The 144,179-nt window shown below is 38.2% G+C and overlaps 1 protein-coding gene across 2 annotated transcripts; it reads left to right on the top strand.

Annotated features, from left to right (window-relative positions):
- The first annotated feature begins 23,189 nt into the window (after positions 1–23,189).
- NRP2 (neuropilin 2) lies at positions 23,190–143,853 on the top strand. Of its 2 annotated transcripts, XM_063429804.1 has the most exons (17): positions 23,190–23,879; positions 52,814–52,991; positions 66,874–67,055; positions 71,580–71,810; positions 72,735–72,890; positions 74,534–74,703; positions 78,447–78,602; positions 90,733–90,877; positions 91,385–91,734; positions 93,347–93,491; positions 103,534–103,650; positions 106,395–106,535; positions 113,570–113,835; positions 118,862–118,958; positions 122,716–122,760; positions 140,039–140,107; positions 140,432–143,853. In XM_063429804.1, exons 1-17 carry the CDS (start codon positions 23,780–23,782, stop codon positions 140,725–140,727), a joined length of 2,844 nt encoding a protein of 947 aa, XP_063285874.1. In that variant the 5' UTR covers positions 23,190–23,779; the 3' UTR covers positions 140,728–143,853. The 2 variants fall into 2 exon arrangements, with proteins under 2 accessions (XP_063285874.1, XP_063285875.1); XM_063429805.1 differs by lacking the exons at positions 140,039–140,107; positions 140,432–143,853 and adding an exon at positions 128,185–130,300.
- Positions 143,854–144,179: the final 326 nt, after the last annotated feature.

Raw genomic sequence — 144,179 nt, 5'->3', positions numbered from 1 at the left:
AAGTTTGTAATAAACATGGTCTAGATATTCTGTGGCCACCCTTTACTTTTTCCTGCGAATGAGCCATTGGCACAATGCCACACCTACAGTGGAACATATATGATGATTTACTTCTAAAACCTCGCTTTAGAGAAATCTGGTTATATATGCAGTGGAGAACCTCAGGCTTTATCAAACTGTTCCAAAACAATCTGACAGAATTTATGAGCGGTATGCACCAATTAGTAGAGCTATAACCAATGACACACGTACACTCACAAGTTCACTCACTAGCAGGCACACACACACACATAAGCAGACAAACACACAAGCTCACTTACTAGCAGGCAAACACACGCAAACTCACTCACTAGCAGGGGCCCACACACAGCTTAATGTAGTGGTTCTGGTGTCTATAGCCTGTCCCTGCAGGCTTTTCAATGTAAATACTGACTTTTCAGAGAAAAGACAGTGTTTACATTGCTTCCTAGTGACACCTCTAGTGTCAGTCCTGCACAGTGTGTAGCACCTACATTCAGCGCCTCCACGCTCTGCATGGATGTGAGGAACGTTCCCCATAGAGATACATTGATCTAATGCATCTCTATGAGGAAATGCGGATTGGCTTAGCTTGATGATCTCAGCCATAGAGGCAGGGCCAGTCGAGGGGAGACCATAATGGCGTAAAACATTTTTTAAAAAAGTGAGTAAAACAATATTCCCTTGCCAATGGAAGGGGTCTGGTAACCTAAAACCTAAACACACACACACCATGACACACACACACACATACCATGACAGAGACACAGACACACACCATGACACAGACACACACCATGACACAGACACACACCATGACACAGACACACACCATGACACAGACACACACCATGACACAGACACACACCATGACACAGACAGACTATTATACTCACCAGAACAACTACATTAAGCTGTAGTTGTTCTGGTGACTATAGTGTCCCTTTAAATTTACTTGTGAGAAAAGGGGGTCTCAGAATTAGAGGAGTGGTGCTTTATGGAATGGGATTATAGTTGTGAAGCTGGCGCTGTATAATTGCAAATAATAATAATAATAATAATAATAATAATATGATGATGATGATGATGAAGGGATCATCATATTAGAATTATTAGCATTTATATATCATGGTGCTGGAGGAGAGAGTGCATTGCGATAAAGGAAGCTGGTGAATTTAGACAGCCTAGGAGTCTTACGTAAAGGTGGACTATAACCCAGTAGTGTACCACTAAAGACTGTCCTGCCAAGATGGTTTGCCATCGTTAGAGCTGGCAAAACATGATCAGAATTATATTTTAACAACAGCTGGGTTTCTACTTTTTTGTCCACCTCTGCTTTATAACATTACCTATACGATAGAATGACGCACGGGAGAACAAGAAAAACAGCATGCAAATAATGTGGAAAAACAAGATGGTATAAATGGAACACTACGCACAATATAGGACAGACATGTCTTTCAACAGCTGCTGATGAGAGATTTAATGAAATATAACTGGAGGTTATGTTCATAATTTACTTTGTCTTGCGTGTATTCACTTTAAGTGTAATAACACTGGTTACAAATGTCTCACGTTATTTTAGTCTTTGAACCCTCAGAATATATATCATGGTGTGTAATGCTAAATAACATTTAAAGTCTGAATTTGGAGGATTTCTACCGCACTGAAGATCTCCCACAGAGATGAAAAAATATAGAACTTTCACTATATCAAGAGCAGTCCTATTTCATATCTAACGCACCCAGAGGTACGCAAGACACATTCAACCTACAGATCGAGGAACGTAGTCAGCCTGTAGAAACAGCGAACAGGCTTAACAAAAAACAATGCCCAACTTCAAAGGAACCCATTCACCCTATCTACGGTGGCAACCTTTCTATGCAGCTGCAGTTAGCTGGCTAGAGACTCTTTATATCCCTAACTTGCACTGACTGTTAGAAGTAAAACTGATTCCTTCAACATACTCCTGAGCAGTCCCTCACGCACATTGCTCACACCGAGTTTCACTTCAGACGGATCATATCAATAAACTGAATGTTCCGCTGCTTACATTTCCTATTGCTGCCGCCTTTGAAATGAAAGTTAATCAACAAGTATAGAGGGATTTATTTAATAAATAATAAGTGGCAACAACTTCTAAAAATGGAAATAGAAGAGTTTTTTCCAACAGCGAATTTTTACAAAATTGTGCAAATCAACAGTGAAGTGAAGAATAAACCCCAGAGATTACAGTGTGCTTACATCACTAGCTAACAAGGATTTGGGGGACTTTAGCTGCATTTTACTTACATTATATTTTATTGTATAGATTTCATTTTCACTTCATGTGATGTAACATATGCATGTGAATAGAGTATTATGAAAAAGTAATAGCATATCCAAGGATCCAGCTGCTGTGGAATGCATCATTGACACACACAAAACACAAATGTACATATTGTGCAAGAAATATTGACAGGCAGTGGCATACACACAACCCATGGGGCCCCGGTGCTAAACTGATCCGTGCCCCCCACCCCCCCCCCCCCCCCCCCACCCCTCCGACAGACACACACACAAGACCAACACACACACATAAGACAGACATACAAAGACACATACATACAGACAGGCACACAACTGTGTATGTATGTACAGGGAGTGCAGAATTATTAGGCAAGTTGTATTTTTGAGGATTCATTTTATTATTGAACAACAACCATGTTCTCAATCAACCCAAAAAACTCATTAATATCAAAGCTGAATATTTTTGGAAGTAGTTTTTAGTTATAGCTATTTTAGGGGGATATCTGTGTGTGCAGGTGACTATTACTGTGCATAATTATTAGGCAACATAACAAAAAACAAATATATACCCATTTCAATTATTTATTTTTACCAGTGAAACCAATATAACATCTCAACATTCACAAATATACATTTCTGACATTCAAAAACATAAAAACAAATCAGTGACCAATATAGCCACCTTTCTTTGCAAGGACACTCAAAAGCCTGCCATCCATGGATTCTGTCAGTGTTTTGATCTGTTCACCATCAATATTGCGTGCAGCAGCAACCACAGCCTCCCAGACACTGTTCAGAGAGGTGTACTGTTTTCCCTCCTTGTAAATCTCACATTTGATGATGGACCACAGGTTCTCAATGGGGTTCAGATCAGGTGAACAAGGAGGCCATGTCATTAGATTTTCTTCTTTTATACCCTTTCTTGCCAGCCACACTGTGGAGTACTTGGACGCGTGTGATGGAGCATTGTCCTGCATGAAAATCATGTTTTTCTTGAAGGATGCAGACTTCTTCCTGTACCACTGCTTGAATAAGGTGTCTTCCAGAAACTGGCAGTAGGACTGGGAGTTGAGCTTGACTCCATCCTCAACCCGAAAAGGCCCCACAAGCTCATCTTTGATGATACCAGCCCAAACCAGTACTCCACCTCCACCTTGCTGGCGTCTGAGTCGGACTGGAGCTCTCTGCCCTTTACCAATCCATCCATCTGGCCCATCAAGACTCACTCTCATTTCATCAGTCCATAAAACCTTAGAAAAATCAGTCTTGACGTTTCAGCTTGTGTGTCTTGTTCAGTGGTGGTCGTCTTTCAGCCTTTCTTACCTTGGCCATGTCTCTGAGTATTGCACACCTTGTGCTTTTGGGCACTCCAGTGATGTTGCAGCTCTGAAATATGGCCAAACTGGTGGCAAGTGGCATCTTGGCAGCTGCACGCTTGACTTTTCTCAGTTCATGGGCAGTTATTTTGCGCCTGGGTTTCTCCACACGCTTCTTGCGACCCTGTTGACTATTTTGAATGAAACGCTTGATTGTTCGATGATCACGCTTCAGAAGCTTTGCAATTTTAAGAGTGCTGTACTCCCTCCTCCTTCCTCCCGCGCGGCTCTCTGTATGCTGGGAGGACTGACGTGCAGTCACTTTCTCCCAGCAGTGATCTCATCACAGGGGGCACTGTAAAAGCGCGCAGCGCTGACCGGGCCCCATGACAATCCATATCCATCGGGTGGCCCTGACAGCATGGGCTACCCGATGGACCCCCTTGGACGGTGGCCCCGGCAGTTTGCCGTGCGGGCCGGGGCCGCAAAAGATGTAGGCGGGTTCCCCAGTCGCAGGGGTCCACAGGGCGGCCGGGCCCCCTGGAGTGACGGGTCCGGTCGCAGCTGCGACCACGGTATGTACGCTGCTGTTGACAGGAGTAACACTTCCAGGCAGCAACTGCAGTTTTGTTTCCCATCAATCTCCGGTTGCCCAGAACATGTATGTTATACTCTTTAAAATGGGATTTGTAGTAAAAATAAATAAATAAAAGATCTGTACCATGGCCTACTTGGACACATAATTAACCCCTTAAGGACGCAGCTTCAAAAACTGGACTTACCCTTAAGGACACAAGCAATTAATGATTTTTTTAGCGGTTTGTGTTTAAACGCAATTTGCATCTCGTCATTTATTGCACCAACACAGATTATATACCGTTTTTTTAGAGAGCAAAAAAGGGCTTTAATTTGATGTGACATACACATAGATACATTCTCATTAATTGTAAAAAAAAAATGCCAAAAATTGGAAAAAACATACTATTTATTAAAGAATACACCCCAGGGTAATTCAAAAGGGATATTTTGAGCCTTAGCGTGAGATCATTTTTTTCTAGTTTGTTCCAGGTGTAGTGGTAATGAGCATTTTTTAATATATTTTCTTTTTACTTTTTTAAACTTTGTTTCTTTTTAAAACTTGTTTTTACATTTTTTTTGTTTATTAAATTTTTTAAAACTTTTAAAAACTTTATTGAAACTTTTTTTACACTTTTAAAATGTTTATAAACTTTTTTTTACCGTTAACCCCTAACTAGCAGTAAGCAGGACTAACAGTAAATTCCCCAATTTCCTATAACTCCCACCCACACCAGCTAGCAAAATATATAATTTTAAAATATTTAAATTAAATAAATAAATGTAACCCCTGACGGCAATCACAGCGATCTGGGGTTAATTTTAGCGCATGATGGATCAAGTCCGTCATGCGTCGTTAAGTGCTTCCGTCATGCGTCCTTAAGGGGTTAAAAAGTAAAACTCATCATTATTATATCAGTAGTAAAGATATACGTTTTAGAGTTTTGGGAGGTCCCTAACAGAGTTATTCACTAAATTGAGAATTCAAAGTGAATTCAAATAGAATTTCAAATTTACGGTCAATGTAGCTGAACTAAAAACATAGCAGATTTAGAGAATGTTTCTAGTTTGGCTAATTTTCCTGGAATTTAAAATGTACTTTAAATTTCCATTGAATACTCACGGTAGTGAATAGCCCTGTATGTTTTTGAAAACAGTTTGACAAACAACGGAGGGATTGCACTCATTTCCAAGAGCACAATACCCACTACGATAACATTTAGTTGTTATGGTGTTCAGAAAGTCCCCTTAATCAATAAACCCTTTATTCTGTAGTGTCTTAGAGCTTAATTAATGTTACCCTTACTGGTGCCTTAGTTTTAGAATTTATTAAAATTAAGCTGATCGATGCGATGACTCATTGGTTGACAAAGTGACACTTACCGAACACAGTACAATTATATCAACAGATCACACTGTGAAACCATTGTTGGCTATGTAAGTGAGTATATAATGCTATTACAGTGAATAATCTTTGATGGCAAATCTATTTATTGTTATCTTTATGTTAACGTAGCTATAGTCCCTATACTGGATATGCAGAATTAATGTGATTAAGGTTATTCTAAGCCCCTGATGTCTATTGCTACTTTAAACCACTACGATATATATATATATATATATATATATATATATATATATAGATATATATATATACATATATATACACAAAGAGACACTATAGTCACCCAGACCACTTCAGCTCAATGAAGTGGTCTGGGTGCCAGGTCCCTCAGGTTTTAACCCTTCAGATGCAAACACAGCAGTTTCAGAGAAACTGCTATGTTTACATAGCAGGGTTAATCCAACCTCTAGTGGGTGTCTTCCTGTCAGCCGCATCTGCGACACTGGATGCGAAATTTGCATCCAACGTGCAGAACGTCCATAGGAAAAGCATTGAGAAATGCTTTCCTATGGACTGTTTGAATGCGCGCGCGGCACCTGCCGCGCATGCGCATTCCGCTCCACTCGGGAGCTGACGTCTGCGGGGGAGGAGAGGTCACCAGCGCCGAGGGAGCCCGGCGCTGGATTAAGGTAAGCTGCTAAAGGGGTTTTAACCCCTTCAGCGCCACGGGAGGGGGACCCTGAGGGTGGGGGCACCCTTAGGGCACTATAGTGTCAGGAAAACAGGTTTGTTTTCCTGTCACTATATTGATCCTTTAATATCCTATTTTAAGAGTTTATATTTAGTCACCATCAGCCTTGCTTGGAAAGGCAAATACCCAGTACACCTTTCTGCTTTTAAATGTTGTGGGTACCTCCACGTTATGAAGAACCAGTATATAGGTTTGTCAGTCCTGCCACCAATGTCTTTAAATCCTTTTAATCCAAAGACTATTTGTAGACACCCCCTCACCTCACCCTAGATGGTACTTTTAAGACATTTTTAGATTTTACCCATCACTTTACCTATTGTGAAGTAAAGACTGACATCAGAATTATCACCCAAGCAGAGATCCGACAAAGTTTTTGTCAGTCAGAAGCCAAGTCCTACAAATGTACACCATTACTTTGCCACATGCTCTAGAAAGATACATTAAAAAAAAAAAAAAAAAAAAAAAAAGAAAAGGAGTCCAAAGGCAGCCGATTCCTCTCTCTCTCCTTTAGGCTACCAGAGAGACATACTGTATAGATACTATATGTTTGTGCCTTTTTAATGCTGTACCTGCCACTTTTATATTCTATAGCTCTTACTCCAAATATTAAATAATGGAAGTGTTGGGACAGTACTTTACATTTGGGGAACCTGCCCACTAGTTTGGGGGGGAAAGTACAAGGACCTATATCCACCGCTGACTTTTACATCTTGGTATACATGTTATAATGTCCATTGTGTCATGCCCTCGCCCAGCCTGACCTGAACCTTACCTCCACCACTTCTTGCTGCCAAACGCCGGGACCATGCTGCACCAAACGAAGCAGAAGCCACACCTAGTAATTCAGGCCCAACCTAACAATCCTACACAATCATCAGATTAGAGGTGCGCCCGCCGATCATGTGGATTCTTAAAGGGGGAGTACCCAGAAAGCAAGTGGGACACCTAAGAAGGTGTGTCCATTTTCTCCTAGTTAAACCTGCTCATACCTGATACCTGTGCTCACTACTCTGTGCCCCTCTGCTACGCTCAGTTGCCACATTGTACCTGTCCTGATTATCTGGTATCTGAGCCTTGGCTTGTCTTCCATTTATGACCCTGTGCTATCTAACCTGACCCATTATTTGCTTGACTTCGCTTCTGCCCTATCCTTATCTGTACCTCGCTTTGGACACTCTCAGTCAATTATTGAATTTGGGGTTCTATCTACTAAACTGTGACAAAGTACCTGTGCTGTCTAACCTGACCCATTGCCTGTCTGATTATGCTACTGTGCTACTGCCATACGCCTATTGGTACCTTGCTGCAGACACTCTCAACCAGTTACTGTGTTTGGGGTTCTATCTACTAAACTGTGACACGATACAATTATTCCATTTCTTTGTATATAAATATAAAAACCTTATAGCCACTGGACTCCCTCATTATCTGTGCTCTTACCATAGAAATTGCTAGGTGCCAAAAAGACCAGGGACTTCAACCCAAGGGGAAATTTTATATTGTTATATATTGACATGAGCCTCTGCCAAAATTCCATCATGTACTAGACCCAACCCTAAACTTTCTATGAATCACATTAACTCTTTGAACGATTTAGCGTATTATATAAAGCTATATTTATAAACGACATACATGTAGTATTAATCCCAAACCATGCTGCATTAACCCTAACCCTGTAGCATTCACCCCAAACTTGCAACATTAAACCTGCATTCACTGCATTACAAATGCTGCTCCCTCACGGTGCTGTGAAACTCTCATAGAAAAGCATTTGATTGGGCCTTTCTCACCAGCTCATGAGTGCGAATAGGGAGAGATTTAAGATATATAGCTCTCAATTTAGGGAGGTGGGGAGGGAGGAAGCAGAGATTCATGCTTGACCTTGCAGATGCCCTCCCAGCACTGCCTACAAGGGTGGAAGCTGATAATACATGTTACTAGCAGCCAGTGCATGCTGACAACAGACTTTTTGCACAGATTTCACATTGTTAACTCTATTCCAGGCTGCGTACGTCATGTGTGTTTTGGGGGTGTATTTAGGCCCCAACACAAAACTGCAAATATCTCTGAATGCGTTTTTTCCAATAGAAACACTGCACATATATATTCCTTCTACCATGACCACTTCTACAAGCACAAGTGGTCATGGTGGTTGCAATAACCCTTTACTCTCTATTCTTAGACGTTTTGCTTACTTTATAATGTTATAACCAAAACCCTTTATACATTTGAATATGTACAAGATACAATATTCCTCCTACAACATATTAACATTAGATTGTAAGCTTGTTGAGCAGGGCCCTAACAACCTCTAGCTTCTCTTCATATTTGTCTTTCACAGTTGATTTGTTACATTTTACAATCCATAAATAATAATTGGGTTGTCATTCATGCACTGTTTTTCTTCTTGTGCTATGAATAATTCCCTTTGTACTGTTCATGTGACTCAATGTCACCTCTTGACTTATATTTGGCACTCTGTACCGTAATATACCCCATATTTACCTGCAACCTAGTAAAAATTGATTTTCCATTCAAACAAAAATCAAAATCAACAAGATTTCTTTTCATTCCTGTGCAGCTTGATAAACGAAATGTTCACAAGTGTTCAACATTAATACATTAATTCTAGAAACGTTGCCATTTTATAATTCAATTCCAGACCGTTGTTGGAATTCATATATAATTTATTTTTTTTAAACTGTTTTTTTTTTCTTTATATACTACCCACATCCAATCAATAATGTCCACTGCAAAAAAATGGAATAAAAAATATAACTAAAAAAATATATATGCTTAAACGTTTTATGTCTGAGTATCATCCTTTAAGGATTACCAGTTTCCATATTTGACAATTTTCAAAATTTCATGAAAATGTGCACTGGCATGGATCGTAAAATAAGGTACTCAAAGGCTACAAAGAAATCGGATTTTCAGAACACTTCAGCACATTATTGCATGTTAATTAGAGAAAGTAATGAATGCAATGTTAATTAGAGAAGTCTATATATGAGACTGCAACCCTAGAGGGCCAAGTCTGAGACCTCTGCAAACAGCTACATGTCAAGGTCTGCATTCTTCTATAGAATATATATATATTTATATATACCGTATAACACGCACTTTTTCTCCCTGAAAATAGGGGGGAAATGAAGGGTGCGTGTTATACGCCGATATCCCATATTTACTTACCTGTCTTGAAGCGTGGGCCGGTGTTCAGCGCGCACCGCGGTACAGGAACTTAAATTTCAGGTTCCGGTTTCCGGCGGGACTGAAAGGAAGTGTGCACAAGTGTGCACACTTCCTTTCAGTCCCGCCGGAAACCGGAACCTGAAATGTAAGTTCCTGTACCGCGGTGCGCGCTGTGAAGCCGGTCCACGCTTCAAGACAGGTAAGTAAGGGGGTGGGAATACTATGGAAAGGGGGGGCACTATGGGATGAGGGGGGGCACTATGGGATGAGGGGGGAACACTATGGGGGGGGAGAATACTATGGAAAGGGGGGGATAATACTATGGGGGGGAATACTATGGAAAGGGGGGGAACACTATGGGCTGAGGGGGGAACACTATGGGATGAGGGGGGGAGAATACTATGGAAAGGGGGGGACACTATGGGATGAGGGGGGAACACGATGGGATGAGGGGGGGAACACTATGGGAGGGGGTGGAGAATACTATGGGAGGGGGTGGAGAATACTATGGGGGGGAATACTATGGAAAGGGGGGGAACACTATGGGATGAGGGGGGGAATACTATGGGAGGGGGGGGAATTTCCTGGAATTTCCTTCTTAAAATGAGGTGCGTGTTATACGCCGGTGCGTGTTATACGCCGATAAATACGGTAAATTCTTTACAACATTAGGTATCCCATTTTAGTAAGAGAAGCATTAACAGGGTTAACCTTTAACTGCCAGGAATGTTGGCACCACAGAAACAAATTATCAGCTCTCTACATACTAAGGTGTGAAATTCTGATTGCCTGAAACTGGCATTACTCGATTATGCAGACACTCCAAATTGTAGTATATACAAATATGAATGTCAATATTTAAGTAAAATTTTCAATCGCCATAATCTGTGATTTTTTTTTTTTAAGGCTAGAAATTCACTTGAAGTATTTTCACTTTGGCACATTTGTATCCTTTGTTAGAAATCCACAGGGCTTCAATAGAACTAGTTTACTTGTTAATAGCCTAAACTCAAATGACCTATCCTTAGAAAGAGGAGTCAGGCAAGGGTGTCCCTTTTCTCCTTTATTCTTCAATTTAGCCATATATATACGATTGTATTCCCTTTTACAGTCATAAAGGCAAGCCCAACTATTTTGAATATCACTACTTTTGCAGATGACCTACTCCTTTTTATAGATAATCCTATCTCCTCTTTTCCAACCATAACAACAATTCTGGTGTTATTTCAAAAAGTTAACGGACTCTTGACTAATTTATCCTGAAAAAGCACAACCGATCACTCATTCATATACTTTCCGATAATCTGTTCATTCAGATACTTGGACATACACTTTCCTAAACTGTACATTTTTATTGTTTGACTATACCTCTCCTTCTAAAGGATATTATATCCCTGTTATAAAACTGGAATTTTCTTCCAATATTTCTCATAGATAGGATCCATCTATATAAAACAGAGTGATTTCCTAAGCTCATCTACCCTCTGCAATTTCTTCCAATACTCCATATCACATTGGATGTAAAGCTGTTAAATATATAAGATTTATTTTCCTCTGGAAAGGGACAATCTTGCAAATTATTCTTTTTAAAACTGTACCAATATAGCCACTTTAGATCTCCACAAATTTACCGTACCTCTTCTTCTATTTCAGACTGCATCTCAATTCTCAAACATCTCCTCTTTAAGATAAAACTCACATCCTGAAGAGGATATGAGGTTGTTATGGTTTATAGTCTGTTCTTTTAATCCATGATAATGATTGGTAACAAAAAAAATCCCCAACACATATCTACTCCAAACGTAATGTGTGAATCGGTAAGTTCAACAGAATATAATATTTGTACATAGCATCACATTTCATGGTTATCTATGGAGATAACTGGTTGTGACATCCTGACAGCTATGGACAACAATATTTCTATCATTATTTATAAGAAGTAAACAAACTCCACAGTCCTGTACAAAGTGGTACAAAGGGGAAGTAAACACAGTAGAGACATATTAAAATAGATAGTGATAGTGAGAGCTCTGTAAACCAATATCAAGGTTAGTGTGAACTTATACAACTCTTGAGTAACCTCCAGCTAACACATGGAGATTCCAGCTTCTTAAAAAATTAATGGTATGTACATTAGGTGTATTATTGGACTACACAATTCAGTTATGTGAACAAAGTTGGAACAGCAGGAGGCCTACCCTTGGTCTTCAACCCACCAACTTCATATCAATTATCTCTAGTCCTTGCAGGGGAGGGCTGGCAGCCTTAGGCCTGGGGGGCAAATCCAGTCTAGTGGCCCATTGCACCAAGAGGAGAGTAAAAACACCTTTCCCATGTGATTGAAAGTTTGTGTGTGTGTGTGGGGGGGGGGGTGAGCAGTCACCTAAACAGACAATCAATGACAGGCACACACACTTGCTGATTTGGCACATACTAAAAACACACACTCACTGACAGGCACACGCACACACTCACTGACAGGCACACAGACACACACAGAAAGACATCGCTACAGGCATACTGACTCAGACAGACAGACATACTGACACACACAGGCATACTGGCTGACACAGACAAATTGGCACACACACAGAGACATACTTGCACACAGACATACTGACACACACACAGAGATACTCACACAGACACACACAGAAAGACACACTGTTACAGGCATACTGACTCAGACAGACAGACATACTGACACACACACACACACACAGGCATACTGGCTGACACACACACAGACAAACTGGCACACACACAGAGACATACTTGCACACACATAGACAGACATACTTGCACACACATAGACAGACATACTGACACACACACAGACAGACATACTGGCACACACATAGACAGACATACTGATGCGCACACACAGACATACTGATGCGCACACACAGACACACTGACATACTAACGCACACACAGACATACTGACACACACACACACACACAGACATACTGACACACACAGACATACTGACACACACAGACATACTCATACACACAGACATACTCATACACACACACCCAAACTTTACACTTTTAAAACCAGTGGACAGGGGCTGAGTAAAGGGACAGGGGGTGGTGGTAGTGGAGGGTATAAGCTGTAATTGGGGGTTTAGGAATTGTATGGGGGGATAGGGGCTGAAGCAAGTTGATGGCTACAATTTGGGAAAGGGGCTGTGGTGTGGGTAATATGGGTTGCAATTGGGGGAGAGGAGCTGTAGTGGGGATGTTATGGGGCTGTTGTTCGGGGGCATGGGGCTGAAGAAGGGGGCAGGAGCTGAGAGGGGGGAAAGGAGCAGGGAAAGGGTGGGACAGGGGCTGACCAAGGGGACAGGGGCTGACTAAGGGGACAGGGGCTGACTAGGGGGACAAGGGCTGAGGAGGGGGGACAGGGGCTGAGGTAGGAGCTGACTAAGGGGACAGGGGCTGACGAAGGGGAGGTGTGGACAGGGGCTGAGGTGTGGACAGGGGCTGAGGTGGGGACAGGGGCTGACTAAGGCTGAGGTGGGGACAGGGGCTGAGGTGGGGACAGGGGCTGAGATGGGGACAGGGGCTGAGGAGGGGACAGGGCTGAGGAGGGGACAGGGCTGAGGAGGGGACAGGGCTGAGGAGGGGACAGGGGCTGACTAAGGGGACAGGGGCTGAGGTGGGGACAGGGGCTGAGGTGGGGACAGGGGCTGAGGAGGGGACAGGGGCTGACTAAGGGGACAGGGGCTGACTAAGGGGACAGGGCTGAGGAAGGGTGACAGGGGCTGACTAAGGGGACAGGGACTGAGGAGGGGACAGGGCTGAGGAGGGGAATAAAAAAAACACTAAAGTGTATTTCCCCCCTCCCTGAGTCTTACCTTAGGCCAGGGAGGGGTGGACAGCAGCCAACAGGAGCAGCAACCAGCAGCAGCCAGTGAAGTCGTCCTCTCCTGATGATGTCAGAGGGAGGGGCCGTGACTTCCTCTGCTCTCCTCCCAGACTCCCCAGCGGTCCTGTGAGAAGAGCAGTGGAAGTCACGCCCCCTCCTCCTGACATCATCAGACTCCACTGACTGCAGACTGCAGGAAGAGTGAGGTAAGTTGAAAAATCGGACTCCTCAGCCAGAAGCAGGGGATTCAGATTTTTCCTTTTTTTGCTGGGTGTGGGCGGCCCTGGGTTTAGGGCGGCCTGGGGGGCAATTGCCTCCCTGCCCCCCTTCCCAGCCCGCCCCTGAGTCCTTGTGTTTTAATTGAAAACATAAAATAAAAAAAATGCACATGATCTGTAAATAAAATTTACATATATGAATTCAGTAAAAGGAATCTTTGTACAATCGCTAGTGCCTAGTCTGAATGTGATGGGTGACCTACTGCTGGTAACACTTGGTTGTCTATCCTCTATGGTCTCAGTGGACAGGAAGTATGTTGTCTTGTCCCACTTCCTCTCTCCGTCTTGCTATGCAGTTATTTGGCCTTCGAGATCTAATACTCCTCTGCTTCGTTTCAACAACCCTAACTATGTCATCTGTACAAACTTCACAGCAGCACATTGCTATGTTCTCTTATTGATACTGTCTTGATACTGTCAGACCCCAGCCCAGTTTGATCAGCTATCAGGATGTCCTCCCCCTGCTGCTCCTCCCCCGCCGCTCCACCTTCTGCCTACGTCGGCCAGTGGGCGAGACTGATCCCGCCCACAGGCCGAGGAGACCTAATGCGCATGCGCGGCAATGCTGCGCATGCGCATTAGTGCACCCCATAGGAAAGCATTGAAAGCGATTTTCAATGCTTTCCTATGGGGAATTGAGCGACGCTGGAGGTCCTCACACAGCGTGAGGACGTCCAGCGACTCTCTAGCACAGAAAACCTGTGCTATAGAGCAGGAAGTTCCCTCTAGTGGCTGTCTAATAGACAGCCACTAGGGGAGGACTTAACCCTGCAAGGTAATTATTTCAGTTTAAAAAAAACTGCAATAATTACACTTGCAGGGTTAAGGGTAGTGGGAGTTGGCACCCAGACCACTCCAATGGGCAGAAGTGGTCTGGGTGCCTACAGTGTCCCTGTAAAGTTCAATTTAGAGATTGAGATACAATTATTTAAGGTAAATTCCATCTGTTTGAAAGTGAAACCAGTTTTTTTTTCATGCAGGCTCTGTCAATCATAGCCAGGGGAGGTGTGGCTAGGGCTGCATAAACAGAAACAAAGTGATTTAACTCCTAAATGACAGTGAATTGGGCAGTGAAATTGCAGGGGAATGATCTATACACTAAAACTGCTTTATTTAGCTAAAGTAATTTAGGTGACTATAGTGTTCCTTTAACTATAAATAGGACAATTACAAAAACTTACAGGAACGACAGGTTGAAGAGGACCCTGGTCAAACGAGTTTACAGTCTATAGGGTGTTAAACTCTGAGGGGGCCGGTGACCTAAATAGCTAGTCCAACACTACAGTGTTAAGAAAACATGTTTGTTTCCTAACACTATAGTTGTAGCGGATTGTATTAAGCCTGCCCTGTAATAGTTATATAAGACTGCATTAGTTTTATTGTATCTGTGTGTATATGCAAAAGATGTGTAATTTCATATGTGGGTTCGGTAGTCTCATACGAATGAAACTACCGAACCATCCGACCACCCCAGTGAGAAGTGTGCGCCTCGTTAAGCGTTCTCACAAACCGCAACTTAATTGGTAACTGTTAAGTGCCTGGGTGGCCGCCGGTCGATATACGAACCACGCGCGGCGGCCATCTTACGCATAAAAATCTCAGCGGTGTTTGGTCGTCGAGTGTCTGGAACTCAAATCGGACACTCAAACAATCGGACACCGCTGAGACCTCCAGAGTTCCGTAACTACCGAACGGAGAGACCAGACTACCCCCCGTTCGGTAGAAACAGAGTACCGAACAAGAGAAATACAATGCATGTAGTATTAAGTGTGGATGGCAAGGATTATTATACATTTTAACTGCCGAACGGAGACCGACCGCAGGGCCCAAACACATGGAGCCTTTTTCGGATGCCACCTCGCGTGCGGTCGGTCAAACTTCACCCTCCACCTAACTCCCGAACCCCTGGTCCGATCTGGGTGAATTTTGGATATATTATTCACCCAGATCAGGGCTACCTGGCGGTACCCTAAAAATTATGCTACCTACTGGTTTAGGGGTACATCCAGGTTTTGGGGAACTGTGTGTTACAATTAAGGGGATTATGAGTCACATTGAGGGGAGTAAATGTGTGGGAGTTAACTGTGACTGTATTGGTTAATGTCCTAATGTTTGTAAATCCCTCCCTTGCCTGGGAGAAACTCTTAAAAGGAGACTGTGGGAATAAATGTCAGTTCTGCTCCTGATGCTATGTGTCGTCCAGTCATTGGGAGTGCTGTTGGGATATTGTTGGATTATTTTGCCTGCTGGAATCACTACTCTATGGATCTATAATATTTGTTCCTGAGCCTCACTGGGATCTTAAGTGGAGAATAGCCGTGGAATATCAGCTCTCCGCTACAATAGTGTCCTTTAATGTTTGTTTATGGATCAAAATCTGTATTAAGCTAGTCCATTGGCTACGTGGATACTTGTAGTATATTTATCATTGTTTTATTCTTATTGTTTATCAGATGTGTCACGTTTGAGCATGGCCCTCTTCAACCTATCGTTTCTGTAAGTTTTCTTGTAATTTTCCTATTTATAGTTCCATCCCCCCTCTTATAATATTGTAAAGCGCTACGGAATCTGTTGGCGCTATATAAATGGCAATAATAATAATAAATGGAACTTTTTTATTGTGCTTTTTTTTTTTCTTTCTAAATTTCAGCAAGTGGGAATGAACTTTTGCTAAAAATTTAAAAAAAAAATAACCACAATACAAAATCAAACTTTAAAGAACTGCGCTGACACCGCGTTTAATAGTGTAATAATGGCTGATGATTCCACAAAAGGGTTAAAAATGTCCTATTGCGAAACACTTTCACTTTACAGCAATTTCACGCCAACCCGGTAAGCAACCTGTGGATAGAGAGCATTTATTTAGTACCACAAAGTGCTATGTTCACCCCGCAGTACTTTTCCGCTGTAAATTCTGTTTATTTTTCCCATTAGTGAGGTTTTTCATGCTCTCGTTTTTTTTCTTTTTTTCTTTCTAGTGAGTTTATTTCACTTGACATTTCCAAAGCCTGTTTATTCCCTAAGCTGTGTTCTTCATTGGTCACATGCTCCCCCTAATGGCTATTTTTATGAATTGCTGTTCCCAAGCCTACACAACTCGTGAGGTTAGAGTTCAGGAGATATAAGCACATCTGAATCGGAATATAATGAATCAAGTGAATATAATAAATCAAGTGTTTAAGTCAGGGCACTTTTTTAATTAGTTAATGCCATCTAATCCATTAAAACCTAATCCCATTATATTTAAAGTCGCTGAACAGTCTACGCTTTCTCATGTGAGTCGCCTCTTTACGCACAGGGCAACCATTGATAAGAAACCACAGAAATCTTAATGTATTGATTTCTAATAAATAGGTGATATAGGTTATTAGAAAGCACTCACAGGTTTTAACCTAATACGATAAAATATTTCTCTGGAGTAATTTGAATCCTGCCTATGATTTGCTCGAACATAGATTTTATTGTGCACAAAATGAGACACCGAAGCGTGTGTCTGCCTATTAAACAAATAAACACATCAACTATACAAGAAAAAGGAAAATGATGCTCATTCAATCAGGCCTATATTGTATTGTAATAGTAAGGAGCAGTTGAAGAATGACACTTTCTGTTCCTGATGCAAACCCGATTAATTTTAAACAATGTATGGTAACAGTTAAAAACCCTGGATTCTCGAAAACCGTAATGCCCCTATCCATGAACACCTATAAAGAGACCCCGGTTAAATCCATGACAGAGGCATAAATACTGTATTCCTGGTTATTTTATGTACTTTGTATCTTAACCACAAATGTATATCCTCTCAGACGTAAAACAATCTCCGTGGAATTTGTCTTCTAAATTTTATAACGGAAAAAAAACTGTTGCTGGGTGTCTAGTTGAAAAGCCAATGGAGTTTGTTACTGCAGATCAACTTCAAGCAGAAGGAATACCCCTAAAGATACACTGACTGACAGCTCAGCAAACAGAGTAGGAGTGAAAATTAGCCAGGTTTGAAAACTAATGACTGCTGTGGGTGTAAAAAAGGCCATCCCTTCAAGACCTACAATGGTGGAGGTCACGCAGACAGTCTTTTTTTTTCCTTCATAGTTAATGGGTTGTTTTTTAATGTCTCAATTAAATTAGTAGTGATTTCAGGAATAGACCTTTCTTTTAATCTCACATATTTTTTCAGTTTTGTTTTGTTTTTTCTCATTTTTTTTTATATGTATTTTCCTGAATTCTTGCATTGCTTCCAATGCTCACATAATCTTTACCACTAAATATATTATTAGTTCTGATTTTTGGGGTGTACATGTACAACCCATTAATATTCTATAACTAAAGAGTATATTAAAAAAAGACAGCAAAATAACTTTATAAACACTATGCTAGTATGCCGTGAACATACAAACATGAGGGTTTTTACACTACAATTCCTATTATCCTGCACATTATCCTATTATTTGGCAAACTGAGTTAGTCAAAATGTGTCAAAACTTTACAGCATCATTAACTGACTGGCCTAAATCATACTAAGTTATGTTTGCTGTTGCATCTGATTTATTTCACAAGTAAAACAAGGCTCTAAGGACATCAAAAGGTTAAGGGTGACATTAACCCTTCAGTGCTGGCAAAGACTGTGTATTTCAACGAGGGTTCTTGATCTTGAGTTGGAATGTCCCTGAGGCTGAGCTGTGCATACCAATGCAAAATAGTTTAGAAAACAATATATGTCTTCTGTCTATTAAGTTGAAATACATTTTCAGTTATTCACATTTAGCAGCGATGAAGCTAAGCTAAAGAACAGATTTTGGATATCTCCCAAAGGATCAAAATATTTTCCAAGATCAGATATTCTGAATGGATTCCTAATTCCTAAATCACATAACATATATTTATTTATATGATTTAGGAATGATATATATATATATAGGTTTTTTTTTTTTTACTATGTGAATTATTAAAGGAATTGACAGCTACGTGTAAAAATGTAGCAAAGAATGCATTTATTAGAAAAGAGAGAAAAGCACAAAAGGGTTATTCATTAAACCAGGAATTTGCGAAGAATTGGCAAAGGAATTGCAAAGCTGAGGCCTACATAGGTAAACTGAAATTTTTTTGCAAACTCTGCCATTTTCAATTATGGCGGTTTTGGCATTAAAGTTGCAGTTCTCTTGTCAATTTTCTCCAATTCATAGTTCAGGAAATAGATCCATAAATGTTGTCATCCAAATTTTAACCCTTTAGTACCCTGGCAGGTTAGAGTATTTAATTCAGGGAATTAGTTGAAATATTAAAAAAACATATAATGATAAGTAATGATAAAATATTGATAATAAAAAAAATTACAATAATGTAATAATAAAATATATTCACATCTAGACTTGTACATTATTGTATAGCAGATATTGCATATTTTGAACATCTTGCAATATTATTGTTTCCTGGAGACTAGAATAATATATAGTGTACTGAGAGATTTACAGTGGTCAATAGTGCAATAGCTCATAGATAATGATTTACCTTTTAATTGACCAAGGAGTGATAGTGCATTGCTTCATATCAAATCAGCCTTCAAAAGAATGACAGACGGTACTTAAGTGATAAGATACGTATTCATCATACCTATCTAAAGTATCCAGTCTGGTTTTAAGTATCTATTCTGAAGACATCACCTTGAATTCTAAACTCCGAAATAATACTACAATGGCATTGCCAGTCTGTCCCACCTCCACGTTTTTAAGATGAGATAACATAAACACTGATATTATACTGATAATGCGTGCTCTGGTAGTAAAAATATTCTGTAGTTTAATGAGCCAAACTAACTATTTGCATGGGACACGTGGTGTCAAATCAAGGTTCAGCATTCGGCAGACAGGACACATTCTAGAAAAAGCAGGATTTCTTTAATTCATAAGATGCTATTCATTTTTTGGCAACTCCTACTAACTTACATATGTGTAGAATTTTGTGAATTAATAGAGTTAGATAAACAAACTTACAGCGGTGATGTTTTCTTGTCACGTCTACCTGTACTGAACAGTTCAGAATACAAAAGTGTAGGTTATACTTAACCAATTATGTGATGTTCAAACACTCCTCACATGTACATGCTTTTTTAGTCCTCAAGATAATCCCATATTTTCTTTAATACATATATGTGTATGTTGTGAAGCAGTTTAACAACCTTAAAAATATTTATACATATATAGTAAATTGCCATTACAGAAAATCTTATAAGTAAAAGCCAATAAGGATTTGGGGCAATGGTTCCAATATATTATGGGTGGCAAACCAACTCGGGCATAGCGGGTGACATTATTAACAGCAGCGTAACTTAATTTGTCACCAGTCCGCTTGGACACATAACTATGCTAATTGACACAAGACACATAACAAACAAAAACAAACACAGGGAGGAAAGGACACTACAAATGTTTAAGTAGCAATTCCGGGGCAAGTCTTTGTTGGAAGAGAAAGCTATCTTGTATTTGAAAGTTTATATTTACATACATTTGCCAGTGGTTTATTGGCTTTCATTTGATTTTCCCTGATATGTTTTCCTGGATGTGTACAGCCTGTTTTATATACACATTCTGTATTTGAGGCCTTTTCTTCATTTTACACCAGCACAAACTTCACTGCCCATCTGATAAGTCTCAATGCGTGACTGTCCTACTCGCCTTTATCTGGCAAAATCTCTGTTTGCTTCTAAGTGTGAATAATTAGATGACAAGAGACCATCCTTTTAACAGACAATGAGATGAGATATATATCTATGGAAAACAAAACAAAAAACACTTTAGAAGCAAAGTTTGACAAAACCACAAAGAGAGAGAATCACATTTGAATAGATCAAGAAAGTAGGGTGTTAAACTAATCGTTTGCAGCTTTGAACACAAAACGTATTATATATACATACATAAGTGTGTGCGTTATGCATATATATGTGCCTGTCAGGTAATGGCAAAAAGCCAAGAAAGGGTACAGTGTGTGGATATGATCATTGTACGGTTTTAAATAAACTGTTCCCAGTATGTAAAGCTGTTATGTGACCTCAACCTCTGAAAAACTATGCAGAAGAGGACAGAGGTCAGAAAGTAAAAATGGGAGATATAAACAGTATATCCGACATCAACACTGCCAGGAACAGCTGCCATCATTGACTCATGAAAAGAACGGATTATCTCACGCCACCAGGAATTTACTTCATATAATCTCCCATATGCATTAGGTTCAAAATGTTGCGGCTAATGTGATTTTGATTGCTGTCCGAAGTGTTAGTCAAATAAAGAAGTTTCACCAGCGCAATTCGGTTATTTTGAGATTGCAGACACATCTCAAACCACAGACAACGCATTTTTGTTTAGCTATCGTGGTAAAAAAAAAAAAAAAAAAAAAACTTTGTTCACTTGGTAAAAAAAATTGATAATAATTTAAATGAGGGCCTAATTGATAAGGGCCCAATTCAGTCCGCTCCGCTTGCTGTACCACTTGCATGAAAGTGGCCCCGATTTTCCTTTTGGGACAAGAACCAAGTCTTCATCCCTTTCAACTCATACCTGAAATATCGTTATAACAGATATATTAGGACTTGCTCTGTTTAACCAAAATATAAATTTGGATAATTGGATGAATGGATGGTTGGATGGATGGATGGATTCTGAAATACGCAGAATTTTTTATTTTATTTTTATATAAAACACCCAGGACATTCTGTAACACTGTAGAATGGGAATTCAACAAGTTTAAAAACACAGAGAAAAATAAGAGCTCATAGATTGCTCCCCACCTTCCAATGGACTCACTGGATGTAGTCCTCAAATATTTCCTTTTTTTCTGAAAATCACAGGTTGTATTGAATTACACTACTAAACAACATAGACTATCCACCACAGCCCACTCCGCTCACCACAACATGTCTCAACGCACCAAAAAGTTGAGCAAGACTCATCTAAAAGGAAATTGGATAATTGATTGATTAATAGATTGATTGTTTGAGGGGAAAACAAAAGACATTTTTTCAATCGCCGCACCTAGGCTTATTTAAGTTAATTGACAGCTCTCAGTTTCCAGTCAGTGATTGAGTTTAAATATACATTACAGAGAAATGAAATCATTTATAACGTGTTCTAGTAAGGATCAGCAGTGATCAGATTTTTCTGAGCAAAAAAGAAAAATGCAAAACAAAGAATAAACTGCCCAAACTACAGCATAAAGACCAATTTTTAATTTTTATGTTTTTTTTTTTTTTTTTTATAAACGCTCGACAGAGCAATAACTTGAAGATATTTTATTCTCAAAGAGATCGGAAAGCTTTCATTGATGAAAGGGGTTTGAGCTGAATCATAGAAATGCCATCAAATTGGAGTCTATTGTGTGCACAATGCATTCATGTCTATTTTTGTGTCAGTGTAGTTTGCAGTGGTAAAAAGGGACCAATTTCAGGTTATTTATTGGGTATTGGATTTTTAAATCTCTGTGTCAATATCACAAATCCTCTCTGAGTACTGTATTCTCTATCAGCACACCACATTGAGCAAGGGAGGTATCTAAAATTGCAGCTGCACTCCTCGCAAGTAGACGCAGCTTATCTCATCCCGAGAATTCAATATATATTCCATAGCAGCATTAAATAACACCATGAGCAGTGTGTGATCTGTTTTCCCTGTGTCCTGTGTTATTAATTGACATTCACACTGAAGCAGTTGTGAATATTCCATGTGCCATCTGATGCCTGCAATATAGAGTGTGAGTTCCTGGGATATCAGTGTTATCTCATTTTGTATTGTGTTATATATACTCGTATGTTGTCATGTTATACTTTACCATATGTATTATGAGTAACTGCTACTTTTTAACCCTTTAGGTGCTGTTAGTGCTACAAGTGGACAAGATTTAAAGTGGCATGGAGGGCTTAAATAGAGAGTTCACCCTCTATAACTGAGACATATTATCTGTTATATCTTATATAGAGATAGATGGAAAGATAGACAGACAGACAGGCAGGCAGGCAGACAGACACAGAAAGACACATTTTAGGATAATTTAAATAGCTATTAGGATAATTGAAATACCTATTCCAACCAAGTAAAACTAATTGTTAAGATTACAAAGAGGGGAGGGGGCAGTTGTGTACCCCAGGAGTTCTCAAAGGGTAGGTCCCCAGCTGATAGACAGCATTAACGCTGACAAAGCATTCTAATACTTGCAGTTCTATCAGCCTTCCTTGCTGGTATACCTACATACAGTGTCCCTGTATATATCCAGGTGAGCTTATAACCTGTTGACTGATCCATCACCTGCTGTAACCTGGGGATCAGAGATGAGGCTCATCTGCTTAAGAATTAACAACCTTGATCTTGCTCTGAGATCTGAGGCTGAATAGATCCTGTTGGTTTTTATTTCTTTCTCTCCCTCTTGTGATATATAGTCTCCCCCCCCCCCCCCCCCCTCACATCTCCCTTCTGCTTCAATCAGTGACAGAGATGAGGGGGCGTGCACAGGCTATGTGTGTGAGATTGGAGCACTGCCTCTCTGTGCTGACATCCACATGCTAGTCTCCCTAAAAGGGAGCATAGTGACTGGGAGGGAGGCAGATCTAGGGAAGGAGCCTTACAGCTCACACTCACTCCCAATCCATTCTCAGAGAGAGAGACACACAGCCAGCAGCTCCACTGCGAATCTTGTCTGCAAAGAGCCTAAGACAAGGCAGGCAAAACCCCCCACAAGGATACATAATCCTTTCTCTGCTTACACACTGCCTCTGTTAAAACTGATCATTCTGTGCTGCAGAAACCCATCTCAGTGGAAATATCTTCAGTCATTGGTGTTATTTAGGCACAGGAGACAGAGCCACCAGCCAAAGCTTCCCTGTTGATCCAGAACCCCTTTCTTAACACGCTGATATATTTAAGAAGGGGATTTGCAATTGTATTCTATTTTGGAACCTTTGATGTAAATCGAAACATCTGGCATTTTGAAGCATTTGGGAAAAAAAAAAAAAAAATTAAAGTCATCCAGGAGGGCATCTATCTACCCCATGGTCCTGGACAAGGAGTTTAGAGGCATTTTTTGCGCATGCTGAATATTTCTATAGAGAAGACAATTTGGCCAGACTCAATGACTTGTTAGCCAGGAGATCCGAGAGAGTATATGCTTTGTATTCAAAGGGACAAAATGGATTTCATGTCTTCTCTTGTTTTTGGAGTTATTGCTCTGTGGTTTGTTGGATCCAAAGTGTCAGGACAAGGAGGTAAGAGTGTAAAAGTTATTATTATTTTATTAGGATTGTCTGTGTTCTGATGTTGCACTTTGGTGTTGTGGATGAGAGCAGCCCAGAAGCTCTGTTCCTCTCCCATCCTGCCTAAGACTCTTTTTTTCTCCCATAACAAAAAAAAAAAATGCATTTCTCCTTGTGATCATCATGATTTTCCAAAAGGAGACAGGCTCTGGCTGCTGCTGGATGTCACATCTGGATTAAATCAAAGGTTTAAAAATACTACAAAGCTTTTCCAAGGCTCTTCCTTGCCTTCATGTTTAGGAGTCATGCAAATCTCCCATGAGTTACCTTCAGTCCCACCAGAGGCACATTAAACATTAATATGGACTTGATTTAAAAATTCATATTAAATGGGTTGGGAGGGAAAGAATATCAGTTTGTGTGAACCTTGGTGATAAATATATTTTTTGGGGGTAGGTTTTGCTGCTACCTCTGTGTATTTCTGCTTGTTTACAATGCAACCCTAATGTGAGTGTATTATTCTGGTGTATATGTGTGTAGCTGGGAGAGTGAGGCAATGAATATACATTATAGAGATAAAACAAACAAAGACAAAACCTCAGACGGCTAAGGTTTCTGTGAAGTGGTTTTGAACTCTTCATGAGGTTTTGCAAAATGAGCTACTTTTGCCAAAGATACAGAGACAGGGATAGGGAGAGGGGGGACAGTGATAAGGGGACACACAGTCAACAATTCTCATGTCCTTATCAGTTACAAGCAGAAATATTTAACTCCTTGGAATAATTTTATATCATAGGAAGGAATAATGCTGAGCAAGACATGCCGGAAGGCAGAGGGGATCATTTCAGCAGCAACAGGGCTTTCAAAAACCCAAATGGGGCTGAGGCTATTATTAGCAGATTTGGGGTAAATTGTAGACTTTCCAAACAGCCCACACGGCTGATTTTTATGATGGGTCTTTTCTTTAAAACATTGAGAAGCTAAAATGCAAAGAACAGGAAAAAAAAAAAAAAAAAACTACTGTGTGACTACAACTCCCATGATGCTTTAACATCCTTAAAGCTGACAAAGCTTCGTGAGATTTGTAGTCCTAAAAGAGCTGGTAGATAATGGGATCTATTTTCCCTAAATTTTCCACCCTCCCGTGTTAAAACCGAGCCCTTAGATATTTTAAGGAGCCCGGTTCAGGAAGTTTGAGATAATATCTGTTCTGTGAAAGTCCACACATTTTATTTGCATTGTTTAGGCGCATAATGATTTCCTTTCAAGGTAAACATTTAGCTCAGTGCTCATTATTCTGACTTTCCCCTTTTTTTATTTATTGCTTTCTCTAACAAAGTCTTCCTAACTTGTAAACAGGATTAGCTCCTATTGTACCTGATTGGACTTCTATTGAAGTAATTGTCACTATGCTATAATCTACACTGAGTATCTACAATGTAACAATGGTGGTTTATACTGTGAAATGCCACTGTTAGGAGAATAATCCTAATTGGCACCCAGCTCTGTTTCATAACATGATAAATAAAAACCGAGAACAGGAAGGAGGGGATTTTCTTTACAGAAGACAAATCCCCAAGTCCCATTCAACCCATGTAGCTCTGTGCTTGTCTCGGCATATCACCAGCACATACCGTGGAGGTGTACTGATAACACGGTAAAAGAGGAGGCAGTGATGAGTGCCTGTAGATTGGGTAAAGATGGTCTGGTGACACTGGTTGAATTTGTAATAACAGGGTGGAGGGGAATGGAAGCACATGCAGAGATATTCTGTGCTTTGTACTCTGCCTCTGACAGTGTGCTACAAACTGAAATTAAATATTCCTAAATAAATTAACCAGTTCATGACAGGCCACTAAAAAAAAATGTATATTGTTGATGGGAAGGCATTGGTGCATAAGGGATACATAAGACAGAATTTAAAAACCACCCATTAGCCACCTGTGGACTGCAACTCTAATTATGCTCAGGCAGAGGGTGGCTGAGCAGTGTGGGATTTGGAGTCCTTCACCAAGCTAGCTTTCCAGGGGTTGCCTCTCCCTGGTGGAGAGGTACCCAGAGATGACATTATCACAGTGACAGAGATCATGCTGTATTTTCTGGTTTAAGGATCCGGAGTAAGTCAATTATTTAAATCAAAACGCACTCAAGGCTCAGCAATGACATGAAACGGCAAACTGCAGAATTGGCAGTACAGAGAGTGATCCCTGTGATTCCAGAAAGCGGATTATTCATCTCAGTGTTAGGAAGGGGATTTCAGAAGGCAATAGCATCTCATGATCCCTGGCTAGTTAAGTGGCTTTGGCAATCATCCCCCAAGTGATTAAAACTTTAAAGGGTGTAAAACATGCCTGGGGTGTCTTGGGGGGTGGTGGTGTGGGGATTGGAGTTTGATCCACAAATACTTATCTTGTCTGCTCCCTGGGCATCTTCTCTAAGGGACAAACAAACTATTTTTCCTTTGGTTGGGTGAATTATCCTGAGGAATAATTGGATCATGGAGGCATGTAAGATCCTTATTTGATCAAAGGCTAGGAACCTAGCTTCCCAATATATTGGTCTCAGCTCATACTGTCCTGCCCTAGAATTAGTCTTTTGATTCCATATGCAAAGCTACATCATCCTGCAATACAGTGTATTGTGATACTTGGGATCTGAGTGAGGACAGTCACAGATACACTGTATCATTGCAATTAATGTGTGGGGCCATTGTAGTGTCTAAGCATTGTGGGTCCAATGTTTAAAATGTGTGGGTATGCAATATTATTGAATATTTTAGGCAGATATTTCAGGATTTTTCCCAATTGTATTCTACAGCCCATTGCATGACTGTGGAGTTGGATTTTTAGCCCTTATTATCTTCCCAGTTAAACAGTGATATTCCTAGTACATACCACGCTAGCCATGATCTGAATGGCTCTGCCAAAATGATCAGTTTATATTATGGATTGCAACACTATCAGCATAGTCAGTAAGGTGTTATGCAGACATAATTAGCCTGCAAAGCTTGCAATCTATTTCCAGCAGATAATGCGAATAAAAGAAAAAAAGAATCCTGTCTCATTTACCGTAGGACCAACTAATTTCCAGTGATATATTGTATATAAAAGAAAGACACTGTTCTATATATTGAATGGTAACGTGGCCATTTATGTGCTAACAGAATGCTATATCCGTCTGTCTGGCAAATATAAAGTATAAAGTACTGTCAACTTGTATGATGGTGATCCTAATATTAGACCATCCCTATGCTCATATTAGAGTGTAACTGGTAAATGGCGAATGTGCTTAATACAACAGTAGCTGCATCAGAGCCCGAGGATTGGGCAGATGAAAATCTAAACCATACATAGTTAATGTGTGAAATCATTACTCAGAGGTATAGATTATAAACTCTGATGTAATGTATGATCTTCAGTTTTGTAGGCTCAGAGTTCATTGGCATTAATTTGCTATAGCATGTAGAATCTGTCTGTCTGTCTGTCTGTCTGTCTGTCTGTCTGTCTGTCTATCTATCTATCCCTTATAGCCATTCCCAGGATAGATAAATTCTGTTTACTAGTTTAGTTTGTCTTTGTCTACAAATCCATTTGTTTCTGTTAAATTTGTTATGCATACGAATGGCTATACCTAATATCTGTCTATCTATCTTTCTATCTTTCTATATACAAACACACACACACGCTCCGCATTGCTCAACCGGAGGGCACTGAGTATGTCCCATATGGTATTTACTGACCATTTCTTTAAATAGTCCATCAGATTTTGTGTCTTCCATGCTTACCATGTGCGGACCCTCCTAAAAATGTCACTCAGCTTAGTTTTTTTTTCACACTCCTGTCTCCTCATTAAGTCAAGCAGCTGTGTCATAGTTAACCCTTCCACTGCTGTTGGCCCAGAAGCTATAGACATCTGGATTAATCCACACGACAGTCCCTTAGGGAGATTCATACGAGGTCTCCCCTCCATAATAATGATGAGGGTTGTCCATTCACTGTAATGGAGATAGAATGTGCAGACTGCTAAATAGCCCTGTGTAGTGAGATTGAGCCAATCCCAGATTTTTTTTTATATCCAGACATACTGTATCTTCTGCAAATGAGCAAGTACAATGTTCTGTGTGTTCACTGTATCAGAAGAGAATACTTAATGCTTTTCTGCGAGTGCACCATTCCTAAAATGACAATCTGAATTACATTTTTCAAATATTGATGCGTTCTCTGCATAGGAAACGAATGGTAGGGCCCTGTGTTGAAATGATTTATTTTTTCAGCAGTATTACATATTCCAGTAAGATAGCAGACTCCCATCCAGTAAAGAACTCCCAACACCTCTGGCAACTGTTCCGTAATCCCATTAGGGGCGATGCAGTTATTTTCTTAATTTAAAGATCGCAGGGGTTTATTAACTAAATGTTAAATTGTGCGGAAGTAAAAAGTAGCTTTGTAGACCTTAGGCCAAAAAGCAGAGTTGGTATCATTTTCTACATGTATTCACTGATTAAATCCCCAACTCAACTGTGTTTTACCTAATGTTTGCCTGTTCATTTTTTGTATTTCACCATCAAATATCTGAAAGCCTCTATCTATCTATCTATCTATCTATCTATCCACTGTTTCATGGCTTTAGAACCATAGAAGAATATTGATTAACTCAATAAGGATCTGCCTAAACTATGTATTTGAATCCTGTAATCTGCTCTTCCTAAAAATGTTTGTTAATTTAATGTTAAATGGATTTTACATAGGTCTTTTTCACTAAATATTTAATTATGTTTATTTTACAATGGTTGCAAAATTTCAGCCAAAAAAGGCAAGCAGGGAAAAAAAGTGCAAGTCATTTGAATTTGATCATTTACCCTTAATTTTACAAGTTGGTTAACAATTCAATGTTCAGTGAGACTTTCCACCCAATGCAAGTCATGTTTAATAAAGCTAACTTTGAGCAAGGAAATATTACTCGCACTGAAAAACAATATTATCTAAAATTCATTTCCTGCTGACTAATAGTTTCTTCAAGCTGGTAGGAGACAATGTATTTAAAAGTATACAGACTGAAATGCATTTTGAATTTTGAGTGACATCAGGTGCAGTACCACTTACAGCCATTCCATTTTTGGATGGCGCTGTTGGCTACAGCTGTCTCTTGTAAAATACCCCAGCATACCTTCTATTTTTCAGGAATATTCTCTCAACGGCATGTATTTTTTTTTTTTTAAACAATTTAACGATATTAGGCAATATGCATTCCATAATGTGTTTTAATAATGTTTGTCAATTATGTTCTTATATTTTTTAAAGTAATATTTAACATTATTGCAGGGAGCGAATGCTAATTCTTGGATGTGGTCTAAAAAAATGTCTGTTCACTTTATGCAACGTAGTACCAAGTGCTCTATTAAAAAGTATATCCAATCTCGACCCTCATGCTGCTGTTGGACAGCAAATCCCATAATCCTCTACCATCCAGTGGCTAGCGAGTTAAGATTGAACACATTTATTCTAGTGTAAGTTCCTACTTTTACTGGAATAAATGTGTTCAATCTTAACTGAAGAGAAAAGTCAAATAAATATAAATATATTTTAAATATAGAGCTCAAATCATAATTCTGTCACTGATCTGTACAAGAGCTATATGTTATTGATACATTTTTACACCAAACCTCCTGTAGACTGTATAGGGCCCTCCTCAACCTATTGTTTCTGTACGTTTTTGTAATTGTCTCATTTATTGTTAAATCTTCCCCTTTGCTAATATTGTAAAGTGCTATGGAATATGCTGGCGCTATATAAATACCAGTAATAATAATAATAATAATAATAATATTCCTTGAATTCAAACAGCAATCCAGAGAACAATTTAGTCTTGGTTAAGGACACAACTTCTGGAATAAAAGGGAATCATGACGGAATATATCCGTCATGTGTCCTTAAGGGGTTAAACCGTGTTACATTTGCAAATGGTGGAATTGTTTTAAATATATTAATGACGGAACCTTATGCATATGCTATAGGAAGATCCTTCTGGTTGTAATTGATAGCAATAGCCAATGGGGTTCTATTCTGTAATGATTGCAAACTGTTTCACCAATCTACGTTAATATTGAAGCTGCAAAATTTATAACGCAACATCCCAACTGGTCACTTGCATATCTCAGAGAACAGTTAGAAACAGCTCTATACGCAGTTATATTCATGCAAGACTTGCATATCCCTGGTAACAAAACTATATAGCTCTTTAATTTGGTTTATGGAAAGGAATTCATCAATTTATTAGAGGCTTTATTAATGCATTACAGCAAGAAATTTACCATGACAAGTCCTTGGGATGAAAGTGAAGGCCCTTTGAATGCAGTGTATATTCCGTATATATTTGTTTCTTTGATTAGCAATCATTAGCATGTTGCAGGGGCCGTTTATGCTAATAGCCTTTTTGCCATCAAATCATTATCTCATAATTATATAATTTAACACATGTTGTTTTATGCTCTGCTGTTTGTTTATCAGTTTATTTATGCTGCTATGTTTCAATACTGTATTGTCTGTTTATAAATAAGTTCACACTCTTAATTTCAAAATAAATTTTGGAGCCCTGGAAATAAACAGACAGGCAATTGATATTGCTGAAGCTATAGCGCCACCTATGGTTTGATCCCATTATTGCCCAAAAACCAATAAAGGTGATTTCTGGTGACAAGTTAGATCTGAGGGTTCAAATTAAAGCTTTTTGTTGACTAAAATTTGTATAATTGCTTGCTAAAGGAGTTGTCTGACAACTGCTGATAGGCCTCAGCATTACACCCCCAATTTAGACATTCAATACTGGTTCAGTCAATAATTATGTTGAATTGATTATCCTAAAAGGATGATAGATAAGGAACCATTGTAACGTCTAAGGTGGGGCTATTGTATTATATTAATTTATTTAGTAAGCTAATTAGGGTCCAATTAAACCTATATGCCTCCCTTTTTAGACCTAATTTGGGAGTGACAGGCGTGGGGGTAGTTGTGGAGAAAGCATTGACTTTTGAAAGGAAGAATTAAGCTCAGAAAGTCAAATTAATTGCTTTCTGTATATCAGAGACCTCCAATAAGCATTCTTGTGCAAATTAGGTCTAACTGATGTACTGTAGATACTAATGGCTTTGCCATGTGCTAAGTAAATTCAGTCCCAATGCTAGCACCATATGTGTGCAGCCTACAGGGGAGGGGGTTGGGGAGTGAAGGGTTGTACAACAATTCGGGTGGCTGAATTGATTCTTTAGGGTGCTATTTGTCAATACAGAGTCATTATTCTTCTGCAATATAATAGCAGGAAAAAAAAGATCTTTGTTTCCATTGAAACACTGTATCACTTGAGCTGTCATTTCATTTATACATATTTTTTGAAGATCTGTGCAGAGGTAGAAGGCGCCAACAAATCCTTTCACCAGCAGGGTACCAATAAAAAATGCATGTTGTATGTCTGTACTGTTTACTGCGCAGCTCTTCATAATGAGATGTTGTATGCAACCTGCATGGAGGGGCGGGCTTTGGTCAGTCACTTTTATATAACCGTGATATTTGTGGTTTTGACATTCTGTGACCTACTTTTTGCAGTCTCTCTGAAAGCCATGGTCAATTATTAAACAACTACTTCACCATGTAAACACAATGTTACACTGTGAGGGTGAAAATGCAAGTCTATGTGTTTTGCTGCATGGTTTAGTTAAGACCATTGAAAGGTTTTTATTCTTAATTTTTTTTTTTTTTTTTAATGTATTTTTTTTTGGCAAAGATGGCACCTGTTTCTTGCCAGTGGCTCTCGTAAGCTTAAAACGAATAATGGCTTTATTTGCTACATAGTGGACAGTTGGCAATGGAATTGCAAACCTGAGTCAAAAATAACAGGAAAAATAGCTGATGTTTGATTTATTTTTTTTCTAGTCGAACTACTTTGGGCTAACATTTTCAATTCCATACAATCAGTTCACAGTGATTGCACCCCATTGTGGTCTTGGTTTTCTAGGTGACTTGTTTTAATAAGTAGATCCCGTGGGACATCAGTGGCCTACAACTACTCAGTTGGCTGGTTAAAGTGAAGTGTACTAGCTGTGCATTATGTAGCTAGAACTAACGTGTGTTTCAAAATAAATATCAATAAACGATTAATGGTCCACACACTACATGCCGAATCACTGGGCTAGCTTACAAAATAGTTGTCTTAATTCGTTTAACATGTTCATGTTTTTATACTTCCTGTGTGTCTTACTTTGTCATCAGTACTTGTATGTTTTTTTTTAAGTTTAGTACATCACTGCAGATTATGTTGTAGCGCTATAAACTTATAATAGTAAGAATTCTCTAGTTAAAGGAACACTATAGCGTTAGAAATACAGAAGTGTATTCCTAATGCTATAGTGTCCCTATGCACTAAAATAATTGTCCAGCCCCTCCCTCTATCAAGTTAAGGGTTTAAAAACACTTTAGCCCCTTAAGGACACATGACATGTGTGACATGTCATGATTCCCTTTTATTCCAGAAGTTTGGTCTTTAAGGGGTTAAACACTTTCCTGATTCCAGCACAGAGATCCCTAATGCAGGGGAAGCTAATGTGCAAGGGTGGCCAGAGCCACATTCGCATTAGATTTGTTCATAGGAAAGCATTGAGCCAGTGGTGCATTTCAACACATTGGACATCCTCATGAAAAGCATCGTTTTGTGGAGGCAAACTCTGTTTGCATTGCAGGGTTAATGGGACAGGAACACTGCACCCAGACCACGTCAATGAGATGAAGTGATCTGGGTGCCTATAGCGTCCTTTTAACTGATAACATTTATAACTCAGTTGTTAATAAGGACTAGCTTTTTTTTGTCCTGGATCTATAAATAACCTTACCATAATTCACAGTTTAGTGAATAAAGCCTTATACATTCCCATTTTTGTCTTGAGATGCTGACTCTAAAGGATAGCTCACCAGGCTGCACCACATTATCAGTGACTTTAAGGTTCACGACTTTCAAATTATTCCAGTGGAAACAATATAATACGTTTTTAGAAATAAAATGTGTATGTGCTGACTTGAAAATCAGGCTTGTTAGTTGTCCTTGAGGTTCCATACAGAGTTGATAAGGTCACTTAGAAGTAGAGATATCTTGGAGCTGGAGGAACAGAGTGCATTTTCCAGATTTTCGCTCTCCGTGCAGAGAACTGCTGTCTCCATATGGAAAATCTGTCTCTACTCCTTGGCCCTGTTCTTGATGATCTGCAGCAGGTGGTCACCAGAACAACGCCAAACAGCTAACCCACCTGGCCTCAAATGATCACAGACTCATCTTACTGTGTTCTATATATGCATCCGTCATATCCTATCAATCACAGTGTGTAAGCCATAAGGAAAAATAATTATAATGGCAGGGATGCAGCCTCCAAATTGAAGCCGTATGTTCAATAAGGTGATTCATGTCTTTAAAATAGCATGCATATGTCCCAATTGTTTACATTTAAAAATAGTTTAAAGTTAAGGATAGGACTAGCTTTTTGCAGCTTCCTATTACTATTTCATTGGAAAGGCATGCTTAGTTAAGTGCAGATCTCATCCACAATTAGGAATATATTATATTTGCTGACTGCTTTGCTTGATTAAAGAATATATATAATGAGAAGCACTTTCGTTAGTGAATGGAAACCCTGTCAGCTTTCAATCATTCATTCAAACGCTTACGTGATTGATTCTTTCGCTTGTTTTAATCTGCCATTTAACTGCTTCTTTTTGTACCCTATTAACCCCTGGACATCTACAGTGCTCTCATTGAAAACAAAAGGAAGGGGGAATATGATAGAAACATTTAAATACATAAAGGGAATCAGCGCAGTAAAGGAGGAGACTATATTTAAAAGAAGAAAAACTACCACAACAAGAGGACCTAGTCTTAAATTAGAGGGACAAAGGTTTAAAAATAATATCAGGAAGTATTACTTTAGTGAGAGGGTAGTGGATGCATGGAATAGCCTTCCAGCTGAAGTTTAATATGAACCGGACTCTGGGCAACCATTTGCTTGGGGCCCCTGGATCCTGCCCCCTGCCAGACATACTAACACACATACACAGAGACATACACTGACAGACATACTGACACACACACAGACACATACACTGACAGACACACATTGACAGACATAATGACACATACACACAGAGACACACACTACAGACATACTGAAACACACACACACACTCACACACACACAGACATACACTGACAGACATACTGACACACACGCAGACACATATACTGACACACATACACAGACATACACTGTCAGGCATACTGACACATACAGACACATACAATGACAGACATACTGACCTACACAGACACACTGACATACACAGACAGACATACTGACACATACACTGACAGACATACTGACACAAGCACAGACACATACACTGGCAGACATACTGACACAAACATACACTGGCAGACATACTTACACAAACATACACTGGCAGACATACTTACACAAACATACACTGGCAGACATACTGACACAAACACAGACAGACATACTGACATAAACATACACTGACAGACATACTGACACAAACACAGACACATACACAGACAGACATACTGACATAAATTTACACTTTTAAACCCACCCTCTAGTTTCCTACCTTGAAAGGTGGTTCCCCAGTGTTCAGACTGAAGGCTGAGGCTGTTGGGACCTGCCTCTCCTGGCACAGGCTCCCTCCTTCGTCTCCCGCGTGGCTCCTCTCCTTAGTGGGAGGAAGTGACTCGCAGCCGTCACTTCCTCCCAGCACTGCCGAAAAGCAAAGGGCCCGGTCGCGCTGTTAAAGGTCTACAGCGTGTGACCTGGCCCCTGCTTACAATACCCACCCGGTGGCCTCCTTAATGTGCGGGCAGGCGGCCCCATGGGGGAAAATATAGTTGAGGGCAGCAGGGTCCACGGGGCAGCTACTTTGGGCCCCCCAAGAGTAACTGGGCCCAGGGCAGCTGCCCCGTTTGCCCTGCATTAAAGACGGCCCTGGGCTATCCTAGATATAAGGCCAGGGACTAATGAAAGTATTTAGAAAATTGGGCAGACTAGATGGGCCGAATGGTTCTTATCTGCCCTCACATTTGATGCTTCTGTGTTTCTATCAAGATTGGCTGAGGGACCTTCACCATTTCCTGATTTATGCCATATGTAGAAGATGCTGATCATGAAACTGAAGGCAGTGGACATTCATGCAATATTTCTGTAAAATGGTGGTATCTCTCCACGCCCAGGCTTTATTTGTGTGCTGGAAAAAACTCTAGAAGATTTTTTGTGTTATAATTGGTGCCATGATATGTGACATAATATGGGTTAAAAAGCAGCACCAGTAGTTTGGGAAGATGGAGAGATGCAATCAGTTTATTACTTTAAATGTCTTATCTCTAAAGTCACACCTAAAACAACTGTATGCACAAATCTTGTTAACAAATGGTTAAGCGGTCATGTTGTCTGATATGCCATCAGTAACAAGAGTCCCTGCTGCAAGACAAGTCACAATGCTGTTATATCACACCCATTAGACAGATAGAGATCTGCTCTACTTCTGTGTCTGTTTACAGGAAAGCCTGATGACCCTCACTTCCTCCAGAACTTAACATCTAGAAACAGTGTATCCTGCTGTTAGACAGGGAGAGAGTTAAACTGGTTAGATTATTTAATGCTAAAGACATATGATGGGAACCCTGTATTTTATTTATATATTACTGGCATTTATAAAGAGCCAACATATTCCGCTGCGCTGTATATTTGGACCGTTTGCATGCTAATCCCCCAAACCCCCAACCCGCTATATATGTCAAGTTTCTAGGATTTTTAGACAGGTATTTACTCCAGTAAAAATTGTTTAGGAATTTAAAATGAATTTCAAAAAAATTTTTCTCTTCATTTTAGCTACTTTGGTCTGAAATTTTAAATTCCCATTGAATTCCCAGCAGTGCAGACACGAACAGGTTAGAATTGTCCGAAATTCAAAGTGAACTCAAGTTGAATTTCAAATTTAAGTCCGAAATAGTGGAACTGGAAACATTCTCCAAGTCAGCTATGCTTCCAGTTTGGCTATTTTTGTCTAAAATGTAAAATGATCTTTGAATTCCCAACAATTCTCCCTTTAGTGAACAACCCTGCGACAATGTCTGTGTTATGGCAATGATGGGGTTAAACCCGTATTGACCTTAGAACACTGGCGTTAAAGGAGTAGACAACTTTTTTTCTACCTTTAGAACTGTCGTATTAGGAGAATATATTAGGAGAATCTTTCCCAAACTTCCCTTTTGCTAAATTAGTCGTACGCACCAATTCTCCTCTGTGAAATGGAAATGGATTGCATCAGATGTTTATAAATTTTCTTATACCCTGTGGATAATGGCTATTAAACAATTTAGCACTCAGGTGTGTCCCTTGTGGGTGCATTTAAGACTTTCAATTTGTTCCTACCTGCCTGCTTACATTTGATAAATAACTGTCCGTGACATAGATTGTGTGTACATTATGATGGAGGCCGCAGGAAAACCTCAATCTTTTTGGGGCTTCTCTACCCATTTTAATCTGCCACGAGTGACATGTCTGTAATGCAGCATGTAAGTGGTTCTCCGGTTATTATTTGTGTAGGTAGGTAGCAGGTGCTATCATTCTGGAGATATGATGCCTTAGCAATCTAGACATGGAATTCAATCTGCGTGGTGTAAATTAAGGGTAAGGAAGGTCAATATTTCCTGCCAAAATTGGAAACTTTCATATTTTCATCTCACCCTGCAAACACCGGAGAAAGCGCAGACAGTTATATAATATTGTTTGAGCTCTTTATTTTAAGAAAGCTTTTACTGAATGATGAATCTGACATTTTCAATAATACTGACAAATCGGGGATAGACATCTCTGTGAAAATGTAAACAATGAGTTGTAATCTCTGGCAGATATCTCTGTATTCATGCAGTGTAATCCACACCCCAACCATGTTTGATAAGCAAATTTGGCTACATAGTAATTTAGGAATACTGGCATATAAAATGATTTTTGGCTGTGATTACAACTTTCTTTCTACTTTTTCACAAAGACTTGTATAACGTCCATTTGTTGGTTTTTTTTATTGTGTAGTTAGTAAGATAATTCTTTGGAAATTGGTATGACGCAATAAATTGCTCAATTCCCCAAAACGTACGTCTAAATATATTCAGATTTCTAATAGACTAAAATCAGCTGAGTTCTCCATGAAAATCATATTATACGTTTGTCTTTTCCAAATGTGTCCCGTAAATCCAGGAGTTATTTCTAATGATATGCCATATTTTCTGGCTGTAATATCAGAATGTTAATCGATTGATGGCAGAGATCAGCCAGAAGTTAATTTACAGAAAGTAAATTACAAACTAATTTTCTCACATGGATTTTGGTGGGCTTCACGAAGATGCTCCATAAGGTTAAATAGATCTAACTTTAACTCTACAATAAACTGAGGAAGTATATGCCTTAGGAAAGAATAAAAATATATCAAATTACAAAATTATAATTCATTTTTTTTTTTTTTACAAACACGTCACAGATCACTGTTAATAACGTTGTTATGGTGAAAACCAAACATATTCTTGTGTAAGGAATAGATAAACATAGTCTTTAACATAAATGAGCCTCTGAAAAATATTCTTGAAAGTTCTTCACACAAGTGTTAATTTGAAAATAAGGTAGCGGATAAAAACCTGTTACAGTACGATCTACTTGAGGTATCAAATTTTAGTACAAGAGAGTATGATTGAATTCCGTGAGGTTATTATTATGACTAAATTTGAATATCTACTTACAGATTATTACAGAGCTGTGAACACTTGATTACAATGTGTCAATTTATGGAAGAGAGGCCTATCGTTTGACCCATTTAATACAGCGCTCTTTACAACACAACATTGCAAAGCATTGTGGTCTTGCACTACAGAGACCCTCACAGAAGAAAGAATGTTTTCTTGGGGTTTAGGAAGCTGTCAAATACAGATAAGGCTCTGATCTAATCCCTTGGGGACACCCGTTTGTATTAAAAAGGAAAAAAATAATTTCTAACTACTGGGATTGCAGCCAAATTATGTGACCTTAGACGGTGCAGCTGCAGTGTAAAAATAAACCTCTGATAAGTGAATTCTGTGAATCCCACCAGAGTCGATAGTAAGAACAGAGTGTGTTTAAGTCTCCTTTTCCTCTGGGGAAGGATAGGCTGCGCATTGCTATAGAATATCTCAAAATCCTGTGTTCACACAATGGAACATTGTAACGCCAGATACGTAATTATACATTACACAATCTGCTCAGGTTTGTAGAAGAGATATAGATACTTAGTGAAACTATGTAGAACTCAGGGTGTATGAAGGTTTAGGAAGAGAGGTCAGCAGGCCCACTCCTTTTCCTCCATACAGAGTCCTCTTCATCACACTTTATATAAATGAGCCAATACGTCTTGTTATAAAAAAGGACTGGAGTTTTGCTGTGTAGACAAGTTTACAAGGCAATGCTATAACACTATCACCACTGACAAAGTCATTAACTGTGACCAAACCAACATACCATCCAAGTTTACCTGCTTGTATCATGGTGTCTTTGTTTTTTTGTTTTTTGTTTACATTTTGGGGAGCTTGATGTTGCTTTCTATACTTTACAACATATTTGTGAGTTTTTCTATGTATATGATATTATTGTAGTCAGAACGTGAAAAATATAACAATGAATATATTTGAATACATAATAGTTTTACCTTTCACAGTCCGCACTTCTATAGCAGGTTTTCTTTGATCTCCTTGTTGAAATTTTTAAACTATGTCATCTTGTCTAAATTTATACAAAAAGAACAAACAGCATCTTTCGTTCACACGGTCTATCATGTGATTTAGTTGTGAAAGTCCATGTAGCTTACTGGTTCTGAGAATCAGTAGCTTTATCAAACACATTTGACAAGTTTTATCATTTACAATCTGTGTATTTATTTATATATTTTAAAGAATGTGTAAAAGAACTTTTGATTTAGTATAATGTTTGAAGGTTTAGAAAACACATCATTGGGAGGGGGAAAGGGGAATTTATCGAGATAGTATATGCTGTATATTGTTGGATGCACCATATTTTCCCAGGTATGCATCACTGTTGGGCAGCGAAAATAAAATGTAGATTTAATTTGCTGCATGAGGGAAATCAATTAATTAGTCAGGGAAGTGTCCAAAAGCCCCTACTTGATCAATACCTACATTGTTTTGCAGTCGGTGAATACTACACAGTAAAGGATAGCACTTTTCATAACTACTAGTTGTAGAAAACTAGACAGACCTTGCATCCCTATATATCAGGGGTATACAACCTTCAGCACTCCAGATGATGTGGACTATATCTCCCATAATGCTATTATAGCCATAATGCTGGCAAAGCATCATGGGAGATGTAGTCCACAACATCTGGAATGCCGAAGATTGCATACCAATGCTACATGTGATATAGAGGTTGCTTATTGGGCGAACATTCTATAAATCTGTAATCATGCCATCGAAATGTTCTTAATTAAGAAGCGTTTAATGTACACATTGTGAGATCCTTCAAATAATACTATGAATGTGGATGCTTTGTTTTTACAACAGATAATGTAGAGGCTGATCAGTCGAGCCATCCAAATACAAAATAAAAGTGTTTTGACCTTAATGCAAATCTAGGACAGTAACTCTTGGAGTTTCCTATCGGCAATAAAAAAAGATGGGGGTTTTCCAGTGAGTCAGCCTGCCTATGATAATTCAGAGAAATCTTTTCCAAGAACTGTCTTGAGAAGGTGTTGTCCAGAATACATATTATCCTTTCCACATTCGATACAGACACGCTACCCATGTGGGTGACTTTGCTAGAGAGATCTAGTCCAGCACGCAGACACAGAATGGAGCTGTAACCATGTTATGTATTTCTCTTGAGATTTACATCTCCCTACAAAAGGTTTCTACTGACATTTGATAGAATTAGGTAAAGCATCATGTTATAGGGAAAATGTGATGTAATGTCTGCAACGTCCATCATCCACAGAACATATGATATGGATTTAACCATATTGCTGCCAGTCAGGAGTCTACATTTGTGGAAATTTATTAGGGACCTGCCAACCACATGGCTTTTCTGAAGCTCCAAAACTTCCTGGAAAAGTTATGACTTTATTATCTTAGCTTTTTAATTTATATTTTTCTTTATTGTTCAAAACCTTAGTGCGTGACACTGGATTTAAAAATCGTAACATCAAACTCTTTTTAATATTAAGGACATGTTAGTAGCCAGTGAGATAGTTCAGTTGGTTAATGCACCAACTGTAACATCTTTAGTATTGCAGGTTTGATTTCTAGCGGGGTCAACCCAGCCCTTTATCCTTCTAAAAATAAATCTTAATATTAATTGAGGATTCTTATCAGTTTTTGGCTATTACAGCAAATGGTTTATATATAAATTAATCTTCAGTATATGATTCCTGTTATTGAACTGCACTAGAAGCTTTAAAGACTTTAACTCCCAGCAGGCTCAGCGGCAGCTGGGAGTTGTAGACCAGGGCATGCCAGAAGCAATGTTTTCTCAGGTTCCATTGGATTCTTAGTATTCTTTTATAATCAAAATATGAAATGTGCCATCTTCTTGCCCTCTGCTACATTGCATGGTTTAATCTCTTCTACTGATAGCTAAGAAACCTATTGTCTACCTTTTCTGTTAACAGGGATCAGGGTTACTCACTACAGTGTGAATTTTGTGGAATTTAATAGATTACTCAAAACAGCCAAACTGAAAACACATAACTTTCTGAATTTTGAAAATTGAGCTATTTTGACCTAAAAATTTTAAATTCACGTTGAATTCTTGGAGATTTTCACCAGTTTATATATTTTGTATAAAATGTGATATCAACTTATAATTAGCTTATATTTAGCTTTGAATACCTTGAATTTGAATTTTAGAGAAAAAAAACTGGAAGTCCCGTATCAACAGTAAAAAGTTGATGGATAATGTTTTATTCTGGTGCTTCTTTTGCTAGACTAAATTTTTCTCTTGTCTGTTATAAGGCTTGTGTTTGGCAATAAACAGGTTAATAAATACTGAAGGATTGACGAGTTAGCCTGGTTATCTGGCTACTTGAAGTTTTGACTCATTAGAGAATGTCTGGACGGTTGCAGCCTGTCAGGTGGTCTTATGGCTGAAGCCCATGATGTCACACAGAGCTTTTTACAGTAATAAGTAGCCACCCAAGGGAGGTCCACAATCCCCAACAATGACTTCAAGAAATCTATTCCTGCCTTTTTCCTCAACTCCTAAGAGACTCTCGGGGGAAATGAAACATTTATAACATGAGGCCGAGATGAAGGACCAGACACCAAGATTACTGTGGTCTGAATTGTCATGTCTGATTGAGCAGGCCACAATTATACGTGGAATATAAAAATGGGTGAAAGAGACATATTATTTTATTTTGGTTTTGTGTAAAATAAATAAATAAAAATGTCAATCGTTTCCGATAACATACATCAATAAGAGAACGCTACTGGAAAATTCCATAAAGGATTCTTAATTAGTAAATGTAGAGTGTGAAAGATTTTTAATTTTTTTTTTGCTGTTTGGGGAATTGGACCCAACTTACTCATTTGCAAAACCACCCCCTTCAGCACTAAGCCATTAAAAGAGTTTGCTCTAATGTGTCCCATCACTTAGGCTAAAGAAAACGCGCTCAACCACTTTGCACCTTCTAAGACAATTGTTTCATTATTCAAGAGTTTTTAAATATGTCATATTCATTTTAGGCCTAGGAAACTTAAAGCCCTGAATGATATATATTATAGTTTTAATACAGAGGGTAACAGATAACTAATATACAGAATAATAAAAAAAATAAAAAACTGGATATACTTTCTACCTTTTAATATTGTCACATAAAATGAACTAGAAAAATATTGTGCCCACAATTTCACTATTTTTGAACCACCATATTTAATTTTACATTAGGATTTATTAAAACAGCAGTCAAAAGGTCAGCGAATGCAGATGCTACATGATTTTAGAATTATTACCATACTTCCCAAGTGTCCCTATTTAGGAGGGACAGTCCTCCTACTTTGGGCTCAAATCCCACTGTCACTCTTTCTATCCTAATGTCCCACTTTTCTAGGAGCTCCATATTGTTGGTGTGTCTGAGTATATCACAGAGCTTCACAGCAATAATACTCATAGAAATGTGTCTTTAAACTGCAATACATGTTTACAAATTAGTATGTGTAAATAAGATACATTGTTATTAGTAAATCACCTAGAATTTCTCAGAACAGCCTCCTCCATGGCTACACCCCCACTCACATCCCTAAAATTAAAGTGCCCCTCTGTTTATTTGAAATGTTGGGTAGTATGTTATTACTCAATTTAGTTCACATGGATTTACTACTATATCTTGGTTGAATGATGGTCCTTTAGATCCCCTGCTTAGAAGATGTTATGCTTCCTTCCCCCTAGATTAAAGGACCACTATAGTCACCCAGACCACTTTAGCTCAATGAAGTGGTCTGGGTGCCAGGTCCCCCAAGTTTTAACCCTTCAGATGTAAATATAGCATAGCTATGTTTACATTTGGGGTTAAACCAGCCTCTAGTGGCTGTCTCCCTGACAGCTGCTAGAGGCGCTTCTGCGACGCTGGATGCGAAAATCGCATTCAGCGTGCAGAACGTCCATAGGAAAGCATTGAGAAATTCTTTCCTATGGGTATTTTTAATGCGTGCGCGGCTCTGGACGCGCATACGCATGCGGCTCCAGTCAGGAGCGGACGTCGGAGATGGAGGAGAGGTAACCAGTGCTGGGTGCTGGATTAAAGTAAGTAGCTGAAGGGTTTTTTACCCCTTCAGCCCAGCGGGAGGGGGGCCTTGAGGGTGGGGGTGACCTAAGGGTTCTATAGTGTCAGGAAAACGAGTTTCTGTCCCTGACACTATAGTGAACCTTTAACAATATTTAAAGGCATTCCCTTTAATACCAGGTTTGTTATAAAGACTTTACTATCCCTTCAATAAGTGACTGTAGAAACTGTATAACTTCAGAAATGCATTTCCAGTTATGAATGTCATACACCTGACTTGCCCCTGATTTGTCAGGACTTTCCCAATTTTGTGCTCCCATGTCCCACAAAGAAGGGCTCAGGTGTTTTGTAAGTCATACAGTGACTACACATAAGCTATTAAAGAAACATTTGTAAGCCACCAATACATCATTTATCCTAATTTTACAGAAATGTCCCAATTTGTTGAATTTGAGACTGCACAGTTAGCATAGCTTGAAAAGCCAGACCCATCATTAGAACTGCTGGAATTATATTAGCTCTGATGTCCACAGAAAGCAGGATATAAATATTCCCTAACGCCATTAGATCGTTTTCTTTGTCCCATCAAAATTGCATTTATTTGTTTTATGAAATTACCAAAACTCCAATTTGGAGATGATGAAATTACGCAAAGCTGAATATGTAATTTCATCAAAGCTTTAGTTTAAAAGGAGAAAAAAATTAAGTGAACATTTTTTTAAAAACTGTTTAGGCCTCAAACACATACAAATCAATACGTTTCTACATTCGCTTCCATTTACTTTGCATTTTACCGTGGGACTCTGATGGATAGAAACAAATGAACTTTCCTGTATACATTTACCCTCAGTGTGACAAAAGGAAGAGTGTTTTCTTGTTTTTTGGCACTTATAAAAATACATCAGAGGAATATCCCCACCCAGCATTTAAAATAGGTTTAGCAGGCCTATAAATGGAGCAAGGAGTGTCAGTCAGTCAGCCTCACTTACAGACGTGAGGCTGACTGACTGACAGCACAAGGGTCTGTTTGTAAACCTTATGACAAAGCCAATACAAGGGTCTATTTATAAATCTTATGGGGGATTCAGTTTTGCTTAAACCCAGAACTGCCCGGGGAAAATTGGGGCTCACAATAAATGTCTTTCTCTGTATATGTCCTCCAACATTTCTTTCAATTTAGAGTGGACTTAGTTCAGGAGTTATTTTGTTTAGTGCGATTGGCTCCCAACGCATTTATCAACAATTTACTCTAGTGAGACTTTGTTTATTAAAATGGGCAGAGAAGTAGTTGGCTTTTCTCTGATATTAGGGAATATTCAGAGGTGAATGACTGCAAGAATTTTCATTAGGTCTCTTGTCAATAAACTCCAAAGCTTGATCATACACTTTCAGACACAAAATAAAAGCCAATCAACAAGTTTGCACATATGTAATAACTTTTTTATTCCAGCCACACATGTTGACGATCACATTTTATAATAACTTCCCACTATTATTTGTCGCCTGCTTTACTTGAATCAAATAGTGAAATGTTTTATCTATAAAACTGAGGGAACCTGGGATATTTGCCAATCTATTCTCTAATTGTACAATGTGTGTAATTTCTCAATTTCTAGTTTTTGCAACTTTTAAATACTGTATAATTTTCAGGATCTTTAGTTTTGCTTGAATTAACCAAAGTGCTGAGACAGCAGTTAACACGGAGAGGTGGGTGTTATCGGTTGGGGGGGGAATTATCCTGTCACCAAATGAATGCCTTTTACAGCCTGTCCGATGTCATCTTCATACATTTCGTTGCTTGAAGTTGTGCTAACACAAGCTGGTGAGAAAGAGAGCTGAAATGAATTAAAAGTGCATCAAGTGTAATTATCTTTGTGCTCCAATTATTCAGTTACTATGACATGCAATTAGATGCAAAACAATGGAGGCAGAACAAGGTGGCTTTAGGGTATATGACATCTTTTCAGAGAGGATTTTTTTTTCCAAATTGTAACCTATTCAGAACATACATTCTTTTTAATATACATTTCTGCTGTCAGTTTGGGTCACGACAACCTGGGAATGTGATAATCTCTTGCTACACCAAGCACCAATCCCCCTCCCTCTGCTGAGGGCTTATTAATCTATTGTAGAAAAATATGACATTTCAATTAAATATTTGCTATGAAAAATGTATGTGAAATTAGTTTAGACGTTCCTCTTTACAAAACAAATATCAGAGACTGACAATAATATCATTATGGTCAGGCGATTGCTTTGGGCTGCAAGGGGCCCTTATTTAATAGAAGTGATGGATTTAATGAAATACTAATAAATGCATCTCTTTGCTTGTGTTAGACAATACAGATTATAGGAATTGAACATCATGACAGTATATACCTTTGTCCTGTGGATTTTCACAAATTGTTTTATTTATGCATTGACGCCTAAATGATAGGACCACCTATACAAATATCAGAAATGTCAGAAATTGGCACTGCAGATATGTACATAATACATTTCCCATGATGCACAGTGATCCCTTAAGCTTGGGTATACATTTTATTACCTGATCAAAGGCCTTAAATATGGGGTATCTGTAAAGCATTTATTTGTTAGTTTAAAAATGTTAAAGGCCACATTGCATTATATGATAGCGTAATATTTCACTCTGCTGATAATATAACACTTAAAACACATATAGAAAATGTATAGATTAGCAGTTACATTAAAATGATACACTGTATTCAGTTCTGGATCTTGGCCACATGGAAGCCATGTTTGACTCCTATAGCTTACACAACAAATGGCGTTCCTACTCTGCACTTTGCTTTAAGTCATCCTTATAAGCCTGGCGAACCAATGAACTTCAGCAAAACAATGTAATGGGGGGGTAATGCGCATGTAATTCCCGTGACACGTAGCTAACATGGCGGCACTCACTGTCATGAGAAAGTGGATATCATACTTATGTGATTGTTCTACTGGCCTCCAAACACCACTTCATGGATTTATTGGGTTTACTATATGGTAAAATGAAGGGTTTGGTAAATTGCCAAGTCTACTTTAAAATAAAACCACAGAGCTTGCATAGGTAAATTGAATGATACATTAAAATAATGTATTATGTATTCTAAACCTATTCTACTTTTCATTACGTATACACTATACCAGGCATAGGCAACCTTCGGCACTCCAGATGTTTTGGACTACACCTCCCACGATGCTTTGCCAGCATTATGGGTGTAAGAGCATTATGGGGGATGTAGTTCACAATATCTGGAGTGCCGAAGGCTGCCTATCCCTGCAGAATACTGCGTGGCATGAAAACTAATCTACAAATGTGCAATTCTGACCCTGTTTTAGGGAACTGTATAACCCCACCATTCTGTCCTATCCTTTGAAACAAAAGTAAAATGTCCCTTGCAGATTTGAACAACATGTAGAAAAGAGAATTACTGGTAATTCTGTTTGTAAAAAAAGAACTTCCTCTCTCTGTTTTACTTGCATTTACATTTATGAGATGTTGGAGTACACGTGATATTTGAAGGGCCCACATACTGCATATACATTAAACATACACATACATACATCGATAATAGAGAAAAGCCTGCATTCAGCAAAATAACTGCACAGTGTAAACATTTTGTTTAGAAATTCCAGACTGGGGCTCTGCTGTAAGGCACCGTGGGAAAAATAAATTGTTATGTACAGTGCTTATGCGTGTGTATATAAAATGGATGGATATAGTATAATGCAGCTTAGTTCAAGCTAAAAGAATTTATTTAAATCCAGGACAGAAATGCTCATACTGTGATAAAATAAAGACTTTTGGATATACTGAAGCAACACAAAACTTAATATATTTTTGTTATAGTGAATTGCTAAGGACAGGAATGGCCAAAAAGTAGATCAATTACTATGTACAACTAAAATTCACAGGATGCTTTGCCAGCCTTTGGCCACCTCAGATTTAAGACGTATGTGAAATTTGAATGATAGAAAGAAGTGACTGTGTTTTTAGGACTGACCCACGATGACTTATGACTGGATGCTTGCTAGCCATCGCATGATGCATAGTCTATTTCAGCCGAAGTGCCACAGGTCAAGTATCTGTGGAATGCTAGAACAATGTCTATTGGAGAGCAATGATTAGCAGTGTTCCATTTTAATGTATAGCAAAATGCCAGAAGAAGCCTCCATGAGACATAGAAGGGTTAAAAAAAACTTTCGGCTAATGAATAACAGCTGCTGTATCATGCGCAAAACATCAGACATGCCTGTTCGGCACATTACCAGGGTCATGTAAAATACAAAAAGAAACAACAAGATACTGTACACATCTGGGACAACAATAACACATTCATGGAAAGAACAGAACGGTTATGATGGACACTAAAGATCAAGATAGTTCTTATCAGAATCAGTTGACTTGGCAAACAAAATGATGGAAATATTTCCAAGAGTCCTTGAAATATATTCTGTCGTCCAGACATTTAAATTGGTGTCAGAATACTTTGCTTAGTGAAAACTGACCTTCCTAACACGATATGAGTTTTGTTACATTTAGGCAACTGCAAAATTAAAGCTAAAATAACCGATTTGGAAAAATTTGTCAACTCAGCTAAATTTTCCAATGAATTCAGTTTTCAATCCACAATAATTTGGAATTTAGTAAAGAGAGCTTTAAGAAATAAGAAGGCATTCAAAGAAGGATTTGGAGGGATTTAGGAAAGGTGTGTGTGCGTGCGTGCGTGCGTGCGTGTGTGTGTGTGTGTCAAACTGGGACTTGTTATAGTATCCACATGTGTGTATCCAACAGGTTTTGCCTTGATGTTGGCAGAAGATAGTGTGTAGCTTTTTTGTTTATGTTTTGTTGACACACGTGTGTACCTTAGCAGGTGAACGAAAGGGAAATTGATTAGTAAACGTGTGTACGTGTGTTGTTGCACAGTAAAGTTATTTTCTTCTGGGGGAGGTATGTTTGTTAATGTTTCTCAGCCCCTCTGGGATTTCCCATAGGAACCATACCAGATGTTATCACAACTTCTGTTTTTTTTTCATGTTGCTTTCTAATTCCTTTGTGGTTCACGAGTTCCCTAGTTTACAACCCCAAAACATCATATTCCTTGCATCTGTTATAATAGCGCTCTTTTAACCCCTTTGTGAGCGACTAACAAGACTATTTACTAAACTGGGAATGTAGAGAACTAAAAATATTCAGCTGTTATAGCAAAACTAGAAACAAAAAAAAATCTAGCTATTTCTCCAGATCAGCTATTTTTATCAAAAATATGAAATTCAAATGGTCATTTCTCCATATTCCGCTTTAGTTAATCAGCTACAACTTAATATTTTGTGTAGAGCTAAAATGGATAAGCAAATTAAAATTTAGTAGATTGCAGTTTGATTTTCAGTCTTAATTTAGATTATTTATTTTAATAAACAATCCAGCAATGTCAAACAAATCTATAGGAGCCAGAAAGACTATACAATATGTTTGCATTAGGGGTGTATTCTTCTGATGGACCATACCAAAATATAGCACATTGTAAGGGGAGTTATCACTAAATCTCCTGTTGTCTCAATGGCAGTAATATTTATTTTATTGGAACCCTCCCTCCAGCAAGATCAAGTAGCATCGTTAATATAAAGAACACTCTTTGCTGTAGGGCTCATTCTAAAAAAAACTTTAAAAAAACAACCCACACACTTTTGATTCTTAAGAACAGACTATGAAAGATTTGGTGTTCTAATTAGCCTAAAGGACTTACTTTTTCTCGTTAAGTTGTTTTGTTAAATAATCTTACCCACTGGTTACAATGGGGTTAAACCTCTAAATCTAACTCAAAGTTTCATGTCAGTTGTCAAAAACAAATGACCATTACTTGCCACTGAGGAAAACATGACCAATATAGGGAAGTGATGACTCCTCGTTCTATATGAGAACCGAAAGGAATATTCTATAATGAAATATCCTGTTGTTTTGTTCTGTTTCTTGCATTTGACCAAACTTGTATATGATTCAGCTAGACTAAAATTCCTTTTAATTGCCAGTTTATGAGGAAGTCAATCTTTCCGAAGGTACAATACCCACATTGTCAGCCAAAAAACCCCAACACCTCACCACCGCATTTCAGTAATCTAATTAGCTCCCATACGCTAGTTTTGAAATTCAGCATTGACTTATTTTGTTTCCTAAGAAATCAAGTTCAAATTGTTTCTCTTTAGAGCTTTTTGGATAAAGGATATGTCAGTCAAGTCTTTACATAACAAGTTGTGACACCTGTTATCTCCGAGATACAGAGCTTGACAGTAGATAAGACCCCAAGTTGACTTGCCCAGCCTGGCCTCGTAGCTGTCAAGAAAAATACAGTCTGCTTCTGCTTATTATAAAAACAGAGATCATATCGAACAGTATTCTGCTTAACAAAATTATACACTCTCCATACTTATCCCGAATGTATCAAGTTTACTTTTCCATCGTGGCCTGATTTTGATGTTAATCATGCTGTATATCCTGATCACGTTATAAGAGGGACCAGAAATAACGAGCAGTTTACTTGGTATGAGCCTTCGTCTAAATGCCAGTAGATCATCATCTGTCAGTAGATATGTACAGATTTTTTTAGAACGCATAAATATGAATGTATCTATCTGAACGAGCACTCCTGACACCTTGTTTATGTGGTAGAAGAACAGGAACATTTGTTTAAAAACTTCAAGATCAACAAGGGCAGTTGATATATTAGAATCAGGCAGGCTACAGTTGTACGAGTGACAGTTACCAGCTATGATGTTTGCCTGTGAGTCACAAAATGTGAGAAACGCAGCCCTTATCCATAGTGAGATGCAGTTCACCCTTGTTATTTATAAAATAATCCAGATACAACCAATAGTCTAACATGTCTTCAGTAGAATTGTGGGGCACCATTTTTTTTTTGTTATCCACACAATTAAAGTACTATCTCACACAATTCATTATTCATGTTTGAGGCCTAAGGTATAAATTCTGAGGAATGGCCAAACTGTAAAAAAAAATCTTCAGGTCGCCATGTTTTTAATTGTGATTTTGCCCTAAAAGTTGAACTTTGCTTTGGATTACTAACAATCCACATGACTGTGCACTTGGGATCATTCCCTGGTGTCCCTATATGCGTGATATCAGGAAAAAACTCAGGACAGCTGGGCAGGAACCCTGGAATTGGACTAGTCCCACCAGATCCAGGGTGTTAGGAGGTATGCTAGGCTAGGTATGGGTGCAGTCTTGCTATTGCAGAGCATCATGGGAACTGTAGTTCCTCAAGAGCTGTGGAGCTACTGGACGGGGACGTACCAAGGTTTGGCAGCAATCTGAGTTAATTCTTCCATACACTCCTGTTTGTTTCATGAAAACTGCCCATTATTATACACTTTTAATAAATAGTGCCAGAAATTGTGAAAATTTAGCAGGGAGGCTCAGCAGTGGCTAAGAAAACACCTATCACAGACCTGGTTTGAATTACAAACCAAGGAACATTGAAACATAATTTTTCTGTTATTTTTGGCAGAGAGTAGGTATGCATCCAATTGTCCTGTATGTTTGGCTCCGAGCATCAACTTTCTAATATGTGTAGAATTCAGCAGGAAATAAAAGTGCAGAACGGCAGAACCTCCAGCGCTAGACTCACTCTCGGTGCTCTATGGTAAACAGCAGGAAGGAAATCTCTTATCACAGATAAACACTGTAACCTGTAATTTATACGGCATCTGGAATTCTAGAAGAATTTATCTCCAGATGAAGGTTGTTCTTTGATTATTCTATGCTTGTGTGCATCCCACAAAGCAGGCTTTTTGGGGGATTGTCCTTTTTCCTTTAGAAATATGGGTTTAACTAGTTGTACAGAAAATATTAATTATCCCTCTGAGAGATGGCTAGTTATAGAATGTATTCATTAAACATCAAAGTGCAGAGAAATTAAAACCAAATTGCAATTTTAAGTCTAAATAATCAAGCTGTAACTACAACTGAATTGTAAAATTTTGTCCAAATCAAATTATCTTTCCAAGATTTTCAATTCAGTTTTTAATTCACTACAGTCTGGAGTTTAGTAAAGACGCCTTTACTATGCATTGTTAATACCCCTTGTGATTGAACAGCTTGAGCTATTCCTCACTTTCAGTGTCTACGGAGAAGATACATTTATGAAAATACCCAAAATGAGACATTCCGATTGTGAGGAATATTCTATTGGAGTGTTCTTAGATATGTAGTTGGAACTTGGATACATGGATATTATGTCAGATTAAATGATTTTTCTACTCACTGGAAATAAGACATATAAAACATAAATGCCAGTTCTTCTGAGAATATTGTTACCAAAAAAATGCATCCAAAATTGGTTCTTATGTATCCTCTATTGCGGATGACTTCAGTGGAATCACTGTACACATTAAAGGATCACTATAGGTTCAGGAAAACAAACATGTATTCCTGACCCTATAGTGTTAAAACCACCATCTTGCCCCCCCTGGTCCCCTCATGCCTCCATAAATATAGTAAAAATCTTACTGTATTCAAGCCTGAAGCTGTAACTCTGCATGCTGTTAGACTCAGAAAATCAAGCAGTCTGCTGACATCATCAGAAATGGTAGCCTGATCCAATCACAATGCTTCCCCATAGGATTGGCTGAGACTGACAAGGAGGCAGATCAGGGGCAGAGCTGGCATGATTCAAACACAGCGCAGGCCAATCAGCATCTCCTCATAGAAATGAATGGAATCAATGAATCTCTATTAGGAAAGTTCAGTGTCTGCATGCAGAGGGAGGAGATACTGAATGTTTGGATGCATTTTAGGCAGCCATGACCCAGGAAGGATCTCTAACAGCCAGACAGTGTTTACAGCACAAAGCCTGCAGGTAATGATTCTACTCACCAGAACAAATTCAATAAGCTGTAGTGGTTCTGGTGACTATAGTGTCCCTTTAAGGTTACATGGAATCAATGCACATTGTTTGAGAAATCCTGGTCATTTCATCTACCAAAGCAAGATAATTGATGGGAAAAATGGCGGCCAATGGGGGCGAGTATTTTTAAATTCCAAGCTAACCTCATCTGGCCTTTTCCCTCAACTCTATTAAGGGCAAACTAGTATCTAGTTTGCAAGTATACATTTACAAGTGTGTTAACTATAGCATAAAATGTTTAATAAAGTATTTAATGTTTTTATTGAAAGCTATAAGGTAGCAAACCATCATTGTAATTATTAAAATGCTGTGTTTTGCAAACAGAAAACCGATCTTTGAATAAACCCTTTTTATAATAACTGCTTTATATATAACAGCTAATCAACAAAGAGGGTGTTTACTCATTTTGTGACTATAAAATCTATTTGCTTTAGTGCTGAATTTCCATTCAGTGAGCACCAAAATAAATCATATTTAATGGCACACAATGAAATGTTTTCATAGACTGGAATAACCCTCGGGCATGATAATATCCCATTGCACAGGCTACTTTTTCTTTGTAATTATTACCAGGCAGTGTACGGAGGGCATCCCATCAACATTAGTGGCTAATAAAAAGCATAGTTTTAGAATTGTACTGGACACGGAAGTAGTGATTTTTAACACATCTGGGAGCTATGGTTTTCTATAACCGTCCCAAATCTTCAATGGCTGTTTACTAACGTGGGAATTGTAGGAAGTAGCTAAACCGAAACACAGCTGAATTCGAGAATTTTTACTTTTCGTCTGTTTTGACCTTAAATTTGGAATTTAATTTGAGTGAATATCTCTGAATGGCTGGAAATGTAAAATTCACTTTCAGTTTACCAATGCATAAATATTTATCTACTAAACTAGAGGAGTGAGAAGAATTTAGCAAAATAATAACATGTTTATATATTTAGAAAATATTTTTTTCTGAGAAAAATAGAGTTTTATGCTACCTTGTGGTCATAGAGAAAGAAACCCTGGTATAGAACATTGTAGTGGTAGATATAGAAAACGTGATTATATTTTTATCTCCACCTAGACCTTATGAGAATTTTGTTTGTTTGTGTTTTTGTTTTTTCTCTTTTTGTAATAATTGCCTAATTGTATTATTTTTTTATCTTTACAGTAAGCTCGTGTGGTGGTCGTTTAAATGCCAAAGATGCTGGTTACATCACCTCCCCTGGATATCCGAATGACTACCCTTCTCATCAGAACTGCGAATGGGTCATCAGTGCACCAGAACCCAACCAGAAAATTGTTCTCAACTTCAATCCTCACTTTGAAATAGAAAAACATGATTGCAAGTAAGAGCATGTGTCCCCCTGCCGGTTTTCAAAAAATGTTTTTTTTTTTTTTTTTTATAATACAATTACAGATTGCAGCTCACAAGGGTTATCCAATAACTCTGAACATTCGCCGATTAAATCCAAATGAAAAAAGTGAGGCAAAAAATAGATGATCTGGGTAAATTCTCAAACTCAGCCATAGTCACATTGTGGCTATTTTTGTTTCAGATTTTCATTCAGATTTAATTGACTAAAATTCTGAGTTTAGCAGATCACCTGTCGGTGATGTTAACGGGAAATTCGAGGTACCTAATATGCCATAATAAATTCGAGATACCAGATGCCAGATACCACATCAATGATGCCAAATGCATGTTTCTGTTTAAAACACCCTGGTTTCCCAGCTTTAAGTTTTATTTGAGAGACAAAGTAGCAGAAATAGACAGAGTAGACACTTCCCATAAACCCGTGCTGAACAGAGATTTATGGGACATGTCATTCTTTTGTTTCTATATTGAAAGCATAAAAGAACAGAACTTTTTTCATGAGACAATAACAACTAACCATGAATATACATTTTAAAATTCATCTGCCAATATGATCTCTTTGACGTCCTGTTACCCAGTTATAGCAGCAATTCATACACATTTTACTTCTGTTATACGCATATAATCGAGATGTGTGCAATATTGTAGTCAAAAAAGAGAAATAAATAATGTAAATCGCTCTGGTTATAAGAAACAGAGAGAGAGGAGACAGGCAGAGGGGTGCTTGGAGGGTTTATTTAAAAACATGAGACAATTACAGATTCCAAGCGTACCCACTGTGTTCTGCATAAATTGCTATGCGGGATCATTAACAAAACAAACAACTGATTGCAACTTAATTTCCCCCCCAAATTCTAAACAATAGCAATGTATCGAATTTTAACATACTTTCTATTGTCAATTGAAATCCTATTTGCTGGAGGCCAGCTGCAGGATTTAAAAGGGTTAACACATTTAGCAAGCAATTCCAAGTAAGGTTCATTTTCTCTGTTGATCCACAAGTTATTTACCCAGATCTTAACAGAAGATAATGCCAGAGTCTTGTCTGATTTCAGTGTCTGGCATGGCCCACATGATGTCATTACCCTATAGATTAAACAGAAGCCTTGTTTGACCCGCTGGATTGAGGTTTCTTGAATCCCAGCACTAAGCTATTGATTAGTATTGATCTCTCATGCACACTGGAGACCTCCAAGCCCAGGACCAGAATGTCGATCCCACTACACAGAAAACACTATTTATAAAGCATGTGCATTTTTCCAATCCCCAATACACAGATGGAGTCATCATGCAATGTCCACCACTCTCAAAGCTCCAGTGGGGTATCAGACCTGCAGATCATATTAACCCGTGCATGTACTGGCTAAATAAAACCGCAGTTCTGTGTCTTACAATGTCAATCTGCAATACAATACTTTAACTATTTCTAGGTACAGGAAAAGCAAGATCACGCAAGTATTTCTGACAGCAATTAAATAAAACCAAGGTTTACATTCAATATGACATATGACAGGGTAACCTAACCCCTCAAAGGCCATGCCACTCCCGGCTACCAGACCATCAGCGGAGATGCCACTGTCGGGGGTCTTTGCAAATTCCCCAGACAGTGACAGAGCTGCATTCATGAAGCAGTTTGGGTTTATAGATCATGCCCCTGCAGTCTCACTGCTCAATTCTCTGATATTAGGTGCTAAATAACGTTTTTTTTCTGTTTATGCAGTCCTAGCCACACCTCCTGCTCTGGTAATTCAACATTAATCACAGACAGGAGTATCCCTCAGGCTCTAGAAGGCTATTTACAGAGCAGGAGATTGGAAATTCTAGATAAAACAGACTGTGCCATACAGGAACCTAGAGTGTCTGGGTTCTTTTACAGGAAGTGTTTAGGAAGGCTGTGCAAGTCACATGTAGGGAGGTGTGGCTAGGGTTGTATAAACAAAGTGGTTTAGCTCCTAAATAGCAGATAATTGAGCAGTGACTACAGGGGCATGATCTATACACCAAAACTGATTCATTAAGCTAAAGTAGTTTTGGTGACTATAGTATCCCATTCACAACGGATGGCCTGTATAGAAATTGTAATTCTATATAAGCAGGAAGCAGGGCATCCCATACTGGCTTTTATGTCTTTAGGGACCATTTTGTGATGTGGACATGAAATATCATGGTCGTTACCGGGTTAATGTTTTGCAATGTGCCGTGCAGCTGTCTTAATCTTCACCATGCCTACTATGAACCAGAGGGTATGCAAATTCGTTTTTTTTTCTTGATCACCCCTTAGGTAGTGAAAGGGTTAAATAGGCTGTTGTGGGGCACGACAACTACTATTTCAGATCAAACTGTGTTCACAGCAGCCACTTAAAGCTTCTCCGGAATCGAGGGGTGAATTTTCAGTGTCTTCTATAAATGAGTTCTCATGTTAGAATATCCTTAAGTCATAAATAATTGAAGTCATGACCCACATATGCCAGTTTGTATCTGTACAATTTGCTGAAATGCAAAGGCCCCAGTTTTCTAAACAGCAACGAAACGTCCTGAGTTATACGGCTCATTGAAAGGATTTTGAAGGAAGTTGATGCACATTTAAAGTTTAACAAAGCTGTGACGTGTTGTGAGTTTGTAACTGAGAAGCAAAGTAGAAACCAAAATAACAGAGCAGTATAAACAAATCTCTAGCTTGACATTGCTCTTTCGGTCTAAATTAGAGATGTCAAAATATTGTCCTCCAGATGTTAAAAATGGACACTAGGCTTTGTAACCACTTCATTTCAATCATGTGGTTATAGTGTCTGGAGTCCTCTGGCAGTGTTCCACCATTCAATGTTAAAACGCTTTTAATGGTTACAGTATCCACAATCTCACTTTAACTTCAACTCCCATAATCCTCTGTCATTATTATGTTTACAAAGCATTAAGCCAGTTGCAATCGAGGTATGTGTGTCTTTAAAATAAATGTTTGAAATGCACAATTCACAAAGCTGCTCTCAGAACAAAAAAAAAAAAAACAACATCCTGAAAGTACAAGTGGTATTTTAACATGATGCTGATGTAGATGGTGCTAAATGGCTTTCAGAATTAATTAGCAAGTGTTGCTGCAGAAAAGTGTTAAAGTCAGAAAATCCATATTGTAAAGAGAGGATCATCTAATTTCTGCACAGTTCTTCAACTCAACATGAAAATTAAATTGTAAGATCAGATTGTGCTTCGTTATGGCTGTTAACCCCTTTCATAAGCATAGCTTGCTTCCATTCCTACATTTAAAAAAAAAAAAAAAAAAAGTTTTTTTGGTTCTACCCATCGGCTGGGCATAAGAGTTATGATCGAAAGCATCTGGAGTGGTTCTTGACTCTTTATGGTCCTGGTGTTTGTGAACCCACCTGCCATTTCCGATTGATCAATTGATCAGTGTAGTTGAAATCCCATGACAGTTGTAATTCTAAATTTGGATATTAAAAGTTAAATGAAAAATGAAAAAAAAAAAAACCAGAAACTCTTAAAGAGAACTAGTCATAGAGTGCAAGCTCATTTGAGCATGGTCCTCATCTACCTATTGTCACTGTGTAATTGTCTCATGTATTGTAAATCCCCCCACCCCCTTTTATAATATTGTAAAACACTTCAGAATTAGTTAGCGCTATATAAATACCAATAATAATAATAATAATTGAACCATATATGTATATCCTAGGCTAGTAAGAGGCTAATCTTTGAAACGTCTGTCACTTACATGGGTCTCCAGGGCACCGGTGGACTGGCCTCCTCTTCAGAAATCACTTATGGGGAATTTTCCACTTCCGCATCAGTGACCTCCATTCCGCCCATGCTTAGATGGAATTATTTGGCTGAGTGCACCTGCCGACACTCTCAACGAATTAGTTCACTCCAACAGGGACAAAATTGATGAACTTGAAATATCTGTCTGTATCTTAATATCTATCAGAGAAGAGGGCGGCTAGACTGGAGACCCCAAGGGGACCCAGGGAAAGTGTCAAACTGTTCAAAAATGGTCTGACTCTTAAATAGTGGCAGTACTAGGGGGCTAGGAGCACAATTACCATCACAGTGTGCTGTAGTGGTTATGGTTCCTAGATGCTGTGCTAGCAACAAAGGGATCAAACTCAGATCATAACAGAATGGTTTTTTTTTTTTGGTTTTTTTTTTAAACAACAGTTACCATGCACCTTGTGTTTCTCCTGGAAGTCCTTAGCCAAATTATGACTTATGGCTTGAATGCGAAGTAAAGTATTTAATTAACAGGGTTATTCACTAAAGTAAGAATACAAAATTAATTTAAAGTGAATTTCAAATTTGAGGCCAAAGTAGCTGAACTTGTCATAGCTGACTTTACTCTCAATTTGAAATTCACTTTGAATCTCCCTATAGCGAATTATCATGTAAAAGTTTGGCACGCCTAAAATTAGAAAATGTTTTGGGTAATAGAATTCCCCCCTTTTAAATCAAATGGTAATTACCAAGGCCCATCTAATAATAATACTGGATAGTTCACTATTATTCAAGCAGGGGATTTCTCCATGTCAATTGTGACAAAATTAATGTGATTTTCAAATAAATTCAACTGAGAAATATAGATAATTCCATAAGAAAGGCTCTGAAATATGACAGCACTTTATCAATGAAAATGATTGGTCCAGGTGACCTTGCGTCAAAACTCCAGAGATTTAATTTCAGTTCAAAAAATTCTCAGGTGAATTATTTGCCCCATAATTGCACTCCCATTACATATTCACCTTTCCACTGCCGTCACAGGCAGCGCAATGCACCAATGTGTGAAATATGGGAAATTCTAAGTGAATTTCTAAATTTAGACCAATATAGCCAAATTGTTCTAATTCAGCTACTTTGGCCTAAAATTGTAAAACTAAATTTTAATTCAATTTACTATCCTGACAATTAGCAGTTTAGTGGATAAGCCTGGCAGAGCAGATTGTATTTAAGTTCATGGATTCTATGTAAAAATGCATTTGTCCTCTAAAAATAATACCTAAAATGTCATTACTATTAGTATATTTTAGGCCACGGAAAAATCCCTTTTTTTTTTTTTTTTTTTTTTTTTCTGTGCACTTGTCACACGAGGATCCCAGAGTTCCAAAGCATTTTTCATCATCTCACATTCTTGACAGGCAGTCAGAGAAGAACACTGACACCATCAGAGGATGATGGTCTTATATCTCACAAGTCTCTGCAACAATTGTAGTTCAAGACTACAATTAACCAGAATCCACTGGGGGTTACAGTTTGACAGGGAGTCGGGTTGGCGGTGCAGTGCTAGCGCAGCAATGAGGAGCGAATTGACCTTTCCTGCATATTTATGGCAAGTCAGTGTCTGACACTGGGGATTTGTAGCTCACGTTTTTTCTAAATTACACTTTGCTTTTAGAGAAATCTGCAGGGCTGTGTGTTATCTAAACATCATATACTTATCCTGTTTCACGGTGCAGTCATTGCATTCTGCATTATCTAAATATCCATCAATCTTTTCTTATAAAATGCATTTACCCATCTCATTATCAAGGTAGCAGCACAATACCATCACTTCTGGTATCCACTTTTTATACCTACCTGTGTATGTGTGATAACACAAGAACGTCATACAAACGAACACCGTGGGATTTATTTGCTTAAAGGGACACTATAGTCACCAGAACTACTACAGCTTAATGTAGTTGTTCTGGTGTCTAAAGCCTGTCCCTGCAAGCTTTTCAATGTAAACACTGGATTTTCAGAAAAAAGGCAGTGTTTACATTGCTGCCTAGTAACACCTCTAGTGGCCGTCACTCAGATGGCCACTAGAGGCTCTTCCTATCTCTGTGATGCACATTATGCAGCACCTACATTCAGCTTCTCCTTGCTCTACATGGAGACACTGAATGCTCACCGTGGAGATGCAATGATTCACTGCATCTCTATCAGGAGATGCCGATTGGCACACCCAGCGTTTTGTCACACATGCACAATAGCCTCTCAATGCTTTACTATGGGAAAGCACTGGATTGGCTGAGATAATCAAGATTGATAATCTCAGGCAAGTAGGTGGGGTCAGTCACGGCGAGATTGGAACGGTGATGGAGAAAAGGTAAGTTTAACATCTTTTTACTGCAATCTGAGGGGGGGGCCAGGGAACCTAAATATTTACTCCAGTACTATAGTGTTAGGAATAGATGTTTGTATTTCTAACACTGTGTTCCTTAAACTAGAAATTGTGAAGAATTCACAATGGAATTTGAATTTGTAGGCCACAATAGCTGACCTGGAAAGTTATCTGGGCCGTAAAATCTTTCAACCACCACTAGGTTGGCTTAAAATTTACGCTTCCCTTGTCAATTCTCCACATTTTGTGAATTAGTGAATACAACTCATAAGGGTACCAAGAACCAGGCAGCTGGATTCTATTTAAAATGTTATTGGAAAAGATTATGAGTTCTGTTATTTAAACCCCCCAATACCTGATCTCCATGGAGGGTGGTCGACGAGGAAGTGGACATTGTTTGAGTCAGCGAACATTCTATTTCAGAGCTTTAATGTGTCAAAGCCCTCCCTCCTATTCTCTGCACACCCTCACTCTTTCATTGTGAAGACTTTTAATAAAGTGTCGTAGGAAGTAATTGATTCCTTACAGGCAGAAAATTCTCCTGCCTTGAGGGTCATTGAGGCTGAACAGAAAGCAATGGAACTTTGGAATTACCTGTAAACATGCCTTGCTGGGATGACAGGCCATAGTAAGTCACATCTTGAGAAAGAGAGACAGACAGACAGCACAATAAGAGGAAGAAAAGAATAAATCAGAAGATAAAACCAAGAAGCGCCCAACTGTGATGGTTCTATTGTTCAGAAATATGTATTCATCTCTTTACCTATTTTTTTTTTTAATATACCCACTGTGACTTTTATTATTTCATTTATTTGGCATTTTTTATTTTTTAGTAACCTAAAGGGAAAAAAACGGTCTTAAAAAAGGAGATTAAATTGAAAAAAATAAGTATTCGGAGACAGATCTTTGAAGAAGATAATCTGTTAAATTCAAGTGATATTTCAAAGTGGAGTGTTAGATGTAGAAGTGCATATAAACAGACATAAGGGAGCATAAAACAAAAGACGATTCACGCCCGGAATGGTATTTGGGCTAGGTTCAGCCCTAATCTGACCAAATAATTCTAGCCTTTTGATGATGTAACCTGTACATCTCTTTGAGATTCTCTTTAAGCTATTACCGGTACTTATTATCCTACTGCCCGCTGACTGTAATTTTTCAATTCTCAAAATCTGCCTGCCAGTATGCCCCACTCCTGCCTGCCAGTATGCTCTACTCCTGCTTGCCAGTGTCAATCCGTTTTACTTATGAATTTCACTTGTATTTTTTTAGTTGCAGAGTGTAAGGGGCAATGCACATACTCACTACGGGTTCTCCAAACCAGAAGTACCAACTCCCAATCAACCCAACTGGAGCTTATGCATATCTTTGGGCATGCCCAATGGTTTCTTCTTAACAGGCAGTCTTTTATTTGGAGTTTAGAGGAAAAGACAATATTTCGGCACTAGGACAAAGGCACAGGATAGTCCCGAAACGTTGTCTTTTCCTCTGAACTCCAAATAAAAGACTGCCTGTTAATAAGAAACCATTAGGTGTTCCCAGATGTATTTATACAGCGCCAGCAAATTCCGTAGCACTGTACAATGGGATCAGACCGTATCACTCCTACCTTTCACTTATAGCATTCAGTGCAATCATTCGGATTCATTCCTGACATCCTCAATTTGTCTATTGGCTTCCTGGCACTCTTTTTTTTCAGTTTGCCCCTGTGCCCAATTTTGCCTCCTCTTGACACTTACAGTGTTATTTACTAATATGAGGATTCAAGGAGAATTCCAAATTCACAGTCAAAGTAGTTGAACCAGAAAAAAATCCTCTAAGACAGCCATGCTTTCAGTTTGGCTACTCTGGTCTTAAATTTAAAATTCTTTTTAAAATCATTCTAAATTTTCACTTCAGTAAGTAACCCTGTTAGAGTAGACCTTTACTCGTGGCTGCCAAAATTCATCACTTTCACTCATCCTCAATATGTCACGGTGTTTCCTGTTACACCCAGTACTTTCTCTTTTTCCTATTCTACTTCATTCCAACCAACCACTCTCATACCCTTCCAATTTCTTTCATTTTTTTTTAACCAACATATATCCCTGTAAGAATGATCTAATATATGAATACACTAGGCTATTTCCAACTCTGAATTCTCCATTTTCTCTTGCTAGTAAAATTTAGTGGCCCTTTTCCTTTTTTAATCATCTTTTTGGAAGATTTAAGGCCCTTTGCTTTGAAGTAGGAGAATATTCCAAAAGTGGTGTTTTGGATTAAAAACTGTAATTAAACTCCAGTTTAAGCATATTTATAGACATGATTTTAGGTCAGAAATAAGCTTTAATTAAAGTGTATAATGTCTGAATGACAGCTTGCAGAAAACCCCAAATTAAACACAGGCTTCATTCCGTGAGCGGCTGACAGCGGGTACGAATTATTTCTTTTGTTGGTCCATATATAACAATTAAGGGAAATATTTCAGAATGACATCAGTGTAGAATGTCTCGATTGGAGAATACTGTGCTTGTGATACACAAAATCTAAAGCCAATGTGGTTCTCAGTATGATAACAAGCAGTCATCTCTGTAATATAACAGTTAAATAACGCACTGCCATGATAGCTATTTATCCACTGATAGGATCATTTCTACATTATAACTTGTCATGTGCAATGTGTTTCAGTAAGAAGTTTCTCTCTCTTTATCTCTCCTTCTCCCTGTCTCTGGTTGAAGCTGATAAGAAATAATAGGACAGAGTCAAAGAATAGGAAATACTGTCGGTTTGTACTTCTGGGACTTTACTGAAGCTGAAATTTATGAAAAGAGGCAAAGCTAAATATAGCCGTATAGAGCTGCGTAGGATTGTGTGTATATGCTACATAGAGTTAGCAGTATTGGATACTGCCTTTGATGTAGGTATATCTCTTGGAGGTCCTCAGCTTCCCTCAACTAGAATTTACCTTTAATGCCTGGTCTGTTAGATCATTTGGTACTCCAACTCCTGTGGACTTCCATACACATGTTGCTCAACCAGTGATCCAGAATTGAAACGCTGAAGTCTGATGGAATTAGGATTTTAAATTACATTTAAGTGCTTCAATTAAAGAAAGTGGCACGTCTCACAGAGACTAATTGGTCAAGTCTGGCTGAATCCCGAGGTCCAGGTTGCTATTTGATACAGATACTTAAATCCGGCTAATGTGATGAAATACTAAGTATAGATCATTATATTACAATATAACAATTTCTGACTTCCAAAAAATGAAGCCGTAAATACATTTAATACATTCAGTGATGGGCTTCACTTCCTGGGCATTGATGTATTTGTCGATGGTGGTCTTTGTCGATGTAATGCCATGTGATGTACATGCCAAAGGCAAGTTCTCCTCTATAGCAGAGTCTAAATAACAAAACAGTGTGGAATAGAATCTGTCACAGTTGTTAAAATTAATATATATAGTAGTGTAGATTGGATTAGCCGTATGAGTCCAGTAGACAAGATGCCAAAATACCAGAGTATTGCAGTATGCAATTATACATTTTTTTTTTTATTGGACTAACATAACATTTCAACACCAGAAATGAAGGACTTAATGTAGACTCTGGCTTTGTCACACAATACCAAATCTTTTTATAAACACACATCTTATTGTATTTTATAGTTATTTTTCAATATTCTCGTTTCACCTTTATTGGTTCAATTTTCTATACATACATATATGTAGCTATATACTTACATGCCCTGCTCTGCTGTTTTCTTGTTTTTTTCTATTTTTTTTTCTTTTTAACTAGCTTATTGACTCTCCTCTGTTTATTTACTTTTTTTTTTTGGCTATTCTCAGCCAACCTGAACCTTTCACTTTCAGACATATTTTCTGCCATTTATGGAATTGCTGGACACATACATTAGTCAATGCTTATGGCAGCACCTATGGGAAATTGATTTTTTCCACAGCTGAGCAGAAACATAGATGTGTGAAATGATTAATTTGATGGAATCACATGCGGTACTCTGAGTACCTTATACATTACAGTTCATTGTAGTGGGTACCGTGCCATCAGTCTTGGGGTGCCTTCCCCCATTTTTCTATCAAACCATTTTTGGCCATTTTCGAATTGGTCCCTCTGATATAAATTTATTTGCACCATAGTAAAAAAACATGCTTGGATTTTCCCTTATTTTTGTCTTATAGCCAGACCAAGCCCTGATCTAACATAATTTTTTTACGCAGTGATTCACTGTACTTGGAATCAAAGTTTCTTGGCAGTCACATGCTGTACTGAATAATGTGATACAATAAAAAAAACTGAAACATCTAAAACAAAAACACAGACAGACTGGAAATATATGTCCGGCTTGGTTTTTATGAGTAAACTCATTTCTTAGGCTTGCAAGTGTACATTTTTTTTTGGTGTGCAAAATATTATTTTAATATGATCCCAAACCATAACATTCTGTTAAAGAAATGCAAATAAATGAACACACATGCATAAACGCATGCACACATACAGATGTGTGTGAGTGTGTGTGTGTGTGTATGTATATATATATATATATATATATGTATATGTAAAAACTCTTGTATATGTGAATGCATATTTACACACACGTATATTTTATATTTGTATATATAAAATATTTACACACACACACAGATACATGTGTCTGTGTGCTCTTTGTAAACCGCAAAATAACATTTACGAGAGCAATAGCCTGATGCACGGTGGATCTTAACATCTTCTTTTAATGCCTGAGGCACGAATACAAATGGAGAGAAGTATATTCCCACACTGTTTGAGCTGTCTAGCAGATCACTCATCTTCTAGGAGATTACTTGGGAGATAGCTGCTGAGTGAAGGGAACCCACAGACTGGCAAGACACACAGAGCTCTGTCATCGGCAATACTTCTGCAGTCACGTATCCAAACCCAGGCAGAGGAGCAATCCAGCCGCTTCCTGCGTGTACGGTCTCCCGTAGCCCACCCCTACTGATGAAGGGATGAGCAGTTGTCTTACATGGCACTGCCATTGTAAACAAACAGGACAAAATGTCTGGGATTGATTGAGGAAGAAATAGAACAACGTGTCAAAGTGCTACTCTCATCAGCTCTGGAGTTCCTGGAGAGATAGTTATGCTTTTAATTGATTATCTTTATGCAATAGCATTGCTTGGTTGTTATTGGCTACACAGTGGATTTAACCCCGATGGCGCCAGTCAAAAGATCAAGTTGTGTCATTCGCAAAATCGCATAGAGCATCAGTGAATCTGATCTACAGTATTTAAAGTACTGGCAGTGGCAGGGTTATTCACTAACATGGAGATTGTCTTGTATTCCAAGTGAATCCCAATTTTAGGCGACCCTGGCATCTGATAACATCTACCAAGTCAGTTATGTCTTGATTCCAGCTATATTGGCCTAAAATTTTAATTTTCACTTTAAAATACCCTGACTTTACAATTCTGAGCATCAGACAAATTAGCAAGTGAGTGATTAAATAGGTCTGTGTACTAAACTTACATTTCCTTTTTAAGGTACGAAGGGAATTTCAGATTTACCATAGATACATTTCAGAATGTATGTATATACAGAAAATGACTGTTATGCATCATGTGCATGTCTCAAGTTAGACTTTGAAGGGTCCTTCTTGGGCATAGAAACTCAGAAAATCATGTTTCCACAATTATCCCAGAGTTCCAAGCTAGACATGCAAATGAGCATAGACAGACATTGTTTTTCAGGCATTGTTTGAAACACAGTAATGGACTAAATTCACTAAACCATGAATTGTAATTACTGGAAGACATAATTTAACAAAACAAGACATAACAAGTCTCCCAAACAACTATATTGACAATTTGACAAGTTCTCTTAGCTAACATTTACACTTTATTGAGTTTCCTTTTGAATACATAGTATCATATCAAACCAACTCATTTCTGAATACTGTCCACAAGAACAATTATTTAGTAATTTGGTTGTGCTAACTGTGTAAATAAGGCACTAAAGTAACTTTGGTCAAAGCTCATTGTGTGTGCGTGCTAGGCACAGCTGATTTTATCTAAAATAGTCTTTTTTTTCCCCAACTATCCTGGAACACCGAAAGGTTGACTTAAATAAAAAGCCTTGACAGAGTCACGACTAATTCACAGTAAGCCTAGTAAAGAGCAGCTCAGAAATTAGGTGTAGTTATTTTGTAGTAGATATGCCCAGATAGAGAAAATATCAATGTTGAGAAACTCTCTGTACACCTTTCTCCGGAGTGCACCCTTGGGGTAGAAAGGCTTCATTACCTTAGGAAGTTTTGCTCTATTCCATTTATGCCAACATCTCTTCTCAAACCTAAAATGACCTCTTATTCGTTCCCTTCAAGCACACAAAATGTATCTGTCATAAAGGGAATGTTATTAGTTAGGATGAAGAGTTGCTACAAAATGCTCGATGATAAAAGGAAAGGCGTCCAGGCGCATATCAAAGACAAAAACGCAGCAGTTTGTTGAGCTTTTTCCGGCATCACTTCCAACACGACAAGCAATGTAAAACACATGGCTGTAGAAGAAAGCTAAGTGAATGCTTCCAGAATTTCATTCTGTCCTAAACTCTCGCAAACTCCTTGTGGTAAAAATGTATAAAAATTGCAGTTATTAATAGGAGCTAGCAATTTATTTTTTTCACCCGAGGCAAATAAAACACTGAGTGTAGCCTATCGCTTGTGATCACATGTGACTTTCGTCCAGGAAATCTTTGAATGAAGGAATGTGTGGTCTGATTTGCAGTTTGTTGCTCAATTTCTTGGACTAACACACAAACTAGCTTGTAGGGAATATCTACGGTTATTAATGCTGTGGTCTTTACTTTTTTGTTGTTGAAGATGACTTTTCAAAAGCTTTGGTGTCTTGGTATATTACCCAAGGCATTCTGGGAGCTTGGCATTGCGAAAAGTGATCTGAGCGTCTAATCCTTGTGGTATCTTAAAATTTCACTCAAGGCAACCCGGGAATGTGGGGAGGAAATTTTATTTTCATGCACGGATATGTGGTTATTTTATGTTTTTACTCAATGTATTTTGGGACTCATAAAGAGTCTTTTATTGTGGAACATATATTTGCACATTTATTTCAGAGTGTTAATGTAAAAAAAAAACAAATTGAAGAGAAATCAAGAAATACAAATATTTGCCAAGGTATACTGTTCTCCAATTCATTGTTTGTGTGTAATCTTTAGGGACAATCTCTCTATAAATATGACTCCATTACACATGGCCCACTACCCCCTTCCCACACATAAGTGCAACAGATTCTAATTTCACTATCATGGTAAAATTGTTTACATTTAAGGCCCGAGTAGCCAAACTGAAAGCATAGCTATTATTCCTTAAAAATTTAATTCACTTTGAATTCTCACTTTAGGGCAGGCTTTTACAAACTCCGGCCCTCCAGATGTAGCTGAACTACAACTCCCATGATTCTATAAATGAAATAGGCTGAGAATCATGGGAGTTGTAGTTCAGCAACATCTGGAGGTGCCGGAGTTTGGGGAAGCCTGCTTTAGGGAATATGTAGGTTTAAAAACATTAAATCTCCTATTGTCAGCAAACACCACAGGGCATGATTTATTTACAAATCACTTATGTGACTCTTCTGTATTAACCAACATTTTATTTGCGTGGACTCAGTACAACTGTAGAGGTGTTAAATCCAGGCCGAAGGTTCTTTTTTTTTTTTAACAATGTTATTGACAGTGTTTAATACTTTTTCTAGGTATGACTTCATTGAAATCCGTGATGGAGACAGCGAAAATGCAGAGTTGCTGGGGAAACATTGTGGAAGTATAGCTCCCTCCACCATCACTTCATCGGGCTCGCACATCTACATCCGGTTTATTTCTGACTACGCTCGTCAGGGGGCTGGCTTCTCGCTACGATATGAGATCTACAAAACAGGTCAGTTCAATAGGGCAATAGAGCGTTCGTGGATGTCGTAGATAGGCGAGCGCTGGTCAGTAGGCCAAGGAAAGTTTTTATTTTGTCAGTAGGCACTGCCACTGCTTATACATTGCCACAAAAACAAAGTTAATAAGGCAATCCATTTCATTATAACATTCTGAATCACATTCTAACAAGATGTGTTGTAGTGATGATTCTTTTCGAGTTGACTTGTCCTTAGTTGGTCAACTTGTTTGTTAACTTGGCTTCCAGGTATACTCTTTAGTGAGACTGATACCCTTTGAGACTATGGTGATCAGTTGATAGGAACAAATAAAGATCTATTCATTATACTGAGTTCTGTGGTGAAGTGACCACTATTTAGGCAAAATTGTTGAATTTGTGGATTAATACAGTTTGACAATTTCAGCCTAAAATCTCAAAATCCCTCATCTGTTCTCTGCAATTTTAGATTTCGTTAATAGTCTTATTTTTATTTCCTTTATAAATTTTTTCCTTAGGCAAGGCACATTTCTCTCGCCAATGATCGAAGATTAGATTGTAAGCTTAATGGCAGACAAATTTACAGGACTTGAACTAAAATATTGTATTTTGCATAAATAATAAGGAATATAGTACATAATATTTTTTTATTTCAAGAAAAAAAGATCCTGTATTTAAAAAAAAAAAAAAAAGTGTTTTAATGCATTAATAGTCTTTCCACAGGAACAAACATTCATAAAAGTACCATTAATTTAGTCTTTGGTGGAAGATCAAACCACATGCATTTTATTAGAAAACAATGCGATTTTAAAATACTCTTGCTAGATCCCAATTTATCTGTCTAACCAATGCATCACTTTGTAAAAAGTATATTTCCCTGCTAACTGGAATTGCTATTACTCTTTTTTTTGAAAGACCTCTTTGATTTAAATAGATGTGCATGCTGAATCAATATCCGTTTATGACTTCTAATGCTAGTTTGCGAGACAGTCTTAAATAAGCCTGCAGCTGATCAGCTGAGTGTTAGATCAAAGATCTCAGATCTTTGTAAATCATTAGGATATTTCACTTTATAGTTTTTCCAATCAGATGATGATCTTAATGATGCATTGAAGTCAAGGGCAAAAGTGTTGAGTTTTACAATCCGAGACCCAGTGCTTTACCTATACCCGGTCACTGCAGTCTATAGATCATTGCAAATAGTACATAAGGGATTAACAATTTATACATTACACCACACAATATTTTAAACTCACTGTCATAATTCGTATGGGTGGGGTGAGACAAACTGTGTTTCAGAAATAAAATGAAATTATTTAAGATAAACAAAAATAATATTTCTTTTTTTCAGATGGGGTGCGTTATAACAAATAAAATAAACTAATTTTTACGTTTGATTAAAATGTAACAAGAAATATAGCCAAAAAACTCCACACAAATATATGTTCACAGAGGTTACGCTAGGTGTTGTCATTAACAAAAATAGATAAAAGTATAAATTTCGTATGTGTACTTTCAGTTGACTGATAGCTTCATTCATTATTTTATGAACAAAGCTATAGACACATTAATGTGTCTAGTGATGGTTCTCATTGGCTCACACAATATTGTAATCGAGCCTATAAGAGGAGCTGGGTACTTGTATAGTATTAATTACCCATAGGGCACCTATATTGGGTTGGAATTGTAGCCAGTTGACCTCCTCGCACAATGACCAATGCAAGGGGCATACCTACCTTGTTATGGGGTTTGAAGTGTCCCTCTAAAAACCCTTTAACCCCTTAAGGACCAAATTTCTGGAATAAAGGGGAATCATGACATGTCACACGTCATTTGTCCTTAAGGGGTTAAGTAGAATACATGCAAAATTCCACAGTCCCTACGTTCTGTCCCTAAGACATAGAGGCAGAGTAAACATAAAGGCACTAAACTCTGATCTTTTAACCTGCTAAGCATTCATAATGATATCAAATAAAATCTAGTGGAACTAATGAATCGCAGTTCATGCTGTAGATGTCATAAAACAATTTACTTACATTTTTAGATAGGCATTTAAAAATTAAAGTGACATACATGTGACATTGTGTAGGGGTCTGTTTAGACTTCAACGTCACAAGTTCTTTCAGCAGAGATCTGTCGAGGGAACTGAGGTTAAGTGCAGAATTTGCCTCTGTCAACAGCCCTTTTGTGCATACGCAATTTAAGATCATCAGTGACATTGTTCTCTTTGGCAAGCCAGCAGGTCAACATGCATGGGGGGGGGGGGGGGGGGAATAGTGGGGGCTCAGTGAAGCATTGATTATGTAAGGGTCAAGTAGGAAGTAACAAAGACATCTTCTGCTCTGCTTTAAAAAGGGAGCTATTCAGATTTTGTGTCTCTAGAATAAGTCTGAGTGTGAGAAATACACTTATTCAGTTTTTAAATTGAATATGTATAAATATATCTTGTGGGATCAAATGGAAAGTCATCAGTCCAACATAATGTCATCTGATTTATGGCTCTGATTAAAGTGTTTTTAAGGCCTTTCACTATAAGGTCATTTAGCTGACAAATTGGGAGCCTAGGATTTACACTATCCAAAAAACAAGAAGAAAAAAAATAATAAAAATACACACAGTACTCATCTTCTTCATGCATTTTTTATGCCAGCACTGCGAACAGAAATCTATTGAATATATCAGTCGTCTTGGTCTCATTTGTATTGCTAAAGAAATATAGAAATATACTGTCTCATCAAGATACGTAGTGTGAAAAGTAATCGCGTTCCATTTGTGAACGACTCCGAAAGATGCATTTCAGCAGTCCCCTGTCCCAGCGTTATTCGGATCAGTGCTGTATCAGTGATCTAGGTATTGTCTTGGGTCCTACATACTGTATAAGTTTGTGTGTGTGAGCAGCATGTCAGAACAGGTTTTTGCATGCGTTCTTTCCTAACTTGCAGCGGTGCGGTGTATCAGAGTGAAATATTTATGCACATAATATAGAAGACAAGCAAGATTGTAAGATAATTGAATAGTAAACTGAATGTTGAAGGTTACTGAGTAATCGTATCTGAAGATTTTATACAGACTTGCCATTTTCATTCTTCATTCAAACTTGATTTCCACTTTTCCATGCATCACATAGTTTGTACACCCTCCAACAAAAGATTTTACCAAGCAGGACTGAAAACTCCAGTCTAATTGCCCCAAAAAATCCAAAAAGGTTGTAGTCTGAATAATAGGACAATACTTTGGCTTTCGAGTAAGACATTTGGTAACATCTCAATGTAGGCCTCCTTAGTAAAAGGGGTTTGCTGGGTTTATTTCATTCTTAAAAACACAAAACATTTTGATTGTTATATGAACTGGTACTATTATACCTTTAACTATATACATTGATTAGCCTTCCAACTCTCAAATGATTAAAGGAATGGTAATTAGAAATAAAATTTTCTTTTCAACTTTCCATCAGTTCAATTCGAGATATAGCCTGTTTATACAGTTATGTAAGAGCTAGCTTTGTCGGAGTCCACATTTGGTTTAGAGACCTTCTGAGATAATGCTTAGCCCTAAAAGGGGTCCCGAAGCCTTAATGACCTATTCTTTTTGAACTTGATTGTCAAGCCTCCACGAGTCACTGTTTGATCATTATAATAGCATTTTATATTCAATTTTACAGCAGATCTGCTTTTAGGAAAAACCATTAGACAAAAACGTGTTACTCTTCAAAGCTTTGGAATGTGTAGTCTGCCTCTTTTGTGTGTGTGTGGGATTAAAAAGGAACCGCAAGGCTTGAAGTGTCTTTGACTCCCGATATAATGTCGACACAAAGGGGTTTATTCACTAACTTGTGAATTATGTAGAATTGATAATAGCTTTGAAATTTCTTTTGCCAAAAGTTAGGAGCTGGAGAATCTTGTCACTTCAGGTATTCGGGCCTAAAATGTTGAGCTCACTTGGCAATTCTTTATTTCAACTTAATTAAATTCATTTCAGCTTTGTAGTGCTTTTTAAACGCTCACTTTTGTCACACTTCCCTTATCAAAATCTAGATTAAAAATGTCAGAAGTCAACAGGTCATCATATCTTTCTATAGATAGATGGATAGAGAAATAGAACAGCTTCTCTTATCCGATTTTAAGTTTTTATCTTGTGCACAGTGTTTATTGCTAGCTTACATACACAGTGAGCCATAACTGCCTACACATTAATAGAGAAAACACTGTGTGGTCATTTCTCTGTTCTCTTGTGCATTTTCAGACATTTATTGAGAAGGCAAAATAACCTATAGGTTTTACTGCAGCAATTCTACACAGTAGAAAACCTCAATTTATTCAGGGATTGCAGATATGAGTGAGCTGTAATGTTACTAAGACGGGGGCGATTCGAGCCGAACATAGATCCTCAATATGACTCCAGCTCGAGATTAAAGCTGTGGTTGAACGCGGAACTCATGATTGCACATAGCCTGATTGTGTCTCTGTTTCAAGTTACCGTCTTCCCATCCTTGAGTTCATAAAGGATTGTGACAATGTTATCTGTTTTGTGTCTATGCAGGGTCCGAAGATTGTTCTAGAAATTTCACCAACACTAATGGAACCATCGAGTCTCCCAGTTTTCCAGACAAATACCCTCACAATTTAGACTGCGTATTTACTATCCAGGCCAAGCCAAAAATGGAGATCATCTTGCAGTTCTTGACTTTTGACCTGGAGTATGACCCCCTACAAGTTGGAGAAGGGGACTGTAAATATGACTGGCTGGACATTTGGGACGGGCTTCCTGGTGGTAAGAGATTATCATATACTAATTTTATTGTGATTTTACACTGAGCTGCAAACATGATTCACATCCTTCTGCCACCGATAAACGTAATTTATTTTAATATTCCTTTATAAAGCGCCAGCTAACTCCCAGTGCTGTATAATCCCTGTTAATGAGAATGATGTTTTTTGAATTAGTGACACTTCATTGAGTTTCGAGGCTGCTAAAAATGACGTGACCTGTAATTAACAGGACCCTCTCGGTGACAAGTATAACCCAAGGCAATATATGATACATAAACAAGAAAGCACAGTGCTAACTGACACCATTTTATATATAAAAAAATAATAATCTAGACTTTCCTTTTGTGTGTTTTTTTCCCCTAGAATAAATAAAAAATAAAATAAAATGTAATTTGAAAATATTATTCCAACTTTGAAGCCATAATAGTGGAATTGGGTAAAAAATAAAAACCTACAAAATCTCTGCTTAAGCTATTTTGGACTATACATTTGCAATTCCCTTTTTAATTTCCATCATATTGAATAACCCCCTTTGTTTCCCAGACATTCCCAGCCCATCAGTAGAAGTGTACTTGATACTGTATGGTTTCTTGGCACAAGCATGATTACTTCAGGGTTCTATACGCTCAGTGTCAACAGCACAGCTACATGTCTCTTTCTAGCAAATCCATTAAATCAGCCTCTGTGGCGCTTCCCCCTCTTCCATCTCTTCGAGATGCTATGCAATCAAATCACTACCTTTTGGACTGCAGTGTATTGTATTAGATTACTGGAATTTGCAGCTGCCCCCTGCGTTCGCCATTTTAGCCTGTGGCATGTGTAGTAGATAAGAAAGCACCAGAGTTCTGTTAGCGAAACACAGAAGGATGTGTTAGTCTCTAATATCCTCAGCTGATAACTCCGATGCTCTTATTCCTCTCTGCAGTGGGGCCCTTGATTGGCAAGTATTGCGGCACCAAGACCCCCTCCGAGATCCGTTCTTCAACTGGAATCCTTTCCCTCACCTTTCACACTGACATGGCGGTGGCTAAAGATGGGTTTTCGGCTCGATATTACCTTGCCCCTCAGGAGGTCCCTGAAAGTGAGTTTGAAAATGTTCTGCTTGCCTGTCAGGCAGTTCTAGTACAGACTTTCATCTAACTGTGAGCTTGTCAATGCTACTCATCCTTTTATTTTTTTTCCAATACCTGAGTTCTTCTATTCAGTCTACCTTTTGAATCACTCTCTTTAGATTCCGCTTGTGCGCTCTATTTAAAAATCAATTTTTTTTTCTGACTTCTTTGCCTGATTTGCATTCTCTTATGTGATGTAATAAATTAAATGTCAGTCATTCTAATTCCCTCTGAGTATAATTGTCTCCAATATTTATCTTTTCAAGCACTGCAAGATTATTCTTTCTTTACAAAAAAAATTAAATAAAAGTATATCTAATATCTTAAAGGTTTCAGACTGAAAACACATATATTGCTTAGTGGTGTTTTTGGATGGAATTATTACATTGGTTTGAACAGTGATGAGGCCTTCTTATTCGCAAGCAAATTCCCACAATGCCTTGGGAATAGAATTCCCGCAGAGTGGCTTTAATTAAAGAACAGCTTTTGGAAGCAAGCTAATGTTTATAGGTTGTGAAATTGAGCACAATCCTACATTGATGTTGATGGTTTTTTAATTAGACTGTTCCTGCATTTTCCTCTCATTATGTATTCTGCTTATTGTCTCAGTTGCACCTTAGTCTCGGCAAAACTTCTTCGGTGTTAAAATGCAACACTTCTGTAGTCTGCTAGAGCAACCGTACAACATTATTAATTATCATTTTTATATCATTAGTGTCAGTTATAGTTTCCAAGGCTTAATGCAGACACCTTTGGGATGGAGTCAAGAGAGAAGACATCTGACACTAATTTGCAAAATAGCCTTCAAACAAAATAAAGTAGTTACCAAGTTCAGCCAGCTACATGCATTGTATGGTACTTGATGAGTGAATTAAACCCAAACTGGGATTTGTGATCAGCCCGTCAATATTAGCTCGCTTCCAGATAAAATAAAACTTTCAGAAGTTTCACTACTTTACTTTTTCTTCCTTTGTTTCTATTTTCTGTCTTACATTTTCAACATTTTAAAACTAAAAATTATATTTCCATTACAACAGTGGTTTAGGATTAAATCAACTAGTGCCGTACTACACTATTTATATGCTCTATCTGTACAATTATATGCAGAGGAAACTGATTTAGGAGAAGCCTCGGAATAGTGAATTCCCCAGCAGACAAAAAGTCTGTGTCGGATATAAGAAGGCTGGCAAATGCTGCTGACAGCAGATCTGCAGCTTTTGCAAGCTGTGTTTCATATTCATAGTTACATAGGTGAAAAGAGACTTGCGTCCATCAAGTTCAGCCTTCCTCGCATATGTTTTTGCTGTTGATTTTACCTTCAAAGAACATGCAGTACAATACATGCTTGCATATTTTCTTTGTGGGTATATCTACTAAATAGTGGGGGAGAGTGGGGAGAATCATTCAACGCCATGTTCCTTTAAAATGTGTTCTGCAAATGTTCCTCCAGCATCACAGCCACCAGATACAGGACACAAGGGGGCTACGATAGCAAAGGATTTGACAACCCCAAATTCTAAAGAGGTTAATGTTTAAGCCTGGGGTTTAGGTAGAAAGGGAATACTGCTAACTATTTAACTTGGTCTATCTAATTAACCTGTGTCTTCTCCAGCATTCCAGTGCAATGTTCCTCTAGGGATGGAGTCTGGGCGGATATCTAATGAACAGATCAGTTCCTCTTCTACATACACAGATGGGAGATGGAGTGCCCAGCAGAGTAGGCTCAACAGTGATGACAATGGATGGACTCCCAACACAGATAACAATAAGGAATATCTGCAGGTAAATGGACATGTCTTACGGAATTTACCATATCCATATAGAAACATAGATACCTTAACCACTACAGTGTCCTGGCATCTCCATTGTTGGTAGTCAAACCTGTTTAGGATGGTATGTCTAATAACCTGAGTTTGCCAGTGCTGCTCCTAGCCGTCTCTCTACAGCTAGGAGAGTTGGAAGTGTGCTGAAGTGGTTATGGTGCATGGAGTGTTCCTTTAAGTCAAGTTTTTCGGCTCGATAAGTTTCTCCCTTAACAGTGTGATTTTTTTTGTGATAGTTTTATTGATATTGTGCTCTCTAGCTCAAACAATTAACAAAGAAAAATATTTCTTTAACACTTGATGGAGTAGGAGATTTATATTGACATACGGCCACAGGTCACAATTTAGTGAACAAACTCATTAGAAATATGAATTTAAAGGCTGCTGTTCTTCTCCCCTCCAAACCAAATTCCACCTCCCTCTCCCCAGCTTCTTTTGATGTGAGGACAGGTTTTTAATATTGGTCTCTTTTTAATTCCTGTACATCCCGAATATTTGTATTACAAAGCTGCATTGCTGCGGCTTCTAGTAGTTTGCAAACTGATGCCAATGGGCGAGGAAGAAAGCTTATGCTGCAATGTCTGCTGAACTGGTTTAAATCAGGTATATTGATGTATCATGCCATACGCCTGTCGAGGGCTCATTTGAATCCTTTTTAAGACAGGGCTTTTTTGGAAGCGGTTGCTTTGCTTTGGGAAGGTATCCCTCTTAAGTGGATCTCACTGCACCAGGCTCAGGATTAATTGTTAGTCAGGAGGCATAATGGTAAAGCTGGTGGGAGTGTCGTAATGAATTGATCCACTGCAGAAACACACTGCAGCCCTTTAAATCACCTCGTCACCAGTCAGCTCCCTTAGGATGGAAGCCAAGTATAGCCGGGATTTAGTGTTCAAGGGAAAAGTCCTAACTCCTTGTCAGTCTGGCTACTGTGCAGAATGAACAGTCATAGGCTTCTGTATTAACCCTACTGCTGCAGGACTGGCTTGTCTGAACAATGGATACATAAAATGTATTATTTGGTTAAAAAACAACAACACAAAAGTAAGAGAAAATATGTATTTGTTACGTTTGGAGATTTGTGCGTACAGGGTATGTACAATAATAATTATGCATAAAATAGAACAGAACTACCGTATTTCACGTTTTATACCATGATAGAATAGGATTTATTCACTAAACAGTGAATTTGCAAGGCCAACTGACTGCGTTAATAAAGAACTGGGAGTTCACTAGGGAATTAATTGGCTGAATTAGAAACATGTTCCTATTCTTCAAAGTTTCCAGCTTTGTCTATTTGTTTGTTTGAAATTTGCAGTTCGGAGTTAAATATGCTGAAACAAAAGTTAGTAAATAACCCTGTGAGTTTTAAAGCCATTCTTCAAATCCAGATTTCTAACTTGGATATTTATACCTGCATATTGCAGTTCACTGAACAATTCATCACAAATTGTAATTTAATAAACCCCCCCATGTTGCCAAATAATAGAAAAAAAAAGAACAAAACATTTCTGATATACACTATTTATATTTAAAGCATTTTGTTATGTATATTGTCTAACAGAGAATTGTAGATTGTTGAAGCATTTGGGACTGTACATTGCTGAATAATTTAATTCGGCATTAGGGATGCTGTTTGATTAACTATTTCACCACTTACATATAAATAACTCCATTGCAGAGTATCATAGCTGATAAATCATTGGTTGCTCGCCTCCCCATCTCTCCGTATTGAAGGTCAGGTTAAATTACAGTGCTGTTTCACATTCCCACCTATTGCTCCAAGGGGAAGGACATTGTCTCAGCAGGGCTGCGCCCAAGTGCCAAACGCCAGGATAATTTATTCCACATTAGTAATCTGGCAAGCACAGAAGCCACCAAGCAAAATGCAAAGTGTCTTGGACGGTTGCTGCATTGGATTCTGTTCCAAGGAAATCGGCAGGGCTGCATAGCTTGCCTTCTGCACCATGTTATCAGGGTTTTAACTATTTTAAAGACATTAATGCACTCTTTAATCATCACTCAGGTCTACTATTGTACCGTACCATCACTTAGCAATAAAACAGGCTCGTAGTTAGCAAAGGAAATATATTGCTTCTCGCAAATATTGAAAATAGTGCCAGCCCAATATATCCTGGGACTGCAGGGGAAAAAAATAATAACTTTGTTACATCCAGTTTTATCTTGTCTTCAGAGTTACGAACAATGCTGTGTGATTTTTTTTTGATTTTTTCTGACATAGCCAGTAGGTAAAGAGTTACCATTATTGCTGTTTTTCTTCGGAACCCAAAATATTAGAGAAGAAAACATGAACGCGGTTGAAGTGTTTTAAAGAGGAAGTGAATATGTGTAATTCTTTATTTATAGTCCAAGAAGTTTAACAGTGGAATTGCATGTTTTTTAGCCGAGGTGTGTTTTTACATGGGCACGCTCACACATACATTCATGTATGATTATATATATGTGTGCTTGTGTTCAAATCTTTTGTTTTGCTAGATAAAGTTAACACGTTGTTGTGGCTGCCTTTTGCTAAAATATAGAATAACTGTGCCTTACCTTCCTAAAAGATTTCTTTTTTTTTGTGAGTCTTATTATGTATAAAAGGTCGGGACAATAACGATCATTGATGTGATCAGCAGCAGAGCACAGTGCCACTTTTAAGATTTAAAAACGACACATAGACATCCATATAGGTGTATAACTAACATAGACAGCCATATAGGTGTATAACTAACACGTGACAATAAGCTTTAACAAAGCTTTAACGAAGGCATAACCACAATCCAAAAAAAGCAAAGACAAGAGTTAGGATTGCTCTTAAAGGATTACTATAGGGTCAGGAACACAAACATGTATTCCTGACCCTATAGTGTTAATACCACCATCTAGCCCTCCCCCTGAGCCACTCATGCCTCCATAAATATAGCAAAATCAAGCCTGAAGCTGTACCTCTGCATGCTGTTTGCTTCAGAAATACAAGCTGTCTGTTGACATCATCAGAAGTGGTGGCCTGATCCAATCACAATGCTTCTCCATAGGATTGACTGAGACTGACAAGGAGGCAGATCAGGGGCAGAGCCAACACAATTCAAACACAGCCCTGGCCAATCAGCATCTCCTCATAAAGATACATTGAATCAATGAATCTCTATGAGGAAAGTTCAGTGTCTGCAAGCAGAGGGAGGAGACACTGAATGTTTGGATGCATTTTAGGCAGCCATGACCCAGGAAGGATCTCGAACAGCCATCTGAGGAGTGGCCAGTGAAGTTATCACTAGGCTGTAATGTAAACACTGCATTTTCTCTGAAAAGACAGTGTTTACAGCAAACAGCCTGAAGGTAATGATTCTACTCACCAGAACAAATTCAATAAGCTGTAATTGTTCTGGTGACTATAGTGTCCCTTTAAGTTAGAGCACATGTTGGTTTAAGTAGGTGGGCTAGCGGTTTTGATTATTTTAGGAACATCTAAATAAACTTAGCAGATGGGTTGAATAATGTTGCCTATGTTGTATTTAGAAATTAGACTGTTCTGCAAAATATTAAACATTACTCACTGCTAATGTATTTTCTGATCATTCGTTGAATCCTCATTTTAATTTTTTTCAAACAACTTTTTTTTTGCATAGTAGAATTAAAAGGAATAACTACTGTTCATAATCTTTTTCTGCATATTAATATATGGTGACTAATACCTCTGTGCAGGTGGATCTCCGCTTTTTGACTTTGCTGACTGCTGTTGCCACTCAAGGCGCCGTCTCTAAAGAAACGAACGTGGATTACTATGTGAAATCCTACAAGCTGGAAGTCAGCACCAACGGGGAAGACTGGATGATGTTTCGTCATGGAAAGAACCACAAGGTTAGAGCAATTTACTTACCTTCTAATTGTGTGGTTTATGCTTCACAAGATATGCAAATTGTAGTGAAAGTTATTGAATGCAGACAGAATAACAAAACACACTATTGATTGATCTCTCAAGATACCTCGAAAATCCCATTGGTTATGCCGAGATGTACCGCAGAGTGCTTTCGGGTTAGGGAACACCTGGATATTCCCACCACTCTCGATTCCCATGTGTATTAAATGTTGACTTGCTTTTCACATCTGGTGTTCTACAGAAATATTGGGAATTATGTATAAATTGTAATTCTGGCACAAAGTTCTAAAACGGGAGCAGTCCGCAGAAGTATTCCATTGGTTTCTACAGTGACTACTCTATTTTTAGAATTTTTTTTTTTTTAAATTCTTTATTTTAGGTGTGCACAGAATTAACAGATCGCAGATATTCGCCACAACAGCGATATTCAGTAAGATAGGTAAACATAGTACAAGTCATGGCATATTTTATACAGGCACATTTTTATAGTTTTTATAGTAGAACAATAGTTTAGGTTGACGCTTAGTTTTCAATATGTTAACATAATGCACATGCCATGTAGAAATAGGTAGAGGAGGGACAAAGGAGGAAAAAAACATGGCTCGTGCAGAGAACGCAGATACAAGAGCATTCTAACAATCGATTTATGAGTGTTAAATCTCGCTTGTTTGCCTATGCAGTAAGAAAATGGGAATGCGTACATTTCTTATAATTTTAACTAGCTTAGACAACTATATTGTTAAAGTAAAAGCAAACAAATCAAAACAAGGGAGAACACCCGATGGACAGCAGCTGTAGACTAGACACCCCTTGACATATAAGGCTGCAAACTTTCACAGCAAATTAAACAATGCTTATGGTCGACCAAGATCACAGTAGCTGTGTTTACAGGTTAAGCTATGCTTCAGTAGATGTGCTAGGCTAAGTACAGGGTGTTTGTCAGGCGTCACTTGTGAGTGCCTAACCGTCTATGGCATGAGACATGCTGGGTGTATATGTGGTGGTGTAGCATTGCTCACAGGTGCATATACAATAAGTGTGGTGTTTCACTAGGGTAATAAACATGTATGAGTTGTTAAACTGATTGTGGCAGCGTTCGTATAGATATGCATATAGGTTTGTTCGTGGCGTTAGTAAGTGCACATTTTTGGGGTATAAACAAATTCGATATAACAGGCTGAACAATGGTTAACAGTTACTACACTGTAGTCTAGCATGCAAGTGAGTTAAAATGAAGTTACTATGTACTATCACCGTATAGTATAAGCTTTAACCTACAAGTAAGCGTATATCAGGCAACAACATTATGGTGATATAGGCAGTATGAAATTTAAAGAAAAAAACATAAAGAAAAAAGGCAATCATATGGGGAAAATATAAGAAAATACCACTGGTGGTAAGGGACTGGAGAGCGTATATGGCTCTAGTCCGTGTGGCCGACCGGTTGCAGAGACAGTTCAGCCTATGCCTGACGTGTAATTTCCCGATAGCCAGGGAGAGTGACTTCTGCTTTCAGGCTGCGGAGTGGGTTGCAAGGTAAGTCCATTCCCTGGGGTTGACAGTTCCCTGTGTGTGGTATGATGCTTTATGTGCCACCATGTCGGGGCCGTCTTCGTTGCCGTTGTCTGCCTCTTTGTCAGGTGGTTCCGATCACTTGTGGGTGAGTTCTCGTTATTATATTGGTGGGAGGTTGGTCTGATATGCGTCCGCCTGAGTGCTTGCTGGTTCCCTTGGGCCTTTGGCGTGGTCCTGTAGCCATGGTCTGGTAGCGTGCTGGGCCTTAGGGTCCGTTCGGTGGTGTTGCTATTCTGTGTGAGGGGGCTGGTGTGTGCGCCCGGTTCGTGATCCCGCCATGCCGGCCTTTGGCTTTTGCGTGGCCTGGTGGCTGCCTGGAAGGCCAGAGCTGGGCGTTCATAGTGACGTCTGCGAGTGGTTGGTCGTAGCCACGAGGCTACTAATTGTGCAGCCCGTTGGTGGGTCACCCCCCTGTCCACCAATGCTATACAAAATTTCAGGCACAGCTGGTCTAGAGCCATCAGAGGGTGGAGTGTGGCATGGCTGACCGCTGGCTTGTTTCTGTGTCTTAGCTGGGCGGCCATTTTGGCTGGGCCTCAGGTGCCTCGTGCGTTTGCAAGTTAACCGGTCTGAGTATCTCGCTCACCGTTTGGGTATGCTTGGGTCGCATGTGCTGTGTCCGTCGCTTGGTGGTACCGGGATATCCCTCACCGGCCAGGGGGGGTGAACGGGGTCTGGAGGGTTGCAGCTTTTTCCCGCTGAGCTGTTGGCGCGGAGGTCGGCCGCCACTCCCGCGCCTGCATAGGTTGTTAGGCCGCAATCCTGTATCTGCCCCAGGTCGCTTCTCCGGGCTCGGCAATCCGGCAAATTGAGTCTCGAGGACACCCCACTACCCTGCTGCTTCGTCGTGGAAGGTTTGGTGTGGTAGTTTTGGGGAAAAAAGTCACTTATTAGCCGGTTTTCGCACAGAGCTCTGGTTGTGTGCGACCAGTCTGCTCGGCAGTCAGGCCCCGCCCCTATTTTTTAGAATTTTGACTCAGAATTACTCTTTATACCTAACTCCCAATGACTTGTTTTCAGTTCCACCATTGCTCTGAGCCCATAACCGTCAAACGTTCCGTGGTTGGAGACGCATTTCGTACATTTCTGTCCTGATTTCTTTACTGGTGCACATATAACTCTGTAATTATGGAGGAACACATGTAAATAGCGGTGCTATAAATGGCGATATTGGGAAGTATAATACAAATCTCAGTATTTAAAAGATGGGTGTTAAAAAATCCAAACAATGCAGCACTATACTGTATTTATTGTTCTTGTGCCAAGTTTTTTTTTTTTTTTTTAAGGATTATAAATAAATATATTTCATGTCTTTCAATCTATTTTGATATTTTTTCTCTGCCTCTAGAAGAATGTAGCTAGTGAGCACGGGATTATGGGTAACCTCAAGATAACTTACAGTTAGAGGAAAATGTATGTATGAGGTGTAGGCTCCCTAAAGAGAGATATCTAAAGACACTATAATGTTTCTTCCACACAACATGACACTGACAGACAGAGCATGACGTGTGAAAGCAGTTTTTTCCCAGTAGGTGAATTCTGTTGTATTTCCTGAGTGGCAAGAAAGTGGAATGCTTTATATTTATTTGCCCACGTGGGTTAAGGTTCTAAACGTATCAATGATTGATATGCAAAACTAAAATTGTGGTGGGCAGTCTCATTTCAGTTATATAGTCATTTATTACTGAGTTTCATCACGGCCATGCCCTTTTGTGAAATGGAATTTTAGGACAGCTGTTTCCATTTTGAGTTGGAATCTGTTGCAGATCTTTCGAGTAGGAACAAAAGACGGCTTATTAATAGAGAACTAAAGTAAGGGTTTTTCTTATATCTGTCAGCAAATAAACCAGAGCTTGCATTCCTGCACTGCTATAGACTACTTGACAGCAAGTCAAGGGGAAAAATGGTTTCCCATCCTTGTGTCTCGTCTCCTACATGGAATTCATTGAGAATTTATGTTCAGTCTCTGTACATGCTGTGAAAACAATCGCAAAACCACATGAAACTCCTATTGAGGAGCTAGTGAGGCCTAAAACTTGGGAACAAGAGTTTTCTTCATACAATTTCAAACAGCACTTAGCCAACAGAGAGCATTGTGGGTAAATTGATTATCTGATACAGTGGCAAAGCAATGTACTTTATAAATTATCCCTCTAGCAATACATTTTTTTGTGGTAACTGACATTTTTTCTGAGGTTGCTATGTAGACGTTCATTTTTAGCAAGAATCTAATAGCCAGTGGCTGTTCAATATTATCCTTCTTATCTATCTTATTTAGAATATCCTACTAGTTACAGATTAAACCATTCTTAAATCTCTTGAGGAGGCAAATATGTGCACTTGGGCTAATTTGTTGGATTTGGGCATGGGTAGGAAAACGAAAAACGGGTGCATAGAGCCCTTTTCCCTTAAATTACTGCATACTATACCAGGGACACTGTTATGAACACTGTTTAGTTCTATATTGTTTAATGAAAACTGCATTGTTTTATTCTAGTCGTATGCAACATTAGACAAACTTTTTCCAAGGCTCACACTAATATAGACACTTACACTAATACATACACACACACTCAAACTATTACAAACACTCTCACACAAGTTTTTTTTTTTTTTTTATATCTCCAGCCACCCTCCTGTTAGCTTAGCTTGTGTGTCCATCAGGGTGGCTTGGAGTCCTGGTCCTGCTTCTGCTGCTGCTGGGGGGAGTGAAGGTCTGGAGACGTTCGTGGTCCTCTCCCCTCATGCTACTGCTGCCTCCTCTCCCTCCTGCGCCTTCTCCCTGCAGGATGCTGGGAGGAAGTGACAGGCTGTCATTACAGGGGCCCGGTCGCGGTCTTAAAGGACAGCGGCACTCGACCAGTTCCTTGTTGAGCAGTAATGTTTCCCCAGTGCTATAAGCATAGCACCGGGGAAACATTCCACGGCACCCCTGTGTGCACTTCGCCATACAGTTTGGGAACAGCTCGCCTAGCCTGCTCATAATATTTGGCTGTATTTTCTGCCTCTTTTGTTTTGTTTCTGTCTTTGATAGTTACTGATGTTTACTCCACTTTGTCAGCTAATGACTTAATATTCAGAAGAATAGCTTAACAATATATATGTTATGAGATAAAACCATAGAAGAGTTGATTAAAGCCAATTGGTTATTGCAGCTTAAAATTTTAAATTGTCTTTGAATGTCCGATTCTTCACGCTTTCGTGAACAGATCCCCAAAAAAACACTAAATGGAAAAACTTTCTGATTTTTTGTTTCCTAATAAATCTATAACATGATATAGTTGATCATTTAAAAGCAAAAGGGAGTCAGGCTGTCTTGGTATAGGGTCTGTTATAGCAATCAGGCTTGGCAGAGATGTATTGAACCTTCTTCCTACTGCTTCTACTATCTAGGGAATTTGGAAGGAAGTGCACTCGACTGTATATTTAACATACACCCTTGAGACATTTAACTCTTAACAGCCACACACGAACATTCAGTGCACATGAGAAATGGGCACGATCTGTGTAGTGGGGAGGTTAGATGAGAGGTCATGACACCCCCAAATCACATAGCCATGCAGTCCACGTGCCACATGTTCCAAACTCAAAGGCAGTAACCAAGAAAAGTTCATTGCATGAAAAAAAATCTGCTTTACAACAAATGGAACAGTCAATGAGAACAATAATTAGGTAATATGGTACCAGGTTATTGTAAAGTCTCTGGGGACATCCGATGGTTCAAGTTGTAATCATTACGGTAATCACTGCTAAAAACAAAGTACGATAGAGCACTTTCAACATAGGTCCTTCTTGGGCTATATGAAATTAAACTGATTATTTTAAGAGGGTTTTTATGTATATTATAATGCTTAAAAATAATCTTCTTCTTTCAGTTTAACCCAAGATAGATAATGATCCTCTTAAAATGCAGGAAAACAGATATTAGAAAAATGGAAATAGCAAAAAAAAAAAACAACTAATAAATAAGCAAAGATTATTTAATACATGGCACCTTTAAACAGAGAATCATGGCAGATCACTGCGGTATTATGATTCGGGCATCCATGCCAAATAGATTTGTCATATCTGCCGCATCTTGACTCCACGCCACAAAAGAGGCAGGCGTTTAAATAAATGTATACAAGTCTATATATGTGTCAGGCCATTAAAGCCTTTTCTGAATTACTCCCTGCAGCCGGATGACGGGTGGGCCTTTTGCCAGCTAAGCAAAGAGAGAGCAGAGAGAACTCGTAGCTTATGTACTTTCTTTGCAGAAGGAAATAAGAAAGTACAAATGTGTCGCAAGTAAAATACTTAAAAATAACAAAAAGAGAAGCTTGCTAGTGTCAATGTTTTCAAACTGATTGATAGAATAATAATAATCTGTGAAATGACCACAAATTTCTAAAAATGTTTTACACTAAATTTATTAACCCTTGTGTGTAAAAAAAATGCTCTGTCCATGAAAATAACCTTGAACTGCGATCATATTAATCATCAGTGGAGGGATGCTTTTATGTATACGTTGCTGGATTCACACCTTCAATGCAGCGTTTTAATCCCATCTTCTTGATAGCCTGGGCATTGGGATCTAAGATACTGCAGTCATACTAAATTGGAATTGTGTATAGTATCAATGTTATATATACAGGCTTATTCGCTAAAATGTAAAATGTCTCAAATGCAAAGTGAATTTGAAGTGAACTTCCATTTTTAGGCCAAATTAGTCAAAATTTCCAAATGAGCGTTTTTTAGGCCTAACAATTTAACCTCAAAGTAAATTTCCAATGATACACATAACCCTGATCATTTCTATATGTGCACTATGACTTTAAGGGGCATGTCTTGAATTTGATTATTTTTCGGTTAATTTGCAGTAGAAAGGGTCAAGTGGAAAGTCTATCAAACCCTTTGTGTGCCTTAGAAGTTATTTTATACAAGGCACACAGGGATTTATTACCCACAGGCACTGTCGGGATATACTGGACACATATGTTCTAATGTTTTTGAGTATTTTATAGAAAACTTTATGGCTCTTCCTGTGCTCCTAACCGTCACCATTAAAACAAACGAAACAGACCTAAAATATACATCTGTCTGGCTCTCAAATCCTAACGAGGCTTTTTAGCCACTACCGTTTGAGTTTGTTTTGTTATTTAATCTAAACCCGCAGCTGTGTCAGCTATACCTGCACTTTTACAGGATTACTAGCTGTTAGGCCACAAGCCATGCTCTAAATTTGTATAAATGTGCCACATAAAATGCACCAGATGAAAGCTCCCGAAATTGTATCCATAATGCTTTGCTGTAGGCATCAGTGGGATTTCCTTGCCCAGGGTGTGATCTGTATATTCTTAATAAATAAACAAACAGGGGTAAGGCATGACTAGAGATTAAAAGAAAATTAAAATCCTGGAATATGCATTGCAAGTCGATGAATTTCGGGAGGATGTATCTCGCTACAGAGGAGGAATTCAAGGATTCTGCCTGGGGCTAATATGGTGTGCTTTTCTGTGTGGGATGTAGATTTTAAAAGAGGCACTCCTGAAATGACTTCTCTCTTCGTTTTACTTGTATGAACTCTAGATGGGGAAAGCAGCGATGCCTGGTGTGGAATGCAAACACCTCAAATGAATTACCTTCCTGCTGTCAGCAGCACTAATATAGCATACTAAATGCTACAGGATAGAAAGGGAACTCTGCTTAACGACTTCTCAGGGCTGTGCATGCAGATATCATGAAAGGAGGCTGAGAGTGTGCGTACGCGTGCGCAGCTCGAGATACAGCAAAGAAGGCGGCTGCATAGCCATAGTGTGTGCTGAGCTGCATGCTTCATTTCATGCTGACTATAGATCACTTTCAATAATCTGACCGTCATTGCAAAAGGCTGATCTTAAACCCCATACATTGCGGGTGACATCATCCATACATTATTCTCTCTAATGCATGGGTTCGACAGGCATTAATCTCAGGGTAGCGCCAAGACTTCCATGTCCTGGTCTGCCAGAAATTAATGGGAATTAATTTCAGGTAGCAGTTATTTTTAGCGTTCTGGAGACATTCAGCGTTGTGGCATATTATGATCTCTCCAGAAACTCTCTATAGCAGGGGTACCCAAAAGGCAGATCCCCAGATATTTAAAAACTACAGCTTCCATGATGCTTTGTCATTCTAAAGGCATGCAAAGCATTCTAGGAGTTGTAGTTCAACAACATCTGGGGATCTATGTTTTGGGCACCCCTGCTCTATAGGACTATATTCCTAAAACAGTGACTTTACCATTATGTATCCTACTGAATATGAAAGGTTAATACCGAAGGATAGTTTTTGTGGAAAGGTCCGGTGACATTCCTTGCTGTTATGGCTACGCGATCCATTCAGAGTTTATGTTAACATGCAACGTTCTGCTTATTTACTTCTTACCATGTTGGCGTCAACATCACATTGTTATGACGACATATACTATCGTCGTTAATGAGTTAAAAGAAAGCATTCTCACATCAAAGAAACGTAGGCCAACATGATTTAAGTGGTCACCTGTACCTGCAGCTGGGACTGCTGCCGAAACATCTTTCATATTTCGTTTTTTGAATTCCTTCAGTTCAAATAATGACTTATTTGCAGTTCTACAATCCCTAAATTCTGCACAGATGAAGTCTTAAAATACTAATCCTGTTAGTCCCACAGACTTCTAAAGCACTTTCTCCCTCAATATGTATTTACTGGCAGAAGGCAAGTTAATCCTACAAAGGGCCTACAGGTGGAGTACAAACACACAGATGGCAAAGAAGAAAAGCCGCAAATTAAATAGCAGGCATTTTTTTGCACCCTTCAAATGTGCAGTATTTGGATAGCCAAAGCATAGTTGAATTTAAGGGGGTGTGAGGCCGTAAATTGCTTTTTTTCGGATTTAATGGCGTTTTAACTTCACTTTTTTTTATTTTTCACTGTGAAATTTACAGAGTCACGTCAACAGCCAAAACTAAATGTTCTTTAAAATAAGAGATCGGATATTACTCACAGTCTGTGGAATGAAGGGGGGTGGAAGGGAGTACAATACCGCTGATTATAAACAAGAAAAAAACTCTAGATATAGAATGGATTTAAGGTGGTATTTTATAAGGATGTCCCCAGTTAATAGACAGCGATGGCATTGTTTTAGTTTGAGTGGGGTTAAAGAATGGGGTTGACCGTTATTTGTCTACGTTATGTAATACTACATCATAAGGTTCATTCTCTCTACCGGTTCATAAATGATAACTCAGGCCCGAAAGCAAGCAGTCAAGCAAGCACAGATGTATCTTTACATGCAACTGGGTTACAATGAGATCAAATGTAACAAGGCTACGGGAGCTTACTATCTGTTTTTACCTAGTTTGCCACTGTAAACCCCCAATTAGCTCATTTGTCTTAAATTGCATTTTAAAGGGTCTTTAACATTTTAAATGGGGCTTCTAGATCAGATTATCATTAAGGTTCAGTGTTCTTTGAAAAACAGAAGTGCTTCCATTGTTGCTGAAATAATTATGGCCTAAAAATGGAGCCGTCTTACTTTCTCCTGGGATTTTTGATGCATTTCAAATCTCTCCATCTCCCCCCACTTGTTTCATTTACAGGACAACCCAACAACCTGATGATATTGTATGTCTCAGGCAATGATTATAGCTTTGAGTCTGATAGTGGCTGTTATCTGGATAAGAGATTAATGTCTCTTACACAGACAAAATGCATGCATGCAAGTAGGAATTCCCAAATCAATTAAACATTTAAAATGAACAACACTTATATTTGCTTTAGCATTAAGCTTCTTGACAACAGACATACATTTAAAGGTCCAGAATAGGAAAGCAATTTGTTCATGATAGATTCCCTTTACAAGGCAGTGCGGTAAAATATATCATTAGTAGTAGGGAGACTAAAAGATAATTTGTATGGGCAATATTTATTAGAGCTTAAATGGAATTAAGGCTCATTGCCTTGCCCTGTGTATTTACAAATGTGAACGCCTCCCATATCTTCATTTTTTAGGATCTTAAAAAATGGTATGGGTTATATATTTATTTTTGATTGCTCAGCTCCAGGTTTTAAATTATTGTTTTTTTTAATATTTTTTTGTAATTTAATTTTTTTTTTCTTTTGACCACGCCAGTGCTATGGTGATGGAGTTTCAAACAAAACAAAAAAAAAAAGGGAGAAAGAAGGACTGTAGTTTGGGTCAATTTGTGCCACAGACGCCGTGGACCAAATAGTAGTGTAATCTCTATTGTTGTTATCGCTATATTTATACATGTTCTCGTGAATATTATGCTTTTGTTTAATCTTTCTTCTAATAAAAGTAATAAAAAAAAAATAGTTGGAAAGACCAACACCATTTGATCACATGTACCTTTTATAAACCTTTTATTTGCCACCATTATTTCTAAACGTACAACCTACCGGTCAATGGTCTTACAAAACTTAAGTCTACCAATAATATCAAAACATGAGTAATGTACGTCATATTCTTTATTATTATTATTATTTTTATTTTATTATTTATATAGCGCCAACAAATTCTGTAGCGCTGTACAATCGGATATACACGTTACACACGTTAATAACCAGTTACGTGGGTGCAAAATTATGGACCCTGCTCTAAACTTAAATTAGAATACAATACATGAAAAGACCACCTACCGTACCTAAAACAGCAATATTAACAAAAAACAACAACAACAAAAAAAACACCCAGACAACACTCAAACAACAAATTATAAAACCCATGACTCTCTTATTCCCACATCACAAATAGACCCAGCAACGTTTAGACCAGAATTGAAGCCAAGGTTGTCATAGACTATTCCAGTCGAAACATTGCTGAATCCACTAGTGGAATAAAACCGTCATGGAATGTTGAAGGTGTTTTCTATTCATTTATTCGCTGAATATGGAATCCTATGATACGATATACGTGTCTTGTTATTTTAGTTTGCACAATAGTGATGTATAACGTCCTGTTTGTGCATCAATCTCATTTCCTTGTAAGTAAATTCAAAAAGAATATTTAGAACATGCGAAAAACACAGGTGAAGTAAAAACAAAATCATTTAGCTTAACGCGCACATTTATTTTAACCCATGGCCTGCTGGGCTTGCTAATGACTAATTACCATCGGATAAGACGGACGTTGGTTTTGCATCAACAATACAAATGAACAGGATGTTTTCCCACTAAGATACAGCTGACCTTTTCTCTGACTTTCTAAGGGAAGTCCTTTGAGTTAATTTAACCCTAATTAATGCTAAGAATCCATATCCCTTTCCTTGCTTTGAATCTTGCGTTTTTTCCCGTCAGTCTACAATGCCCTCATTTCACAAGTCATGTGTGTTTGGTAAACAGCAATGGCTCATCCCCTATTGACCTCATCTACAAAAAGAAAATCTGCTGATACTTACACGTTTACATAAAATAGTGTAAGAATTACCTTATGCACCTGCATGCAAAGAGAAACAAAAATAAAAAAAGCAAACACTGAATGTATTAAGACAATCTTACCTATACATTTTTTTGTCTTTTTTGTTGTTGCTTTTACAAAATGTCATGTGCATGGATTCTTTCTTTTAATTTATGCATCATTATTATTATTATTTATAAAGTGCCGAAAAATTCAGCAGAGCTGTACTATAGGTGGACTAACAAACAAGTAGTTGCAACAAGACAAATTAAACATACAGGAACAGAAGAGGCTGAGTTTACATCATTCTTATTTAAATATTCACTAACAAGATGCCCATTCTCTATAACCATTGACAATACATTATACTGTTATGTGTGTGTGTGTGGGTGTGTGTCAGTGAGTGCATTAAAATATTTATGACTAGATAGCCATCTAGCATATGTTATCTGCCATTGAATTGATTTTGCTAACAGATAGATATTAATAAACTTTAGAACAAACCATAATCTAAAGGATTAGACCGGTATGCAAACTGTCCAGATCATCCCGAGATCAATATATTTATTCAGAGGGGGTAGTTCTGCATACATTTTGAATGTTTATTGTGTTTGGTTTTTGTACAATGAATTTCCTTATAGGCCACATTGTAACGCTCAAGCTTACCATTTCAAAATTGCCTGCAGGGTTTTTGGATTCCATTCTGCATTGATGTAACAGCCACATCTATAAATTAAGAGTCCATAACACAACGGAAGCTTCAAGAGCAGATGGTTTTCATTGACTTGTTCATGTCTCTGAAGAGTTAAAGAGGGAGAGGAGACAGTGATTTGGCCAAAAATCATTAAACGGACATTTATTTGGCCTCTTTTGTCACCCATTTGTTAAATTCTCCCTGGTGTCAAATTAAAGCCCAACCTTGGTTTATATTCAATAAACTGGGAATTGTTGAAAATTGCACATTTTAGACCAAAGTAGCAAAACTGGCAAAATTTGGCATTTTGGACCAAGATTTCCAACTCTTTTGTCAGTTCTCCCCAATCCCTGGGTTAGTGAATAGACCCCCTCACCTGACAAAATTCTAATGTTTTGCTCATTCTTTTTTTTTTTTCATTTTATAGATATTTCCAGGGAACAACGATCCCACAGAGGTTGTTTTGAACAAGATTCCACAGCCGGTGCTGACGCGATTTGTGCGGTTCCGCCCTCAGACATGGCACAGAGGGATAGCAATGCGTGTGGAGGTGTATGGGTGCCAGATAACAGGTTTGTCTTCCTAACTAGTTGTCAATAAAGTTATCTCAATATATAAATGGCTGTTAGCTTGTCACTGACTCCACACTTCTTTTTTACCTATTAAAACACAATAAGTGTAGTAACATTTAGAAGTCAACGTATTTTAATGAAATTACCGTAGAGGAATATACCAACTGTGTTATGGCCCTTATATCTCTTTGTTCCCTTTTGAAATTGCTCATATAAAGTACTTTGTCAAAGTTACAACAAACAATCAACCAGGCACAGAGGACAGCATAGAATTTGACTGGCATGAGGATCAGATTACATTGAGTGGGCATTCTGTTAAATCAGAAGTTTCTAAAATGGACAAGATCACCCTCAGCTTTATAGAGAGATTGATGAATTCTCAGGTTGAGGTCTGTACAGCAAGTAGGAGAAAAATAAATGTATGTTAATAAATGTAAATGCCTGAACTATTCTGGATAGTTTGCTTATAATGTCTATTTTGTATTTTCCTCCCGTGTGGCTGTACAGATTCACCTTGCTCTAATATGTTGGGAATGATGTCGGGCCTGATATCAGATTCCCAGATCACAGCATCTTCAACGAGAGAGTATTTATGGTCGCCCGGAGTGGCTCGTTTAGTGAGCAGTCGGTCGGGCTGGTATACCCATATTTCCCAAGCTCAAGTTGGGAAGGAGTGGCTACAGGTGGACGTGGGAACCATTAAGACCGTAAAAGGAGTTATTATACAGGGAGCGCGTGGTGGAGACAGCGTCCCCACCTCAGAAAACAGGGCTTTTGTGCGGAAATTCAAAGTGGCTCACAGTCTAGATGGACATATTTGGGAATATATACAAGATTCAAAGACTGAGGCAGCAAAGGTATGATTTAAGGCTAAAAATCGAGATGAATGTTTTTTAATGAGTCATGATGAGATCCTCCAGTTGGCTTTACTTTCAATCATAACTTTGGACACTTGTAAGATTCTAGAAGAAAAAATACCAAGACAGATATTACAGGAAAACCATAAAAATAAAATACCAGCTGTTCCTATAAGAAAGAGCATTTCAAAATATTCTTAAATATAAGTACATGCTTCCGTTCCTGTAGGGTCTCTACAGTTTTTAAATCACATTGCCAGGGAAGCAATTTTCTCTTGCACTTTCACTACCTGCTGTGTTTCACAGGCGTCTCTTCTGAGAAATGGCTCAGGAAGTGCAGAATAGTAAGAACCCAAGAGACAATCTCTTCCTACACTCTACTGAATTATAGTAAATGCCAATTCAAATGTTTTATCCCTGATTCCCTAAAGCAGAATGGCAGGAAAACGTATAGATACGTTAAATCTTTTTTTAAAATTTTTTTTTAGCTGTTCCCACTTTCATGGCATCAACATGAAACACACATATGCAAATGAGCTTCTGTAGTAGCTAGAATTACATTTGCATATAAAATTGAGTTTATGATGATGTAGAAAAGATTAAGGAACTCGAAATGCAATGCAGATATATCTCCTGATCTATAGATTTGCTAGTGATTGCTTGAGAATGGTAATTGCTAATTTTGGGCAATTCAGCTGTTCTTAACGTCAGCATCAAGAAGCGTAAACCATAGCAGTTAACAGCTGGGAGTCAAAGCTAAGCCATCAGTGCCCTGGAACAGAGGGGAGACTTATCAAAGTGTTCTGTGCTAAAAATTAGTCTCAAGTTCTAAAAGTAGGGCAATCACTATGGAAACCAGTGGCACGTACTATTGGTGACTCCTCCCCTTGCACATTTTTGCACCATTTTTAGAACAGAATACTTTGATAAATCCCCACCCATTGTATTATATACTTTTCAATAGCTTTACATAACATTTTTCAAATTTGCTCCAAATGCCGACCGAGTGCAAGATTAATTTTCAGTTTTAATCTGATATGAAAATTCTAGGGCTGTAGGCTTTACTTTAAAATGAATTCAAAGTGAATTCAAATTTAAGGTCAAATAAGCCGAACTGTAAATTTTTTATAAGTCAGCTGTGTTTCCAGTTCGGTTACTTTGGCCTCAAATTTGAATTCACACTTTAATGAAAAACCCTGTTGGGAGTTTTAAGACCTAGTGCCAAGGTTCTATTAGACAAAATAAATGTATCTCTTAAACTGCTATTCAGTTCAGCCCTCAATATCATCACAATAGATCTCCCATGAATGGCCACTAGGAGGAGCAAACTAAGTTTACATTATCCATCAGTGCAATCTCACATGACACCACTCTTGAGTGGAAAACAATCTGAACAAGAAACTGGTTCCATAAAGTACCATAAAGTATCATTTTGTGGCCCAGACTAATGGAACATATTTTTAGCTCCTCAATGGATCTGATCTCCTAAGCCCACCCACCCATTCTCAAAGGTTTGGAGGGGACATAGTTCTCCAACAGGAGCTAAAATAATACAGTGGTAGTTTTGAATTTGATGTAGAGATAAATATCTAAGTTCTCTTCTCTGTTCTAGCTTTTTGAAGGTAACATGCACTATGACACCCCTGAAGTACGAAGGTTTGAGCCAGTGGCCGCGCAGTTTGTCCGAATTTATCCAGAGCGATGGTCTCCGGCAGGCATGGGCATGAGGATGGAGATATTGGGCTGCGACAGAGCAGGTAAGATTGCTCGTTACATCAAAGGCTGCAACGCAACTGTGTTAATATTTACATTCCCAAAAATTAGTCTTCATTTTGTGATTTCGTTTTTGGTTTTTTGCTTATCCTTTATTCATTTTATCACATTACATTTTTCTTTTTTCGGAAGTCTCAGCTTCACCAAGCATGCTTGTGATTGAAGGACCACTTATAGCTATTTAACTGTTTTTTTTTTCTTTTTTAAAAGTCAATTCTTTATTATAAAAACTCCATTATTTTTCCTTTAAGAATGTATTATCTCTTTCAAAGACATGCATTTGTATGCACAAATCTCATTAACATTTGTGAGCACATAGCTGCGGTTATTTGGACACATCTAAACTGCAATTGTATATGCATTCCATACACTCTCTCTCTACATTTATGGGAACTACGCTTGTTTTAAAGCGTGTTAAAATCACCCTAGATTACCCGAGGGCAATTTCTTTAGATAGAGCCTAAACAAAGACCTCATTTTTATTTTGAAAATTCAGCTATCCCATCAAGATGTTTGAACTCAACAGGCTTAGCTCTGAAATTTATAGATCGGATTATTCTTTTTGATGTTATATATTTGAAGAAGCCTGTTACCGAATTTTCCAGGGAATCCACGAAAATCTAGATGTGTTTTCCAGATGTGCTTTTGTGACAGATTCTGGAGTTTTAAGGAACTTCATATGGAAACCACATCTCCAGCAGCTTCTGAAACCGGAAGTTCAGAGATGCACTTTCTAAGTGGTCACCCTGGAAACAATTCATCTAGCCTCTGGCATTTTTTCTGATACTTTTTTGACATAATGTTCACATTACATTTTTTTTCCAGTTATGTAGCAGACAAACTGCAATTTAAGGAGGAACTGGTCTTATGTAAATGAAAATGTAAAATATCTGCTATTCTATAATGCAATCAAATTAGTATAATACTAGCAAGGGTTTAGAGGAAGCTATTTGCACTTCTCATTTCTTGTTCAAGAGGCTGGGAAAATTGGAAAGTTAGGAGCACAAAGAAAAATCTTTTCCCCCCCAGCAGATGAAAAAGAAATAAATACTTTGGTTTATTCACTGTACCAAGACTTGTGCAAATTTGACAAGGTTATTTTAGATTTAAGTCCAAAATAACTGAGCTGAAGAATAAGCAGAATTGAAGAATTTGGCTAATAATTCTCAATTCTGTTGCCAATTCCTCACACATCTTTATCTAGTGAATAAACCCCTCTTTGTATAACTACAGCTATGGCATGGACATTTGAATATGAGAATATTAGAATATGTGTTTAACTAGTAGAAAATCATATTTTATCCTTGTCTACTACCTATGTTCTGTGCATAAAAAGGCAGAAAAAAACATTTGTCACCACCGCCATTTTTATATATGTACTCTATCTGTGAAAGAAATCAATTATTAATGTTCCAGATGGTATGAAAAATTTAAATATAAAATTGAAGGTCCTTTGGTGCAGCTGATGCTTCAATTTCATGCCTATGTATAATTAATTTATTGGCATTAACACTCGAACCTTCTGCCCAAAGTTCCTGAAAGTCATATTTACTGCTTGTCCTTGACACAATGACATGGAGTTAAGCAGTCATGTGTGTAATTTTTCTTATTCCATTTTGCGCGGTATCTATTTCACACTTCATTGCACACACGCGCGCATGTCATTCAGTTTTGGTGAATTGTGTTGTGTCATTTCCCAGACATAGACATGTGGTCAGTCCGACACACACGGTGACGTTTGCTTGTCTGCAATTGTAAGTATCCAGCTGGTCAGTCTACCTTTGGTCACTCAAAAGCAAAACCGTAGTCACAAAAAGCGATATATGTCAATTCAGCTCTATGATCGCCATAGGGTTACATCTCAACATGACAGGAAATCTAATCTATTAAACTAGCTAAAGTCCACGTTCTACTTATGAAAATAGAATGGGGGTGCCAGAAAGGTAGATCGCCAGATGTTTTAAAGCCGCAGCTTCCATGATACTTTGCAATTCTAAAGGCATTCTAAAGGCATGCAAAGCAACATGGGAGCCGTAGTTCTACAACATCTGTGGATCTACCTTTGGGGCACCCCTGAAATAGAAGATATCTGGCAAACCAATTACTTTGGATCAAAACTCTGTTTAAGGCCCTTTAATATGACCATTTTGCATTAATGGTATATTTTCCTCATGCAACCTTTGCAGAAAAGCTTATTGTTTGACTGAATGAGTCTAAATTGGTAACCTTTAACATCATTAACACGTCATTCTTCAGGCTAAACGAAGTGGAAATCGTTTTAGTGTATGTGCGCTCATTTTAAGCGTGTGTAAGCGCTGGATTTCTACACATGGACATACGAGTCGTGATTTCTTAATCCCACTTGTCTTCACCTCATTCTTACTTTTAAAAAAATGGTCGGAAAACAAATACTGCGCACCCTTCAATTACACATGTCAGTCTTGATCTCTGGTCTACGTGAGTGAGGCTGACAGCTGCCAGTACTGACATCCTTTCTTTTTTCCCGCTAGCAGCAGAAACCAGAGTACTTGCTGGCTGGGGTTAATAGCTGGCCAGCTTTACACAGAGGTGCCAATGACTAAAGGTTGAAGGTATCAGATGACTGTAGGTCACTAAACGAAGAGCTGCTCTGGCCACGGTTTCCAGCTCCCTAGCGAGTTGCCATTTGATGCTCAAACAGAGATTGTAAATTCCACATTGCTTTGGTTAAGAGAACACAAATGATTCATCCCCAAATTACATGCTTAACCCATTCTGAACCCAGAAGAGCCTGTTTTGTGTAATATATTTGTGTATATATATAAGTATTGTGTAATATATTTTAAAGTAAACTTTTTTTGTCTTGTACTTGAGCTGAACAAACCTCTCAAATATAATATCCTGTAGATAAATGAATCTTTTCTATGTCTCAGGGTTTTTGTTCTAGGATACAATGTGGAATACAGAATATTTATGTTACATCCTTTGTTTTATGATAAATTAAAATTTAGTTTTTTTTTTAAAAAATAAACTTTTTTTTCTAAAATGGGACTGTCTACAGAAATGAAGATAAAATAAATATAAAACACACATGCATACAGTATATAATACAATAGCATAGCATAGCTACTCAAGTCATAATAACAAACAATCAAAACAACAACAACTTCAGTTCTGCAGATTTCAAAGTATATTAATGACTTGTTTGCACTAATATAATATAATATACACCAAGTATCTCTGAATATGTTGCCGGACTAGAACTTCCTTAATCCACTCCCAAGTTTTGGCCATACAACAAGCTAGTAAAGAATCATGGGGAGCTCGGCAACATCTGGAAGCTTCCTGTTGGCTACCCCAAATATCTAACATCATCCATTTACTAATTATGACTGGTTAAAAACAATGACGTGTACGGTTTGGTTAAAGTGTTTGGATAGCTGATAAAAGGAATGCTCAACCTGGCGCTGAAATGCAAAAGAGTACAGAGCACCTGAAGTTTTCTTCCCGGAGCCAAACTTCTCTCTGATGTAATCCGTTGTTTTCGAGCAGTGCCTTGCATCTGGTATGGATCCTTTTTGAAGTTCGGAACGTCTGCTTCCAATTACCGCACTGCTGGGCAGCTCAATCTGGGCTTGCTTTTTTCTGGTCTGCTCCCAGAAGGGGGCTTCTTCTCAGCCGTTCACTTTCTATTTTGCACACCGCAGCGCCGATCGTTTCTTTTCCATTATCTCAAGCAAGCGTTCCTCAACGCAGTTGCCATTATGAGAAATACAAGCAGCTTGGTAGTCCCAAGAATGCATCAGGTGCTCTTAAGGCAAAAACATCGGGAACATTTTATGGAAAGCTGTGTGTGGCCTGGAAATCTGCTCCTGAGAAAAATGAAAACAGCACAAATAGAGCTATCTGGAAATTAATGGCAGATGTGGACAATTCGACCCATCTTGTAAACATTTATATTAATGAATATACACCTCAAGTACTCATTTCTTTATACATACACAACTTTTTCATCAATAAATGTCTTTATGCATTGCTAATTATTCTCACCACGCATGCACATGTATAACAAGAATCAGCGTACATATTAATCTTAAATAGCTCATCAACAAATTTCTAGCTCGATAATTAACATATAGAGTCTGTATTGTCTATTATATTTGTTGCATTAAGTTGAGAAATTTCCGTTAACTATTTTTTTTTTTTTAAATTCTTTATTTTATTAAGGCATGTATAAAGGGTACAAAATGAAGAAAAGGGAAATGCAGGGGTGTTCCATATTAATGGGATGGTAGAGAGACAGTATTTAATTACATTTCCAGGTAGTAAGTGCCTCATTTTTCTTTTGTATGACATTCAATATGAACAGGAACGTTATTTAAACAGTATAAATCAACATAAAGCATGATGTCAGAAATTAGCGTATTAAACTGTTGAGTGATATTTTAGTGGTGGATCGTCGACGTTAATACCTAACAAGAAGTGACCCTATTAGGCTAGCGATTTTAAGCAGAGGTATATTATAACGTCTTGTTATGTGGTGTATGTGTAATGGGCTTCCGTGGCAGTCGAGGTATGATGAGTGGGTTCCTGGTGGTGTCTTGTCAGGGGTCGGCTGCCTTCGTGGGACGTGTCGTCTGGCCACCCATGAGGGGTTGAAGGGTGGGTAAGTCAGTGGTGCAGCGTGTTTGTAGGCGTGTGCCTCTTAGGTAAGTGGTTGGTGGAGGGCGGTGGCAGAGGCCCCTGTCGTTCTTGTGTTCCCCTAACCTATGGGGAGACGGGGGGGGGGGAGGGGAGATTGTGGTTGGAATTAACGGGTTCGTCTGTTTGTGTGTCAGTGTTGGTGGAATATCTGGCGGTGTGTGCCATGAAACATAAAACACAAAGTTAAAACATGAAATTAAACCAAAACTAGGTACATTAGAAAAGAGAGAAGAACATGGAATATTCAGTTGCTACAGTCCGCTTTGCAGGGTGCCACTATATTGTGGCTCGGTGGTATGTAATTATTTCTTTCTTTGTCGCCAACATTGAGGAGGTGCACTAAAGTAGTGCCATTCAAGCTGTGATTAAGTCACTGAGTCTTGATCCTGAGATGGGTTGCGGTTCCGAGCTGGGACAAAGGGTGTCACATTGGGTATGTCCCATTGGTGGTGTGTTGCCGGTCTCGGTGGAGTTCTAGCGCCTCTCGTCAGGTCCAGGGCTGTGAAGAAGGTGGGGGCATCCGTTGGAGAAGACGCTGTGTGCACCTTTCTGTCTTTGATGACCATAAGGGTTCGGGACGCCGACCAGCGGTAGGCCACGCCAGCCTCTCGCAACTTAGTTGTAATAGGTTGCATGGTTTTTCTCCAGTGAAGTGTTGCCCTGGTGACATCCTGATAAAATGTCAGCTGGTGTGATTCGAAGTCCATGGGGGCCCGTTCTTGGAACGCTTTCATGAGCTTTTGTTTGTCTGTAACGGTTTGACATTTGAGAATAATATCCCTGGGCTGGCTCGTTGAAGCACGTTGTGGTCTATTGACCCTATAAGCTCCGTCCAGCGGGATTTGTTTAGCTTGTTTGGCGGGTAGGGATGTAGCCATCAGCCGCCTAAGGAAGTGCGGCAGTTCCTCCGCGGACACCGCATCGGAGACTCCGCGGATTTTTATATGTTTGCGCCTGCTCCTGTCATCCAGGGTGTCCACTCTGTGCGTCAGAGAGGAGTGCAGAGTTCTCATTTGTTGCACAGTGTCCCCTAGGGCTGCCAGGCTCTGCTTGAGATCGATCACGTCTTCCTCCGTGACTTGTACACGGTCAGTGACCGCTTGTACTTCAGTTTTTACTAGGGCGATGTCTGTGTCAAATAGTAGCTTGATTCTATCGTAAAGGTCTGCAATGTCCTTTTTAGTGGCGTGTGCTGGGCTTGGGGACTCTATTACAGCGGCTGTTGCTGTGTCTGGGTTCTTGCTGCCTTTCCCCTTCCCCTCTTCAGGCTCCTGAGGCTCTATGGTGTCTGGGACGGCTGGGGGTGGTGAGAGTTCTGCCGTTTTGGGCCTGGAGCATTTGAGGAGCGTCCCTATATCTCTCGCCTCTGGGATGGGTGCCCCTGTCTGTTTTTGCGTTTTTCGGCCCATGATTGGAGTGTCAGGGTCGTTTTGGAAGGGGTGTATGTACTCACTCCAGTCTGCGAGGAGCTCGGCGTGGTAAGTTGCGGCCTTCAGGCTTTCAGACCGGAGTTTCTGCCGGGTCTTGCGGGGTGGAGCCGAGGCGGATCCGAACCGGAATGGCATGGGTCGATGCAGCAGGGGTTCCCCTTCCCGCTGTAGGCGTTTGTAGTCGGCGGCTTGAAGTTATTTTCGCCGTTTTCGGCGTTTTTAGGCAGTTCGTAGCGGAGCTGTCTGTAATGGCGTCTAGGCTGTAGCGGTGCCAGGCCACGCCCCCCAATTTCCGTTAACTATTAAGGAACATAGAGGATTTTTTTAAGTAAGTTGTCAAGTCAGGATTTTTTTCAGACTAACCCTACAATTTATGTATGTATTTTTTAAACATTGTTATTATGATGAACTAAAAATAAACTCAAATCCATCAAGATAAACTTTAGATAGATTCACACTTTTAGAGCAAGCAAGAACTTCTGTTTAAAGCTAATATCTGCTTAAAAATTCCTTCCTTACAGGCAGTCAGATAAATCCATGATAAATCAGCATCTTCCATTAATTTCCCTTAGATCCCAAGCCCTAAAGCATGGATTAATTCCAGATGCCATCGTATTAATAATCGACTTTTGTAATCCCATTTATATCTTAGCTTCATTTTAAAATAATCTCTTCCTTATGGTAAAGTAGGGCAATTGAGTTAGCATTAGAGTTCTGTGCAGAACATTGTTTGGTAGTGTGTTCTTAACTTGTGTACAAGTTTACTGGCCAAGTGGTGGTTGCGACATAATAATTTATCATTCCCGTAATCCTAGTTTTGTTTCATGAAGCTTTCTGTCTATTGTTCTCCAACATAAGTGTGGTCATTCTAGTTGCTCAAACTGTAATTAAACACGGGCAATGCTTAACATTATCTGTAACCTTCTTATAATAAATCTAGCTGGGGGTCTTTGTCTGGCCACTACATGTCCTGTTTTTCTATCAGCAAAATACCATAATTGCTTCTAATAAGAGTATTGGGAGGATGTGAGGAAGTTATTACAAGCATAATAAGTGCTTATTAAATGGTAGCCAGACTTGACTGAATGGAGATAGGTTTGTTTGGGGAAAAAACAGTCTGTAAGTAAAAGAATGTATCAAACCTTGGAGTCCCGTCTGGCCAGCCAACATCATTAGAAAGAGGAACCATAGACTAATAATAATAATAAAGTTATTTCTGGATGTTAATGAACTCCCTCTTTTTATTTTCTAGACCAGTGATGGCTTAGCTTGGCATCCCAGATGTTTGTGAACTGTATCTGGCTAGCTGAGCTTCCTGGGTAATGTAGTTCACAGACATTTTCAGTTCCAAAATTAACCAGCATATAATATGTATTAACTATTGGCTTTGTATGTCTTCAGAGCCATGTTGATGAGGTCTTTAATTTTACCTCCTTAACTACAGAATCTCTGTCACAAATAATGTCAAGGTACTATCACCTCCTCGACATTTCCACTCTTTTACCACTGTCTGCATTAAAAAAGGGTCAACGCCGACAGCAGGGAAGGACGTGATTTACACTTACAAAAATGGAAGCTTTCAACTGTAGCACTGTGCAGAAATTCAATGCAAAAATCAATACTTCATACAACAATTGGAGAATTCCTTTGGAAAGAATGCCATATGTTAGATGATGCAGAGCAGTCCTTACGCCCCGCTATCGGACCTAAGCATTATTCAGTTCCATTCAGATGGGGATATCAGTAAGACCTACATAGGCCTTGGACTAATTTGAAAACCATTGATAAGCTGGATCTGTCACTAGACATTGGTCTTAATATTTCCTGAGTCTATAGATACGCGATGGGTAGGCTTAGCATTCTATGGGTTTTGGTTAATAGAAATGCAGTCCCATGCAGGAGTGTCTTCTCATACTTCTCATATTTATAGCTAATTATATATTATTATATTATATAGCTAATTACTGTGACATTGTAAATGAAAGACAACTGCACTTTTTGGTGCTAATTAAAAAAAACAACTATTCATAGCCTTTTCCAATTTACAGCAATTCACAATTTATAATCTATAGTATCACAGATCACTGAAGTCAAACTATCATTAGTATCTCGCAGTTATATATAGCTGTGAAGGTGTATATTTAAGTGTTGATAATGGGCATTAATATATGTATACATTTACTGCATGTATTCCCTCTTAATGGAAGAAAGTGGAAAAAGGCAAAGTACTTGCACTTGCATTTTCCATTACTTGTGATAAAAAAAGTTCCATATTACATAGTCGACTGCTGGAACAGAAGTTTTTAAATTTAAGTCCATATTCAAGGAAATGCAACTTTTGGAACGGAAAAAGAATCTCTATGCACAACCATCACTAGAGCTCGTTGTAGTGGTTATAGTAAAACAGCAGGAGGCACCTCTAATGGTTATCTAGTAGACAGCCGCTATAGGTAGTCTTAACCCTGCAATATAAATGTTGCGGTTTTAGATTGCAGGGCTAAAAAAATCAATAAATTATGAATAAAAAAAGAAAAAAGTAACTCATTAACTCACAAACATTTTTTTTTATGTATTTATCTTCTTAGATTTTCTTATATTTTTTACCAATGCATTATTAACCCAATTTCCTTTATGTAGTATTTATTCTGTATTATTCAAGGTTTTTCTATCCTTAAAGTGTATTTTTTTTATTATACTGAGGACTACAACTTTCCCCGGTATTTATCCTATATTCCGAAATCCACTTGCAGTCTTGCAAAAGATATCTCCATAAGCATGCGGTATTTTTCATTCTGTGGACCTCCACACCACTACACTACTGTGTGTTCCTAGTACTAAGAAGATTCATTTTGTGTTATATTGAGATCATGTTCGTCTTTATACCTATCTACCTGTACAGGTGAATACAGCTAAAAGAGTAATTACCAAAACCTAGATGATTGGTCAGAGGAATCTAAAAATGGGTCTTCCACTCCAATACTAAACACAATCACTTAGGTTACCTGTAGAATGAAACACATTTAAGAGTGTTTGTTTGTTCTTTTGCGTTTAACAGAGTATGAAAGTTTTCCATCTTCAATCCTAACATGTTTGATTTAAACTTAGCAAGGCAAATATGTTCCTATTTAAAAATTGGTCCTAGATGGAAAATAAGCAACCCAGCATTAAAATGTACGCCATCTGCTAATCCCAGCTAGGATATAAATACTTTGACTTTTATAGTATGGCATTATTCTTTGCAATTCATTGCTAACAACGACCCTGCTAACTGGAACAAAGACTTAAAACTACAGTTGGTTGAAATTGAAGCCTCTCGCCAAAGAGAGACCGTGGATCAAAGAATCCGGTCTTTCTGCTAACGACGCAAATTATCTTCACATCACAGATTTTGTGCTGTATTTTTCTTTTCTTTCCATTCACGTTTGAGTCCGGTTCCCCGTGTGCAGCACACAGGCGTAATAATGAAACAAAAAGGAGGCGCACTGCTAACCCCTTGCTACCAAGATAACTATATTTATATATAAAGATATTCTTATTTTACGCAACGTAAAGTGCGAATCAGAATCTTAGCCATGGGTTTCTTTTTTAAGGTTGATCTTATCATGTTATACTGGGGTCTGTTTATACAGATACAATTTTTCACGGTGTTCTAATCAGAATGCTCACTAAATAATATGAATCCTGGACCCATAATTGCTGTTAAGGTCCTCTCAATTTTAGCCAGGCACACCTACCTGAGACCTAGGTGGAAGCAGCACTACAAATCCATACTTTCCTACATGTGTTGGCCTTCATCTCATTTTAACACTTCTTTTTGTTTTACTGAGAGAAATGCGTGATCGTCTTGGTGTATGTGGTGAACCAATTTCACAACTTCATTTTTATTTTTGTTTCGTTCTTTTTTTTTTCATAGAAACCAAACCTACCTCAGAAACAGTGGAACCAACTATGAAGACTGAAGAGGCAACAACACAAAGTACCATAGAAGAAGACACCTCTGAATGTGGAGAATCTTGTACGGACACTGAAGGTAATTATTTCAGCACCACCTAGGAATCCCACGTTGGATTTTTTTAAAGGGAAGTCTGTTATTTGCTCAACCTGAAAATCATATTCAATATTTTCTAGTCTAAAATAAACAGAACCAGATCAAAGTTACTGAAATTTAGCTACAGCTCGGCTAATCATATCCAAGATTAATTAGCAAATTTTGCAATACTTTTATATATGCCGTCATTATACTGCTACAGATAAGCAATTAATAGGACAATCCAAAATCCTAATGCACTTCAGCTTGCCGAAGTGGTTTATGTTTAAAGAGTGTCCTCTTTTTTTCATTGTACAAAATGTGCAGATTATATAGAAATTATAGAAATTGGCACTTAAATAAATTAATCTTGTTACGTCACCCCAGATGTCAATAAGACAACTATTCCTGCTATTTTCTGATTGTTTAGCAAAATATAACTAAACTCAAAACGCAAGCAATTGTCCAGAGCACCTGCCTTGCAAAGACTTCTCATTGAACTTCATTTGGAAGTCTGTGATTGGACAGACACAAAGAGTCTGGCCTGGGGAGGAAGGGGAGGGCTTGCAAATGCTGCAGACAAAAAATCTGCAGCTTTTGAATTGTGTTTTTAGATATAAATGAAAAAAATATATATACCGTATATACTCGAGTATAAGCCGAGTTTTTCAGCCCATTTTTTGGGCTGAAAAACCCCAACTCGGCTTATACTCGAGTCAGAGTCTGTATTATGGCAATTTGCATTGCCATAATACAGACTGGGGGGAGAGGGGGGCTGGCAGAGCTGTACTTACCTTTCCTGCAGCTCCTGTCAGCTCTCTCCTCCTCTGCGCCGTCCGTTCAGCACCTCGGTCAGCTCCCAGTGTAAATCTCGCGAGAGCCGCGGCTCTCGCGAGACTTACACTGTGAGCTGACAGAGTGAGCTGCACAGACCGCGCGGAGGAGGAGAGAGCTGACAGGAGCTGCAGAACAGGTAAGTACAGCTCTGCCAGCCCCCCTCTCCCCCCACTGAACTGCCACTGGACCACCAGGGAAGGAGAGCCCCCCTCCCTGCCATATATCAAGCAGGGAGGGGGGACGAAAAAAAAAAATATAAAAAAAAAAAATTAATAATAATAAAAAAAAAGGGGTATAAGGACCACTATGGGAGGGGGGGGGGGTATAAGGACAACTATGGGAGGGGGGGGGGTATAAGGACCACTATGGGAGGGAGGGGGGTATAAGGACCGCTATGGGAGGGAGGGGGGTATAAGGACCACTATGGGAGGGAGGGGGGAGGGGTAAGGACCACTATGGGAGGGAGGGGGGTATAAGGACCACTATGGGAGGGAGGGGGGGTATAAGGACCATTATGGGAGGGAGGGGTGGGGTATATGGACCACTATGGGAGGGATGGGGGGGGGATAAGGAACACTATGGGAGGGAGAAGGGGGATAAGGACCACTATGAGAGGGAGGGGGTGGGATAAGGACCACTATGAGAGGGAGGGGGTGGGATAAGGACCACTATGGGAGGGGGTGGGATAAGGACCACTATGGGAGGGGAGGGGGAAGTAAGGACCACTAGGGGAGGGGAGGGTAAGGACCACTAGGGGAGGGGTGAGTCAGGACCACTGGGGGGGGGGAGTGAAGGAACACGGGGGTGGGGAGGTAAGGACCACTGAGGGAGGAGGAGGGGAAGTCAGGACATATGGGGGGGGGAGGGGGCGGCAAAAAATGTTTTGCCTACGGCGGCAAATATCCTTGCACCGGCCCTGCACACACTGCATTCACACACTGCATTCATGCACACACACACTGCATTCATGCACACACACACTGCATTCATGCACACACACGCTGCACTCATACACACACACACATACTCACACACTGCATTCATTATACACACACTGTAAATAAATATTCAATTAATATATATTTTTTTAGGATCTAATTTTATTTAGAAATTTACCAGTAGCTGCTGCATTTCCCACCCTAGTCTTATACTCGAGTCAATAAGTTTTCCCAGTTTTTTGGGATAAAATTAGGGGCCTCGGCTTATATTCGGGTCGGCTTATACTCGAGTATATACGGTAGTTAAATATAGTATGGATGTGTTAATTTGGGGTATATTAACACATGCATACAGTCCATTTTATTTTATTTTATTTTTTTGATTTGGGCAGTGATGTGTCCCTTTACAATACTTAGCCCATGTCATGTTAATATTTTTTAGGGAACCCAATGTCTAATGGGTAAAACTATTTTAATTCCTTGAAATAATTCAAATTATTGAATTATAAGATCACTTTTTAGTATGCTAGAGTCTGACATTTTATTGAGTACTTGTACCATTTATTACCATTTTGATTTGTGGCCATTGTTTCCAGGTTACTGTAAGGTGTTTCTCAGTGAAACTAATCAGTGTCAGTACATAGTCCATTTCACCCCATCATAATGCATTGCACACTTCAAGTTCTCTGTACACAGAAAGAAGTTTGGCACGTCAAATAGAAGCTGATTATTTGTGCCTCTAGGCTCTCTCCATTCTTCTTGTTGTTTTTGTCTTGTTGGTGGGATTAGGCCGGCTTTGTTCTATCAAAACTAATGTCAAGTTTAAGACATGTGATCCAACTAAACGCGTCTCACAAGAGAGGGATTTCATGTGTTGTTCAGTTCTGGCAATTTACCAGGTATAAAAAAGTAGCCAAGAGTAAAGATAAGTAAAAGCAAAATCTCTCATCTTTTGTTTTTCTTTTCTTAAAGATTTCCAATTCCCGCCTGGGTTTAACTGCAATTTTGATGATTCTGAGGATCTTTGCAGTTGGATGCATGATACGAATGCTGATTTCACGTGGTCCTTCCACCCCAATAGTCCCTGGATTGGGCATCCAGGATCCAGCCCTGGTGAGTTTCCAGTGCTTTGTCCTATTTGTTACTACAGAGACTTGTTAATACATATTAATGGCCTGACATTTGTTGATAGTGGCCTGTTCTTCATCTGAAAGAAACCAAGTGGAATATGGGGTTAAATATTGGTAATATGAGGTCTTCTTTCAAATAAACACTTGTTTGGACAGTGTAGGATTAGCGAAAGATCACTCCTTACTGTACATATTTCAACTTAATACATACGTGGAATTTGGAGAGTGCTTGTTAAATTAGATTTTTGTTAAATTATCTCTGAACTGGATCCAGGGGCTCTCCATTTGAGCTTGTATATTTTAGGAGTGACCACCAATTGCCAAGTGAGCATAGCTTGCACATGCTAAGATCTATTGTTTTTGCACTTGCCCTCCTGCCCAAAGACAAAAAAAGATATACTTGTGCCAAAATAGCTGCGTTAGGAAAATTCACCAACATTTGTTTCTCCAACAACTCAGTTGTGGCCTCTGCAGAGTTGAAGGGGTTAAAAACTAAAGTATCTAAGTCTGCAAAACAACTGTAATACTGTTAACACATTGTTAAAAGCAACACATTGCTGGAGTATTGGGTGTGCAGATGGATAATAAACTCCGTGTGACACCAGTGAGTAATGATTTTCAATATGGCCATCCTGATTTTACTGGAACATGATGCATCGTATAATGATGCTGAGAATCTCTTATCGACTGCGAGAATTGTAGAGGAAGATTGAAGGCTGCATTTAAGTGAAAGGTCTATTTCTTTCCCAACCTGACCCAGTTTAATTAGATGTCCACATTAAGGCCTTTAGTGTTGACCTTATTTTTCAATTCTTCGCCCCGCTGTTTTTATTGGTGCAGGCCCAGAAACCTTTATTAGAGTACAGACATATGAGAACAGTGTACCACGGATCAACAGAGCAAATGTTTTTACAAAGCGTTCAATACAAAATCAGAATATCAGAAGAAAACTGAAAATGTATTACTGAATATTTGTATTGATCACTTTTTATGTTCAGATGGGAGCGGCCACAGAAAAAAACAGAAAACAAGCTATAAATCTATTTGTTTTGTCCAGTCTGCAGAAACGACCATTGTATTTGACATTTGATGTTTCCTAAAGGAACATACCAGGAAGCATAACCACTTCATCTCAATGAAGTGGTTATGGTGCCCTCAGTTTGTGGTTATGGTGCCCTCAGTTTTCCTTTTACATGTTAATATTGTCCTAATATCTATAGTAATAATATTAATTGTAGTTTATCTGTAGTGCTCTGTCTGAGAAATCTATAGGTTTGTTTATGGTTTTTGTCTGAAGTTGTAGGCAAGGTAATTTTATTTTTCTAATGATAGAGCGTGCATTGTACCCAATCACTTGGTCTACCATGAAAACAGCCTGCAGACTTAATCAGACCAGGTCCGTCATCACGTAAGACCTAAGAAGGATTCTTTTTGGGAAAATGAGAGACGTTTAATGTACCTCCTAAAACCAATTACATTTGTTTATACAATTCCATTATTTTCCACGGTACTTCACAACAGGTAGATCAATAACAGGTAGGGGTAAAGGCAGTTCAATATATAATTAAAGAAACTGCAACATAAGTGAAGGTAAACGCTGTGTATGAGACTAGATTTGGGCATGTTTTAGCACTTTGATACAAAAACACAAAAACAGATCTGCATATATTTTCTAGCACTAGATATGCCTTGAAAAGCTAACCCTTGCAAGGCCGAGCAACATCAACAACAACATTATTGACAGCAGACCAATTAGGCAGCCATATAGTTAATATCTTGGAGCCTCCAGCAACAGAAAGAACATGTACAAACCTACTCTTGTTCCCTGCCTATCTCCATCAGGCTAATAATGTTTAATTAATATAATGAGCCTTCTGCATGAAGGAAAAGACCTATTTTTATAACCTATGCTGGGTTTCTCTATTCATTTCCTTCCCCATGAGAAATCGTAATTGCTAGTTATTTCTTTAACCTCTTGTGTACCTTTTGTGTAGGTATCATCATCATCAAGAAAACACATGTGTACCTGGTTCTTACCATGCTTAGTATCATAGTCACATTGATCAATCCAATTTATCCGAGATTGTCTTTAGAAGACAGATAATATAAATCAGTTAGATAGTATGCTGAGTTTTTTTGCATTTATACTGGATGGTATATTTACAACAAATAAGAACAGGAATGGAGAACTCAAAGAATATAGGTGTTGTTGAAATTCTTTTGGTTCTTTAGCACGTAGTTGTTTTTTATTTTTTGGAACTTTTAGGTTCATATAATTAAAATCGTTAAAGAGTTTTGATCGCCATATTTAAGTTTTATGGTCATGTTTTATGGTCAGTTTTATGGTTTCTTAGACAAACTTTATCAGAGTTGTATGGTTCTTAACTGGCTAAAAAAACAAACCTATTTATATTTTGAAATTGTTGCTGGACAGAACGATTTGTTACAGCCCTTTTTAATGGTTTTCATGCTTGAGAACCAATAAATCTGTACTGCTGTCACATCTGATGCTGTCGTACAGAGAGACATGTGCTTATCTGCTGACAACAGTTAATGTTTGGAGGATACAAGGGCGTATGTACTGCTCGCTACTGTTCTCTAAAAATATTCATGATTTTTTTGGAGGTTGCATTAGACCCTCTGTCTAGCCAAACAGAACCTTGAAACATCTCACATCTGTTGAGATTTTTGTTTTACTGTGAATTGTTGGTTCCATTTATTTTATACTTTAATATAATAACAACTTTTATTATACTCTTAGTTCTCACTAGTGATGTCCCGAACGGTTCGCTGGCGAATAGTTCCTGGCGAACATAGCATGTTCGCGACATATGCAATGTTCGGTTCGCCCCCTATCCATCATCATTGAGTAAACTTTGACCCTGTACCTCACAGTCAGCAGACACATTCCAGCCAATCAGCAGCAGACCCTCCCTCCCAGACCCTCCCATGTCCTAGACAGCATACAATTTAGATTAATTCTGAAGCTGCATTCTTTTTTTTTTTTTTTAGACCAGAAGTGTGTTATATTTGAGCATGCTAGGCTGAACGTGCGTATATCATGGCTAGTTGCACTGAGGGTATGAGTATATAGCAGTACATTGTTGTGAAAGATGGCTGTCATGTTTAGGGTGTAGCTTGCACGTTATCAACTGTGTATTTATATCAGCAGCTCCACCACTAGTTATAAATCAAGTGTGAGTCACCCCATGAGATGAGACTAGTGAATAACATAATACATGAACGGGTAAGGTAAAGGCATGTAAGGAACTACGACAATAAACTCTTTAGGAGGTGAAATAATGACATGTTTAAACGCTTGCTACTTTACGATTAGTTAATGTGCAGAGAGCAGTTCATGTGATCAAAGGCATGGTGTGGAAGATCGGCTATAGTGGGACATGCTTGGCAGGCTGCTGTTTACTGCTTGTGCTCATCCGATCCCTTCTGGGCACCAGGTGCAGACCCTGGGAGTCCCTGATACCTGGAACAACAAAGGCAAGTCTCTGGCTGAGTGCCGGGTTCGCGGCTTGAGGTGGTGGAAGCTTGTTTTGTCGGGTGGTCGGATCTGTCCCGGTGGTGCTTCACGTTCGGTGCGGGATTGTGGTGGCTTAAGGTGGAGGCGTGTGCTTGACGTGGGGCAGGCTATGCATTTCTGTTTGTGCCTCCGGTCCCGTCTTCGACGCCTTTTGCGTTGGTGGATTTTAATGGGGACTGCTTCGCTTAGCTGTGGTGGAGCTTGTTGGGGCTGTGGTGGAGCTTGTTGGGGCTTCCTGCTTGTTATTTGCTTCCAAAATTGATTAAAGAGTCTGTCCAGCTTAGACTCCATATCCTGCCATGCTTTGCTGGTACCAGGAGGACACGCGGCTGCCGCCATATTGGGAGAGTCGCAGATGAGTATGTCAGCCTGGGCGGCTGTGCTCTGTGCGTCCATTAGCTCCAGGCAGCCTCTCAGGGGTGGACCGGGATAATCCCCACCGGTCCGAGGGGGGGGGGGGGGGCGGAGCTCCTGCCGGGAAGTAGCTGCTCCTGGGCATCCCAGGATCGGGAGATCGGCCGCCTCTCCCGTCCGGTGAGCACCAGGCCACACTTGCCACGCGGAGGTAAGTAAGACTCTGTCGAGTTGCTGACCGCTATTAAGCATGTCGGGTCTGTCAGGTAGGAGCAACATTGCTGGGTCATCCCCTTCTGGGGTGAAATTCGCTTGTTGATAGCTGCTTAAAGTGAGATATTGAGGGAGCTCACACGAAGTGCGTCTTTCCTCCATGACAGCTAGGCCCCACCCCCCGGAAGCTGCATTCTTATTGAGAGGAGGGACAGTGTAGCTGCTGCTGATTTAATAGGGAAGTTGATAGCTAGGCTAGTGTATTCAGTGTCCACTACAGTCCTGAAGGACTCATCTGATCTCTGCTGTAAGGACAGCACCCCAAAAAGCCCTTTTTAGGGCTAGAACATCAGTCTGCTTTTTTTTTTTTCTGTGTAATCAAATTGCAGTTGCCTGCCTGCCAGCGTGTGTGTCAGGCTCACAGCGTATACTGTGCCCACTTGCCCAGTGCCACCACTCATATCTGGTGTCACAGTAGCTTGCATTTAAAAAAACAAAAAACTTTTTTGACTGTAATATAATAGCAGTCAGTTTCCTTCACACGTGTGCGTTTCAGGGCCTGCCAGGGCACAGTGTCACACCAGTGCAACTCATATCTGGTGTAACAGTAGTGTACATTTAAAAAAAAAATACAGGGGGCTTGTTGTCACCTTTCGGGGACCCTTGGTGTTGTACGTGGCTGGGTGGAGGAAGAGACCTTCAATGACATCAGTGAGGACAAGGAACAGGACATGGCTAGCTTGGTATCCAACCTTGTGCAAATGGGGAGTTTGCGGTTGTGCAAATGGACTGTTTGCGGTTGTTTGCGGTGCGTTAAACGGGGAGTTTGGTCTGTCACTGTGAAGCAGGCGTAACCCTTACACTACCCGATCGATACAACATCATACCTGATGTTTTAAAGCATGTTATTCCAAACTATTTAAGAATGTTAGGTGATTTATGCCCTTTATGGATTAAAACCAGACTCTGCATCAACTAATTTTCCATGGGAGTTTTGCCATGGATCCCCCTCCGGCATGCCACAGTCCAGGTTTTAGTCCCCTTGAAACAACTTTTCCATCACTATTGTGGCCAAAAAGAGTTTTAAAATTTGCCTGCCTATTGAAGTCTATGGCAGTTCGCCCGGTTCGCCCGTTCGCAAACATTTGCGGAAGTTCGCGTTCGCCGTTCGCGAACAGAAAATTTTATGTTCACGACATCACTAGTTCTCACCCATTTCTGACTAAGAGGATGCAGTAAGTAAGATCTAAATTTTTGGGGGAGGATTTTACATGTGAACACTTATCAATAGACCTTATTCATAAAATTGTTCTGTCAGTGCCCAAAGACAAACTGTCGGTGCATGTGGTGTAAGTCAAAACAAAAATCCTAGCCATAGCAAGGACATTGGGCAAGTCCTTTATTTGCACCTCCCATGGCCATGCAAATTGTGTGTTTGATGGGTGGCTGTGTGTATTGTGCGTGGGGAGGTTGTGGGTGTTGTGTGTTGAGAGACTGTGGTTGTTGTATGTGTTTATTGTGTGGGAAGGCTGTAGTGATCTTTAATGGGCCAGCAGCAGGTGCTACAGATGGTTCAGTAGGGGAACGATTCTGCTCCATGCTATTCTTGGTGGGTGGAGCATGTGGTCTGCACCTATGGTGTGTATTGTGCGTGGGGAGGTTGGGGGTGTTGTGTGTTGGGAGACTGTGGTTGTTGTATGTGTTTATTGTGTGGGAAGGCTGTAGTGATCTTTGATAGGCCAGTAGGAGCTGCTACAGATGGTCCAGTAGGGGCGCGATTCTGCTCCATGGTATGCTTGGTGGATGGAGCATGTGGTCTGCACCTATGGTAAATGCTAATCTAGGGACTGCCAAAGGTTAGTGTTCAGACACGTGAAATGCACAGTGGGACTAGCTACTAGATAAATCCAGCTTAAAATCTGTTTCTGTTAAAATAGTCTGATGGGAATATTAGAACCTAAACCTGAAATGAAATAGTGCTGACCAATTCTAGTTTTCAAAACTATTTACTTCGGTTCGCATATACATGCTTTAAAAAGAAAAAAAAAATACATTCCTTTCCAGGGCCCTCACAAAATAAAATCCGTTGTAAAGTTAAAGTCACACCAATCTCCGCAGAGACACTTTTTTTTTTAACCAGCATGCTAGGTATTCTGTAAAACTGTATAACTTGAAAGAGATGCTACTGGTTCAGGGTGGTCTTTCAACTTGATGAAACAGAACATTAGCTCAAGACAAAGAGAAACAGCTGTGAATTTTCTAGCACTTTGGGGACGTACACGTTTTACTGGTACTTTGCTCGTAGCTTGCATGACTGAATATTTCAGCAGATGGAAATATACTCCCCTTTAATAGACACACTTTGTATATTTAGTCAGCATACTATGTATAATAATGTTTATATTACAATATTATAAGAAAGGCATTTGCTTTGTAAGAACATTACGATCTACTAGTTGACATTTTGTTTATTTTTCTGTTACTCGGTTACTTATTAATATAAGTTTTGTGCCCTTTAGTCTGTTTTTTTAAATTAATTCCTTTGATACAGACAGGAGTAGTACTCACTATACTGAAATGTTGACAACCATTTCATCATTCGGCGCTGCTAAATCCCAAATAATTAAAAGGAACAAAAAAATAAATAAAAATAAAACCACTTAAGCCTATGAAGAAGTGCTTTTGAACATTTTATTGTTGTGCTGAGATGGAGATCTAAAAGATTCATATGTTGGTGTCGGCTCGTTGAAGAAAATCATTGGCTTCTTTAATAAGTAAAGTATTTCCAGTTTTTGAGCAGTCTAGAGGACAGTAAGTCAAGATATTTTCATTTTTAGGTAATTTGCCACAAGACTGTCAATTTAAACAATATGTGGTTTAAATTTTATTTTTATTTTTCTCTCTTAATCCAGGTGAAAGCAAGAATTATCTTAGGCTGCCTAGCGGCGGACGAAGGGAAGGGCAACATGCGCGATTACTGAGCCCCAAAATATACTTGCCCGCCAGTGCTCTGTGCATGGTGTTCCGGTATAGGGCCACAGGAACCGGAGGTGGGACGCTGCAGGTATTAAGGAAATCCAACCAAGAGAACAAACTGCTGTGGAAGATTAAAGAAGAGGAAATGAGTGACTGGCGAGAAGGCAGGATCATTTTACACAGCTATGAAGAAGATTATCAGGTAACCAAACTATCAAGTAGAACTGGAACAAACAGAGTTTCCCTTTAAGTCATCAATGCACTGGCCTACAGATACATTTGTCTTATTTAATACATTTTTTCTATTTCAGAAGACATAGTGATTGTGCGTAGTTCTTTTTTTTTCATGTGTATTTAGACGTTTTGTATTTCAATCTTTTTAAATTGACACAGTGTTCCTGATTATAAAATGGCTTAAATTTGTCATAGTTACCATCAGACTGAGCCTCGATTCCCTGACGCTCTTGTGTTTGTGTATCTATCCCGAGGTTAATAAATTGACACCAGCAAGGCACAAGTGATTGCGAATTCCAGTAGATCTGAATTAAAGGGACAGTTCTGGCAGATATGCAATATGAGATTTGTATTAAGAGGATTTATAATGTTTATTTTAATATTACAGGAGAATCTGGATGGCTCCCATCAGAGACTTCAGTTAAGCAGGGTTGTTTTCCTTCTGTTTCTTATGTTGTTATAGCAACTAAATGGTACGCTGCTTGTTATTCAAAAAGCACTGATCTATGGCAGCATTTGGGTCTTTGTGGATGGCGTTAGCTTTTCATGTATTCTGCAGAACATCGCAGTCTTGTCTTGCTATGGGAAAAAAAAAACATAAAAAAAAATGTTCAACACTCCCTGTAGTTTAAACATGTAGGCATCAGCTCGACGTTTCAAGTATGATTGTAATCTCACGGAAATGACACATCATTGCAAACAGCCCAAGTTAACGCAATAAAGACAGTCATCCTTTGAAAATCAAATGAATAATACCTACTCCATTCGAAGAGCTGATTTTCTGTGATATGATGATGCTAATACTTTGTATTCATCTATTTTCCTCCTCTCTAATGCAGTAGCCCACCCTTCTGTTCAAACACAAAAAGCAGGAGTGTCATATTTGCCAAATGCAAATTACAAATGCACACAGAAATTAACGCATTTGATGTTAAAAAAATAAAATAAAAAAAATATAAAAAAAAATTCAAGCTGATAGTGGAAGAAAAAAAATTATAAGACTGCTAAGGAAACACCTAGTATTTTATGGAGAGTCAAGTGAAATACTATACCAATTAGTCACATGCATTACTACCTGATGTCAGTCACACACACGCTTTTACACACCGTTAGTCAGCTGACAACAATTCCATGTGTAGTATAGACATTGAAAATGAATTAAAGATCTGGTGATAATAAGGTGTAGAGAGACGGCACTAAGCTCTGCATGACGTATGAATGCGTCAATAGGTAGAAGGCGTAAAGTGAGGTGATAAGAATTTACATACTTCTGCCACCAATTACAAGCTGTTTATAAGACGCTGCCAACAGTTTCATTTCTTATCTTTATAAGAAATTTTGTTTTTAAAACTGGAAAGAAAAAAATCTTGCGAAAATATCTTGCTGGAATGTAAGTAAGATGTGTATGTGAGATTATTGGCTTAACACCGTTATTTCTTTTAAATATTGCTCAATACATACTAGGAGAGATGTTGAAATCTAAAAATATTTGAAAATTAACTTGCACCTTTTTTTTTTTTAAATTGGTCTTAAGGTCCTTAACGTTCTACCCTGAAATCCTATATTTTGATCTTAAATTACTCTTTTTTTTTTTTCAAGTGAGATATTGCAAACAGATTTGAAGTATTTTATCAAAATATTTGTGAGAAATATTTTATTCATGTAGAACAAATATGCTTTATGTTGAAATAAATATTATAGAAATTCACAAACAAAGAAATTCTCCATACGAGTCTTGAAGGGGGTCTCTTATTTTGCTTGTGGAGGGTTTACACCGACACACTCCAATCCCAAAGACATCTCCTTAAAGGACCCCTATAGTGCCAGGAAAACAAACTTGTTTTCCTGGCACTATAGGGTCTTTAGGTTCCCTCCACCCCCAGGGTCCCACTCCCGCTGGGCTCTAGGGGGCTGAAGGGGTTAAACACTTACCTTTCTCCAGTACCAGGCTCCCTCTGCGCTGGGGAACTCTCCTCCTACTCCCGACGTCAGCGCTGAATGCGCATGCGGGGCAAGAGCTATGCCTGCATTTAAACAGTCTATAGGAAAGCATTTCTCAATGCTTTCCTATGGACGCCAGCATCTTCTCACTGTGGTTTTCACAGTGAGAAGCGCGGAAACGATTCTAGCGGCTGTCAGTGAGACAGCCACTAGAGGCTGAATAAACCCTAGTGTAAACATAACAGTTTCTCTGCAACTGCTATGTTTACAGCTGCAGGGTTAAAACTTGGGGGACCTGGCACCCAGACCACTTCCTTGAGCTGAAGTCGTCTGGGTGCCTACAGTGGTCCTTTAATCCCAGTGGAGCATTTACCTATGGCAAATTTCACCCATGTGTATGGGCTATTGATGGTGGCAGTCAACTTGCACTTCCTCTCTAGCATTTCTTCTCAAGTCGGCACCACTCCACCTGCAAGTGAGAAAGTTTTATAGTGGCTATAAAAAAATAAAATATTTTTGTTTAAAAACAAAAAACAACCCCAGATCTAAACTAAAGCTTATCCCTTCCCTCCATAGGCCAGGGAGAGGGGAATTCTGATCCATGCTGGCCCAGAGGGAGATGCAGCATGTCTGAACCACATTCTTGTGGTCAGCGCTAGGGAATTCATCAGAGTATTGCCTAAGTAATCCGTGGCAACAATCTAATAAAGTGCAGGCAAGGGAGACCTATTACAGCCTCTCTATTTGAGTACCGGCCCTGTATGCCCCACAGCAGGAGAATTGGCTGGCCGGCGAGGGAGATCTTTGATCTCCCCACCGGCCGTGCCGCCCCTCTCCTGCCCGCCTCTCCAATGCTGTGACCTCGGTGGCCATGTAGGAAATAAAGCGCAAGTAGAAAGTTTTAGCTTGTCATATATCACAATGCATACTTTGTTTGCAAGTACTTTACTCAATTTACTCGCATTCAGATTTGTGTCTTTTTCCAGTAGGTCCAGCACAAACAGAGAACTATACAAACCAGACAATATTAGCAGTTGTGACAAATATGGTTTGAAACGTACGTTATAGAAACAACCAGATAGATCTTTTTAGAGATTTTAAACTAGTGCAGGGCTGTCCAACCTGCGCCCCCCCCCAGATGTTGCTGAACTACAACTGCCATGATTCTTTCAATTAAAAAGATAGCAAGGGAATCATGGGAGTTGTAGTTCAGCAACATCTGGGGTCCGCAGGTTGGACAGCCCTGAACTAGTGCAAGATTTTACGATTATATTAAATACTACAATGACGATATAAATTGCCACTGGCAACATTCTGAGCCAGTCTAGCCTTTTCAAGTGCACATCCAAATTATTATTTAAGGCAAGAATTCTGGCTAGAAAACTAGCTAGACATTTTGGGATCTAATTTATTAATCCATTTTGTGCTTGATCACACACTGTTCCATAAAAGGTGACGGTTCAGCAATGAAGACATAATTGAAGAATTGCACTTAAAAAAAAGCACGTCTTCCATTTTTCTTGTGTTGTTGGCTGCCTTTAAAGCCAGACAAGTCCGCATTGATTATGGAAGGAGTAGGCAAACTATATTAATCAAGAGTTAGGAGATGCCTTGGCTTTGGAAAGAGAGGAATTGCATTTTAAAATTCTGATTGTTTAGTCTCTTTTCTGCCAGAGGGACCTGCAGCTAAGGTGCTGTAGACTTTCTCGTTCTGTTCATGGTAGCTACTAGCAACACGGCTGAACTGAACTCGTAGTCAAAACTAGATTTGGAATATGAATTATGCAGATAGTCAGTCCCTGTAGGACTATATTTAACAAAACAACCAGTATGCTGACCCTGAGCCAAACAGCAGTCACGTATTGTGTTGTCGAGCTGGAGAAGTGTCTTCAATAATCTGTTATGTTGTAGAATATTGCAAACCGGAGTACGATATTTATTGATGTTGGAAAAGTAAGGTGGAATCCTAATTTTCTGTTGTAACTGTAGGCGACCAGGTGTACATTAATACATTAAGCAAATTGTCCAAGAGCTCGATATCCATAACATCCTTTGCCCTTTCTATATCTTTTAAATCATGAACAATAGAAAATATTTGTGAGAGTCCAAATATGTGCGTTGATGTGTTTTTGTGTGTGTTTATTTTTTCTAATCCTCGTACATGGGTACATTTACAATTTCAATCTGCCCTTATGCTGCAAACCCATCTTGCACCAGAAAAAGACAAGATCGAATACAGGAATGTGTATTACAAATATCACAAAACACACACACACACACAGACAGGGATATCTGTTACACATACAAGAAGCTACTAAACAACATCATAATAAAATCCAGACCCAGTGTCTAGCCCTGTTTGCACAATATTAATCTGCAGATTAGATACACAGAATATCCTCTGTTACGGATGTCCAGTTGTTACATATCTTTCATAGAAAATAAATTTCCCAAAAATACGTTTTTTTTCAAAAAGTCCATGAAAAGACAGGACAGATTTTCCCAAAGATCATAAAAAGCAGATGATTGAGCCACATGTTGTAGACGGGAAGTGTATAACCCATAACTCAGAGCAGATCAACAGAGGATTATCTTACAATCTGCTGTAAAACTCTGTTGGGCCGTGGAGTAAATAAGAGAAGTTACACATTTCCCTGCTTGACCGTATAACATCCCTCTGCTCAGCTTCAAACTGGCTCTCGCAGTTCTCACTTAAATACCAATGCCATTCTAGCCTCTTACTTCCAAATATCAATCTGTATGTTAGCTGATGATTCAAATCTAGATAAGTGATTGGAATTGCAACTCAAAACCAGACTTTGAAATTCTATCATGTTGTTCATCGTGGACCACTGTTTCATAAAGGGAAAAATGATAACATATCAGTGTTTTTTACCTTATGAGCAATCTGTTATTTCTCTGCTGTGGATGAGCCCTTGGTGACTATGTAACATTAACTGTATTGTTTTGTAGGCTTACTATTACCCATTGTGTTTGTACTTTGCGTTTTTGTACTCATCAATCACGTTGTTGTGTTTGCTCTTTGTATACAGGTTGTCATTGAGGGAATTGTTGGAAAAGGGCAAGCAGGAGACATAGCAGTGGACGACATTCGAATAGCTACTGACATCCCTTTGCAACATTGCATGGGTAAGTGACATTTGATATATTTTTCAATTACTATTAATTATACAATGCCAACATATTCCACAGTGCTGTACGATAGTCAAACAAGAGAAACATTTAATTTTAACGAAGCACGGTGGACATACGGGAACAGTAGGTGAAGAGGGCCCTGGCCAAAGGAGCTTGCAATCTTTTCATGATGTAACTGAATGTGGAACATTGTCAAGGCCACACAAATACTTTGTTATTGTTTTTGAGAATTATTGTACTAATACAAAGTAAAGATGCATAATAATCTACCTGAGTTCAGGGAACTCATCTAAGTAACGTTGGCTAGACTTTGCTACCCCAGATATTTTTTGGACTACATATTTTGTGTTCTGCCAGAAAGAAAGTTGCTTGAACTTTATTGGAAATTTAGTCGAGTGGTTCCCAACAAGTTTCAAAGGACACCAACAGTCTAGTATTTAGAACTTCCCAATTCTGTTTCAATAGGGATATAAGACATGGATTGCTTGTAAGCTTTGAGGACTGTTCTACCATTGATGAAGTCCAGAACAGTCTAGTTGCCTAGGTCTTATAATCTATTACTAGGTAGAACATTCAATTATATCTGGAAAACACTGGACTCTTTTGAAATTCAGTTATTGATCAAAGAATTCTCATTAATGGTCCTGTTTGTTAAATCTCTCTGTGAAGTAGCACAGTAAACCCTTTACTGATATCCTATTTCCGTTCCTAGTGAGAAGTTTACAATCAACCTGGGGACTAAAAATAGAGGCTTTAAAAGCCTCCACATACTGCCAGGTTCACTAGCGAGGTTAGAGCACAATCTGAGTTAGTACGTGCAGTACCTAGGGATACGTTGCAGAGTGGGTGAAGAAAATGCATCATTAGGCCGTGAACAAACAAGAAATTGAAAAATGTTATTGTATCATCATTAACATCCAAGAGCGCTCACTTTTTATATAACAACCTGTCTCACGAGGTACACGCCAGCTGCCACTTAGCATTAGACACATGGATGGGTTGATGGCATTCAAGATACTTTATTTTTTAACCTTTCCCTATCGAAGGTCATCCATGATACTCTAATAATACAATCACAGCTGGGAAACAAGGAGTTAACACATTTATAGGATCACATACAAACAATCAGAGCATTCTTATGGAGAGCTATTGGAAATAAAAGGATTATGCTCTTTCACTACGTCATTTGTATTATGGCAATTACTGAGCTGGTATTATCATGTGTCAGTCAAAATTCTTTGTAACGGTCACTTTAGATGCCTTTATATTGCCTGCGATCCACAGGAGAATTCTAGAGTTCTTTTGCAGTCCTTTGGCTGGGGGGAAAAAGTATCTCTCGGGGGGGATTTCTGTGTACAAAGCAAATGTAAAAGTTGAAAGGTGATAAATCATCATGCTGATTTATACATCCACAGCTGGTATGTGAATATCTGCAGATGTCTGATGTTTGGGAAGCCTGGCGTACTCTGCAGATATACAATGTTTGAAGGCAGCATTAAAAATCAGATATTCAATACGCGTTAATGAGCGAAGTCCGCCTCACTGAGCCTGGGGTGAATATAGTATAGGAATGGATCTGCAATCTTATTAAAGTAAATTAAAAGTCCTAAAATAACACAGCACACACCTCCCTTTAATTTACGTATATTTTTATTTAAATAACACCTTGTGCTTAAATGATTATTCTGCATCAGACAATAAGTATAGTAAGTGCAGGTCAATGGACGTTATAGGGGTTAGAATACAAACACATGCATTATGCTAGCTGATCCCCCGTCTCTAAGAACGGAATGTTGAGTATTTATTAGAATAAAACTTGGTGATGGGATGCTATACATAGATTAGTTAAATGACAGTTAACATTAGCCAATCCAGATGTTTGACAACTCTATTCCCTACGATGCTAAGTCAGTCTAGAGACTTGCACACATCTGGACTGCAAGAACTAGCCCTTCATGTTTTTTTTTCATGTATAAGTGGCCACCAGCAGTGTGTTATCATGGCTACTGTAAATATATCAAAAGTTAGGGTTACTTCTTAATGTGATCAAGCATTTCAAAATTTCATAGAGCCTCTACCCAGTTGCATCTGTTACAATAATTTAATTGGTGGCAGGTTCACTGTAGTTAAATGGGAGATTTACAATATAATGATATACAAAATATATAACTGTATGTGTATGTAGAATATAATTGTATTTTATTTAAGAAGCCAATTGCAATTACTTTGTCTCTGGAGTCATTTGTGTAACTGCTTTTGTAGTTTAGTATCACAACTATTTGATGTTTGGAGATCGTGATATTGTTATACTCTAATATTTGAAGACCACGAACATGCCAGGTATTTCACAAAAGGATTTAATAAACCCTAGATCCTTAAGGGGTTGAAATTTTTTTTTGTGATAACTTAGTATTTTGATTTCAAGCTTATCAAGAAAAAAAAAAAAACCTAGAGAAAGGTTAAATTCCTTTTTGAAATTCTTACACGAATGTATGGAAGGATTTGTTACTTAGTCTGGACAGTTAATTAAAAAAGAAAGAATAAATAATTTATTTAAAAAGTGTTCTACATAATGCTGTTATACAAATACACACAGTAAGTTATAAACCATATATTATATTTATTGATTAGCCCTTTAAAATACTTTGGTTAGTGCCAGATTGATCATTGGAAATATTAACCATTTGGCAAAGAGCATTATTTTGACACAAATTTTCAGACATATGTGGTGTCTTCATGACAGTCTTCTCACTAATTAGTTTTCAAGATCCAATGACTCGGATAAGTGGACGTTTGGGAGATTTGGACAAGAAAATTACATCTTAGAAGAATAATTGTGACTCCAGTTGCGAATGCTCAATTGAATGGCCATTGGTCCTGTCATTGAGTTGAGCTGAATTCCAATGAGTGTTGCAAACCTGTCCGAGGCTGTATGGCGTTAAATGTTTGTGGGGTCGATTGGGCAAAAAATAAATTTCACCATGACTATCACGCCTTTTAACATTTAATGGCCTGTGTTTGTGCTTATAAAATAAATGGTTTTCCATCACGGATGAGTAAGAGAGACCATTCTGTTATACTTTATACTGCATGCATAATTGTTTTATACCACATAAAGATTGCACATAACACGCAAGCTTTTCATTCTGTGTACCTTATCTTAGAGAACAGTTAATGACACAGCCAATCAATACACCTCTTTGCTACACAAGCACGGCATCGACATTGCATAATAAATGAAATGTAATGATCCCTATGGGAGACTCTTGATTGCATCTGAAATTAACACAGTGCAATATAGCCGATGGGGGTATGTATCTATGTACCTGTGTTGGCTGTATGCAACCATGGACATGACTGCAAAACAGACATGGCCAAACTGCTATCCCTCAGCTCACATTAGACTAAAACTCCTATGATCATCCATTAGGCAAAGCTGAAAGGCATTGGACACTCAATCTAGTTCTAATTCAACTGAACCTGCTAGAATTTAGATTTCGCCCACCCCCCATATTTAGTGTGTAACCCCCTTATCTACGTTCAGAAGAATTTGCTACAGAATGTTTAATTTGTATCTTGCCCATCTTCTGTCTGTCATCTTGTTCATCTGTCAACCATATTGTTTTTTCCTGGACCATGTTGTTAAGTTAATTCAGGCCTTGTTTACTGGATAATAAATACTAATAGAAGAAAAATTTCTAAAAATCTGAACTTAATATTAAAACATATATATTTATTTTTTTCTCTTCAGAACCGTTAGCAGCTTTTCCGGGACAAAATAGTCCGCGTATGCCAGGTAAGCTTGTAAACACGTTCGTGTTTTTTTTTTAAACTTTTGTTAAAATGCAATTTCTGCATATTTTGTGTATGTAATATGCATCTATTTTAGTTTGAAGTACTATAGTATAATAATTAATTATTATAGTACTGTTATAATAATATTATCTGTTTTGGCTGCTATATTTTTGAACCTTCATGTGGCCAGAGACATTAAGAGCTTGCAAGACATTTCTTAGGTATGACATAAAGGAAGTCAAACAGCTTTAAATATGAAAAGGGACACATTATATTTGTCATACAAAATAACTTCTTGGGCAGTCAAGAGGATTGTCTGGTACCTCCTATTGGCCATAAAATCAAAATATTATCTGAGACACAATGGAGCCATCCACAAAGCTGACCTGAAATCTGTAGAGCAGTAAAGGCTAAATTATCAATGCAGTCTAATAGCATTGTCCTTTATCAGTAAGTTGATTTTTGGTTTCTGCCCTTATCTCAGCAATAATAGCAATGTAATAGATGATCTAATCGTTGTAAATCTGCCATTAACATTTGCTCTCTAAACAGTGATCTGATCTTTTTATTGTCATCTAAGTATTCTGACAATGACTATGACATAGGCTTTGCCACTTAAATTGTCATGTCTCGGTTGTCAGTGTAAGCAAGTTTGTCAGACTGGTGTGCCGTTGCGTGATGATATTCATGTCTTGTGTGTAATTAGAAGTGTATCCCTTCCTGTGCTGTTCCTGTGCTGTTGGATATCTATGTGATTGTTGTGTATAAGCTCCCGGGACTAAACATAATCGTGTTTAACAGAAACTCTGTGAGATTCTGTAATGCATTCTACAAATTCTATAGTATACAACAACTCTTATGGACATATTATTCAAAGTCTTGATTGGTGTAAGTGTACCCTTCAGGTTACAACCTTTGTGTAATAATTAGAGAATGTTCACCACCGCATTTCACTAAGCTAAACTTGGGGATGAGTTGGCCCAGGTACCTGAATTTGGTGTGGTCTTTGAGCATCTTCCAAATTCGACTGAACATAAAAAGGGATTTAAGAAAAAAAAAAAAGTGGTTACAATGAATTTATTTTGACTACAAAACTGGGTGTCAGTAAAGATCTAGCTTGGCTGAACTCACCAACCCAAGTGAGCCGTCACCTACTGACAAACCTCACACAAAGAGTGGCTTTGTAAACTGGAATAAGCACCAAAAAAAGTGAATCTCAATGCTGATTTTATAGAGTTCTGCATTAAGCTCCTCAGTAACAAAAGCTCATGGCTGATTCACCCCACCCAGCCAATGTGATTCATGTACAATCCTATATACACCATACGCCTTCTTAGCTAACCGTTAAGTCCCCTGTAGTTTTAGTAGGTTGCACAGCCCATTTCGGGAATGTCCAGTCCTCCTGTTTGGCTGTGCTTGTTGAGCATAATTTATCATTGTGTCATTTTTCTTTATGTTATAAAGTTCTATGCAGACAGTCGACACGTCACAAGTAAATCTATGTTCCTGTTCAGTCTTGTAATCTGAGCTCTCTCCCTTCCTTTCTCTAGTATGCTGTTTTTTTTTTTGTCAAATGCTTCTTCTAGCCAACTAACAAAAATGCAAATACATGCCAAGATTCCAAACTTGGAATAATCAGAGGCTATGCAATCATCACCTTCACCCTTTGTTGAGTTTCCTGACCTTCATATATGTTTTTACGGTGAATGGTTGCCAAGCCTGCAGTTCTCAAGATTTGCTAGAACACCAGCTACCATCACCCTCGTTCAGCATCTGCCCAGATGACTAGAGCTGGCGTCTTGTGATTGCTGAATGGGCCAGGCTTTAAAATCCAGCTTCATATACACAGACTTAGTCAGTTTGGAAATTATAGCTGTAATCGTAGCATTTCAGTTTCGATGCCGTGGCACCTTATTTGGCGATTTCAAAGCCCCGCATAAGTCTGCCCGTGCCATAATTCTTTCCATTTAAACTTCTTTAAATTTCTTTTTGTTATTTAATTTTTTTGTTTTGTTATTTACTCAGCCTAACATATACCCAGTGCCAATAAAAACATTGCAACATTTGCCTGGAACAGAGAATGTTTTGTTCTATGATAGTTATTTTTAATAATCATGTTGTTAGTTGAACACACTGCATTCCTTCATTCTTAGTTGATCGCCCTGATATGTCAGATGAGAAAACGCTGGCAACTGTGGCATAGGATTCGTGATGGCCTTGTTTATGTGGGTTTTTTTGTTTTACAAATAACTTTCTTATAGTGACCAATTTGTTATGGTTTTTGTCTCCTTTTAGTTTATCCATGGTTTAGTGGAAGTTTTAAGCTGGGAGTTATTTTATTTGTATTAATCTCCCTTTCTGGCACTATTTCCCTAAATAACCCCAGTTCTATCTTTAACGATACTGGCTGTAGCATTAGATGTGGTTGTTATAGTGCCACTCCTTTGTGCTTTGGCTCAGCATCATAGTAGCTCGATATATTTGCAGCAATTGCTCTAGGGCCCCGATATAGAACGAATGCTGAGCAGTATTTATTTCTTTTAGATCAGCAACCTTCAAAATATGGTATTTACTCATTTCTAAATGTTATCTGCTCTTTTTTTATTGGATAAACCTTTATTTCAGCTATCATTTTCTTTTAATAAAAGAAAAAATAATAAATGTATAATTGGTTTACTTTCTGTAGGTACGTTATATACCAAACCAATCAGATAGTTGAAGAGTAATGTAGTTGGACGTGTGGTTATATCTTTAATATCTGTGCCTTGGTTTCTTGTCTTATTTTGATGTTGTATAAGGATTCAAAAAATGCCTCTTTTATTATTAAGTTTAATATGAGCTAATGGTAGCTTTTTATTGCTTTAAGAGGTTGGTTAGGTATCTTTAGAATGTCAGTAAGTAGAGGTCTCACCACAAACATGTTGTCCATTGTGTGCCAATTCTAGCAAAACTAGTGCCATTTGAAGTACACAACACATGATGCCAATTAAAACACTTGATTTGGCCACAAGTCAGGAATGCTATGTTTTAAAAGTTTGTCCATTAGTGTAACTACATGACATTGTTAGGACTCCCTCATTGTCTGTCTGTCTGTCTATCAACCTATATCTCTATCGTTCTACCATCTTAAAGATTCCTTTTGCTTTTCACGGTTCTGGGACCTTGTAAAATATAAAGCCACATAGAGAATAATTACGGTATAGGTAGAGAATATCTAATGAAGAGTGTTTAAAGCAAGGATCTCAAACTCTGCCTACAACTCCCAGAATTCTTTGAATGCAATAGATGCCCACGGTAGTTTAGCAACATCTGTGGAGGGCACAGTTTGAGATACTTGGTTTAAAGAAGTAGTTAGTACTGATGGAGGGAAATTGTCCATTAATGTTGTTTGTTTTGCTTTTTTTTGTTTGTATTATGTACCTTATCTGGCAATTCTTAATTCATGTTGTTTGGAATCTCCTTAGGGAAGACTTGAAAGAGGTTGAAATACAGATAAATCCCTCAAGGGTAGCAATATCCTGTTTAAAAAAAGTAATGCGTCTTCACAGTTGTAATCTAGTGTTCTGAACGAGGTTCTTTTTATTTGATTTTATTCCGTGAAATTTATCCTTGCAGCCTCTGACATATGAATAGTAACAGAGAGGTTGACTTACCCTTGAGAGAAAAAATAGTGAATTGCCTGTTCTGGTTAAGTTGACAAATTAGGAAAAAGAACAGCTTTGCTGATCTTGCAACATTTCGACAATTTTACATGATAAGGGATTCGACTGGCCCTGTTTTATGGGAAACTGTATATTTCTTCAAGGTCCAGCATTGACTAGGGTGTTATTTCTTTCACCTACATGAATTTTAAACGGTTCTCGCTAGTTTCACATAAATAAAGAGAGCTGGCAATTGCTATTCAGGTTCAGAGCGTACGTTTCCAAGAGTTCATGATCATTTTGAAGACATATTTTATATTATGCAGGACCTGGTATTTTATTTATTTTACTTTCTGGAAATCTTGTTGCTTTTTGCCACACAGGTTTATATATTATAAAATTCTGGCAGATGTAGAGTATATGTTTGAATTTGCGTTTCCAATCTCAGACTACCTAGCTTTGTAGGGTGTCATTTTATCTCAAGGTGCCACCTAAAAGTGTAGAAAACCTCACGATACTGTGACCTCGTGAAATATGGCTTTATAGTCCCACTAATTCTGTTACCAAATTTGTCACAAGTGGTTTCGGGGAACAATGGAGAGTAGTCATAGAGTCATCATATACATCTCTGGCACAATGCTCAATAATGAAATGTCTAAAACTCTGTTCTCCATTTCGGCCTGTGCTCATTGTGTTTGCAATCTCAAAATTAGTGAATCCACAGTCTTTAAAAAATTTAACCTTATAATAGAAGATATCCAGAATAGAAATCAAAATGATCTTGACTTTTAGCTCAAAGGACCGCTCTAAACATCATAATCACTGCAGGCGATTATAGTGGTTATGGTACAAAGAATCTGTGAGTGCCTTCCTCTTAGTTTCTGTCAACCCATTTTTTGATTGACTTGATATAAACTGGAGCTCCCTTGGGGTTTACAGCCAAGCCCCTTTGCTGCAAGTCACTTACTGCATACTTCATATAGCGAACCACTGTGAAAGGATAAGAATGTTGGATGTTCTAATGTAGAGCTTCACATAGTTTAATTTTTTTTCAATGACTAGATAGTGCTTTTTGAACTTACTTATGGCCCATTCTGCTGGCAATTGGAGTTTTAATGTTTATGAAAATATTAAGTTCACGTTTTAAGGTTGTCCTTATATGTCATATGTCAACTTTTGTTACATGTAGGATCACTACTAAATAGTACTCGTAAAACACAACAAAATAGTAATAATAGTAAGTCATCAACTTGTGGTGGTGTATCAAGATATAATTCTAACACTTATGATTTATGATTATTTTATCTGAGTGGGTCATACGGCTCTTCCTGGCTCTGGTCTACTGTTGATTAACCCTTTTACTGCCAGACCTTTCTTGCAGCAAAAAGGTTCAAAGAAAAAAATGGTTATTAAAACAGAGAATAAAGCTTAATACTGACTATTTTGTAAAAAAAAAATGTTACGCACAGAGCAGAAACATGTTTTTTTATTTACGTTAGAACTCTGTGCTGAGTAATAAATGACTTGTGCAGTCATGATTTACTTAAAAAAAAAGTAAGACTTATAAAACCCCATCCTTGTTAAGTTTTATGAAACAATATTGTAGTTGGTTTTAAGATTTAAATTAAGCTTCAGTTTTATCCCACATATACTCGTTTTTATACACTAACTAGAGTGTTAAGATTGGATTATAATTTTAGATTGAAAAAAAGCATGTATGATTTGTCATGATTCAAGTCAGCCAACATCCCACCTAGCAACGCTCTTCTGTATCTTTCCACCAGGGGGCACCCTTCTACCAGGGAGCGAGCCCACAGTGGACACGGTGTCAGTGCAGCCCATCCCAGTCTACTGGTATTACGTTATGGCAGCAGGAGGCGCTGTTCTGGTGCTGGTCTCCGTCGCACTGGCTTTGGTGCTCCACTACCACCGCTTCCGCTATGCGGCCAAGAAGAGTGATCCTGCCATCACCTACAAAACCTCACACTACGCCAACGGGACACCCTTGGCAGTGGAACCCACCTTAACTATAAAGCTAGAGCAAGATGATCGCGACCCCAGCTCGCGGTGTTGAGGGTGAGACGGACCCAGGATCTAGACTTAAAAGACTCCAGAACCGTTGGCTCAATTTGCACTTTTATCCTCTACTCCCTTACACCCCAACAACACTTTGTTCTGCATACTTATGAACTCATAGACACCTGATCTCTCCTGTTGACTGTCTCTAAAATCTAATGCTGCATCTTGGATAATGTATGAGAAAAGGCTACATGCCTCTTAGAACCTGAATGATCCTTCATTTTTTTTTTTCCAAAGACTTAAAATTTTGATGGTTTTTTTTTCCACCATATTTCATTTTTCTTGTTTTTATTGTTCCTCCAAAACAGAAAAAAGAAATTGCCTGAAAATATGAAGGAAAATCTGGAAGAGTGTATTTATCAGTACATATGTATATGTAAATATATATATATATATATATATGTATATTCCTGTATGTATGAATAAGCATGTGTGAATGGTGGTGGCAACCACAAAATGCAGTAAGAAAAAAATATAACGGAATGCAAGATATAATGTATTCCAGTGAACTCTCAATCTAATTTTACTAAGTGATGCAAATATACCTTACAGTCCGTTCAGTGAGGTGCCTTATATGGCTACAAAATATTCTAAATCTAATTTAGCAGGTTATATATATATAATAAAGGGATCTATTCACTAAACATCAAATTGTGTTGAGAACTAACAAGGAAATATAATTTTGTTCCTGTTCGTTGATATAAATTAGTTAATTGGTTCTCAACGTGGCAATTCACTGTTTAGTGACCAGATATCCAAGAAAAATATACTTGTTTTTTTCTCATAGCTGTTGCAAGTAGTTTATAAATTATGTTTTGTTATAAAGAAGGAATTCACGCAGGTATATCATTATATGATATTCTGTGCGTGATTTGTGCATATGATTTTATGTAAACCTACGAGTCAAGGATTTCAGACATGAAAAATGTCAAATACCCATAACATGGGGTGGTCAAGCATCATTTCATTGGGACATTGGGTGCCAGAAATTTAGGTTATGAATTGTTTACTTAACAATCAACTTTATTGTGCATGTCACTGAGCAAGGTGTTTGTGATTTAACTAGTGATTCGATCCAATCAGGTTTTCCATAATATTCCATTCTCAACTAGAATAATAACAACAACAAAAAAATTCAAGAGAGTTACTGCAAATGTGCCATATTATGTTTATTCATAAAGTCCTTTAGATGGGCGATTGACACCAACCAGCTGTTGCTGAACTATGACTCCCAAAATGCTCAGATCTCAGTTGCTTTTACTAATTCAACCCATTAGCTGTACTTGGGCTGTTGTTGGAAGTTACTGTAGTGCGATCAGATTACTTGGATTTTCCTTCAAACTGGGTTTTTACTTCGGAATTGGAGCTGAGACATAATTCTATCAGCTGCAGGTATTCTATTTTGCTTACATTTCTATCTGCCACAAATACAGAGTACGGTATGTCCCATTTTATCTAAAAAAAATCATACCAAATTGTATGCTGCTCTAATAAAGAATCTATAACCTACGGTACACGACTTGATGTCACATATCAAATTACCATTGTGCCATGCCACCATTCTTTCTACTGTCCCAAAAACATAGAAACACAGAATGTGACGGTAGATAATAACCATTCGGCCCATCTAGTCTGCCCAATTTTCTAAATACTTTAATTAGTTCCTGGCCTTATCTTATAGTTAGGATAGGCTAATGCCTATTCCATGCAGGCCTAAACTCCCTCACTGTGTTAACCTCTACCACTTCAGCTGGAAGACTATTCCATGCATTCACTACCCTCTCAGTAAAGTAATACTTCCTGATATTATTTTTAAACCTTTGTCCCTCTAATTTAAGACTATGTCCTCTTGTTGTGATAGTTTTTCTTCTTTTAAATATAGTCTCCTCCTTTACTGTGTTAATTCCCTTTATGTATTTAAATGTTTCTAGCATTTCCCCCCGTCTTGTCTTTCTTCCAAGCTATACATTTTAAGATCCTTTAACCTTTCCTTGAAAAAGTGGATTTATTGGGCGAAAATCCCACTTGAGGGCTGTAAACATATACAGTGTTATTATCTAAAGTGAGAATTGGTATTGAAATTCAAATTTAAAGGAACACTATAGTATCAGGAATACAAACATGTATTCCTGACACTATAGTGCTGGAATCGCTGGTTAGGTCTCTGGGAACCCTTTCTCTGGAGATGTTAAGGTGGTTTTAATCCCCTTTTCTCCACCACCGCAACTGGCCCCACCTTCATGGCTGAGAGCATCAATCGTGATGATATCAGCCAATCCACTGCTTTCCCATAGAAAAAAAAATGCATTGCTGTACCAATCATTATCTCTTCATAGAAATGCATTGAATCAATGCATCTCTATGGGCAACTTTTAGCTTATGGGCTCAGATCATGTCACCACCATCATAATAACAACAACACAAAAATCCATAAATAAACACATTGGCACTAAAATAAATACTCCCCCCAGCTTTCCATTAAAAGTGTTGCCTAGCAACCAGTGAAATGAAGCCAGTTTTGATAACGATCTACTTTAAGTCTTTTCTTATAATGCATATATTTTCCAAATGCCATGATGTTATTTGTAGTCTTAGCTCTGCCATAACAGCATTCACTGTGCATCTTCAGCCCTAGAATACAAACAAAAATAAAGTGGGTGTGGCAAGGCCTGGAATGGGTGGAGCATGAACAAAAAATTTGCATGGAATCATTTTTATTAAATTAAAATTTTAATATATAGCCTTGCAGTGGATAGGTTACTTGGCACAATGGTCCGGTGCTGACAACTAACAATGTCAATGATATACTACATTGTTTACCATTTTGATTGGTTTAGGGGTTGGGTAAAGCCACGATCATTATTTATAAAATATTAAGGAACAAATTTAGTTTTCTTGTAAACGATAAACCTCTTGATTCACTCTCCTTACAGGACTAGGTTCTGGTAAGTGTACCTACTGGTGTTTTTATAAATGTTATGACAGGCTTTATACTTCAAGGGGCGCTAACTCCTAAAATTAAAAAGGGATTTATATTCCAAATATACTTGCATGGCTAATAAATGACCCAAAGATTGCTAATACTGATTTGATCACGCTTGACATAGGATTTCATATCACCATTAATTTTGCTGAATATTCTATCATGCATCCTTCCTTGCTTTGGTGGCTAATCTTGGCACTCCAGATATTTAGGAACTATGTCCTCCTATGATACTCAGCCAGAATGACATATTCTGAAAATATCTAGGGTACCAAGGTGGCCCCCCTCTGCCTCCTTCCTTCTCAAATATCTCTAAACAATTTACCTCATTTACTAATTTCAATAATGCAAAATAAATAAAGAAATAATAATAAAATTTAAAAATCTAGATTTAATTGCCAATTAGCAATTTACTAATTATATCTCATCATCAAAATGCTGTTTCCTGTTATTCCAAATCAAAATAAAAGTATAATAAACTATTCTTTAACTAGCCGTGAGTGCCAGGCGATGGAGCAAGGCATTGCACATATGCCCTCTGGCACACAAATTGATTAAACCAGTGCTGTTTTTAAATATCTCAACTAAAACGTACTTTTGTAAATATATATTAGGATTTTTATCACTCACAATATTTGTGCTCACAACAACTGTGAGGAATTGATTTTACATACTTTGTTTAAGTAGCAAATGGGTGGCCTTATATGCTAAGTGACAGAGAAATGTATATATTTTTTTTGTATTCATTGTATTGTTATTTGGGTGTTTGAATGTATTATTCACAGAAATGCTATTGTACAATGCACTGCTGTGTATAATTACTTTGCCTTCTGTATTTGATTTGTCTGCTAAACATTTAACTGTAATTTATGGTTGCTATTTTAATGCACATTGAAATGTGCCCGAATTTTAAATATTTTATATTTTGAGAAGGCTTAACAGAATGAAAAACATGTATTGTGAAAAATCGTGGGGTTTATTCAGTAAAAAAAAAAGACCAATTTGTCTTAACTAGACTTACACAATCTAGGCTAAAATAGTTGAGTAGGATAAAATGTCCCAGTTGACAAAGTTGAACATGTTTTTTTTTTTTTTTTTTTTTGCCAATTCAACTGTTCTGGCCTACATTTTCCAAGTCACTAGTCAACACCCTACCATTCAGTATAGACAGCGGATAGAACCCAGAGAAATGGATTTGTGCTACCTCCATTATGAGTGGTGGTATTGGCTGAAAGTAAAGACGTTCAGGCAAATAATTTGAGTTTATTTTATGCAGGTGATATATTTTTATTCAGTAAAATTGTGAGAGAATAAGAATGGCTTTTTATTTTCAAATATTTGTGGATTTTTTAATTTTATTTTTATTTTGGAGCAAATTATTGCAAGAAGTATGTGACAAGAAAGAAAAGCAACTACCGGTATTTAACATTTCATTATTATATAGAGAGGAAAACAGCACATAATATTGAGTGGGTTCTCAAAACACAAATGTATCACTGGTCCAGGTCACTTCTGTTTTGTTTTTTTCACTGAGGGACTTTACAACTGAATATTTAGGCCAAAGTAGCCAATCCGGAATTTTTTTTAAATGAGATTCCTGTTTACCATGTCCAAACACTGTTTGGCAAACAGACCCCTTGGCAATTTGCGAATAAAAATATTTAATAGTATGGCAAAAAATTTGAATAGCAAAACACCTTTATTTATTCACTGTTATTGCATAACAATAAGGCATTTAAATTAATTAAACAATTGATTAGATAACATAAAGTTTGAAAATCTTACACTGTTATGTATTCCTGACACTATAGTTTTTAACTAACTATTTGGATCACCGGCCCCCTTAGATCGCTAAGTAATGGTGTTTTACTCACCTTTTTAAACGTGATATTCCATTTACTCCTACCAATCAGCATCTACTCATAAAGATACATTGAATTAAAGCATCTCCATAGGGAGAGTTCAGCTGAACATATGTCACTGAGATAGGAAGCACCTCTAGTGGCCGACTGAGTGACTGCTTCTAGAGGTGGTAATAGACAGCAATGTAAACACTGCACTTTACATTGAAAAGCCTGGAGGGACAGGCTATAGACAACAGAACCACTACATTAAACTGAGTGGTTCTGGTGACTATGTTGTCCCTTTAAATTCTTAAAGTGGACCAGTCATCTGATCTATTTTCATCGATAATCACTATTTTGTAAAAAAAAAAAAATATGTGCAGTGCGTACTCTGCAGTTTTTTTCGCATACTATTTTTTTTGCTGAAAAATGATATATCCCAGCATGCCTTTGGCATTATGTATGCTAATTTTCAACAGGCAAGCTGAGATATGTTATTCCAAAAACATTTAAAAACTGCTTAAACGGAGTGTAGTCAGTTTGTTTTTGTACATTTCAAACTGTAAAGGATCAGCTATGATTCATAACATTGATATAATAATAAGAAGTCGAAAGCTGCAGATTCAGTTAAATCTGAGCGCATCCACAAAAAAAAAATAAAAAAAAAAATTTAATCACATGGCAGAAAAACAAGACAAATCCTACATATTCATCATGAGCAGCCCGGCTACAGCTTTACAAGTTTGGCATTATGTTATTGAATAGCTTTTCTAAGTTCTAGAGATCCAGCTCATGATTGTTCCTTTAACTCCGTATTTTATCGTGTGATTTAGAATAATGGCTCTCTTCTCTTTTAGCATAGCAGCATCTTCCCACCCCTTACCTAAAATGTTTCCACTGTAAAGACACGTCATCGCATTGTTAACCATACGCTGTGTAATGGTACTTACTATCTGGGGAGCCTCGTTCCTGCAGATGCACGTTAAGAAGGGAATTGTTCACACAGTGCTTTTCAATGAAATCTGACTTTAATGATGTTAATATAAAATTCCTCCCTTTAACATCAATGTATTTATCATGATGCATTGTGCGTTTAAAGAACAGGAGGCAGCTTGAATCAGCTCTAGAAAATCACAACGGTCTTATGATAAAGGTGTCAGACTGCACCCCTCAATCCATTGCGCTGTAATTGGTAATTATGCTGTTTGCTTTCTCCCTCTGCTAAATCGAACAGCAGAATCTAAGGATTGCCATCTGGTGCCACATGCATTGAACAAAAGTTCAGTGATTGTAAATAGAATTTACTGTTTGGCTATAAAAGCAAGTCTCATACACAAATGAAATGATGATATAGAAATAGCTGTTTGACGGAGAATGTATTTCTTTTGACCCACACTTATTTTTTTTAATGGAACTGGCTTCTCGACGCCTAATTGTTTATCTCAATTTTGGCTTTACTGCTTATGCTTTTAAACGCTCATCATTGCCACTTCTTTCCTAATGATGCATCTAGAAGTGTTTTTAAAAAAAAAATGTATTTCATTTTGAAAATGTATGTGCTATTTCACGAGTTTTTAGGAAGTATTTTTTTTTTCTAGTCTAAATGGGTTATTTAAAAATGTAAAATTAAATAATTAAACGTTTTGTATTGAGAAGGACATCACAATCTTTATAAAACATTGTTTAGCCCTAACAGCCCAAATTCTAGCGATACCTTCATTTTAAATTCAATGTGTATTTATTTGGCTGTCAGCCGAAATTTTTTTTATCTGCTACAAAGCAATCTATCAAGAATCTGGCTCCAGAGCAAAATGCTACAGTATAGTAATTATCCCTGGTCCCATTGTAGGAAAGAAACATAGGAGGTGTTTGTAATTGTTGTAGGAGAGCTAATGTTGATAAAGTTGAATTTCCTAGGGACATTATTATTATTTTTTTTAATGTAGTGATATAATATGCCAGTAGTATTGTTAAATGATACTATAGATTAGCAGCAGCCGTACGGTGGTTTTAAATAGCTATACGTTGCGTAGGGCAAAGCCCCTTTTACATGTCAATCCCTATTTGAAATTTTCATTTATTACAATAGATTTATTATTCAATAAAACAACGGGCCGCAGTGATTTAAAAATAAAATTTGCTCGGCTCAAAATTGCAAGATAAGAATGAACTGAGCTGGATACATTTCTAGAATCCACTATTCTAGTCTTCTTTTTGCCAATTTAATTTTCCATTAACTACAGTGCACTGACTGGTGAACAAACACATTCAAATTGCATATAAATTGGCACATGTGACTAGTGCTTATTTGGCAGCACTTATAAATATTCTATTTTATATAACTGTGATTGATTAACTTAAATTCAACAGCATAGGATTTGCACGTGATACAAAATGGGTTAATTTCGCTAATTGTCTTTAGTACGAGATTACATGTTGTAGTGCTCTGTATGCACTATAAACCTTACCCCTTCAAGTGCCAGGCAAATGGGTAATGCCATGCTCTGGTCATCTCACTGGCACTTAGTAAATAATATGTTTCATTCCATTGCATTCGAGAGGCATGATTTGTACTATACACAGTTTTCTAATTCATAATAAGGGTCACTTCTTTGAACTCACGAGCTGTACGATAGTTTAAAAAAAAAAAAGAAAGAAAAGGTTTATTTCATTTTGAAAATCCTGATGAAAATGATTCTACCACTTTACCTGATCTTGCCCAAGTACTTAATCTTATCTCTAGCTTTGCCTGTGAATGAAAGAAAAAAAAAATCTTATGGAAATTTAAAACGTATTTGAAAATGTGCTGTGTGGAATGTAATTAAAGGATGATATTTTTGTACAAACATCTGTTTCTCTTTGTTGCTTACTGCTAGAAACATTGCAGACACGTAAACGATTGGGGCTTTCAAGCGCTTAAACAAATTCACAGCTCCACCCGCTTCATCTGTCAGCTAATATGGTGTCAGCGTTTTGACTGAAAATCTGAACTTTCAATCAGACACCTGAGATATTCGTTCTGTGTGTTACAGTACTTTTAAAATAAAATAAAGTAATTGTGAATTCTCAAATCAGTTCTATAGCATCAAGTGTTCTAGAATGCATTGCAATGTGAGTATAAAGTAAACAAATTATGACAAACTTAAAGGTTTATTCCAAGCACCATCACCACTTCAGTGTTTTTAAGTGCTTATGGTGTTTAGAGTGTGTTTGCGTTTGGCTATGAAACACTGCACATATGGAGTTTAACCACTTTGCTGACAGAGGTCTAATATCAATTCTGTGCATATTTCTATGCACATAGTTGGATTCATTGACTGAGAGAAGTCAGCTGACATCCTCAGCCAATGAATGGCCGACCAGGATAGGCAGCCTGCTTCTGTAGCTCTTCAGCAGATGGATGCATGCCATTGGCCACCTAGGTAAGAGGACTAACTGTTGCCCCATTACTGGAAAACAGGGCAGGGTACTGCTGGCATCAAAACCACTACGATGGACTGTAGTGGTTGTGATGCTTGGAGCAGTCCTTTAAGATGGACAGATAGAAGCTTTGTAAAATAGAAACATATTATTTCTATTCTATTCTCCTTCCCATATAATCGCCATCTTGTGGTACCACCTACTTTTGAGATATGACTATTCCCCTCTTCCTGGGACCACTGTTCAAGGTCATTGACCTGTCAATGTTTCAAGGTAAAACATTAATCAGTAAAACGATACATAAATACACAAGACAAATAACCATAGAATGAGAAATGTTGTGAATTCAATTCGAATTTAAAATTTAAGGCCAAAATAGCCAACTTGGTAAAATTCTCCAAGTCAGCTATGTTTCCAATTCAGCTACTTGGGCCTTTGAAATATGAATTCTCGAAATTTGTCACTGTAGTGAATAACCCTGTGATCTATGTGTAACCCGAGCCAGGATTCTCTGCATTGGTCTGTATCATAATTCTATGGTCCATACATGTACAATATGGAAAGAGCAGGGATCCAAGTATGTATATAGATTATCAATATTCTATCATACAAGCTTTATGTAGCTTTAAATGGAGAGTGACATTTAAACACAAAGTCTTTGTGGACATTTAAATATCATCCAAGCCATCTGCTACTGAAAAGTATAGTCCTAAGCAGTGTCATCCATTATGATGTTTTATGAATGAAACTGTTAAAGTTCATATTCTAACCTTTGCAGAATTTCAGATATCTGTACCACAAGATAAAATGTCATTGGCACATAGACAGATACTAACTAGGATTAGCAGTTTCGTCTGGCAATATATTTGGTACTTTATTTGATTGTATCAATTCTAACAGAACGCAAACTCTGACTTTAGGAACAGTGCAATCAGTGGGTTGGAATGGTATAAGCAGACAAGGAAAAGAGGCCAGTTCTCTGATCATATTAATAGCAACCTAAATTGCACTGCAATTAGCCTGAGGGCTGTGAATTAGCAGGGGTCAACGTGTCCCTTTATAGTGCAAGTGTTATAAATTTGGGTGTAAAGTAGGTGATTTTTGCTTGTTACTTCACCTTGACTTGCTTAGTAGGGCAGTGCTTATCACCATCGTGAACCTGCTTAGAACGAAGCACATGAAAAGTGTCAGTTGCACACATGTAATTTTGTCCTTCAACAGCTCCTCCTATTCATTAACAGGTGGTAAAAAGCTGACAGCTGGGAAACTGTTAAAACGAGGGTAAACGATTATTGAAACTGCAAGGATGCTCTAAAAACACATTAACATTCAAACTACTGAAAGGGATTGCTTTGCGAACAGTAGACCCCTCTCCACTCTCCCCCCCCCCCCCCAAACAAAAACAAACAAACAATCATATAGATTAAACTATCACAAAATATAAAATAAAACCAAATACAACTCAATCTGTTTATATCTTGTAAAGAAAATACAGTTCACTGCCTGTGCGGCTGCCTATGGGTGATGGGAGTTGAACACATGTATAAAATGTGTTTTATCCTAAATGTTATGCAAGCGCGCAATACACGCAGTGTAATGAATGCAATATAGCACCAGTGGTGAGTAAATAGCGTCAACTGGGATTCAAGTGTAAAAAGAAAACATACACCGTTGTATAAATCTTTATGATGTTATAAACACACTTTAAATTTGAGGGTTGAATCACAAAGCTAAAAAATGTAAACTAAATTGTGATCGCTGATATCTGTGTATCTGTAGCAAAGAGTATCTGCCATTAAAACAGTAACACTTCGCAAAGTTGGTCCTTCACGCAGCATTAGCTTACGTCTGTATTATTTAGACTGGTAAATTTAAATATTTTTACTTGCAACCATTAAGATCTTCTGTTTCAAGGTCTCTGGGTGGTCTAAATGATTGTATAACTTCAAAGTAAATAAACAAAAATGTGTTTTAGCGGATTCCAATGACTCTTAAAGGAAAAATACACCTGTCCATTCTTGAAAGCCACAGGTGGTTTTATGATTCTACAAACATCCGCCATGATAATCCGTACCCTAGCCTTTCTTCCTTTTACGACCATCTTCTGCTCACATGCCCAAATAGGGGAACAGTGTATCACGTAAACGTCAATTTTATAAGCCCTTTAAATCCTACGTTTTACCATGAATACTGTTTATGAAATAAAAAAACTTTGCTTGATAAATAGGCCTATATAATAAAATAAGATACAAAAACCCTTATGTGCAGTGCAGAGATTTTTATTTTTATTGCTCAATAAATCTAGCACATTGCATTTGATTGTTTTTAGCCTAGCCAGCTTAATATTGTATCTAACATTTTCCAATATCACATTAAATTGACATAGATCTTAATTTTTTTTTTATTTTTTTTTAGATATTTGCCTCTTTATATCCTGCTAGAAAGTTTCTAAAGTAAACATCAATGTTATTGTCTAATACTGTTTTTTATTGTATCTGTGTCATTATTCTGTTCCTGTCTAGCAGGAATTAACATGAGATTGCAATCATGGATTTATAATTTACATGCATGTATGTTTAGTAATAGCCCATTAAATATTAAAGGGAATCTATAATACTGTTTTATTTTCCTTTCCTATTAGCATATTGCCCAATGCAATTTTGTTATATAATATGTGTTTAACCCCTTAAGGACCAAACTTCTGGAATAAAAGGGAATTATGACATGTCACACATGTCATGTGTCCTTAAGGGGTTAAAGGATTTTCTGGCAAAGTGATATATTTTGCCCCACTGACATTCTTTTATAAATCTATTCTCTCAAGAGTTTTTGCTCGAAAATGGAACATAAAATATTTATTTCTTATTCAGACTTTTCTAAAATAATTTGCTTAACCCAATTATTTAAATGTCACACTCATTTATAAAAGCGGAAACATAGAAATAACTTAGAGAGTGAATGTTATCCCGGTGGCAATATGTGGTACTGCAACGTAGAAAAGTTTGAACAAAAATACCTCTTTTGTCAATCAACTCCACTTGATGTACACTCAAGCATAGTACGCAGCAGCTGGTGTAGCAAATGTTACCAATCCTAGCGTTTTAGATTTAGTAGTCTGGTATCCTGCAGGGGTGAGGGGAACTCTGTATAAGAAGTGTATATGATATTTAATTATAGCATTAGGTAGTTTGCTTAGCAATCTAAATCTATAACTAGATTTATTGATACACAACTTTTAAATGAGAATTCATTTCTGCTGTACATTTGTAATAATAGTACATATATAATTTTATTTCCTTCTTTTTTTTGTAGGAAATCCGGTTGGGGAAAATGAAGATTATGATGCTTCTGTCGGACGCAGCTTGGGCGGGGGCAAAATTGGTAAGTAAACTCCAACATTTTATGAGATGCTTATTTAAACATAACTGGGACAAAATATTATTTATTATATACAAATTTATTATAAACATATATAGTGTATATATAGTATAATATATAAATATATTTTTTTTATTTGTTGAGTTAAATTAACACTATAGCTTTATGGATAAATTGCTCATACTATTGTGTTCCTCTGCCTGTGTAGGTACCCCCTTTGCAAGTGTCCCCCCAAAAATGCATATTAAGCTTAAAAATGGAAATAGAGAAACTGTTAATTAAGGCTTATCAAGTATTAGTTGCTAATACATATTCATTATATTCCAGGTGATTTTGAATCCTACACACCTCTTCCCACCAGTAATGTGGTAACCCCAATATCTAACAAAGAAGAGAGTTGGATTTATACTTTAGATCCAATTTTGGTAACCATCATTGCTATGAGTTCACTTGGAGTTGTTCTTGGAGCCATATGTGCAGGCCTTCTACTCTACTGTACCTGTTCTTACACAGGTCTCTCGTCCCGTAGTTCCACCACCTTGGAAAACTATAATTTTGAGTTGTATGATGGCATCAAACATAAAGTAAAAATGAACCCTCAGAAATGCTGCTCCGAGGCGTGATGGACTGATGCATTGTAATACAAGACACTTCACATTGGCTTTTTAAGATTGTTATTGGAAGCCATCTCTCAGTGTAAGCTGGTGGTTAACAAGTAGCTATCTCAGTTGCCTTCGTCTTGAATCTGCAGCTTTGAAAGACACAATATTTAGAATGTTTTTTCGCCAAATGAAGAACAGTCTTGGGATGTGCAAGTTGCTTGAAAGAATGGGATTGTGGTAACCGTTCACCCATGCCTCCCAAAATTGCTTCACACATCTGCAGTTTCAACTTTGATCTGTACCAGTGCTCCATCCTTATATTCATCAGAAGATATATCTCCACATAGGAGTTCTATGAAGTGGTTCTCATTTCAGGGGTGTGCTGTCCCTGTGCCCGCTTGGATTATAGGAGCAACAGCACTTTTTTTTTTAAGATGAGATAAATCTGAACTACAAAAGTTATGCTGTGCATAATGGTATCTGGACACAAGCAGCAGAGCCTTAAATATCTTGTGAATAAGAGCCATTTTTTACTACGAGATCTCTAACGGAAAGTGACTATTTGCTTCTTCGAGAGATCTCGACTTTTTTTTTTCTCCCAAGATGCCTACAACGAAAAGGACACATTTTTAAAGGTTTTATATTCAGAGCTGGCTTTGATTGTACCTTTTATGTATTGTATGTTTTTGGGGGAGTTGGGAGTTAATTACATATCATGTATTGTTTTGGGTGAAGCTTTTGAAATCTATGTTTGACCTCTAAACTGGGTTTGTAGAAAAATTTGTTATAGTCTGTTCAGTTTCAGGTGGGTTTCATGCTGTCAATAATACATCTACTTAATACATTTCTAGGTAGGTCACAGAGTGAATATAGTAGGTTGCTGTTGATTATTATTATTATTTATTAAGCGTCAACAAATTCCGCAGCGGTGTACAATAGGTGTACTAACAGACGAGTTGGCCGCACAGGAACAGAAGGTACAGAGGGGCCCTGCTCAAACGAGCTTAAATTCTAGAGCGATGACACTTAATAAGTCTTGTAACCATTTTGCTGCCCAGTCCACCAGCAAACTGACCTTAGTACTGCTTACAGTTAGATGAAAATTACGCACAGATACCCCAAACCACTGAAGTCTGGTGATGATTGCTACTGATATCTATTGTGAATAGCAGAACAAGTCCCCCGTAATCTGTTAAGATTTTAAACAGACTCACTTTTGGAGAGATTATCCAGTGTTCTTCTGCCTCAAAACAGAATGATGCAATCTGCTATTGTTGGAGGTATTTGTTACGAAGAACAATTCATGTATATTTTTACATCTATTTTGCATTCTTCACAAAGAAAGGAAACTTCTTCGCCTCTGCTCATAAAAAGGTACAACGTAATGCTTGTCAATCAGTATCTGCTAAATATTCTCAATGTAAGATTCTCTCCGCACCACAATTTTAGCAAAGTACCAGCGATATCACAGTGCATAAAGCTATATATTTTGGCTTAATAGGAGAAAGCGGAATCCTTATGCCTATCGAATGTTATTTTCTGTTTAAGAAGATAAGAACGGTTTTTATTTTTTTTATTTTACACAACCACCATCATAAGTAGAACTGTTCCCTGCTTAAGTGCCTTGGAAAATAAATGTATTAGACAGCATGAAAATGTAGGATGTTAACTGTGGTCTTGTTCCAGTGTTTGAGGTGCATGGTCAGGTGGCCTTATTTAGTAAACACTGTATGTATTTCCTTTTGTTAGACCATAATTAAACATAGCCAACTGGCAATCTTATGAGGTGGCCATCCGTACACCTCTTTGTGTCAATATATGTATCTGGTTCTCTGTTCTCTAGCTGTCCACTAGTATGTGCCCATACAGTTATCTAACTACAGTTGACTATGGATAGTGCAAGTTGGTCAGTGGTTCGTAGAGTATAGTCCAGGAATTGAGTGTAGCAGGAAATGAGTGTAGAATGTAGGGGCTAGGCAGATGATTTACCCGTGTGATTTCTCAACAAGCTAAGGAACATATACAAAACATCAATAAACAATGACATTTTTAGAAGCCGCGACTTCAAGGCTCCAGGGATTCAACAATCCATGTCATTATCACATAATTTGACGTGGGTTAATCCTGATGTAGCACATAATACATCTAACCCTATTTAAATAACCCAAACATTCTAATTTAGTAGGGATAATTTCACGTCTAGATATATTATATATATATATGTTACCTTTCTATAGGTGTAATTAACTTTTTAAAAAAAGGTTGTTTTCAACATAATGTTAATGTGTAGGAAATCCACCTGAATTAGAAATACATTCATTTAACCACCAATGTTGGATTGATCATACCCATTTCTTTGGTTCCACTCTCCTTATTGCCTCAGCTAATACCTCGTTAAGGCCTTTTGCCCTCTTTGAATATTGATTATGAAGGGCATGTTACCCTATAGTGCAATGACTTGGGTTATTGTTAATATCCTGTTTAGATCTGAACAGGAAACACATATTAGGCATACAACCTTTCCAATGGCTATTAAGGAGATACTATATCACTGGTATTGGATCCCTTGTAACAGCAGAAAATATCACCGCCCTATAAAGATCCTCACGTTGGATGCAGGAGCTGAGCTTGGGTTTACACCAGCAAAGTCAGTGGTTTCATTTGGGAGATGTTTTGTTGCATTGATGTAGCAGGAAAGACATTGGGATTAATGAAACCTTTTGACACATTGTTGGAGGTTCCATACAGTTTTGCAGGTTCAGAACAAAGAAATCTAACACTTTCAATTTTGTCTAATTTTACCAATGTAACCTAACAACAATTAGGGTTTTTTGCATTGTACAGATATTTTAAGGTGAGTTGTAATGTTTTATGACGTCATAATGCTCTGCTTAATTCTGGGGTGCAGTACACACGTGTGTGTTTGGATGGGCGGAATTTAAAGTAATATTCCAAGGACCACAACTGCTACAGCCTGCTTTAAACGTTATGGTGCCAGGAGTTCCCAGTTACCATACCACATCAAGATGCCAAGTTTTTTTAGCATGGTTTGATCACTTACATTGGTCCAACAGTGCACCGTGCCCACTGCATTCGGCCTTCTGGAGCATCAGGCTGTAGTGGTTATAGTGCTAAGAGTGTTCCTTTAAAGATGTAAAGCCGGAATTATGTACCTTAAGGTTATTGAATTGGGTAGAATTAAAACATCACCTGATAGAAAAAAACATAAACCATATACCTTTGAGCATTTGCATCCCGGAGTTATATGTTGTGAGATATAAAGTGAAGAAACTACATGGAAAACTGAAATGTAAAATGTGGTCATTCTGCAAACCTATTTTGATCCACTGAAATTTTGTGCCATATAATAATAGTCCTCTCATGGTCACATTTCCAGTTACTATTATGACATTACACCCCTTAGTGCTTGAATATGTAAAAAATAAATGAAAGTAGCTCTGTGTCCATTTTGG

Source organism: Pelobates fuscus, chromosome 8 (genome assembly GCF_036172605.1).
Source record: "Pelobates fuscus isolate aPelFus1 chromosome 8, aPelFus1.pri, whole genome shotgun sequence".
Lineage (NCBI taxonomy): Eukaryota > Metazoa > Chordata > Amphibia > Anura > Pelobatidae > Pelobates > Pelobates fuscus.
This window is presented reverse-complemented; position numbering and strand designations above follow the sequence as displayed.

Excerpts from the sequence above, each read along its gene's own strand:
- NRP2 (XM_063429804.1), top strand. The coding sequence starts at position 23,780 with ATGCTTTGTATTCAAAGGGACAAAATGGATTTCATGTCTTCTCTTGTT. Across the intron at positions 90,878-91,384 it reads GTATGGGTGCCAGATAACAG|ATTCACCTTGCTCTAATATG; the intron begins GTTTGTCTTCCT and ends GTGGCTGTACAG. Across the intron at positions 91,735-93,346 it reads CAAAGACTGAGGCAGCAAAG|CTTTTTGAAGGTAACATGCA; the intron begins GTATGATTTAAG and ends TCTCTGTTCTAG.